Source organism: Pecten maximus, chromosome 6 (genome assembly GCF_902652985.1).
Source record: "Pecten maximus chromosome 6, xPecMax1.1, whole genome shotgun sequence".
Lineage (NCBI taxonomy): Eukaryota > Metazoa > Mollusca > Bivalvia > Pectinida > Pectinidae > Pecten > Pecten maximus.
In genome coordinates, this window is record NC_047020.1 from 1,872,886 (window position 1) to 1,988,645 (window position 115,760).

General features: G+C 37.3%; 1 protein-coding gene and 1 non-coding gene across 6 annotated transcripts; both read right to left on the bottom strand.

The window, feature by feature from the left end:
* Positions 1 to 7,966: 7,966 nt before the first annotated feature.
* Positions 7,967 to 111,787, bottom strand: LOC117328698 (sodium bicarbonate transporter-like protein 11). 5 transcript variants are annotated; one of them, XM_033886187.1, is made up of 21 exons: positions 111,703 to 111,787; positions 110,814 to 111,007; positions 43,011 to 43,477; positions 42,614 to 42,655; positions 37,105 to 37,142; positions 34,884 to 35,088; positions 32,565 to 32,649; positions 32,158 to 32,281; positions 30,170 to 30,367; positions 28,975 to 29,059; positions 28,693 to 28,815; positions 25,794 to 25,907; positions 21,783 to 21,915; positions 21,253 to 21,326; positions 20,618 to 20,831; positions 19,460 to 19,566; positions 18,712 to 18,886; positions 17,357 to 17,530; positions 14,760 to 14,952; positions 14,144 to 14,313; positions 7,967 to 12,258 (listed from the first exon to the last, which is right to left on the bottom strand). In XM_033886187.1, the coding sequence occupies exons 3-21, from the start codon at positions 43,462 to 43,464 to the stop codon at positions 12,198 to 12,200; spliced, it is 2,769 nt and encodes a 922-aa protein (XP_033742078.1). In that variant the 5' UTR covers positions 43,465 to 43,477; positions 110,814 to 111,007; positions 111,703 to 111,787; the 3' UTR covers positions 7,967 to 12,197. The 5 variants fall into 5 exon arrangements, with proteins under 5 accessions (XP_033742078.1, XP_033742079.1, XP_033742077.1 ...); XM_033886188.1 differs by lacking the exons at positions 110,814 to 111,007; positions 111,703 to 111,787 and adding an exon at positions 102,385 to 102,648; XM_033886186.1 differs by lacking the exons at positions 110,814 to 111,007; positions 111,703 to 111,787 and adding an exon at positions 75,837 to 75,950.
* On the bottom strand, positions 74,712 to 74,783 carry Trnas-aga. Its single transcript has one exon. It is a non-coding gene; the product is annotated as a tRNA-Ser (tRNA).
* Positions 111,788 to 115,760: the final 3,973 nt, after the last annotated feature.

Genomic DNA, 115,760 nt, shown 5'->3' on the forward strand with positions numbered 1-115,760 from the left:
TTTCATTTCCGTAAATTGTGTTTTCTTTACCATCTACCCACATAATGTAGCAGGGTCTACTCTGGGTCTTTGTACGAAACACTCCAACACAACTTTTCGATTCAAATGTTTATTACATCCGTAAGAAACCCTCTTCACAGACGAAGAGGGCCCGACTCCCGGGGTGACAACCCGTACGTCGGAACTTGTGTAACAAATAATTGGCAAATGATGTAAGGTACGCTGACAAACGTATTGCACATGTCACACATGTCCGACCGTATCAAAGTCCAGTACAGGATCCGGAGTGACGCTACTCCAAAAAAGCGCGGGTGCGCATTGACCCCTGGTCATTCCAATATTAAAATAGCATGACCCCTGAACTCTACCAAACACAGGTATTATAATCATGTAACGCTATATATACAAGAATAGATGCGTACACTTTACATGTAGATATACCATACGGCACAGCAATCATGCAAGGTTAGAAAATAAAATAAAATATTAAAATACTTCAATGTCATGAAATAATGACACTGTTACATTCTCCCCTCCTTGCATGCAAGATGTCCACATCTTTCGAGTAGCATTTACTATTCCATTACAACAATGTAAGACCCTTCTTCAAAAATATGAAGATGCGAAAAAATTGTCCATGTACGATACAGAATACTTAAAAACACTTTGCAGTCATGTACCAATATGGCCACCATGTCACAGAAAATGAATGACATGAACAAAAAAATTGTATATATCCCTCCCCTGCTCTCAAATAAAGATGACCACATCTTCAGTAAAATACAATCGATAAAAGCATAAATAAAACATAGTCAATAAAAACCTAACAGGTATACTTACAGCCGAAGTGTGCATCCAAATACAAATTCCACTTGCGACTTTAGAATATGAAAGAGTGTATCCCTAGCAATGTCAGACATACTATGAAAAACATAGTGTCTAGCAGTTATGTCTAACAGGAAATTAGCTTTCCTCTCCCATTCAGCGACCTCGGGTTGAAGACATGCATGTTTACAAATAAAATCTCCCGATCCCATCCCACTCGGCGGTTTCCTCTCACGGATAGACCTTCTAGGAGCCGGAGCAGGAGTTGGTACTGGTGGTTCAACAAGGTGAAGGATAGGCGAATTTGGAACGGTGGGCGGAGCTCCTACATCTACAGATGGAACTCCGAGTCTCCTCAACAGAGGAAGAGCCCTCCTCTAAAATTGGTGGCCTCGAGACGTAAGCTGCTACGTCTTCTCCCATATCATCAAGGTCATCGTCACTATCACTCGACGATTGGTGATCAGTGACTGACTCTAAAGTACAGCTGGTTCACACCTCCGGCTCTGGGTTATCCTTGTCCGAGGTACTGGACATGGCCGAGCCACTTCTACCGATTTCCCATCGGCATAGACCCCACGGGAAGCAAATGGTTGCTATGCAGCCTCCGTATCCTGCCCTCTCCGTTCTCCTTCCTAACATTGTACACGGGAATTTCCGGATTATCCTGTCCTACGACATATACCTCACACTCCCAACGATTGGACAATTTGTGTCGCCCCTCGAATGCTAAAATCTTAACTAACACTCGATCTCCGATATCTAAAAATGACACTCGATCTCCGATATCTAAAAATGACACTCGATCTCCGATATCTAAAAATGCATGTCGAGCTTTACAGTCGTATGTCATCTTCTGGCGCTGCTGAGCATTCTTCGCTTTCCTACTGGCCAACTCAAATGACTGGTTCATCCGTTTCCGAGGATCCTTGACATACTCCGGCACCTTTGGCGCTGCAACTACTCTCACCTAGCCCAGAAATCAGATCAATACGCAGCCGCGGCTGGCGTCCAAACAACAGTTGGAACGGCGAAAAACCTGTTGAATCGTGCAGTGTAGAGTTGTATGCAAAGGTCAAAAGTCCGAGGAAACGCTTCCAGTCTCTCTTCTGATCCGAGTCTAACGTTCCCAGCATGTTCATCAATGTCTTGTTGAAACGTTCGCAGGTCCCATTTCCACTAGGATGATATGGCGAAGTCCTGGACTTCTCAATGCCCAACAACTGACACAAATGACGGATACCCCCACCACCACCCCCCAACACAGAAATTAGCACCCTGGTCCGAATGAAAACGATGCGGTATTCCGTAGTATTGGATACATCCAAGTAATGTGTCAGCCGTCGTCTTAGCAGACGTATTACGCGTGGGTATAGCTTGCGCATATTGCGTAAAATGATCCGTAACTACTAGCACATATGAATATCCTCCCTTGAAGGTTAGTCCATGCAGACTAATTCCATGGGCTGTGTTTTCTCTATTGGAACCAATGGTACCCGCTGAGTAATAGGAGTCTTCCGTAGCACACATCGCGGACACTTCTTGATCCCAACCGTCTACGTCCTTGGACATGCATGGCCAGAAAAATCGCTCCCTCACCAAGGACAAAGTGCTGTCACGTCCAGGATGACTTACATGGTCGTGTAAATAAGTCAACACATTGTCCTTCATGCAACTTGGGATGACAAGCTCGTCCACCACAGACTTTTCCTGTTGCAAGCACCGTTAAAGCACTCCATGTTTCAGCTTCAGGCTGTCCCAGACTCTGATGAAAGTAGCCCACTCTGCATTCTTGGGAGACGCCTTCTTGCTTGGTCGTTAGTTGCGACGAATGAGAGGAAGGATCTGACCAATGAATGGATCCTTGGACTGAAGTTGCCTCCAAGTGTGCGGAGCCATAGCATACATATGTATATATCGTGAACATCCTTATCTAATACACCAGTAGCATCAGCCGACATACAAACAAACTTTCCACTAAGGGATCCTCAGCGAGACCAATCCCCTTACAGACAGCCTGCACACTGTCCAGGGAAATCTCCTGTGTGTGTTTAGGTAGCTGATTTGTTAATTTTCGTCTGTTCGTGCTACCGTAAAGATGTGATAGGACATGGGAAAGTTGCATGCTCGACATCTTGATATCGTTTGAAAATATGAAGTCAGACGTGTTCGATACTTGTCGATATGCCGAGTGGTGTCACCGCCTAAGTTCTCATTCTAATAATGTGACATAATCTGGATTTGACAAAGATTTGTATGGCGGGTGTCCTGTGTCGACTATGAAATCGAAGACGCCTTACCCTTCCAAGACATCTGAACGATTATCTTTGTACTTTAACTTTTCCAAAAAGTTTAACAGCGTGTTACAAATACATGATTGCAAGACATACTATAGCTCATTGAAAAGGCCTTCCATTTCAATGTTAGATACGGAATAAGAGACTGGATAAACCCAATAGGAAATATCCCTTATTTACCCTCAATATCAAAAAGTATATAACTGATCAGGTTATTATGTTTATGTATTTCCTTGAGATATTATTGCTGAAGACAATGGGAAAATGTGTGCTTCGTGATATCATTTTCTGCCTCTCTTTGTGTTTGTGTGCAGATGTTTGACGTGCTAGTTGATACACCCGGTGATATGACGTTTGACGTGCTAGTTGATACGCCCGGTGGTATGACGTTTGACGTGCTAGTTGATACGCCCGGTGGTATGACGTTTGACGTGTTAGTTGATACGCCCGGTGATATGACGTTTGACGTGCTAGTTGATACGCCCGATGATTTAAGAAATAATTGTTATTTTTTGTTGTTTACTGGTGTATGAACGGCATTTTTTGACTGATATTTTAAATGACGTCATGTTGAAATATCTGTCAAAAAATGCCGTTCATACACCAGTGAACAACAAAAAATAACAATTATTTCTTATATTTACATTTCAAAACTATTTTTCAACGTAATCTCTGAAAAAAATCATAAGAAACAGTATTCTACGTTCGTTATACGTAGTGACGAAACAGCTGAATGATATCGATGTAACAGCGTAACAGATAGTTCCAATTTGGCGGGAAAGGTAATCAAGTACACAAAATATAGTTCCACACAAATTCATTATTTTAATCATCATGAAAGAAAATATTGAAATGTTGTCTTCAATTTTACAATTATTAACAAGTTTTAAAGTTGATAAAACATTATTTCATGTGTAATCAAACGCAATTTTATATTCACACTTCTGCATTGGCACCGTCAACAATGTACTGTATGTATTCATACGCGGCAGGTTAATTGTTCACCTAGGAATGAACGCTAATTTTGTTAGTACCTTCATATAGACAACACACATTGGAAATGTAAATATATGACGTTTGACTCGCTAGTTGATACGCCCGGTGATATGACGTTTGACATGTTAGTTGATAGCCCGGTGGTATGACGTTTGACATGTTAGTTGATACACCCGGTGGTACGACGTTTGACGTGATAGTTTATACGCCCGGTGGTATGACGTGTTAGTTGATACACCCGCTGATATGACGTTTGACGTGCTACAAATTGTAGTTGATACGCTCAGTTGCATGACGTTTGACGTGTTAGTTGATAGCCCGGTGATATGACGTTTGACGTGTTAGTTGATACACCCGGTGATATGGCGTTTGACATGTTAGTTGATACGCCCGGTGATCTGACGTTTGACATGTTAGTTGATACGCCCGGTGATGACGTTTGACATGTTAGTTGATACACCTGGTGATATGACGTTTGACGTGTTAGTTGATACACCCGGTGGTACAACGTTTGACGTGTTAGTTGATACGCCCGGTGGTATGACGTTTGACGTGTTAGTTGATACGCCCGGTGCTATGACGTACGTGCTAGATGGTAGGCCAGGTGGTTCCCATAACCTTGTTTTTTTCTTTGGAACATGGCATTATATGTACAAGGATTATACCTTAATTTTAGATGCGAGAGATCGTTGACAAAGAATCTGCTCACCATTCTTTCTGATTGATTACCAAAGTATTTGAGCCCGATCATAAATATGTATTTGAGCCCAATCATAAATATGTATTTGAGCCCGATCATAAATATGTATTTGAGCCCGATCATGAATATGTATTTGAGCCTGATCATAAATATGTATTTGAGCATGACAAAGATGACATGAATACGGTCTTATTTTCTTTGTACTTTGCAAGACTATCCATAGAAATATTTCGAACTAGTATAAAGATTGACATTTGATGCCAGCGCCGGTTCTTTCAATGTTACATGCTATCCCCTAGGTTTCATTTTGAGAACATAACTTTACTTCACGGTTGGTGTCATTGTCAGGGCTGAAATCATTCAGAGTATCTGGCCTTTTCATACTTTTTGTTGTGTGTTCGAATGTTATCATTGTTTAATCATGATCTCTTGTCATCTATTTTGTTTTCAATTACGATTTCGTAATAACACACTTCCTTAATTACTGTACTCGATTTACAACAGAATGTGAAAATACAGGACAAACCAGGAAAATCAACACCATATTGTTTATTATCAGTTATAACAATAATATCAATGTATCAACTCTCTGTATATACTGGTAGTATGTAGAACACAAACCCTAACCTATATGTATCACAGAATCTGTCTACACTACCACCACAGGATGACTGGTAAAGTCACCTATTAAGTCATTATGCATGTTTTCTGTCAGGTCTACAAAGATGAAAATTAAAAACATTGATAAAACATTGTAAAACACATGTACAACTTATATTGATAAAACTTGTTAGTAAAATATAAAAGCCTGTCTCGCTTGGTGAAAACAAGACACGATACAAACATACAATTATAGCACTTTCCTCAGGTATTTCACAAATAATACTGGAACTTGGATTTATTGACAAAGAATGAAAAACAGAATAATAAGGTATTTAGGTATTTTCATATCATTAGTAACAGGAGCAAAATATGTTTTGGAGAAGAAATGTCCTCTTTCTTCCCGTGTCTAGTTAACCGTACCGTCGGTGGGCTATCTCGTACTCCCTTCTTCCATCTGAGTATTACTTTCATTATTCTACGTAATCATTCATATTTGGAATTACTACAAAAAAAAACAAGAGATCCCAGAGGGATCTTGGCGCCCACCATTGAATGATCTTCATAGGTTCCATGTCAGATTGATCTTTTCTCTACTTTTCCCTTCATTTTACTAATCTGTGCAAATTGAGACATCCCTCCAGTACTTTTCAAACAAGGGAATCCTAGCTATATAAGAAATTTGAGATTTAACGATAATGGCTGTTTGTTTGCCAGGTTGTTTTCAGGACAGACTGGTCCAAAAATGCAATACAAGGGACCAAGGGGAACCTACTTATGAAATTTGAGAAAGATCCATTCAGTACTTTGAGAAATAGAGATAACAAACTTCAATTGTCAAAATCCAAGATGGCGGTCTGTCGGCCATATTGTTTTCCAATTGATCTCAAAATGCAATAAGCATAACGAGGCACCAAGGGGAACCTCCATATGAAATTTGAGAAAGATCCATTCGGTACATTCTCAGAAATAGCGATAACAAACTTCAATTGTCAAAATCCAAGATGGCTGCCTGTCGGCCATGTTGTTTTCTGATTGGTCTCAAAACACAATATGCATAACTAAGCACCAAGGGAAACCTATATATGAAATTTCAGAAAGATCCATTCAGTACTTTCTCAGAAATAGTGATAACAAACTTCAATTGTCAAAATCCAAGATGGCTGCCTGTCGGCCATGTTGTTTTCAGATTGGTCTCAAAACACAACATGCATAACTAGGCACCAAGGGGAACCTACATATGAAATTTGAGAAAGATCCCTTCAGTACTTTCTCAGAAATAGCGATAACAAACTTCAATTGTCAAAATCCAAGATGGCTGCCTGTCGGCCATGTTGTTATCCGATTGGTCTCAAAACGCAATATGCATCACTAGGCACCAAGGGAAACCTTTATATGAAATTTGAGAAAGATCCCTTCAGTACTTTCTCAGAAATAGCGATAACAAACTTCAATTGTCAAAATCCAAGATGGCTGCCTGTCGGCCATGTTGTTATGCGATTGGTCTCAAAACGCAATATGCATAACTAGGCACCAAGGGAAACCTTTATATGAAATTTGAGAAAGATCCCTTCAGTACTTTCTCAGAAATAGCGATAACAAACTTCAATTGTCAAAATCCAAGATGGCTGCCTGTCGGCCGTGTTGTTATCCGATTGGTCTCAAAACGCAATATGCATAACTAGGCACCAAGGGAAACCTTCATATGAAATTTGAGAAAGATCCCTTCAGTACTTTCTCAGAAATAGCGATAACAAACTTCAATTGTCAAAATCCAAGATGGCTGCCTGTCGGCCATGTTGTTATCCGATTGGTCTCAAAACGCAATATGCATAACTAGGCACCAAGGGAAACCTACATATGAAATTTGAGAAAGATCCCTTCAGTACTTTCTCAGAAATAGCGATAACAAACTTCAATTGTCAAAATCCAAGATGGCTGCCTGTCGGCCATGTTGTTATACGATTGGTCTCAAAACGCAATATGCATAACTAGGCACCAAGGGGAACCTTCATATGAAATTTGAGAAAGATCCCTTCAGTACTTTCTCAGAAATAGCGATAACAAACTTCAATTGTCAAAATCCAAGATGGCTGCCTGTCGGCCATGTTGTTATCCGATTGGTCTCAAAACGCAATATGCATAATTAAGCACCAAGGGAAACCTACATATGAAATTTGAGAAAGATCCCTTCAGTACTTTCTCAGAAATAGTGATAACAAACTTCAATTGTCAAAATCCAAGATGGCTGCCTGTCGGCCATTTTGTTTTCCGATTGGTCTCAAAACGCAATATGCATAACTAGGCACCAAGGGGAACCTACATATGAAATTTGAGAAAGATCCCTTCAGTACTTTCTGAGAAATAGCGATAACAAAAATTGTTTACGGACGGAGGGACGGACGGACGGACGGACGGACGGACGGACCACGGACGCAGGGCGATTTGAACAGCCCACCATCTGATGATGGTGGGCTAAAAAAGTATAACATTGATTCTTATGGCTCCTCTGAAATTCTAAATCTTTGTAAACAAAAATAAATGCACACAGTTATTGCCAAAATCAGGAAAAAGTGTTTTTTTTTTTTTTATCTAGAATCATAATAAGCAAGACAGCTCTTCTGTCTATAACATAACATGTATATCAACAATCGTATATATACAAAATGTACAAGTGTACCTCATTAGATTACATGTTTATTTACATCTATAACAACACACATTCTAATTGTAGGGTAACAGTACAAAAATGTGTTGTATGCCGAGGACATGTATTAATATTTTTATATGTTTAACAATAAAAGTTGTTTCTGTTGTACTTTGTTTAGTTTGGACTGAATATCAAACATAATCTGAATATATATGATATGTCTTCTTAAACTTAATATATTAGTATATACAAACTGTTGGTGATATGTTCCATAGCTACAGGCCCAACTTAAACTATTTTCCACGAAAAATTTAAATAGCGCTGCAGAAATAAGCAATGTGAACATTTAGCACAGATTACCGTATATGCTGAAGCGTTGTACAAAACAATAAAGATTCTGATTAATGATTAGTCTGAACAGGGTGATAAAATGTTACAATAAGTGCAGTTTTAAAGATTTCTAAAGCAGACTTATGTAAAACAAGAGGCCCATTGGGCCTTAACGGTCATATGACTCTAAAGACACTTGTACTATTGTAGCATACATACTCAGTAGCAAGTATAGTGGCACTGTTGGCAATGGCGTCCATCTTTGATTTTGGACCGAAACGAAAAATAACAACACTTGGTCAGGATAATTTCAGACAAATAAGAGCTGAATCCCACTTGTGGAACTTAAGAAGTTTGAAATATGTTTTGTTCTGAAAAACCATGATTGACGAATTATATTACAAAATGGACGCCATGTTTTTACCGGGCCTAACAAATAACAACACTTTGTTGGCTCACTTTTCTTAACATTCTCACCAATTTCCTGCTCAATAGTACAAGTGGATCTGGAGAAAAAGTTTAAAATGCATTTTTCACGATGGCTGTCATGGCGGACAGTTTAAACAAAATAAAAAGTGCCAGTAAGGAATACAAGAATGGTATATAATTAGTGTACGTCACCAACTTTTACTTGGTGATAACAATGACTATTTCTTCTGAGGTTGTTTGTAGGCAGTATGACAAGCATCATGAGGGACAGAAACCAGACCCCATAAAGATATCACTTGGACCAAGCATAAACACGAATCAGACTAGAAACGGGATCAAAGGGCTACACATAGTAGTGAAAGCACATGGAACAGTTATAAACGGACATATATAATAGGTAATAAAACAGACTGCAGAGAGTGGTTTAAAATAGTGATCAACTTTAAAGCTCTTAGTATTATCAAATTAAAAACTTTCATAACCATATTATAAATTATCAGTATCCTTGATTGTGATAAACGTCTTATCCTAATTAAACCACAGTATTATAATCAGATGTTTGACTTGGGGCGCCATAATCAAATGTTCTATGTAGTAAGTTTTCCTGAATATGACAAATCACCAATGACAAACAATTGCAAATCAGAACATGCGTTTCTGGAGAAAACATCAATACACATTTCTAAATATATAAAATCAAATTAAATCTAGTTGATCAAGTTCAAACACCAATAAAATAAAATCTTACACAAAACAACAGCAACAAATACTTATATCTACAGATATCTACAGTATCAAAGTCTCGGATTTCAATAAAAGTTCAATTGTCAAGTAACCATTTCTGGTGAAAAGCAGTATATCTTAATATTGTGAGAGTTTCCATTTCTGGTGAAAAGCAGTATATCTAAATATTGTGAGAGTGTGAGATAAAAGCAGTATATCTAAATATTGTGAGAGTGTGAGATAACACCTGGTAGATTTTGTGTTCAGCCTCACTCCAATCCTTACAGAAATGAAAAGGTTTTAGCAAGTTTGCTACAAACAAACCTGTAAGCCAGAAACTGATAGGTGTTTGTGTAAGGTTTACTGCTAGTAGCAACATTGTAGAAATGTCATTTTTGACATAAACTCTGTACTTTGTACAAATTATTGTCACATTAATTTTGTAGAAACATTACATACTAAACTAATATGGACACTGGTTGTCAAAATATCAACAAAGCATTAAACTCCTACCAGAAAACTGTTGTGCTTACAAAACGTAACTCAATTCCCAACAACTATTTGTGGTAAAGTTGCTGACAAACTGCTTGCCAGACTGTTGCCATGAAGGCTGCCAGTAAACTAATTGACAAACATAGTCTAAGATCGTTGCAAACTTGTGGCAGACATTTAATGCAAATTTGCCACAAAGTTTTAAGCAAACATAAAAAAAAATAATTTTTTTAGCAAACATGACTCAAATGTTTACAGAAGCTTCTCTAATCCATGAAAGGAATGTATCATAATAGAGTATTGCCAAGATACACAAGTACATCTATGACTCGTCGATACATTACAATAGAGTATTGTCAAGATACACAAGTACATATTATTTGACTCGTGGATACATCACAACAGAGTATTGCCCAATAACACATGTACATGTAAGACTTGTTGCTATAGAGTATTCATCAGAAATCGATGTGTCCTCCAACCGTAATAACATAACATAATTGTTTAAGTCTAGTACAGCAAGTTGTTGTGATCTGATCATTAAACAACTACTGCTACATAAAACTGCATCACTTAAACCAAATCTAGACTTTGATTGATATCAGCATTATATCTATTGACACGTTCTCAGATATATATTACGGAGCATTCACTTTTGTAAAACCCAACTTGTCACCAGATGACACCTGCTGTCCTGTAAAAATTCTTGTAGAACTATTTAGAAATAAACTTTTATTCTGTTTAGACAACATCAACAGGAAGTTTGTGTACTTTTTATACATATTCTTATCACAGTCACTGTAATACATGTATATACCACAGTATAATATCTACACTGAGAATCTAGATCAGACTAGTGTGTTCAGCCCTAGAATACAATTGAAGTACAGCGTCAACACCAACTCGACCCTGTCAACTACAAGCCCGATATATATAGCAGATGTATTTATAATCAGCTCGGATACAAATATACATTGAACGATGTCCTAAGTAACCTAAAAAAATAATTTCCTAGAATTTGGTTTAAATATTTATGAGTATTTGTTCTAAACACACATCAGATAATCTTATAATTGACAGATCATTATTTGGCTGAGGATTTTTAAAAAGTGCATAACTTGCACAAAAATAACTGGATGAAAACTAAAAACACATGTTCATGAATAAAACTTAAGTTGTTTGATCAATTCTAGAGTACAGACATTTTAAGTATAACAGCAGGGTTTTAAAAAAACATAGAGACATATTATTCATACAAACAGAGAGACAAGCAAATACAGCTTCAGAGAAGTTAAAACCTCTACGAAACATTGTTACATTAATGTATAGGTACACAATGTGTATTGTATTACTTAGCAGGTGACACATGCAGGAGTAACATTCGTCAATTATCATAACTACCTATAAATTTAATAGTCATCATGCAGGATAAGGGATGTCCAGTAAATGGTATTTGTATAAAACACACACCTCCACACACCTCCACACACCTTGACACCAATATAACAGATGTAAAATACATTGTAGCACCTTATCATACACATGGCTGCTGCAAATTGACTTATTTTACAACAATGTAACAAACATTTTGACTTTAAAATTATCATGATATACAACCAGATAAGTTAGTATGATACCAGTCCTAAACATATTAACCAACATCATTGTAACTACGATACTAGTCTGATCCTAAAACACATCAACCAACATCATGGTATATAAGACGTATAAATGTATATATATATATACAGAAGGGTCATACAGAAAACATTTATATACACAAATATTTGCCAATATGTCATTAAAACTAGAGAACAGGTCTTTAATCTCAGCAGGTTAAACCTTTTCAGTGTTTTGTGAAACTAAAATTATTTTCACCTCTTTACAAAACACACCTAACATATGTCCTGTACGTCACTGTCTACAGAACACAATACCACATACACAACCCATGTCGGTGCTGCTCCGTTGTCACTGTCTACAGAACACAATACCACATACACAACCCGTGTCCGTGCTGCTCCGTTCACTCTACCACATACACAACCCCTGTCCGTGCTGCTCCGTTCACTCTACAAAATGCCACAGTACTCCTCTAGCTGTAATGCCCCATTCCAGCCTCATTTTGTTTGACCTTGATTGCATTGCTGTAGACTTAGTGGCTATCCATAGCCTTCATGTATCTATCTTCAATGATGTGAGGAATTACTTTATGTCTGGAAAAGGAAATCAGAAGAATGCTGTGTATCTAGTAACTTATGTATCACCAAATATTAATATCCATGTTACAAACAGACTTCTATGTAGCTTATCTAAAGTAGTCTACTGTCTATAGGACATAACTATAGTGACACGAATCAGGATGTTTGAAAGCTCCTCTCTCCCTCACTCCAATGTTTATATTTGTGGTTTAAATCTTCCCTTTAATATCTTCTCCCTAACTACCAGCTATGTGCACTACATATGCTTCTCTCGAATCTTTCTTTTGAAATTTAAACAAGAGGCCCAGAGGGCCTGTATCGCTCACCTGGATTTCATGAGATATGAAACAAGAATGATGATTAAACATATTTGTCACTGGTATTGCTAATTCAATATAGTCAATATAGCATAGGCATTTTATATGGGTATGTGAGGTTTTTATGCCAAAAAATGCATTAATCCATGAAATGAAATTGACTTTTGGTGCAACCCCATAGGGATACTACCACACAAATGTGAGTGATATCCATTGCTTAGTTTCAGAAAAGAAGTTGTTTAAACCAATTGACCCCTTTTGACCCCGGGGGGTCAGTTCCTTCCTTTATAAAATTTTGAATCCCTACCCAAAAGTATGCTACCAGTCAAATATGAGCTGTTTCAGAGAAGAAGTTGTTCATATCAATTTAGCCAAATTGACCCCCTTTGGCCCCCTGGGGGGTCAACCCCAAAATTTGTACAATTTTGAATCCCCACCCCATGACCATGCTACCATACAAATGTGAGTGATATCCATTGCTTAGTTTCAGAGAAGAAGTTGTTTACATCAATTTAACCAAATTGACCCCTTTTGGCCCCGCCCCTCAGCATCCAGGGGGTCTGCCCCATCATTTGTACAATTTTGAATCCTTAACCCAAGGGAATCCTACCAGTCACATATTAAAGATATCAATTGCTTAGTTTCAGAGAAAAAGTTGTTTATATCAAATCTGCCAAAATGACCCCTTTTGGCCCCACCTCTTAGCTCTCCCGGGTCAGCCCTGTCATTTGTACAATTTTGAATCCCTAGGGGGTTGCTACCAGGCAAATATGTGCGATATCCATTGCTCGGTTTCAGAGAATTCGTTTATATCAATATAGGCCAATAGAACACATTTGGCCCCAGCCCTTAGGCCCCTGGGGGGTCAGCCCCATCATTTGTACAATTTTCAATCCCCACCCCGGTAGCGATGCTACCAGACAAATATGAGCGATATCCATTGCTGGGTTTCAGAGAAGAAGTCGCTTATATCAAAATAGCCCAATTTACCACATTTGTCCCCGCCCCTCAAGCCCCTGGGGGGTCAGCCCCATCATTTGTACAATTTTGAATTTCCACCCCGTTAGCGATGCTACCAGACAAATATGAGTGATATCCATTGCTCTGTTTCAGAGAAGAAGTCGTTTTTATCATCAAGCCCAATAGACCACATTTGGCCCCGCCCCTCAGGTCCCTGGGGGGCCAGCCCCACCATTTGTACAATTTTGAATCCCCACCCCATAGTGATGCTACCAGGCAAATAGGAGCAATATCCTTTGCTCGGTTTCAGAGGAGAAGTCGTTTATATCAATATAGCTTTATTGACCCCTTTTGGCCCCGCCCCTCAGACCCCTGGGGGGTCAGCCCCACCATTTCTACAATTTTGAGTCCCCACCCCATAGGGATGCTTCTGACCAAATTTGGTCGAATTCTGATCTGTGGTTATGAAGAAGAAGTCAATCGTTGACGGACGGACGGACGACAGACGCTACGGTATGGCATAAGCTCACCTTGGTCCTTTGGACCAGGTGAGCTAAAAATAAAAAGATTTCTTTCATCAAATTACAATGTAGAGAGATTTACTATGAAGAATGAAGACTTACCGAAGAGGAATGAGGAGGAAGATGAGAACAGGGAAAAACATCTTGAGGTAAGGATATGGTGCAAAGCCAAATCCACAGAGGACAATGAGCTGGAGAAGCTGAAGCATGGTGAACAAGTGCATCTTCCTCTGTGGGACACGGCGGATGTAATGGTTCGGGGGGTAAGCCGACTGAAGCAGAAATCATATTTCAAACTGTCAATTCTTCAATTGTCTCGATTATATATTTGTAGTTAACATTTACCCTTTAATTTCCTCTCCCTTGTACAAGCTGAGGCAGATGTACACTACATATGGTTCCCTCAATTGACACTACATATGGTTCCCTCAATTGAGTTAAAGGAAGCCTATGTCTCATTGGCCTTTATTCAAAACATACTCATATAGATATGGTTTTTACAAATTCTAATCCAGCATGTGTTATGACATATATGCTGGTAACTTACTCCTTAGTCATTAACTTCATTCATTACAAGTTTTCCCACTGGGAAGCGTGAGTGACTGGAGTTAGAGGGACTCTTCAGAAATGGTTTCCAATGGATACAAAGGAAATTTCCAATATAGGAGGGATACAATTTAATGTATAAATTACAAATAAAATAAAGACAAGTAATTACTTGTTCTGTAAACAGTAGCATGATCCTCTCAAACATCTGGTTCCCGTCGAGGGAGGTAACTCCCACATAGAGGAAGAGGCCGTACAGAACAGGAGTGGGGATATAGGCAAGTACATCCAGGATAAGCAGTGACAGGCCGATGAGGATATGGGACAAAATGGCCGTCAGCCTGGTCTCTCGCACCTTGACTATTCTACAAAAGGAGATCAGTAAAGTGTTTACATACGACATCATCCTGAAAAAAACTCCCAGAGGTATTCTCATAGTTAATTATTCTCATAGTTAATTATTCTCACAGTTAATTATTCTCACAGTTAATTATTCTCATACTTAATTATTCTCATACTTAATTAGTATGTAAAATTTGATCAAAATCTGTTTTAAAATTAAATCACAAGAGCAATGGAAACAACCAATAAATATTCTAACTCTGATTTTAAACTTGGCCCCTGAATGTCAAACTCTTTCGAGGTATGATCATATCTGCTTTTATCACAAGGAGGAAAACAAAGTGTTTTATGGATTGGATATATAGGCAATAACATATTTTTCAGTAATATATTAATACTGACACAAGTATATAGGTAGATTAACCCTGAATTGTCTACATAGGCCAGTAGACCACACATATAACTGTAATAACCCTGAATTTTCTACATGCCTACCATACTTATACACTGACAGAACACTGACTATAAATATATATAGTTGGCAAGATCAAATCTAGAATAAGAAGGAATCACTAAGGCTGTGAACCAGTAATGTGCTGGTCACCTTCTACTACATGCACATTGTAGAGACAACTAACTTCTGGACCGAACCCCAAAGGTGTAACACCTTGTGTATTACCTGGGCTGACCCATGGGAACCAGGTATGTAACAGAGATTAGATGATTTTATTACGCTGTATATTTTGTAAATAGGCATACACTAAGTAAGTATTAGGGAGGGTTCACATTTTATAAGAGTGATGGGGGAATATTTAATGGGTATGAACATTTTACACAACACCAGCTGGGTGGTTATGTCTATATATTTGAAATAACAGATTGTGATGTAATTTTCCTGTATACATACTGGTAGTCTGAAATACTTGTACGGAATAAAAAAACAAATCTCATTGCAAAAATAAAAAGTAAAATTCAGTAAAGGAAAAAAAAAAATATATATATATATTAGAAAAAGTTAAAAAAAAAACTGCATGGTAACGTTATTTCTAATTTTGTCAATAAGATAACAAAAGCCAAAAGTGTACTTACATCTGGTATATATGTCCCTGGTCGACAAAAGCCAATAAGTGTACTTACATCTGGTATATATGTCCCTGGTCGACAGAAGCCAATAAGTGTACTTACATCTGGTATATATGTCCCTGGTCGACAAAAGCCCAAAGTGTACTTACATCTGGTATATATGTCCCTGGTCGACAAAAGCCAATAAGTGTACTTACATCTGGTATATATGTCCCTGGTCGACAAAAGCCAATAAGTTTACTTACATCTGGTATATATGTCCCTGGTCGACAGAAGCCAATAAGTGTACTTACATCTGGTATATATGTCCCTGGTCGACAAAAGCCAATAAGTGTACTTACATCTGGTATATGTCCCTGGTCGACAAAAGCCCAAAGTGTACTTACATCTGGTATATGTCCCTGGTCGAAACAAGCCAATAAGTGTACTTACATCTGGTATATATGTCCCTGGTCGACAAAAGCCAATAAGTGTACTTACATCTGGTATATATGTCCCTGGTCGACAAAAGCCAATAAGTGTACTTACATCTGGTATATATGTCCCTGGTCGACAAAAGCCAATAAGTTTACTTACATCTGGTATATATGTCCCTGGTCGACAAAAGCCAATAAGTGTACTTACATCTGGTATATATGTCCCTGGTCGACAAAAGCCAATAAGTGTACTTACATCTGGTATATATGTCCCTGGTCGACAAAAGCCAATAAGTGTACTTACATCTGGTATATATGTCCCTGGTCGACAGAAGCCAATAAGTGTACTTACATCTGGTATATATGTCCCTGGTCGACAGAAGCCAATAAGTGTACTTACATCTGGTATATATGTCCCTGGTCGACAGAAGCCAATAAGTGTACTTACATCTGGTATATATGTCCCTGGTCGACAAAAGCCAATAAGTGTACTTACATCTGGTATATATGTCCCTGGTCGACAGAAGCCAATAAGTGTACTTACATCTGGTATATATGTCCCTGGTTGACAGAAGCCAATAAGTGTACTTACATCTGGTATATATGTCCCTGGTCGACAGAAGCCAATAAGTTTACTTACATCTGGTATATATGTCCCTGGTCGACAGAAGCCAATAAGTGTACTTACATCTGGTATATATGTCCCTGGTCGACAAAAGCCAATAAGTGTACTTACATCTGGTATATATGTCCCTGGTCGACAAAAGCCAATAAGTGTACTTACATCTGGTATATATGTCCCTGGTCGACAAAAGCCAATAAGTGTACTTACATCTGGTATATATGTCCCTGGTCGACAAAAGCCGATAAGTGTACTTACATCTGGTATATATGTCCCTGGTCGACAAAAGCCAATAAGTGTACTTACATCTGGTATATATGTCCCTGGTCGACACGTTCCTCTACATCAGCCAGAGCGCGGACATGTAGAGGGGAGTGTGGGAGGGCAGCGTGTACCCAGGGAAACGCCACGAGGCTGTGTAACAGATTGATGAGTCCTACCACGACTAGATCCCAGTGATAGGCTGTACCCTTCTTCATCCTGTAACACAGCAGGCACACAATATATTATATGTACAGGAGTTTCTAGAAGTAGATCGGGAGTTAAGCAAACATCAAACATCTGTAAATTAAGTCTTATATTTCAGTCATCAAGTGGCTGTAAATGGAGTCAAAGTTTCAGAAGACTTCACCTTCCATAACACTTGAAAATGCACAAGATTGAGACCATTTGAAATTTTACCAACTTTTTCATTTTTATATCATTGCCAATAAAATGCTCTTCAGTAATATTTAGCATATACCTTTTTAGGCTATCTACTAAACTCTTCAATAGGGCGCTCAGCAGTTTATACTAACTTGTTCTGTGGGGTGTTCACCAGTGTCTACTGACTTGTTCTGTGGGGTGTTCACCAGTGTCTACTGACTTGTTCTGTGGGGTGTTCACCAGTGTCTACTGACTTGTTCTGTGGGGTGTTCACCAGTGTCTACTGACTTGTTCTGTGGGGTGTTCACCAGTGTCTACTGACTTGTTCTGTGTGGAGTGTTCACCAGTGTCTACTGACTTGTTCTGTGTGGAGTGTTCACCAGTATCTACTGACTTGTTCTGTGTGGAGTGTTCACCAGTGTCTACTGACTTGTTCTGTGGGGTGTTCACCAGTGTCTACTGACTTGTTCTGTGTGGAGTGTTCACCAGTGTCTACTGACTTGTTCTGTGTGGAGTGTTCACCAGTATCTACTGACTTGTTCTGTGTGGAGTGTTCACCAGTGTCTACTGACATGTTCTGTGGGGTGTTCACCAGTGTCTACTGACTTGTTTTGTGGGGTGTTCACCAGTGTCTACAGACTTGTACTGTGGGGGTGTTCACCAGTGTCTACTGACATGTTCTGTGGGGTGTTCACCAGTGTCTACTGACTTGTTTTGTGGGGTGTTCACCAGTGTCTACAGACTTGTACTGTGGGGGTGTTCACCAGTGTCTACTGACATGTTCTGTGGGGTGTTCACCAGTGTCTACTGACTTGTTCTGTGGGGTGTTCACCAGTATCTACTGACTTGTTCTGTGGGGTGTTCACCGGTGTCTACAGACTTGTTCTGTGGGGTGTTCACCAGTGTCTACAGACTTGTTCTGTGGGGTATTCACCAGTGTCTACTGACTTGTTCTGTGGGGTGTTCACCAGTGTCTACTAACTGTTCTGTGGGGGTGTTCACCAGTATTGACTTACTTGTTCTGTGGAGCATTCACCAATGCGGCCGATATATTTTGGTCCATGAAAAAAAGGAGGGACAAACAGAAGCCAAGCCCCATGGCACCCAGCACAGCGCCCCAGGAGAGCGTATGGAAAGGGACAAGACTGAAGATGGAGAATCCGTTGCCCAGTCCATCAAAACTTTTACCAACTGAAACAGATGATTATTTGCTATTCACCAAAAACTTTTAAAAGAATCAAGATTAATTGACCGTAAATTAGGATATTTTGGCTCGTGTAATATTATTTTGTTATATTAAAATGAGGAATATTCTGAACACACCATTTTCTGGCTCAATAATCAGGTATTTAGAGTACTTTTTATCAGCGTGTTTGCTTAGAATGCATGGTTTTGTCATTCTTCAATAAAGGTATGATTATCTTTAATTGAAAGAGTTGAAGATGGAATGCAAGGAGGATAATGATAAAACTTCAATGCCCATGGCAAAATAAAATTTAATATTTCATCACTTGCTCAAAAGGCAGAAATTGGCTGCAACATAGACATTGGAATATGCAAAACATTTGACACAGATTTGATGGAAACTCCAAATTTAGACACACCAATTAATATAAAACCAACTTGTATCAGAGAAAAAATTATATAACACCAAAATTTCCTGACACCATTATATCCCGATTCACGGTACTGTAAATTACCATGAGGCATGGCTAGGAAGATAATGCATCGATACAAACATACAATAAGTTTATAAAATCTTACGGTCGACGTCCTTAAAAGCCAAAGCACCAATAAGACTCATGACGACCACAGATACGGGTAGAGCGTAATCAGCCAGCAATTCTCTCTTGCCTGCGTTTAGGTAAGGCCTGTATAACAGATAATAATTCACACAGCATCAGGAAACAGTAAAAAATTATCGTAAAGTGAAACATTATCGTAAAGTGTATAAATAACAGACTTTAGTTAAGGCGTGCATAACAGATAATAATTCACACAGCATCAGGAAACAGTAAAACATTATCGTAAAGTGAAACATTATTGTAAAGTGTATAAATATCAGACTTTAGGTAAGGCGTGTATAATAGATAATAATTCACACAGCATCAGGAAACAGTAAAACATTATCGTAAAGTGAAACATTATTGTAAAGTGTATAAATATCAGACATTAGGTAAGGCGTGTATAACAGATAAACAGTAAAACATTATCGTAAAGTGTATAAATAACAGACTTTAGGTAAGGCGTGTATAACAGATAAACAGTAAAACATTATCGTAAAGTGTATAAATATCAGACTTTAGTTAAGGCCTGTATAATAGATAATAATTCACACAGCATCAGGAAACAGTAAAACATTATCGTGTATAAATATCAGACTTTAGGTAAGCCTTTATTTTACTTTAAGATACCTGTATTATATAGAGATAGAGAAACAGTTCAATAAGAAAACATCCTGCTCAAGGTACAGTATATACCAGGAAGACAATTACTACTGGCGCGAGTAGAGAGTTGTACAGGGAGAATTACATATCAGGTTTTACATACTATGGTGATACAATAGAGTTTATCCATTAGGCTATATCTATATACATGTATATTATATATATAACATACAGTAATACAATTGACGAAGGAAGACAACTTTATGACGAGTGCCATGACCGGGCCTTGAACTCACGATGTGGCACAGCAGTATAAGCTGCGGGTATTTCTGGCTAGAAGATTGGGTGCCGTAGATCGTGAGTTCGAGGCCAAGTCAGGGCACGAGTCATAAAGTTGTGTTCCTTCGTCAATTGTGTTACTATGTTATATATCAAATATTTAGCACAATGTATCATATACACGACGTGTTGGTGATCTGAAGATAGAGATTTGAATTTCCTGTCGTCTTTGTACTCGATGAATATATGTACATACGTCTTAGTAAAGTTGTAGAGCATCACTCCAACCCAGAGAGTCCCTAGTAAGAGGAGAAGGTACAGCAGGCTGACATCTCGCTCACAACCATTAGAGGACTGTACCACTGTCTCGGATATGTTGGTAGACACATTTGCTGTCACATTACTGACGGCAACCAACCCAGGGCTGGATACACTACCACACCTTGGAATGTTGTAATGATCCTCGAAATCTGAAATACAACACGTCATCTGTATCATCTGTCTGTATCAAAGTGTTCAAACATTACATTTATAGGATTTAATACTACCTACAATGTAGGTATCATATAAGATAACATGTAGATATCCATTTGAAAACACCAACCAATTTCAGGGCAAATATTTGATATGGAATACATGTAAATCAGGATATTACGTATTCTCAAGGAAAGAACAAAATCACAGAAATCTAGCTATAATATTGGCAGTATAAATTGAGAAGAGATTTATAGTTGAATTTACAATTTTGGCAAAAAGTATGTTTTTCGAACTTTAATAGCTTAATTAAACCATGAAAACTAGAATGTACAGTCCTGCTAAGGGTTTACTAGTATAACAGACACGGTATCTGACAACGATCACATGAACCACAACAAACACATGATGACTTACTTTTTGCTGTATTTTTAAAGGCATCCACACAGAAAGCTATAGCAATGAACAGGGCAAAGATTTCCTCCGATGACCTGTGAAACATAAGACAAATTTATAATTAGGCTACCTCTGGCCTGTAAAAAATACATTGATCATAACAGTGATAATACAAATCCACTGTATATAACATGTTTGAGTACAGTACAGTCAAGAAGAGTTTCAGTAAAAACAAGAGTGTAATATTATTAATCAAAATTTCTGAGGGTGGATAAGACCTGCTTGCCAGACTTTATTAAACCTTTCTTCTATTTTTTGTTTTTGTTTTTTTCCTTGTAATTTTTTCTGAATTTAATATATACCTTGAATACGGTGGTCAATGGTAGTAGCCATGTTAATTTGTCCATAATTTAATTCCCTAATCTCCCTATGATTAGCCCATTACCTAGCTAGCTAGCTGTGGGACACTTACCTGAAGGTTGAGGGACACTTTTAATTACCTGGTTGAGGGCCATACATATGTACCTGCAGGTTGAGGGACATACTCTTACCTGGATGACCACTGCATGAGGACACTGAGATCAAATGCAGCATACAGGAAGAGGAAGAAGCTGTTCCAAAGACCAACACAGGCGTACATGGCCCGGAAATCTAGACTGAACTCTTTACAGATACTGTGGATGACTGTAAGTGACAAAAAATGTAAACTATGTAATATATAGTTATTAAAAACATATATAAACACATAGGACTACAATGTACATATGTATGTAGCAATACTGTCTTTGTCTAATCTCGTATCAACACCTTCATCAGTAAAAAGGGGCCATATGCTGTTACCAGAAGACAGTATCATTGGAGTTGGATGTCAAGATATTTATCACTCTGACATTTCAAGCTGAACTTCTTGTATGAAACATTCTGATTTGACAATATAATGCCTGTATACAATTAGGTAAACTTGTGCAAGAGATATGGTCTGAATAATCATTGGAGTGACTGAACAGTGACTGAACGATGACTGAACAATCATTGCAGTGACTGAACAGTGACTGAACAATCAATGAGAGTGACTGAACAATCATTGCAGTGACTGAACAATCATTGCAGTGACTGAACAATCATTGGAGTGACTGAACAATCATTGGAGTGACTGAACAATCATTGGAGTGACTGAACAATCATTGGAGTGACTGAACAATCATTGGAGTGACTGAACAATCATTGCAGTGACTGAACAATCATTGCAGTGACTGAACAATCATTGCAGTGACTGAACAATCATTGGGCATTACTGAACAATCATTGGGAATTACTGAACAATCATTGCAGTGACTGAACAATCATTGCAGTGACTGAACAATCATTGGTATGACTGAACAATCATTGGAGTTACTGAACAATCATTGCAGTGACTGAACAATCATTGGAGTGACTGAACAATCATTGGAGTGACTGAACAATCATTGCAGTGACTGAACAATCATTGCAGTGACTGAACAATCATTGCAGTGACTGAACAATCATTGGGCATTACTGAACAATCATTGGGCATTACTGAACAATCATTGGGAATTACTGAACAATCATTGCAGTGACTGAACAATCATTGCAGTGACTGAACAATCATTGCAGTGACTGAACAATCATTGGAGTTAATGAACAATCATTGGAGTGACTGAACAATCATTGCAGTGACTGAACAATCATTGGAGTGACTGAACAACCATTGGAGTAACTGAACAAGCATTGGAATGACTGAACAATCATTGCAGTGACTGAACAATCATTGGAGTGACTGAACAATCATTGGAGTGACTGAACAATCATTGCAGTGACTGAACAATCATTGCAGTGACTGAACAAGCATTGGAATGACTGAACAATCATTGGAGTGACTGAACAATCATTGGAATGACTGAACAATCATTGGAGTGACTGAACAAGCATTGGAATGACTGAACAATCATTGCAGTGACTGAACAATCATTGGAGTGACTGAACAATCATTGGAGGACTGACTGAACAATCATTGAAGTGACTGAACAATCATTGGAGGACTGACTGAACAATCATTGGAGTAATGAACAATTATTGCAATGACTGAACAATCATTGAAGTAACTGAGCAATTATTGGAGTAACTTAAATTATGTTTGATTTGTGTGACATTCTGTCATCCTTTGACTTTAAGAGATTAGCCCAGCTATCTTGATTCAAGTTGGCCAGGTATGGATTTACTTCCCTCCTTCATTGGAACATGAGTGTTACATGTATCTTAATGTAAACATGTAGTGTGATGTGACATATTATGTAAACATGTTTGTTTTACATTGTTCATACTTTCAGTGGTATATTACTGGTTGTTTGTTATCTTTTTGACTTATTAGTTGACTGGTGGTACAACTGCTTAGAAAAATAAAATATACTAACTCTTTGTGTAGAGAGCCAGGGGAGCTGTGGCCTATAGGACAATAAAATATACTAACTCTTTGTGTAGAGAGCCAGGGGAGCTGTGGCCAATAGGACAATAAAATACACTAACTCTTTGTGTAGAGAGCCAGGGGAGCTGTGGCCAATAGGACAATAAAATATACTAACTCTTTGTGTAGAGAGCCAGGGGAGCTGTGGTCAATAGGACAATACAATATACTAACTCTTTGTGTAGAGAGCCAGGGGAGCTGTGGCTAATAGGACAATAAAATATACTAACTCTTTGTGTAGAGAGCCAGGGGAGCTGTGGCCTATAGGACAATAAAATATACTAACTCTTTGTGTAGAGAGCCAGGGGAGCTGTGGTCAATAGGACAATAAAATATACTAACTCTTTGTGTAGAGAGCCAGGGGAGCTGTGGCGTATAGGACAATAAAATATACTAACTCTTTGTGTAGAGAGCCAGGGGAGCTGTGGTCAATAGGACAATAAAATATACTAACTCTTTGTGTAGAGAGCCAGGGGAGCTGTGGTCAATAGGACAATAAAATATACTAACTCTTTGTGTAGAGAGCCAGGGGAGCTGTGGTCAATAGGACAATAAAATATACTAACTCTTTGTGTAGAGAGCCAGGGGAGCTGTGGCCAATAGGACAATAAAATATACTAACTCTTTGTGTAGAGAGCCAGGGGAGCTGTGGTCAATAGGACAATAAAATATACTAACTCTTTGTGTAGAGAGCCAGGGGAGCTGTAGTCAATAGGACAATAAAATATACTAACTCTTTGTGTAGAGAGCCAGGGGAGCTGTGGCCTATAGGACAATAAAATATACTAACTCTTTGTGTAGAGAGCCAGGGGAGCTGTGGCCAATAGGACAATAAAATATACTAACTCTTTGTGTAGAGAGCCAGGGGAGCTGTGGTCAATAGGACAATAAAATATACTAACTCTTTGTGTAGAGAGCCAGGGGAGCTGTGGCCTATAGGACAATAAAATATACTAACTCTTTGTGTAGAGAGCCAGGGGAGCTGTGGTCAATAGGACAATATAATATACTAACTCTTTGTGTAGAGAGCCAGGGGAGCTGTGGTCAATAGGACAATAAAATATACTAACTCTTTGTGTAGAGAGCCAGGGGAGCTGTGGTCAATAGGACAATAAAATATACTAACTCTTTGTGTAGAGAGCCAGGGGAGGTGTGGCCAATAGGACAATAAAATATACTAACTCTTTGTGTAGAGAGCCAGGGGAGCTGTAGTCAATATGACAATAAAATATACTAACTCTTTGTGTAGAGAGCCATGGGAGCTGTGGCCTATAGGACAATAAAATATACTAACTCTTTGTGTAGAGAGCCAGGGGAGCTGTGGTCAATAGGACAATAAAATATACTAACTCTTTGTGTAGAGAGCCAGGGGAGCTGTGGTCAATATGACAATAAAATATACTAACTCTTTGTGTAGAGAGCCAGGGGAGCTGTGGCCTATAGGACAATAAAATATACTAACTCGTTGTGTAGAGAGCCAGAGGAGGTGTGGCCAATAGGACAATAAAATATATACTAACTCTTTGTGTAGAGAGCAAGGGGAGCTGTAGTCAATATGACAATAAAATATACTAACTCTTTGTGTAGAGAGCCAGGGGAGCTGTGGTCAATAGGACAATAAAATATACTAACTCTTTGTGTAGAGAGCCAGGGGAGCTGTGGCCAATAGGACAATAAAATATACTAACTCTTTGTGTAGAGAGCCAGGGGAGCTGTGGTCAATAGGACAATAAAATATACAAACTCTTTGTGTAGAGAGCCAGGGGAGCTGTGGTCAATAGGACAATAAAATATACAAACTCTTTGTGTAGAGAGCCAGGGGAGCTGTGGTCAATAGGACAATAAAATATACTAACTCTTTGTGTAGAGAGCCAGGGGAGCTGTGGCCAATAGGACAATAAAATATACTAACTCTTTGTGTAGAGAGCCAGGGGAGCTGTGGCCAATAGGACAATAAAATATACTAACTCTTTGTGTAGAGAGCCAGGGGAGCTGTGGCCAATAGGACAATAAAATACACTAACTCTTTGTGTAGAGAGCCAGGGGAGGTGTGGCCTATAGGATAATAAAATATACTAACTCTTTGTGTAGAGAGCCAGGGGAGCTGTGGTCAATAGGACAATCAGGGGTGTCCCTCCAAACAGAGCAAATATCAGTCCTCCAAACGTCTGGGAGTACAGCACCTTCTCTACGGCTACAACAACAAATATTGTTACTTAATACCGTCCTCCAACCTTCTCTACCACTACAACAACAAATATTGTTACTTAATACAGTCCTCCAACCTTCTCTACGGCTACAACAACAAATATTGTTACTTAATACCGTCCTCCAACCTTCTCTACCGCTACAACAACAAATATTGTTACTTAATACCGTCCTCCAACCTTCTCTACGGCTACAACAACAAATATTGTTACTTAATACCATCCTCCAACCTTCTCTACCGCTACAACAACAAATATTGTAACTTAATACAGTCCTCCAACCTTCTCTACGGCTACAACAACAAATATTGTTACTTAATACAGTCCTCCAACCTTCTCTACCGCTACAACAACAAATATTGTTACTTAATACCGTCCTCCAACCTTCTCTACCGCTACAACAACAAATATTGTTACTTAATACAGTCCTCCAACCTTCTCTACGGCTACAACAACAAATATTGTTACTTAATACAGTCCTCCAACCTTCTCTACGGCTACAACAACAAATATTGTTACTTAATACAGTCCTCCAAACGTCTGTGAGTACAGCAACTTCTCTACCGCTACAACAACAAATATTGTTACTTAATACAGTCCTCCAAACGTCTGGGAGTACAGCACCTTCTCTACGGCTACAACAACAAATATTGTTACTTAATACCGTCCTCCAACCTTCTCTACCGCTACAACAACAAATATTGTTACTTAATACAGTCCTCCAACCTTCTCTACGGCTACAACAACAAATATTGTTACTTAATACCGTCCTCCAACCTTCTCTACCGCTACAACAACAAATATTGTTACTTAATACCGTCCTCCAACCTTCTCTACGGCTACAACAACAAATATTGTTACTTAATACCGTCCTCCAACCTTCTCTACCGCTACAACAACAAATATTGTAACTTAATACAGTCCTCCAACCTTCTCTACGGCTACAACAACAAATATTGTTACTTAATACAGTCCTCCAACCTTCTCTACCGCTACAACAACAAATATTGTTACTTAATACCGTCCTCCAACCTTCTCTACTGCTACAACAACAAATATTGTTACTTAATACAGTCCTCCAACCTTCTCTACGGCTACAACAACAAATATTGTTACTTAATACCATCCTCCAACCTTCTCTACGGCTACAACAACAAATATTGTTACTTAATACAGTCCTCCAACCTTCTCTACGGCTACAACAACAAATATTGTTACTTAATACAGTCCTCCAAACGTCTGTGAGTACAGCAACTTCTCTACCGCTACAACAACAAATATTGTTACTTAATACAGTCCTCCAACCTTCTCTACCGCTACAACAACAAATATTGTTACTTAATACAGTCCTCCAACCTTCTCTACCACTACAACAACAAATATTGTTACTTAATACAGTCCTCCAACCTTCTCTACCGCTACAACAACAAATATTGTTACTTAATACAGTCCTCCAAACATCTGGGAGTACAGCAACTTCTCTACCGCTACAACAACAAATATTGTTACTTAATACAGTCCTCCAACCTTCTCTACCGCTACAACTACAAATATTGTTACTTAATACAGTCCTCCAACCTTCTCTACCGCTACAACAACAAATATTGTTACTTAATACAGTCCTCCAACCTTCTCTACCGCTACAACAACAAATATTGTTACTTAATACCGTCCTCCAACCTTCTCTACCGCTACAACAACAAATATTGTTACTTAATACAGTCCTCCAACCTTCCCTACGGCTACAACAACAAATATTGTTACTTAATACCGTCCTCCAACCTTCTCTACCGCTACAACAACAAATATTGTTACTTAATACAGTCCTCCAACCTTCTCTACCGCTACAACAACAAATATTGTAACTTAATACAGTCCTCCAACCTTCTCTACGGCTACAACAACAAATATTGTTACTTAATACCGTCCTCCAACCTTCTCTACCGCTACAATAACAAATATTGTTACTTAATACAGTCCTCCAACCTTCTCTACGGCTACAACAACAAATATTGTTACTTAATACAGTCCTCCAACCTTCTCTACGGCTACAACAACAAATATTGTTACTTAATACCGTCCTCCAACCTTCTCTACCGCTACAACAACAAATATTGTTACTTAATACAGTCCTCCAACCTTCTCTACCGCTACAACAACAAATATTGTAACTTAATACAGTCCTCCAACCTTCTCTACGGCTACAACAACAAATATTGTTACTTAATACCGTCCTCCAACCTTCTCTACCGCTACAATAACAAATATTGTTACTTAATACAGTCCTCCAACCTTCTCTACGGCTACAACAACAAATATTGTTACTTAATACAGTCCTCCAACCTTCTCTACCGCTACAACAACAAATATTGTAACTTAATACAGTCCTCCAACCTTCTCTACGGCTACAACAACAAATATTGTTACTTAATACAGTCCTCCAACCTTCTCTACCGCTACAACTACAAATATTGTAACTTAATTATCAATCCTCCAAATGTCTGAGAGTACAGCAACTTCTCTACCACTACAACAACAAATATTGTTACTTAATATCATAACAAGTTAATACTATTAATGCACACAATAAGATAGTAAAGTGGTCTATCTAATGGTAACACTACTACTTACGGGTAATTCTCTACTGAAACTATGATAATTATATAGGTACCCAAGGCATTACAAAGGGGTTCAAATGAAATGTCCTTTTAATATCTTATTTTCACCTGTCAAGTGAGCAGTGATGAGCATGTAATCAAATCAGCGACATACTTAGCACATTCTCTGTGTTTTCTGAGTTGAGCACCCCGAAGGCGATGGATGGCATAAGACAAGCGAAGTAGAGAAAAAGTGTTGTAGATAAGGTTTTCTGTATTGTCTTTGGTCCAAAGATACCTGCAGCATAACATAAAAAAATAAATCGATTAATACAATTTTAACAAATTCAAATTTTAAGTTTATATATTATTATATACTTATTTTTTCTTTATGGTATAATGAAGAAGAAACACAACTTCATCAACACATATACAATCTAACTGGTATGTGACTTACCGTCTTTGTAGTCTGAGAAGTAGTGTGGAAGTCGTCGGCGCAGATCTTCTCGTATACCCTTGAAAAGACCACATTTACAACCTCCCTGAAATGCAAGAGGTATACATGTTTAAAGTTTTGGAGTTCTTTTGGAGACCAAAATCAAAAAGATCAGTAAATGTTCCCATAATGGCTATAAAATAAAAAGAAACAACCATCTTTTTTAGTTGTCACGATAGGAATTGAAACAGATCTTCATTACCTATGTAATTTGACATTACTATTAAACTAAATGCATAGACAAAACCAGAACAAATTAATTTTATTGCTTAAAAGTATATGTCAATCTGAGGTAAAACAAAACGTAATATTTTGTTTCTCTCCAAAATATACTCTGGGTATATACCTTGTTACTATCAGTGTCGTACACCGGTACTCTGGGTATATACCTTGTTACTATCAGTGTCGTACACCGGTACTCTGGGTATATACCTTGTTACTATCAGTGTCGTACACCGATACTCTGGGTATATACCTTGTTACTATCAGTGTCGTACACCGATACTCTGGGTATATACCTTGTTACTATCTGTGTCGTACTCTGGGTGTATACCTTGTTACTATCAGTGTCCTACCTTGTTACTATCAGTGTCGTACACAGATACTCTGGGTATATACCTTGTTACTATCAGTGTCGTACACCGATACTCTGGGTATATACCTTGTTACTATCAGTGTCGTACACCGATACTCTGGGTATATACCTTGTTACTATCAGTGTCGTACACCGGTACTCTGGGTATATACCTTGTTACTATCAGTGTCGCACACCGGTACTCTGGGTATATACCTTGTTACTATCAGTGTCGTACACCCGTACTCTGGGTATATACCTTGTTACTATCAGTGTCGTACACCGGTACTCTGGGTATATACCTTGTTACTATCAGTGTCGTACACCCGTACTCTGGGTATATACCTTGTTACTATCAGTGTCGTACACCCGTACTTTGGGTATATACCTTGTTACTATCAGTGTCGTACACCCGTACTCTGGGTATATACCTTGTTACTATCAGTGTCGTACACCGGTACTCTGGGTATATACCTTGCTACTATCAGTGTCGTACACCGGTACTCTGGGTATATACCTTGTTACTATCAGTGTCGTATACAGATACTCTGGGTATATACCTTGTTACTATCAGTGTCGTACCTTGTTACTATCCGTGTCGTACACCGGTACTTTGTTGGTCAGGCTCATCTGCCGATCAGCTAGTTCCTTGGTGTGCTGCTCCAGAATGGACTTAAACTCATCTTCAGTGGAGGCCGCGAGTAGATTCAAACGGAAGTCAAGATCAGAGAAAATGGTGGCGAATGTTCGACCAGTCTCCACCTCATTCTTTGTTCCTTTCTGTAATCAGTTATTAGAGTTTTAACAACTGACCACCTTTATAAAGTACTGGGTAATACATATTGTAATGCTCAGGTTAATTTTCATGCAAAAATTGAACAGCCTTTCATAAACATTTTCTCCCTTTGAAGATAATGACTTCATCGATCCTATGTAATTATAGCATCTTTCAGGAGGAGTTAAATGACAGTGATCATGCTTAGAAAAGACTTTGTTGTTTGTCTCTTTTTATCTTTATATAAAAGTATATATTTAAGCATTATACTACCTTCTTTGACAAGTTATTAAGTTCTCATAGGGTTGCAGACAAGTTGAATAATCTGTGTTAACTTCCCTTGGTACTATATAAGTTTAGGAGTTTCCTTTAGTTTACTAAGGGGAAAGTATTGATAAAAGTGGAGCTAGATCGGTGAAATACTAGCAGTTCTTGAGATACAAAATCGGAAGAAAATTATCATAATATTCACAGACAAATGAGACTACAACACTATATGGTATAGAGGTGCTAGCATTTGATAGTGTTTTGTATGTCCCTGGACAGGCAAGGTAGGGATGGACAGAGGGATTATAAACCTTCAGAAAAGCCCCTTTAGGATTGATATCAGTAATACCTACCTCCTTTGTAGGGGACAGTAATACCTACCTCCTTTGTAGGGTAGAGTTATACCTACCTCCTTTGTAGGGTAGAGTTATACCTACCTCCTTTGTAGGTGACAGTAATACCTACCTCCTTTGTAGGGTAGAGTAATACCTACCTCCTTTGTAGGGTAGAGTAATACCTACCTCCTTTGTAGGGGACAGTAATACCTACCTCCTTTGTAGGTGACAGTAATACCTACCTCCTTTGTAGGGTAGAGTAATACCTACCTCCTTTGTAGGGTAGAGTAATACCTACCTCCTTTGTAGGGGACAGTAATACCTACCTCCTTTGTAGGGGAGAGTAATACCTACCTCCTTTATAGGGGAGAGTAATAACTACCTCCTTTATAGGGGAGAGTTATACCTACCTCCTTTGTAGGTGACAGTAATACCTACCTCCTTTGTAGGGTAGAGTAATACCTACCTCCTTTGTAGGGTAGAGTAATACCTACCTCCTTTGTAGGGGACAGTAATACCTACCTCCTTTGTAGGGGACAGTAATACCTACCTCCTTTGTAGGGGACAGTAATACCTACCTCCTGTGTAGGGGAGAGTAATACCTACCTCCTTTATAGGGGAGAGTAATAACTACCTCCTTTATAGGGGAGAGTTATACCTACCTCCTTTGTAGGGGAGAGTAATACCTACCTCCTTTGTAGAGGAGAGTAATACCTACCTCCTTTGTAGGGGACAGTAATACCTACCTCCTTTGTAGGGGACAGTAATACCTACCTCCTTTGTAGAGGAGAGTTATACCTACCTCCTTTGTAGGGGACAGTAATACCTACCTCCTTTGTAGGGGACAGTAATACCTACCTCCTTTGTAGAGGAGAGTTATACCTACCTCCTTTGTAGGGGACAGTAATACCTACCTCCTTTGTAGGGGTGAGTAATACCTACCTCCTTTGTAGAGGAGAGTTATACCTACCTCCTTTGTAGGGGTGAGTAATACCTACCTCCTTTGTAGGGGTGAGTAATACCTACCTCCTTTGTAGAGGAGAGTTATACCTACCTCCTTTGTAGGGGACAGTAATACCTACCTCCTTTGTTGGGGTGAGTAATACCTACCTCCTTTGTAGGGGAGAGTAATACCTACCTCCTTTGTAGGGACAGTAATACCTACCTCCTTTGTAGGGGAGAGTAATACCTACCTCCTTTGTAGGGGTGAGCACCACTATGACAAAGTACACCTCCTGACTACTGGTGCCGAGATTAGCAGCTGTACGGAGTCGTGCGATACCCACATGACGGGTCAGAATGGATGGAACACTCGCCCTTTAATGTAAATAAATTCCTCTGTATGTTATTAGCTCTAACAAATATTTTCCTTTTCAAACTCAATTTAATTTTGAACTTTTTTAAGGTGTGAAATCAATACTGATGATTATTTAATTGTACGTGTTATTATACAGATCAAAAACAGAATTTTACAGAATGTGATATAATCAGGGGACATAACTATCTATTTACCCAACATTGCAATTTGTGTTAGTATAAGAAATGATTTTAATTACATGATTAAAAAATATCAGCATATGAAAAAAACCAAATCACTTACATGGCACAGATCCAATTCTGGTCATAGTCGAACCCTCCGCCCTCTGATATACTGGTACATTGTAATGTCCGACTCAGCATGTGTACTGTATACATATACAAATCAGGGGTTATCTCCCTTACAAGGCAAGCACAACAAGACAAGAGTAAATAAGATACAGAATAATTCATAAGTGTTCTTTATTAAGTACAATACACACCAGGAGTTGTCTCCCCTCTATAGCAAGATCATTGATGTCATGTATACTTGCCATGTAAGTACAATTATACACCCTAAAACTGTTAACATACAATCAATAAAGCAACCAGTTTTTTGGCATAGCCGTATAATATTCTTTTGGCCCCGGATATGACGCGACAGTTGGTGTTACGTACTGGTCAAGATGAAGTATGTGATTGGTCAAATTGTAGCGGTTAATGCAAAATGCAAATATGTAGTTAAAAACGAAACAAAGTTAAGATTGAATGCAAGCTGAATAAGTGGATGTATCTTTTCAAATGACACATTAATAAAGTCATATTCCTGATTTACATGCAGTCTTAATTATTATCACCAAAAATGACTTCAAAGTGATATAATTTTGTTATCGGTGCTGAACCGCATTAGTTCGTTCATTTATTTCACCAGCAGTTTTACATTATAACCACCAGCATTAAAACTATGCCGTTTATCTCTTTTAATGATATTTCTTTTTTTGTTTTGTTTTTGTTGTAAATTTGAACGACTTATCAACTATATAGAAACGAATTTACATTACAATGTACACAATGTACAATGTCATTGCACCAAAAATCCTCTATAAATCAGTTTAACCTTCAGTATAGATACACTTTACTGAGATAACTGTAGATTTTCCTCACTGTAGTTAATTGTTATTAATGTGGGATGTATACAAGGACATTAGTGAACCGTGACATAAGTGAACCGTGACATAAGTGAACCGTGCTGTCAGGAAAAACATTTGACATTAACAAGGTTCCAATGTACAAACTCCTCGTGTCAGCAGTTTTCACAGCCATATAAATATACTTGATGTCAAATTCTCAATATTCATGTATATATCAACAAATCAAAATATAGTTATACATATATTGTGTATCTATACGTAATGCTTGTGTAAAATGTATATTGATTTGAACATCAGTCATGGATTATGTCAGAATCTGTGATAATCACTCATGGATTATTTCAGAATCTGTATTTCTTTGCTCTGAGGGCCAATTAATTACACAGTTCTTGTCCTATAAATAACACAAGGAATTGTCTGTCGTATATAATCATACTAGAGTTAGACACAGGACGAGTATCTGGTCGTGTAATTAAAACATTCTGTACAGTAAGTAAGAACTCCTTTAGGATTAGTAACTGTCCCAGTATAGAGGAAAGGTTTATATTACGGAGAGAAATGCCTTGGAGGACACATCACAGAAGGTGACTTACTCGACACGCTAACGTGACAGACTCGGGTGTTCAAACTTCAGCTTCTATGTACATATTCAAAAAGGGATTTCTTAATCAAAAGACACACAAGGACATGTTTTGATGACAACAGTCTCTTTTAATCAGAATATTGTACCAAACATCTGTCTCCACAGTAAGTGAGAGTTATAAATACATACTACATGTTACGTACATGTTGATAACACTCCACTCATCATCAAAATTGGTACATTTTAAAATCTGTCAATTTAATTTTTAAACATGTTTTCCTTTTCAAATGTGTACACAGCCTGTTGTGGTCTTACCTTGTTTCTCGACTTCCTTTGGGACTATACACATCAACACATTTTATCTAATCTAATTTATATATCATGTTCCAGAGCAAAAAGTTAACTTTAAATTTATCTTATCTCAAGTTCCAGACACATCTATTCTTGGTTTCTGTGTTTATTCCTGTTTTGATTGACCAATATCAACATTATAGTGCTTTTCAGGATCCTTAGCATACCAAATATCCTGTTTATAATGTCAACAATCATGCAAAACACCTCTATTTTACACAAAAATATCACAGTCCAAGTACAGATATTGAAGGTTATATTTATACATGGACAGTAAAACACTTGCCAAACCTGACATCACCTATATACACTACAGAACCACTTGATAGGCTAAAATAACAATCCTCCACCTGTTGGACAGAGCTGTTTTTACACTTTATTTATTTTTTTAAATTGATAAGAACAAGTTCCTGGAGACTTTTGATTCAGTGCATATTATTCCGACCAGCTACACATATAATCCCCCCCCCCCCCCCAAAAATATAACTGCAGGGAATACATGTACATTATTTTTTTTAGACTGTCATGGACAACCTACCGTAGTCATGTGTAAACAGGGCTGACCGAGCCTGGTCAAAGCTGACCTCACCCTCTGTACCATCTAACATCTTATGAAGAATTTCATCAATGATTTCATCCAAACTGATTTTGTTGAGATCCAGGAGAAGCACAGTTTTGTTGAGGAAACGCTGGATGTCCATGGCAGCCCGGATTTCTAGAGAGAAGTCCTTCAGGGGCAGTTTCTACCAAACAACATAAAGCATCATAGTGGGTGTAATCTCATATTGTCATAGGTACTTATACTGTATTGTAACACAGGGGCAGTTTCTACCAAACAACATAAAGCATCATAGTGGGTGTAATCTCATATTGTCATAGTGTATTATTAGTACTTCAGGGGCAGATTCTACCAAACAACATAAAGCATCATAGTGGGTGTAATCTCATATTGTCATAGGTACTTATACTGTATTGTAACACCGGGGTGGGGGGGGTTACAACCTTATAATGTAACACAGGGGCAGTTTCTACCAAACAACATAACGCATCATAGTGGGTGTAATCTCATATTGTCATAGGTACTTATACTGTATCGTAACACCGGGGTGGGGGGGGGGGGGGGGGGGGGGGGTTACAACCTTATATTGTAACACAGGGGCAGTTTCTACCAAACAACATAAAGCATCATAGTGGGTGTAATCTCATATTGTCATAGGTACTTATACTGTAACACAGGGGTGGGGGTTACAACCTTATATTGTAACACAGGGGCAGTTTCTACCAAACAACATAAAGCATCATAGTGGGTGTGATCTCATATTGTCATAGGTACTTATACTGTATTGTAACACAGGGGTGGGGGTTACAACCTTATATTGTAACACAGGGGCAGTTTCTACCAAACAACATAAAGCATATCATAGTGGGTGTAATCTCATATTGTCATAGTGTATGAAATTATATATGAAAATTCCTTAGACAATATGTCTACAGAAAAGTGAAATGCCATAGCCCAAGTCATTTTTCCATAGACCAATTTTTTAAAACATTGTTGAAAGTAGCATAACTGTCACGCAAATGCTTGCATCATCCAGTAATAACACGCTCTTATGGGTAAAATAAACTCTATTGTAAGCTCTGATTTCATATGATCATTTGTCAGAAAATAATGGAATGTTGTTTTCATGAATTGTAATGTATGTCAGGACTCAAACTTTTCATAGCCAATGGGGCCAACACTTTGAAACTTTACATAGACCGACCAGGTTTTCTATAGCCTCGGACCATCGGACCACCTTTACTTTCGAACACTGTTGTCATAGGTATTATTAGTATGTATGACAAAGAAGCTATCTAATATACTGTATCACAGCAGGCACAATTCTCATATCCATATTTTGTACATTATATTATAACACAGGGGTGGGGGTTACAACCTTATACTGTAACACAGGGGTGGGGGTTATAACCTTATAATGTAACACAGGGATGGGGGTTACAACCTTATACTGTAACACAGGGGTGGGGGTTACAACCTTATACTGTAACACAGGGGTGGGGGTCACAACCTTATACTGTAACACAGGGGTGGGGGTCACAACCTTATACTGTAACACAGGGGTGGGGGTTACAACCTTATACTGTAACACAGGGGTGGGGGTCACAACCTTATATTGTAACACAGGGGTGGGGGTTACAACCTTATATTGTAACACAGGGGTGGGGGTTACAACCTTATATTGTAACACAGGGGTGGGGGTTATAACCTTATATTGTAACACAGGGGTGGGGGTTACAACCTTATATTGTAACACAGGGGTGGGGGTTATAACCTTATATTGTAACACAGGGGCGGGGGTTATAACCTTATATTGTTACACAGGGGTGGGAGTTACAACCATTGTTACACAGGGGTGGGGGTTACAACCATTGTTACACAGGGGTGGGGGTTACAACCATTGTTACACAGGGGTGGGGGTTACAACCTTATATTGTAACACAGGGGTGGGGGTTACAACCTTATATTGTAACACAGGGGTGGGGGTTACAACCTTATATTGTAACACAGGGGTGGGGGTTACAACCATTGTTACACAGGGGTGGGGGTTACAACCTTATATTGTAACACAGGGGTGGGGGTTACAACCTGATATTGTAACACTATACTTGCCCTAAAAACATTGGTTTCTATTTTGTTTTGATCATGCTAACACTGTCTTATCTGATAGAAAACTGTCTGTATGTGTTTTGAATCTTACCTCATGTCGTGAGTACATCAAGGTCAGGCCATTCTCATCTGTAACAATCAACACACCATTGAAATATTAAGACAACACTCTCACATCATATATAACCTACTCCTTGTCAACAGCTTCCCTCTTCCATCATATGATGACAATTTTTAAGTTTTAAATCAATTTTGACATTCCTGTAACACATTTTACAAATTTAACAAAAAAAGTACAAATGTAAATGTTATGCTCATGCAGAAGCATGTAAGATCTCACCAATTAGCAACCTACCCTATTACAACAATCATGGTGTTATCATCAGGTCACCAGGTATATATATAACAAACGGTGTTATCATCAGGTCACCAGGTATATATATAACAAACGGTGTTATCATCAGGTCACCAGGTATATATATAACAAACGGTGTTATCATCAGGTCACCAGGTATATATATAACAAACGGTGTTATCATCAGGTCACCAGGTATATATATATAACAAACGGTGTTATCATCAGGTCACCAGGTGTATATATAACAAACGGTGTTATCATCAGGTCACCAGGTATATATATAACAAACGGTGTTATCATCAGGTCACCAGGTATATATATAACAAACGGTGTTATCATCAGGTCACCAGGTATATATATAACAAACGGTGTTATCATCAGGTCACCAGGTATATATATAACAAACGGTGTTATCATCAGGTCACCAGGTATATATATATAACAAACATAATTATGTACAACATTCTGTTAGAAAACCAATATTTACTATGTATAATATCAAAATCTAGGTGACTTTTTGTTTTTGAAAAAAGAAACAAGATTAATATGAAATGATCTTAGGATAACTGTGGGAGTTTTACGCATTAACTCATTATAATGGTCACAGTGACCCTGTCTATAGAGAACAGTACCACTGCGACTCATTATAATGGTCACAGTGACCCTGTCTATAGAGAACAGTACCACTGTGACTCATTATAATGGTCACAGTGACCCTGTCTATAGAGAACAGTACAACTGCGACTCATTATAAAGGTCACAGTGACCTTGTCTACAGAGGGCAGTACCACTGTGACTCATTATAATTGTCATAGTGACCCTGTCTACAGAGGGCAGTACCACTGTGACTCATTATAAAGGTCACAGTGACCCTGTCTATAGAGGGCAGTACCACTGCAACTCATTATAAAGGTCACAGTGACCCTGTCTACAGAGGGCAGTACCACTGCCACTCATTATAAAGGTCACAGTGACCCTGTCTACAGAGGGCAGTACCACTGCGACTCATTATAAAGGTCACAGTGACCCTGTCTATAGAGGGCAGTACCACTGTGACTCATTATAAAGGTCACAGTGACCCTGTCTATAGAGGGCAGTACCACTGCCACTCATTATAAAGGTCACAGTGACCCTGTCTACAGAGGGCAGTACCACTGCCACTCATTATAAAGGTCACAGTGACCCTGTCTATAGAGGGCAGTACCACTGCGACTCATTATAAAGGTCACAGTGACCCTGTCTACAGAGGGCAGTACCACTGCGACTCATTATAAAGGTCACAGTGATCCTGTCTACAGAGGGCAGTACCACTGCGACTCATTATAAAGGTCACAGTGACCCTGTCTACAGAGAACAGTACCACTGCGACTCATTATAAAGGTCACAGTGACTTTGTCTACAGAGAACAGTACCACTGCGACTCATTATAAAGGTCACAGTGACCCTGTCTACAGAGAACAGTACCACTGCGACTCATTATAATTGTCATAGTGACACTGTCTATAGAGAACAGTACAATACATGCATAGTAGACAGATATTTATACAGGTATACATGATATATAACAGCAGAAAAATTACATGCATTCTTTGATTTGACATTCACCCTATAATATACTGATGTTACAAAGTAAAGTGTAAGCTATCTGTACTTTTGCCGACCTCCAGGAAAGCTTGCTCCAGTACCAAAAAGGATGGGAAAGATACAACAGCTGATGATAGTGTTAGACACTCCAGAGTGGATTATTGATTACTGATGTGTTCCAAAGCTTTAATAGGCAATAAACCTCGCACATCTTACCGCAAGTAAGGTCACAAAGAGAGAATAACAGACACACAAGAAATATTACGATGAAGGAACAATGAAATTATTAAAAACTTGAAAAATATCATGCACAGCTCAATTTTTCAATTTATCCAAAATAACTATGTAGACACAAACACGACATTTGAGAACAGCTTTACAAAGTGTAACTGCAGCATGCGTAACCATCAAATGTTGACATTATTTTGGGAGATAATTTTAAACAATAATAACACTTGAAATTTCCTAATTTGTGTCTTAAAAGCTGATCATAACACAGAGGTTACATTTTTTTTCCAGCTGGATTTCCTTTAAGAATTCTAAAAAAAAGTATATATGCAAACTTTACTTTAATGTGATCTTATTTTGAAGATAATTTTATTATATTTAATAGTCAAAGTGAATATTGTTTTGAAATAATTTTTTCAGAGATTTTGGGGGCTGTGACACTGTTTTGTAAGATGCTGGTTAGATGCTCATATCTTAATAGTCTATATACTGATAATCCAGTCTAACTACTGATAATCCAGCCTAACTACTGATAATCCAGTCTAATTACTAATAATCCAGCCTAACTACTGATAATCCAGCCTAACTACTGATAATCCAGTCTAATTACTAATAATCCAGCCTAACTACTGATAATCCAGCCTAACTACTGATAATCCAGTCTAATTACTGATAATCCAGTCTAATTACTGATAATCCAGCCTAAAAACTGATAATCCAGCAAAAATACTGATAATCCAGCCTAATTACTGATAATCCAGTCTAATTACTGATAACCCAGCCTAATTACTGATAACCCAGTCTAATTACTGATATCCCAGTCTAATTACTGATAACCCAGCCTAATTACTGATAACCCAGCCTAATTACTGACAACCCAGCCTTATTACTGATAACCCAGTCTAATTACTGATAACCCAGCCTAATTACTGATAACCCAGTCTAATTACTGATAAACCAGCCTTATTACTGATAACCCAGCCTAATTACTGATAATCCAGTCTAATTACTGATAATCCATTCTAATTACTGATAATCCAGTCTAATTACTGATAACCCAGTCTAATTACTGATAATCCATTCTAATTACTGATAACCCAGCCTTATTACTGATAACACAGCCTTATTACTGATAACCCAGTCTAATTACTGATAACCCATTCTTATTACTGATAACCCAGTCTTATTACTGATAACCCATTCTTATACTGATAACCCAGTCTAATTACTGACAACCCAGCCTTATTACTGATAACCCAGTCTAATTACTGATAACCCATTCTTATTACTGATAACCCAGTCTAATTACTGATAACCCAGCCTAATTACTGATAACCCAGTCTAATTACTGATAACCCAGCCTAATTACTGATAACCCAGCCTTATTACTGATAACCCAGCCTTATTACTGATAACCCAGTCTAATTACTGATATCCCAGTCTAATTACTGATAATCCAGCCTAATTACTGACAACCCAGTCTAATTACTGATAACCCAGTCTAATTACTGATAACCCAGTCTAATTACTGATAACCCAGCCTAATTACTGATAATCCAGCCTAATTACTGACAACCCAGTCTAATTACTGATAACCCAGTCTAATTACTGATAACCCAGTCTAATTACTGATTACCCAGTCTAATTACTGATAATCCAGCCTTATTACTGATAACCCAGTCTTATTACTGATAATCCAGTCTAACTACTGATAATCCAGCCTTATTACTGAAAATCCAGCCTAACTACTGATAACCCAGCCTAATTACTGATAACCCAGCCTAATTACTGATAGCCCAGCCTTATTACTGATAATCCAGCCTTATTACTGATAACCCAGTCTTATTACTGATAAACCAGCCTTATTACTGATAATCCAGTCTAACTACTGATAATCCAGCCTAATTACTGACAACCCAGTCTAATTACTGATAACCCAGCCTTATTACTGATAACCCAGTCTTATTACTGATAATCCAGTCTAACTACCGATAATCCAGCCTAATTACTGAGAACCCAGCCTTATTACTGATAACCCAGTCTAATTACTGATATCCCAGTCTAATTACTGATAACCCAGCCTAATTACTGATAACCCAGCCTAATTACTGATAACCCAGCCTAATTACTGACAACCCAGCCTTATTACTGATAACCTAGCCTAATTACTGATAACCCAGTCTAATTACTGATAACCCAGTCTAATTACTGATAATCTATTCTAATTACTGATAACCCAGCCTTATTACTGATAACCCAGCCTAATTACTGATAACCCAGTCTAATTACTGATAACCCAGTCTAATTACTGATAACCCAGTCTAATAACTGATAACCCAAGTCTAATTACTGATAACCCAGTCTTATTACTGATAACCCAGCCTAATTACTGATAACCCAGTCTAATTACTGATAACCCAGTCTAATTACTGATAACCCAGTCTAATTACTGATAACCCAGTCTAATTACTGATATCCCATTATAATTACTGATAACCCAGTCTAATTACTGATAACCCAGTCTAATTACTGATAACCCAGTCTTATTACTGATAACCCAGCCTAATTACTGATAACCCAGCTTTATTACTGACAATCCATTCTAATTACTGATAACCCAGCCTAATTACTGATAACCCAGTCTAATTACTGACAACTCATTCTAATTACTGATAACCCAGCCTAATTACTGATAACCCAGTCTAATTACTGATAACCTAGCCTAATTACTGATAACCCAGTCTAATTACTGATAACCCAGTCTAATTACTGATAACCCATCCTAATTACTGACAACTCATTCTAATTACTGATAACCCAGTCTAATTACTGATAACCCAGCCTAACTACTGATACCCCAGCCTAAGTACTGACAACCCAGCCTTATTACTGATAACCCAGCCTAATTACTGATAACCCAGTCTAATTACTGATAACCCAGCCTAACTACTGATACCCCAGCCTAAGTACTGACAACCCAGCCTTATTACTGATAACCCAGCCTAATTACTGATAACCCAGTCTAATTACTGACAACTCATTCTAATTACTGATAACCCAGTCTAATTGCTCCATGTTGCTTTCAATACATCTTTAATTGTAAATCATTAAGATGTATTGACAGCAACATGTACACACCACAGATCACTGTATTCTGCTATTGTACTGTGTGCATGTACAGAGTTTAATTCTCTCCTTAATTGAGACTGTTTGTACAGATTTGTATTTCTTTATTAGACCCAATGTCCTAGCCAATGACTGGAGGCACTTTTTGGATTGTAACCCCCTCACCCTCCCCTAATTGGAATAAATTTGACACAAACAATAAAATTGATGATTTTTTTTAAACAACAGTCACATTCAAAGTTAAAATGTCACATTTAGATTTAAAATTGAGCTGTGTAAGAATGAGTGTGCTTCACGATCTTACCGCCATCGGAATCAGAGCCGTAGTCAAAACTCTTGTTTTCTTCTAAAATAAAATTGTTACGATCTAGTGTCATGCTCAAACAAAACAAGTTAATGCTACAACTGAAGGCAAAGCTACACAAAAACCACAGCTATTCGAACACAAACAACTTTAAATTAAATTGTGATTTTATGGATTTTAACACATGCTCATCTGGTCAATGGTGATCAATCACCTGTTTCTAATTTACACAGTATCTGATTTATTGAATCAGAATTGTTATCTTAACATCAGGTAATTGTTTGCTAGGAATTTCTGTTTTCTGGAGCAGCCTGCTAGGCTATAAATCACAATCTAGATGTCAACAAAAGTTAGCATGGATAAAAGGACAGTAGAAATGGTGAGGACTTATACATACCAATAAATGAGTCATCAAACTTTACGCCACTGATCGTGCTGCGACTTTCGTACATGGAATTTTTGCGATAGTTAGGATCCAGTAGATTGTTGGACTTCGGTGAAGCTGAACTGTTAGTGACAGTGAGTGTGTTGAGTGCCCCTTCACTGCGGTGACGTCTTCTTCCCCCACCTGTATCAGGGGGAGACAACCCTCCACCCTCTGCGTCTTGTGTAGATATGGGCGGTACATTTATTGTAGTAACGTGACCATTAACACCGCCATTTTTCCAATCAGCGCGACGTTTTGGGTCATGTCCTGGAGGTGTTTTGTTTTTGTTGCTATATGGAGGAGGCCCTTGTCCTTCAGACTCAATTGAAAACGCCAAGTTCTCCCGACACTCTGTGGTTACCACATTGACGTGCTGAAGTTCGACCCCCTGACTATCGTCAGTATTATGTGGCGGTAAATCCATGCCCTTTGTCTTTCTGGAAAAATAAAACAAGTGTAATGATTAATTTTGGAGCTCACCAGTACAGTCAATCACTCAAGAAAAAGATCTTAATATGAAAATTTCAGAAACTTTTTAAGACATCAAATATCAAATGAATGCGTTTGAAACATAAACAGTAGTTTCCTATGTCGACTTGATTAAAAGTAATCAATCTCAAAAAATTAAAATTTGATGTCCTACAATTTAATGAAAAATAAATGCATGCAAATTCAAATGAAATCCAAATATTTCAAATATAATACAGACCTATAATGCTTGTATGAACCCAATAGAGTAGTACATCTGTATGGGATATACATATGCCTATGGACTTATATAAAGCCTTTGAAAACTTTTAAGTGAGTTTCAACGCAAATAAAATATCTCCACATATTTGGCTGTACATCAGCCGTTAGTCCTCTAATGAATGCACACCAGCTTAGAAGGATGTGGGGTGTATGTTTATGGACTTCAAAGCTTTTGAAATTTCCCCCCAAAAAACATTGCAGTTACAGGTAACGGGATGCCCATGCTGTTGCTGGGCAAAAGGTTAATAATAAAGATAATTATAACAAGTTACATCATTCCAAAATGATTAGAATATGTACATACATACATTGTACATAATCATATGACATAATCAGATCCTTTCTACACTCCACAGATCAAAGTCATCACAAATATAAGTATTTCTCATCAATTTTAAACAAGCTTCTAATATATTCCTAAATTTTGTCTTGTTTTTAAATGAAAAGATTAACACTACTGGGTTGCTCTATTGGGATACTTTCTGATATATCATTAATTTTAATTAAATTATTTAATTTTAAATATGTGTAGCACTCTTCCTTTGGAAGTGACTTAATATAATGGTTAGCTTGATCCCTTCTATACTGTGGTAATTAACTGTTGTATGTACATAGTCACACTATATATCGTTATCAATAAATTAACCTCTAAATCTATTACACATATAACTACATGTACACACAAACTTTCTTAAGACACTGATCTTAGATACAGAAGACAGTCCATCACCTGATCTGTACAAACTCTCAATGAAGATGATATAACAATACAAATGTATATAAAAATATAAATTGCTAAAACATGTCAAGATTTAAAGCCAGGTTGTTGAGTGTTTAATGTAACAAATCAGATTAAACAACGATGGATCATGTCATCGGTTCAACTAGTACACACAAAATGTACGATTTAGACTAAATACTTCAGGGTGTTTTATAAATATTATGTCAGACTTAAAACTATTTTCACTAGACATGTGGACCAGATCTGTTTATAAACCTAATCCCGGAGAATCTATTAGCGAGCATGTGTTAACCAACAGACCGGATATCTAGTGAGATTTTTACACCAATAGTTCCCAAACACAGCAGCACATGTCCGCAATCACAGGTAAACAATGAATTATTTATCATGTGTATCTACCCAGTAACATCGAGGCCTCAATCAGCCTCCAGGACAGGTGCCAAAAACCTTCCTCATGATGTCAGGTAAACACAGTGCTTCACAGAGTTTGGATTCATCAATGTTCAAGCAAATAGGTTTAACAATTAAGGTAGACAAACAGGTTTTCAAAGTGTCGATGCCACAACTAATGGATATATGGGTGACAGGTTGTGACTGGCTCTATATACAAGAGGCCCAAGGGCCTTAACGGTCATCTTGGATTTCTGACTGACCCATAAATAACAACACTTGGCCAGGATCATCTACAGATCATTTTTGGTATGTTAGAGCTGAATCCCCCTGGTGGAATTTGAGAAGAAGTTTCAAATAGTTCAGGAAAACCATGATTGCGTAATCATGTTACAAAATGGCCACCTTAGCTGCCATGTCAAAGTTTTAACGATGCCGAAAAATAACAACACTTTGTTGACTATCTTTCCTTAACATCCTCACCAGTTTCCAGCTCAATTGCACCATTGAAACTGGAGAAAAAGTTTAAAATGTGTTTTTCAAGATGGTTGCCATGGTGGCCATCTTGGATTACTGACTGACCTGAAATACATTTTAATACATGTTCATTGTCTCCTTAATTGATGACATGATTTAACTCTACATCCCATCAGCGGAATTTGAGAATAAGTTTCAAATAGGTGTAGTTCAGAAGAACTTGAGAAGAAGTTTGAAATGTGAAAAGTTTACGCACGGCGGACGGCGCACGACGACGGACGAAACATGATGACTATAGGTCATCCTGACCCTTCGGGTCAGATGACCTAAATAAATCCACATTTGGATTTGTTACAGTCATATCTTAGAAGAATGTCAAAAAACATAACAATCCTCAGTCATTAGGCATCATTTCATGTAGAGTTAAATCATATCATCAATTAAGGAGACAATGAACATGTATTAAAAAATGACACAAAATAAAACAGCTTATGAAATGTAGTCAGATTATCTCCCTGAATGCCTCAAGAATCAATGAATTATCTCCCTTACTGCCCACAGAATCAATATCAGTCTGGTAATCTCACTTACTGTCCACAGAATCAATATCAGTCTGGTAATCTCACTTACTGTCCACAGAATCAATATCAGTCTGGTAATCTCACTTACTGTCCACAGAATCAATGTCAGTCTGGTAATCTCACTTACTGCCCACACAATCAATATCAGTCTGGTTATCTCCCTTACTGCCCACACAATCAATATCAGTCTGGTAATCTCACTTACTGTCCACAGAATCAATGTCAGTCTGGTAATCTCACTTACTGTCCACAGAATCAATATCAGTCTGGTAATCTCACTTACTGTCCACAGAATCAATATCAGTCTGGTAATCTCACTTACTGTCCACAGAATCAATGTCAGTCTGGTAATCTCACTTACTGCCCACACAATCAATATCAGTCTGGTTATCTCCCTTACTGCCCACACAATCAATATCAGTCTGGTAATCTCACTTACTGCGTACAGAATCAATATCAGTCTGGTAATCTCCCTTACTGCCCACACAATCAATATCAGTCTGGTAATTTCACTTACTGTCCACAGAATCAATATCAGTCTGGCAATCTCCCTTACTGCCCACACAATCAATATCAGTCTGGTAATCTCCCTTACTGCCCACACAATCAATATCAGTCTGGCAATCTCCCTTACTGCCCACACAATCAATATCAGTCTGGTAATCTCACTTACTGCCCACAGAATCAATATTAGTCTGGTAATTTCACTTACTGCCCACACAATCAATATCAGTCTGGTAATCTCACTTACTGCCCACACAATCAATGTCAGTCTGGTAATCTCACTTACTGCCCACAAAATCAATATCAGTCTGGTAATCTCCGTTACTGCCCACACAATCAATATCAGTCTGGCAATCTCACTTACTGCCCACAGAATCAATATCAGTCTGGTAATCTCACTTACTGCCCACAGAATCAATATCAGTCTGGTAATCTCCCTTACTGCCCACAGAATCAATATCAGTCTGGTAATCTCCCTTACTGTCCACACAATCAATATCAGTCTGGTAATCTCCCTTACTGCCCACACAATCAATATCAGTCTGGTAATCTCACTTACTGTCCACAGAATCAATGTCAGTCTGGTAATCTCACTTACTGCCCACAGAATCAATATCAGTCTGGTAATCTCACTTACTGTCCACACAATCAATATCAGTCTGGTTATCTCCCTTACTGCCCACACAATCAATATCAGTCTGGTAATCTCACTTACTGCGTACAGAATCAATATCAGTCTGGTAATCTCCCTTACTGCCCACACAATCAATATCAGTCTGGTAATCTCCCTTACTGTCCACAGAATCAATATCAGTCTGGCAATCTCCCTTACTGCCCACACAATCAATATCAGTCTGGTAATCTCCCTTACTGCCCACACAATCAATATCAGTCTGGTAATCTCCCTTACTGCCCACACAATCAATATCAGTCTGGTAATCTCCCTTACTGCCCACACAATCAATATCAGTCTGGTAATCTCACTTACTGCCCACACAATCAATATCAGTCTGGTAATCTCACTTACTGCCCACACAATCAATATCAGTCTGGTAATCTCACTTACTGTCCACAGAATCAATATCACTCTGGTAATCTCACTTACTGCCCACACAATCAATATCAGTCTGGCAATCTCCCTTACTGTCCACACAATCAATATCAGTCTGGTAATCTCACTTACTGCGTACAGAATCAATATCAGTCTGGTAATCTCCCTTACTGCCCACAGAATCAATATCAGTCTGGTAATTTCACTTACTGTCCACAGAATCAATATCAGTCTGGCAATCTCCCTTACTGCCCACACAATCAATGTCAGTCTGGTAATCTCACTTACTGTCCACAGAATCAATATCAGTCTGGTAATCTCCCTTACTGCCCACAGAATCAATATCAGTCTGGTAATCTCACTTACTGCCCACAGAATCAATATCAGTCTGGTAATCTCCCTTACTGTCCACACAATCAATATCAGTCTGGTAATCTCCATTACTGCCCACACAATCAATATCAGTCTGATAATCTCCCTTACTGTCCACAGAATCAATATCAGTCTGGTAATCTCACTTACTGCCCACACAATCAATATCAGTCTGGTAATCTCCCTTACTGCCCACACAATCAATATCAGTCTGGTAATCTCACTTACTGCCCACACAATCAATATCAGTCTGGTAATCTCACTTACTGCCCACACAATCAATATCAGTCTGGTAATCTCCCTTACTGCCCACACAATCAATATCAGTCTGGTAATCTCCCTTACTGCCCACAGAATCAATATCAGTCTGGTAATCTCACTTACTGCCCACACAATCAATATCAGTCTGGTAATCTCACTTACTGCCCACACAATCAATATCAGTCTGGTAATCTCACTTACTGTCAACAGAATCAATATCACTCTGGTAATCTCACTTACTGCCCACACAATCAATATCAGTCTGGCAATCTCCCTTACTGTCCACACAATCAATATCAGTCTGGTAATCTCACTTACTGCGTACAGAATCAATATCAGTCTGGTAATCTCCCTTACTGCCCACAGAATCAATATCAGTCTGGTAATTTCACTTACTGTCCACAGAATCAATATCAGTCTGGCAATCTCCCTTACTGCCCACACAATCAATGTCAGTCTGGTAATCTCACTTACTGTCCACAGAATCAATGTCAGTCTGGTAATCTCCCTTACTGCCCACAGAATCAATATCAGTCTGATAATCTCCCTTACTGTCCACAGAATCAATATCAGTCTGGTAATCTCCCTTACTGCCCACAGAATCAATATCAGTCTGGTAATCTCTCTTACTGCCCACACAATCAATATCAGTCTGGTAATCTCACTTACAGAATCAACTGGCTTGTTAGTTATGTGTTAGTTTATTTTCTTTCATTAGCATGGACAGCTGAGATAGAATGTAGACTTGACCTCAGTATATGTAATCTAAGTGTAGAGGAGATCTGTCAGTAGATACTTTGGATGAGGACTGATGGTTCTACTACGGGCTCCAGATACATCGACCTATTTAATACCTGATTGATACACCAATACACACAAGCAAGTGTTGATACAATAAATACCCAATGTTTATCAAGACCTTCACAGAGCAAGCAATTCATTCTCCACAATTTAGGACTCCTAGCAGCTGCTGGAGCTGATCAATGTACAAAACAGATTTGACGATGAGCAAAAACAACTTGCTTGTCCTGATATCAGTAAACAAATGCTACCACAAAAAACACAAGATATACCAATCATAACTACAATTAACACTTCATTACAGCTGTATAATACTTAAGTGTTTATCAAACTTTGTACTGATAAACAAAGATAGGTTTATAAGGTCGGATCATTTTCCTGCTATTATTCATTTCATCAAATTCATATGACTTTCACAGTAAGTGAAGGTTAAAAATACTGGATTGATAATGATTGATCACTTTCTTTGAAGATTTTATTAATTAACATCTTATAAAACCTTAAATAATCTAATATAGCAATTCTAAATCTTTCTTTAAAGATTTTACTAATTATAACATCTTATGAAACCTTCATAATCTAATATAGCATTAACCTACAGGACGACATTATTTTCTCCATGAGCTAGTGTCTTTTACCTCTGTAATGGTGCTTCCTTAAACCCAAATTAATATGACAATATCTTGATAATTCTAAATTAGAACAAAAAAAAGGGGTTTTTTGGAAGATCAGTTTTGAAATTTCTTCACTTGTCATCACAAAGCATTTAAATCGCATTCTTTTTTAACAAGAGAAAAAGTTATGCTTTAATTTTGAAGACTTTGGAACATCCTTAAGTAGCCTTCATCCATACCATGTTTATGGACTACAGGTGATGCAGATCTGATATACTACAATAGACAATGCCCACATTGGATCAAACTTATACAGACATTCATTATACCAGGACAACATAACAACCATAAAAACTTTGAAGGAAAATTCTGCCAATCAACAGAGAATGATAATCCATGCTGCCTTGTTCAACAACATGTAATATAACACATCCCCAAGTTTGATGATAAAGTTTGATGATGATTTATGCTCTAGTGTGCATCCTACATCACATTGTAAAATCATAAAACAAACTACATCAGATAGACTCTATAGTCATAGCTCATGATGTTTGCATCTCTTCAAATTATTTCTGACTGAAAATTTATGGTGTGCAGGTGCTGTAAGTAATAAAACTGTTCTATATTTATTTCCTAAATCAGACAAAGATAAACATCATAGGTACAGTAGTGACCTGTATGGAAACAACAACAACATCACACCTGGTTTTAATGTATTCTCATATAACACATTCTAAAACATGTGAATTTATAGCACTTCAGTCTCAGCATTGCCACAAAGGTTTCATAAACTTAATTAGTGATATGGTACTCGGACAATAAAGTTGCATTTGCAGTGAAACACAAGATCTGACATTATTTAAGGGAAACAATGATTAAAAACATAGGAATGAGAGAAATAATTGACTTTGTCATGATGGTCCTTCATCAGAGAGTGTTAAGGAGATGGAATAGACAGAACATCTTATCAAAATCAGGCCAGCAAGGCAGATAATAATTAAAACAGAATCATCATTAGGTAAACAAATGAGATGGAAATATAAGACATAAAACAGAACAAATTGTGGCTTTAACATTTACTAAAAAACAAATAAATTATGTACCCACACCAACATATACCTATATGTACCCTCACTAACATATACCTATATATATACCCACACCAACATATACCTATATATACCCTCACCAACATATACCTATATATACCCTCACCAACATATACCTATATATACCCTCACCAACATATACCTATACATACCCACACCACTACATATACCTATATATACCCTCACCAACATATACCTATGAGATACCCGCACCAACCAGACACCATAGATACCCCACCAACATATACCTAGATAGACCGGCACGAACAAGATACGTAGTATACCCTCACCAACATATACCTATATATATACCCACACCAACATATACCTATATATACCCTCACCAACATATACCTATATATCATTTACCCTCACCAACATATACCTCAATATATACCCTTACCAACATATACCTATACCCTCACCAACATATACCTATATATACCCTCACCAACATATACCTATATATACCCACACCAACATATACCTATATATACCCTCACCAACATATACCTATATATATACCCACACCAACATATACCTATATATACTCTCACCAACATATACCTATATATATACCCTCACCAACATATACCTATATTTACCATTGTATGGCACTGCCACTATATAACCCTACCAATTCAGTTGCGAGTTCACCAGCTTATGAACTGCCAACTGAAATTTGAATTTGAAAATTTCAAAAAAAAAATCGCACGACAAATTAAAAAATCACAGATGGTAAATATAAGCATTGAACGGCTTTCAGTTGGCATTCATAGTCAATATGAATGCCAACTGGACAGAGGCAAATTCAACATGAAGCGCGCTAACTGAAAGCCATTCAATGCTTAAATATACACACACCATACCAGTAATCACAGACATCCATTTCTATACTCCATAATCAGGTATTGTTTGAACTGTCCTCCTCAGGTCCAGCTATACACCTCCAACACTAAGGTCTTCTGTCATTGCTGGGTTATATACAAAGTCATGTGAGTGGTCCTCATCAACAATAACAAAATCATGTGTGACTTCTCCAGCTGTTAAGTTCTACACTACGTCTACTGTTTTCCTGTCATGTGAGGCTTCACTGGTCACATTACATAAGGTTTTATATCGCCAATCAGATTGGTATCTCTTAAAATTCATAATCAGATCTAATCTAAATTTGTTGTATTAGGTCTTTCTGGTCATTCTGCTTGATACCAGAGTCGTGGCACGATTATTGAGTGATCTTCCCTGAGATATTCTGTCTGTGATTGACATGTCAAGGCATATAAATCAGGATCATCCGATTGCTGGCAAACAAAACTCGGAGTGGCATAAAAGACAGTGTGAAGGTCACCAATAGCACTAAATCTCAATCAATACAAGTAACAATAATACTGAAGGTTTAAACCACAAGTTTCCTGAGTTCTGTGGACACTGGCACCGGGCTCCACAATTAAGTTTCCCGAGGTCTGTGGACACTGGCACCGGGCTCCACAATTAAGTTTCCCCGAGTTCTGTGGACACTGGCACCGGGCTCCACAATTAAGTTTCCTGGGTTCTGTGGACACTGGCACCGGGCTCCACAATTACGTTTCCCGAGGTCTGTGGACACTGGCACCGGGCTCCACAATTAAGTTTCCCGAGTTCTGTGGACACAGGTACCGGGCTCCACAATTAAGTTTCCCGTGTTCTGTGGACACTGGCACCAGATTCCAATGAATCTTTCCAATTTTGACACCAGCAGCCGCACAGTTTTAGAAGTTTATTATGTCACTGATTGGTTCATAGACAATATCTCAAGTGGAATCTCTGTCTAAAAACATACATCCAGGGACAGCTTCCAAACTTATAACTAGAATCATTAGGGAAGGAAAGCACTGGCTATAAACACCCAATCACTACTGAGGACCTGAACATGGTACAACTTCACGGAAAACAGCAATGTGTTCACCACTCCAAGGGAACTGGCACAGAGCTGGTGTGATTCCATAGGCTTAACATGATGATGATGATGATTTTTATTGTGTTGAAAACATCAGTGTATTAATTGTTAAATTAAGGTTTTCCCTCTACCAATGATGGTGAATTAGTAATGTTTGTTATGTATAATCAACACAATTAACTTAGATATACATACCGAACTATGTATGGTGTAATTGTAAGACCGAGAGGAGCAGATGAAATTAAAGTATAATTCCTGACATTCATTCTAGAGATCTACATAGAAATCTTGGCCACCATTTTATGAGATCTCGGTACATGGTAAGAAGTAAAGTAGAAATATTGGCCACCATTTTATGAGATCTCGGTACAGGTTAGAAGTAAAGTAGAAATATTGGCCACCATTTTATGAGATCTCGGTACAAGGTTAGAAGTAAAGTAGAAATATTGGCCACCATTTTATGAGATCTCAGTACTATGTTAGAAGTTAAGTAGAAATATTGGCCACCATTTTATGAGATCTCGGTACAAGGTTAGAAGTAATGTAGAAATATTGGCCACCATTTTATGAGATCTCGGTACTATGTTAGAAGTTAAGTAGAAATCTTGGCCACCATTTTATGAGATCTCGGTACATGGTAAGAAGTTAGAAGCACAGTGGATCTATTTAGTAAGGATAACTTGATCAGCCTAGTGATGTTTTTACCTGATGATAACAAGTAATAACCATACTAATTGGCCACTAGAATCGTGTAAATCTTACTCCTGAGCTGCCTCCTAACATCACTCACGGTACAGATGATTAGCCGTACAGATGATTCCAGTTAGAGACAAAATTACATCTTCACATTCATTTATTGGTGCATACCATGCTAAGTATGAATCATAATGTAAATCTTTTATAGCAAATTAAACAACAGGCCCATGCCAGGCCTTAAACACTCACCTGAGTTCTGAAATATTTCAGTCATTTTACCCTTTTTGCCCCCACCCATCAGGCAATTGGAGCTAGTCAGGAAAAACATGTGCACACCATCAAACTGCCATCCTATACTGATGATTCTAGCCAAGTTAGAATTAATTCCAATAGAAATTCAACAAATGATATATAGTCAAAAATGTGATTTCCCTATATAAACTATTGCAAATAAAACCCCTCCCCAGGGGCAAATGTCAAACCCTTGTGTCATGAAATTCACAATTTTGGTAAAGCACCTTACGACCCTTCTATCCAAGAAGAGTATTTGATTCTACCTTATTTAGGTCTTAAGAGAAGAGGATTTGTGAAATTTTAGTTAAGTTGACCCCTTTTGGCCCCACCTCTCAGTCCCCTCTCAGGAGAAAACATATAATTCACAATTTTGGATGAATTTTGGCCATGGAAGGTTTCTGTAAAATTTCAATGAAATTGGTTCTGAAAATGTAAATTGTTTATAGATACATATCTTAATCTTCAATTAACTTTTAGGTTTTCCTATATATCCCCCACCATTTGGCATCATCAGTCACCAGTACAGTCCTGACACTCACCCTAACACAGACTGTGGAATGATGGATACACTTTTCGTCATTTCCCAAAAAAATAGGATTGTTAAAAGCCATGCAATCACAATTCCTTAGCAGTTATATAGAATTAGATACAGAAGATGAAACTTTATCAGGACTGGCCAGTTGTCCTTCAAGCCATTATTAATTATCGAAGATCAGATTATTTTTAATTACAAAGAATATCCTTGTCTTTCCTTCACTGGCAAAACCTGTCAATGTCATACTCCGTACACCAAGTGTAATTACATGTACAGCATTCAGGAATTTCCAGTCGAGAAAGCGTCCTTGTGTTTGTATACGGCTGACATTTAATTCTTTATGATAAGATATCATCTGATGCTCACAGGATTACAACTTAAAGTGTGTGTTTATATATTATGTCACATGGGGAAGTAGTTATGGTTAAATTAAAGAGGAAAAGTAAATTTCCACAAAACCTGAAATTTGTGAGATTAGAGGCATTAGAGAGGGTGTGTAATCGTGTATTAGGGAGAGGCAGTAGATGCCATGGGTATGTACATTCTGTCTGGCGTGGAGCCCACAGATCTTCCAGGTAGTTCAGTGTTGTTTCTGTAGAAACCATGTCATAAAAACAGTTATAAACAAAGTCGGGGTGTGTAACAATGATGTGAACCTTGAAGCATTTCACCATCCTCACCTTTTTATGTCCTATCCATACTTTCACCAACCAAAGATCGGTGGATTAAAAAAAAAATTTAATTAACTTTCCTGTTAGTTTTCATATCAATTTCCCTCATCAATGTGAACCAATCAATCTTAGAATGGTGGGAACAACCTAAAGGATGTTACACTATCAATGATGTTAAACTGGGTACAATTTAAAAAGCATGATCAGGTCAAACAGCTATTCCAAATTTTGATGGGCCGATATCATTTGCTGTTTCTTTCTTATTTTAGTAGGAGTTCTAAAGCATATATGCATGTATATATGCTTTATATAAATACCATGTATATAAAGATAAAAATATCCAGATACCTTACATAACTTAAGATACATCTATCAAAATATATATTAACCTGACTCACACTTACACCAGATCACTTACGGTACACTATGCTGAACACTGATTCCAACATGTACTGTTGTCGTTTAACTCCTGTTTGATTTAAACTCCTCGTCTTACATCTTATGGTAAGGATTCAGTCTGACCAATTACTTGGGAGTTGGAATGGATGCCACCATGACGTTTCCTAACTGTTGATATGACACAATACAGTTATAGAGTTGTTCTCCACAGTTCTCTGTCGTGGCACTACACAACAGTTAGATACATCCTCATATTAACATCTCAACAGACTGGGGAGCTCTTCTGGTAGCCTTGATCTTTATACAAATGCCAAACCTTAAGCCTAATCAAAAGTCAATGCAGTAATTCTATACATTGAGAAGACACTTTCCTTACAATTCTAGGCTAAATCAGTTGGGATTGGAGACTATAGATTCCACTAAATAATCAGTCTGGTGTCACTGTGGAGTCCTGCTTAAAGAGGGGAAATTCTACTTCAGGGTTTATGAAGAATTTGGATTTGAAATATATTCACAGCAAAATTGTCAAACTCAGTGCTGTAAAAAATATAAGGTGGTGTCAATAATACAATGTGGTGTCAATAATACAAGGTGGTGTCAGTAATACAAGGTGGTGTCTGTAATACAAGGTGATGTCTGTAATACCAGGTGATGTCTGTAATATAAGGTGGTGTCAGTCATACAAGGTGGTGTCAGTAATACAAGGTGATGTCTGTAATATAAGGTGGTGTCTGTAATACAATGTGGTGTCAGTAATACAAGGTGGTGTCAGTAATACAAGGTGGTGTCAGTAATACAATGTGGTGTCAGTAATACAAGGTTGTGTCTGTAATACAAGGTGGTGTCAGTAATACAATGTGGTGTCTGTAATACAAGGTGGTGTCTGTAATACAAGGTGGTGTCTGTAATACAAAGTGGTGTCAGTATTACAAGGTGGTGTCTGTAATACAAGGTGGTGTCTGTAATACAAGGTGGTGTCTGTAATACAAGGTGGTGTCAGTAATACAATGTGGTGTTAGTCATACAAGGTGGTGTCTGTAATACAATGTGGTGTCTGTAATACAAGGTGGTGTCTGTAATACAATGTGGTGTCTGTAATACAAGGTGGTGTCTGTAATATAAGGTGGTGTCTGTAATACAAGGTGGTGTCAGTAATACAATGTGGTGTCTGTAATACAAGGTGGAGTCAGTAATACAAGGTGGTGTCAGTAATACAAGGTGGTGTCAGTAATACAAGGTGGTGTCTGTAATACAAGGTGGTGTCTGTATTACAAGGTGGTGTCAGTAATACAAGGTGGTGTCAGTAATACAAGGTGGTGTCTGTAATACAAGGTGGTGTCTGTATTACAAGGTGGTGTCTGTAATACAAGGTGGTGTCTGTATTACAAGGTGGTGTCAGTAATACAAGGTGGTGTCTGTATTACAAGGTGGTGTCTGTATTACAAGGTGGTGTCTGTATTACAAGGTGGTGTCTGTAATACAAGGTGGTGTCTGTATTACAAGGTGGTGTCAGTCATACAAGGTGATGTCTGTAATATAAGGTGGTGTCTGTAATACAATGTGGTGTCAGTAATACAAGGTGGTGTCAGTAATACAATGTGGTGTCAGTAATACAATGTGGTGTCAGTAATACAATGTGGTGTCAGTAATACAAGGTGATGTCTGTAATACCAGGTGATGTCTGTAATATAAGGTGGTGTCTGTAATACAATGTGGTGTCAGTAATACAAGGTGGTGTCAGTAATACCAGGTGATGTCTGTAATACAAGGTGGTGTCTGTAATACAATGTGGTGTCAGTAATACAAGGTGGTGTCAATAATACAAGGTGGTGTCTGTAATACAAGGTGGTGTCTGTAATACAAGGTGGTGTCAGTGATACAAGGTGGTGTCAGTATAACAAGGTGGTGTCAGTAATACAAGGTGGTGTCAGTAATACAAGGTGGTGTCTGTAATACAAGGTGGTGTCAGTAATACAAGGTGGTGTCAGTAATACAAGATAGTGTCAGTATTACAAGGTGGTGTCAGTAATACAAGGTGGTGTCTGTAATACAAGGTGGTGTCAGTAATACAAGGTGGTGTCTGTAATACAAGGTGGTGTCAGTAATACAAGGTGGTGTCAGTATTACAAGGTGGTGTCAGTCATACAAGGTGGTGTCAGTCATACAAGGTGGTGTCAGTCATACAAGGTGGTGTCTGTAATACAAGGTGGTGTCTGTAATACAAGGTGGTGTCAGTAATACAAGGTGGTGTCAGTAATACAAGGTGGTGTCAGTAATACAAGGTGGTGTCAGTAATACAAGGTGGTGTCAGTAATACAAGGTGGTGTCAGTAATACAAGGTGGTGTCAGTAATACAAGATAGTGTCAGTATTACAAGGTGGTGTCTGTAATACAAGGTGGTGTCTGTAATACAAGGTGGTGTCAGTAATACAAGGTGGTGTCAGTAATACAAGGTGGTGTCAGTCATACAAGGTGGTGTCAGTCATACAAGGTGGTGTCAGTCATACAAGGTGGTGTCAGTAATACAAGGTGGTGTCTGTAATACAAGGTGGTGTCAGTAATACAATGTGGTGTCTGTAATACAATGTGGTGTCTGTAATATAAGGTGGTGTCTGTAATACAAGGTGGTGTCTGTAATACAAGGTGGTGTCAGTAATACAATGTGGTGTCAGTAATACAAGGTGGTGTCAGTAATACAATGTGGTGTCTGTAATACAAGGTGGTGTCAGTAATACAAGGTGGTGTCAGTAATACAAGGTGGAGTCAGTAATACAAGGTGGTGTCAGTAATACAAGGTGGTGTCTGTAATACAATGTGGTGTCAGTAATACAAGGTGGTGTCAGTAATACAATGTGGTGTCAGTATAACAAGGTGGTGTCTGTAATACAATGTGGTGTCTGTAATACAAGGTGGTGTCAGTAATACAAGGTGGAGTCAGTAATACAAGGTGGTGTCAGTAATACAAGGTGGTGTCTGTAATACAAGGTGGTGTCAGTAATACAAGGTGGTGTCAGTAATACAAGGTGGTGTCAGTAATACAAGGTGGTGTCTGTAATACAATGTGGTGTCTGTAATACAAGGTGGTGTCAGTAATACAATGTGGTGTCTGTAATACAAGGTGGTGTCAGTAATACAATGTGGTGTCAGTAATACAAGGTGGTGTCAGTAATACAATGTGGTGTCTGTAATACAAGGTGGTGTCTGTAATACAAGGTGGTGTCTGTATTACAAGGTGGTGTCAGTAATACAAGGTGGTGTCTGTAATACAAGGTGGTGTCAGTAATACAAGGTGGTGTCAGTAATACAAGGTGGTGTCTGTAATACAAGGTGGTGTCTGTAATACAAGGTGGTGTCAGTAATACAAGGTGGTGTCAGTAATACAAGGTGGTGTCTGTATTACAATGTGGTGTCAATAATACAAGGTGGAGTCAGTTATACAAGGTGGTGTCTGTAATACAAGGTGGTGTCAGTCATACAAGGTGGTGTCAGTAATACAATGTGGTGTCTGTAATACAAGGTGGTGTCTGTAATACAAGGTGGTGTCAGTAATACAAGGTGGTGTCAGTAATACAAGGTGGTGTCTGTAATACAAAGTGGTGTCAGTAATACAAGGTGGTGTCAGTAATACAATGTGGTGTCAGTAATACAAGGTGGTGTCAGTAATACAATGTGGTGTCAGTAATACAAGGTGGTGTCTGTATTACAAGGTGGTGTCTGTAATACAAGATGGTGTCAGTATAACAAGGTGGTGTCAGTAATACAAGGTGGTGTCAGTAATACAAGGTGGTGTCAGTAATACAAGGTGGTGTCAGTAATACAAGGTGGTGTCTGTAATACAAGGTGGTGTCTGTAATACAAGGTGGTGTCAGTAATACAAGGTGGTGTCAGTAATACAATATGGTGTCAGTAATACAAGGTGGTGTCAGTAATACAATGTGGTGTCAGTATTACAAGGTGGTGTCAGTATTACAAGGTGGTGTCAGTAATACAAGGTGGTGTCAGTAATACAAGGTGGTGTCAGTAATACAAGGTGGTGTCAGTAATACAAGGTTGTGTCTGTAATACAAGGTGGTGTCAGTAATACAATGTGGTGTCTGTAATACAAGGTGGTGTCTGTAATACAATGTGGTGTCAGTCATACAAGGTGGTGTCTGTAATACAATGTGGTGTCTGTAATACAAGGTGGTGTCTGTAATACAAGGTGGTGTCAGTAATACAATGTGGTGTTAGTAATACAAGGTGGTGTCTGTAATACAAGGTGGTGTCTGTAATACAAGGTGGTGTCAGTAATACAATGTGGTGTCTGTAATACAATGTGGTGTCTGTAATACAAGGTGGTGTCTGTAATACAAGGTGGTGTCTGTAATACAAGGTGGTGTCTGTAATACAATGTGGTGTCTGTAATACAAGGTGGTGTCTGTAATACAAGGTGGTGTCAGTAATACAAGGTGGTGTCAGTAATACAAGGTGGTGTCAGTAATACAATGTGGTGTCAGTAATACAAGGTGGTGTCAGTAATACAAGGTGGTGTCAGTATTACAATGTGGTGTCAATAATACAAGGTGGTGTCAGTAATACAAGGTGGTGTCAGTAATACAAGGTGGTGTCAGTAATACAAGGTGGTGTCAGTAATACAAGGTGGTGTCTGTAATACAAGGTGGTGTCAGTAATACAAGGTGGTGTCTGTAATACAAGGTGGTGTCAGTAATACAAGGTGGTGTCAGTAATACAAGGTGGTGTCAGTATTACAATGTGGTGTCAGTAATACAAGGTGGAGTCAGTAATACAAGGTGGTGTTAGTAATACAAGGTGGTGTCTGTAATACAAGGTGGTGTCAGTAATACAAGGTGGTGTCAGTAATACAAGGTGGTGTCTGTAATACAAGGTGGTGTCAGTATTACAAGGTGGTGTCAGTAATACAAGGTGGTGTCAGTAATACAATGTGGTGTCAGTATTACAATGTGGTGTCAGTAATACAAGGTGGAGTCAGTAATACAAGGTGGTGTCTGTAATACAAGGTGGTGTCTGTAATACAAGGTGGTGTCTGTAATACAAGGTGGTGTCAGTAATACAAGGTGGTGTCTGTAATACAAGGTGGTGTCTGTATTACAAGGTGGTGTCAGTAATACAAGGTGGTGTCAGTAATACAATATGGTGTCAGAAATACAATGTGGTGTCTGTAATACAAGGTGGTGTCTGTATTACAAGGTGGTGTCAGTAATACAATATGGTGTCAGTAATACAAGGTGGTGTCTGTAATACAAGGTGGTGTCAGTAATACAAGGTGGAGTCAGTAATACAAGGTGGTGTCAGTAATACAAGGTGGTGTCTGTAATACAAGGTGGTGTCAGTAATACAAGGTGGTGTCAGTAATACAAGGTGGTGTCAGTAATACAAGGTGGTGTCTGTAATACAAGGTGGTGTCAGTAATACAAGGTGGTGTCTGTAATACAATGTGGTGTCTGTAATACAAGGTGGTGTCTGTAATACAAGGTGGTGTCAGTATTACAAGGTGGTGTCTGTAATACAATGTGGTGTCTGTAATACAATGTGGTGTCAGTATTACAAGGTGGTGTCAGTATTACAAGGTGGTGTCAGTATTACAATGTGGTGTCAGTAATACAAGGTGGTGTCAGTAATACAAGGTGGTGTCTGTAATACAAGGTGGAGTCAGTAATACAATGTGGTGTCAGTAATACAAGGTGGTGTCTGTAATACAAGGTGGTGTCAGTAATACAATGTGGTGTCAGTAATACAAGGTGGTGTCAGTTATACAAGGTGGTGTCTGTAATACAAGGTGGAGTCAGTAATACAATGTGGTGTCTGTAATACAAGGTGGTGTCAGTAATACAAGGTGGTGTCAGTAATACAATGTGGTGTTAGTAATACAAGGTGGTGTCTGTAATACAAGGTGGTGTCAGTAATACAAGGTGGTGTCTGTAATACAAGGTGGTGTCAGTAATACAAGGTGGTGTCAGTAATACAATGTGGTGTCTGTAATACAAGGTGGTGTCTGTAATACAAGGTGGTGTCAGTAATACAATGTGGTGTTAGTAATACAAGGTGGTGTCTGTAATACAAGGTGGTGTCAGTAATACAAGGTGGTGTCTGTAATACAAGGTGGTGTCAGTAATACAAGGTGGTGTCAGTAATACAAGGTGATGTCTGTAATACCAGGTGATGTCTGTAATACAAGATGGTGTCAGTATAACAAGGTGGTGTCTGTAATACAAGGTGGTGTCAGTAATACAAGGTGGTGTCAGTAATACAAGGTGGTGTCTGTAATACAAGGTGGTGTCTGTAATACAAGGTGGTGTCTGTAATACAAGGTGGTGTCTGTAATACAAGGTGGTGTCTGTAATACAAGGTGGTGTCAGTAATACAAGGTGGTGTCAGTAATACAAGGTGGTGTCTGTAATACAAGGTGGTGTCTGTAATACAAGGTGGTGTCAGTAATACAAGGTGGTGTCAGTAATACAATGTGGTGTCAGTAATACAATGTGGTGTCTGTAATACAATGTGGTGTCAGTAATACAATGTGGTGTCTGTAATACAAGGTGGTGTCTGTATTACAAGGTGGTGTCTGTAATACAAGGTGGTGTCAGTATTACAAGGTGGTGTCAGTAATACAAGGTGGTGTCTGTAATACAAGGTGGTGTCAGTAATACAAGGTGGTGTCTGTAATACAAGGTGGTGTCTGTAATACAAGGTGGTGTCAGTATTACAATGTGGTGTCAGTAATACAAGGTGGTGTCAGTAATACAAGGTGGTGTCAGTAATACAATGTGGTGTCAGTAATACAAGGTGGTGTCAGTAATACAAGGTGGTGTCAGTATTACAATGTGGTGTCAGTAATACAAGGTGGTGTCTGTAATACAAGGTGGTGTCAGTAATACAAGGTGGTGTCAGTAATACAAGGTGGTGTCTGTAATACAATGTGGTGTCTGTAATACAAGGTGGAGTCAGTAATACAAGGTGGTGTCAGTAATACCAGGTGGAGTCAGTATAACAAGGTGGTGTCAGTAATACAATGTGGTGTCTGTAATACAAGGTGGTGTCTGTAATACAAGGTGGTGTCCGTCATACAAGAAATATATTTCCTTTCGTGGACTTCCAGTATCAATTACATGAAACAGTACAACCTAATGATGTTTGACCTTATTGTTAATTATGCACGCAAGGTCATGGACTAAGATCAGGGATCATTTGTTTCACTTAAGTGCATCAGCAGACAGATATAGGTCAGAAGAATAACTCTTAGTCTTTATTTCCTGTATTAATTGATGAAACTGAAACAAACATCAATCCAAAACTAAACACTGTCACTTCATTAGTCAGGTCACATTTCTCCTAAAATCGTGTGGTCTTTCTGTCTGTATATCATCATGAGTACACTGTATATATTACGTATACATTATGCTAATTAGATATTTAGGTCAAATTAAACTTGACAGAATATAATAATCATAATTACTTTCACTCTCAGGTCATATGCCAAGGGATTCAAAGGTTGGAGACAACTATCAATGACAGAGGACAGAGAAAAAACCATAAAGAATGCAACACTGTGGCTGCTTCCTAAAATCTAAGGCATGTGAAACATGTGTAGATCAACTGACATTGCCATTACAATGTAAATTGTTAGAGTACAGTGTCACTGTTACAGTACAGTGTCCACACAGTGTCAATGTTACAGTACAGTGTCCACACAGTGTCAGTGTTACAGTACAGTATCCACACAGTGTCACTGTTACAGTACAGTGTCCACACAGTGTCAGTGTTACAGTACAGTGTCCACACAGTGTCACTGTTACAGTACAGTGTCCACACAGTGTCACCGTTACGGTACAGTGTCCACACAGTGTCAATGTTACAGTACAGTGTCCACACAGTGTCACTGTTACAGTACAGTGTCCACACAGTGTCATTGTTACAGTACAGTGTCCACACAGTGTCACTGTTACAGTACAGTGTCCACACAGTGTCAATGTTACAGTACAGTGTCCACACAGTGTCAATGTTACAGTACAGTGTCCACACAGTGTCATTGTTACAGTACAGTGTCCACACAGTGTCACTGTTACAGTACAGTGTCCACACAGTGTCAATGTTACAGTACAGTGTCCACACAGTGTCAATGTTACTGTTACAGTGTCCACACAGTGTCAATGTTACAGTACAGTGTCCACACAGTGTCAATGTTACAGTACAGTGTCCACATAGTGTCACTGTTACAGTACAGTGTCCACACAGTGTCACTGTTACAGTACAGTGTCTACACAGTGTCACTGTTACAGTACAGTGTCCACACAGTGTCAATGTTACAGTACAGTGTCCACACAGTGTCAATGTTACAGTACAGTGTCCACACAGTGTCACTGTTACAGTACAGTGTCCACACAGTGTAAATGTTACAGTACAGTGTCCACACAGTGTCACTGTTACAGTACAGTGTCCACACAGTGTCAGTGTTACAGTACAGTGTCCAAACAGTGTCATTGTTACAGTACAGTGTCCACACAGTGTCACTGTTACAGTACAGTGTCCACACAGTGTCAATGTTACAGTACAGTGTCCACACAGTGTCCACACAGTGTCAATGTTACAGTACAGTGTCCACACAGTGTCAATGTTACAGTACAGTATCCACACAGTGTCACTGTTACAGTACAGTGTCCACACAGTGTCAGTGTTACAGTACAGTGTCCACACAGTGTCACTGTTACAGTACAGTGTCCACACAGTGTCAATGTTACAGTACAGTGTCCACACAGTGTCACTGTTACAGTACAGTGTCCACACAGTGTCACTGTTACAGTACAGTGTCCACACAGTGTCATTGTTACAGTACAGTGTCCACACAGTGTCACTGTTACAGTACAGTGTCCACACAGTGTCAATGTTACAGTACAGTGTCCACACAGTGTCCACACAGTGTCAATGTTACAGTACAGTGTCCACACAGTGTCAATGTTACAGTACAGTGTCCACACAGTGTCAATGTTACAGTACAGTGTCCACACAGTGTCAATGTTACAGTACAGTGTCCACACAGTGTCACCGTTACGGTACAGTGTCCACACAGTGTCACTATTACAGTACAGTGTCCACACAGTGTCACTGTTACAGTACAGTGTCCACACAGTGTCACTGTTACAGTACAGTGTCCACACAGTGTCAATGTTACAGTACAGTGTCCACACAGTGTCACTATTACAGTACAGTGTCCACACAGTGTCACTGTTACAGTACAGTGTCCACACAGTGTCAATGTTACAGTACAGTGTCCACACAGTGTCAATGTTACAGTACAGTGTCCACACAGTGTCACTGTTACAGTACAGTGTCCACACAGTGTCACTGTTACAGTACAGTGTCTACACAGTGTCACTGTTACAGTACAGTGTCCACACAGTGTCAATGTTACAGTACAGTGTCTACACAGTGTCAATGTTACAGTAAAGTATCCACACAGTGTCACTGTTACAGTACAGTGTCTACACAGTGTCAATGTTACAGTACAGTGTCCACACAGTGTCAATGTTACAGTACAGTGTCCACACAGTGTCAATGTTACAGTACAGTGTCCACACAGTGTCAATGTTACAGTACAGTGTCCACACAGTGTCAATGTTACAGTACAGTGTCCACACAGTGTCAATGTTACAGTACAGTGTCCACACAGTGTCACCGTTACGGTACAGTGTCCACACAGTGTCACTATTACAGTACAGTGTCCACACAGTGTCACTGTTACAGTACAGTGTCCACACAGTGTCAATGTTACAGTACAGTGTCCACACAGTGTCACTGTTACAGTACAGTGTCCACACAGTGTCAATGTTACAGTACAGTGTCCACACAGTGTCACTATTACAGTACAGTGTCCACACAGTGTCACTGTTACAGTACAGTGTCCACACAGTGTCAATGTTACAGTACAGTGTCCACACAGTGTCAATGTTACAGTACAGTGTCCACATAGTGTCACTGTTACAGTACAGTGTCCACACAGTGTCACTGTTACAGTACAGTGTCTACACAGTGTCACTGTTACAGTACAGTGTCCACACAGTGTCACTGTTACAGTACAGTGTCTACACAGTGTCAATGTTACAGTAAAGTATCCACACAGTGTCAGTGTTACAGTACAGTGTCTACACAGTGTCAATGTTACAGTACAGTGTCCACACAGTGTCACTGTTACAGTACAGTGTCCACACAGTGTCAATGTTACAGTACAGTGTCCACACAGTGTCACTGTTACAGTACAGTGTCCACACAGTGTCAGTGTTACAGTACAGTGTCCACAGTGTCACTGTTACAGTACAGTGTCCACACAGTGTCACTGTTACAGTACAGTGTCCACACAGTGTCAGTGTTACAGTACAGTGTCCACAGTGTCACTGTTACAGTACAGTGTCCACAGTGTCACTGTTACAGTACAGTGTCCACACAGTGTCACTGTTACAGTACGGTGTCCACACAGTGTCAATGTTACAGTACGGTGTCCACACAGTGTCACTGTTACTGTTACAGTGTCCACACAGTGTCACTGTTACAGTACAGTGTCCACACAGTGTCAATGTTACAGTACAGTGTCCACACAGTGTCAATGTTACAGTACAGTGTCCACACAGTGTCAATGTTACAGTACAGTGTCCACACAGTGTCAATGTTACAGTACAGTGTCCACACAGTGTCAATGTTACAGTACAGTGTCCACACAGTGTCAGTGTTACAGTACAGTGTCCACACAGTGTCAATGTTACAGTACAGTGTCCACACAGTGTCAATGTTACAGTACAGTGTCCACACAGTGTCAATGTTACAGTACAGTGTCCACACAGTGTCACTGTTACAGTACAGTGTCCACAGTGTCCACACAGTGTCAATGTTACAGTACAGTGTCCACACAGTGTCCACACAGTGTCAATGTTACAGTACAGTGTCCACACAGTGTCCACACAGTGTCAATGTTACAGTACAGTGTCCACACAGTGTCACTGTTACAGTACAGTGTCCACACAGTGTCAATGTTACAGTACAGTGTCCACACAGTGTCATTGTTACAGTACAGTGTCCACACAGTGTCACTGTTACAGTACAGTGTCCACACAGTGTCAATGTTACAGTACAGTGTCCACACAGTGTCAATGTTACAGTACAGTGTCCACACAGTGTCAATGTTACAGTACAGTGTCCACACAGTGTCAATGTTACAGTACAGTGTCCACACAGTGTCACTGTTACAGTACAGTGTCCACACAGTGTCACTGTTACAGTACAGTGTCCACACAGTGTCACTGTTACAGTGCAGTGTCCACACAGTGTCAATGTTACAGTACAGTGTCCACACAGTGTCATTGTTACTGTTACAGTCTGTGTACCAACATGCATCATAGACAGTATGATACTATCGTCAATTTTAAAACAATTATATTTGTAACAAATTGGTACTATATATAACACCTCCACAGAGATAAACAGGAATGTAGCCAATCAAATTGATGGCTTCAGTTTTATTTTTGTATTATTCTCTTTTTTTTGTGCTGTGTAGACAGTGTAGGCAGTCAAACATGAAAATTTCCCAGACATACAAAATAACAATCTGTTTATGACATTGATAACAACAGCAGCACTTTATGCTGGATGTGTTAAAAACTGGTGTGTTATTGATGGTGTTCTACCAACAGTTTCTGTTACCAAGGTAACAATACCACCATTTAAACCACCCTCTACTGCCAGAGTTTCTGTTACCAGGGTAACAATACCACCATTTAAACCACCCTCTACTGCCAGAGTTTCTGTTACCAAGGTAACAATACCACCATTTAAACCACCCTCTACTGCCAGAGTTTCTGTTACCAAGGTAACAATACCACCATTTAAACTATCCACTACTGCCAGAGTTTCTGTTACCAAGGTAACAATACCACCATTTAAACCACCCACTACTGCCAGAGTTTCTGTTACCAAGGTAACAATACCACCATTTAAACCACCCACTACTGCCAGAGTTTCTGTTACCAAGGTAACAATACCACCATTTAAACTATCCACTACTGCCAGAGTTTCTGTTACCAGGGTAACAATACCACCATTTAAACCACCCACTACTGCCAGAGTTTCTGTTACCAAGGTAACAATACCACCATTTAAACCACCCACTACTGCCAGAGTTTCTGTTACCAAGGTAACAATACCATGGCTTGAACCACCTTAAACAGCATTGTTTCTGTTACCAAGGTAACAATTAATGCCAACATTTAAACCACTACGGACCTATATGTGTTAATTAAGTCAAAGTGACGCAAAGTCTTCATACTAACATCTGTAGCTCACAGAACAAAGGAAGAGTTCAGATCACTGGAGCTCAGGTTTAAGGATGGAGAAAACAATAATACAAAAATCTGTAAAAGTTTTAAAAACATACTGGACTTTGGTGAAATAGAACTTGTGTAAAATGGTAGTTCAATGTATCTACATGTAACTGACTGCATTCCATTCCTCTAAAACTCCCCACCCCAGTGACCCCACCCCAACCCCAAACAAAACATACCCCTACAATGATATAGTTATCACCCCACCCCAAACAAAACATACACCTACAATGATATAGTTATCACCCCACCCCAAACAAAACATACACCTACAATGATATAGTTATCACCCCCACCCCAAACAAAACATACCCCTACAATGATATAGTTATCACCCCCACCCCAAACAAAACATACCCCTACAATGATATAGTTATCACCCCCACCCCAAACAAAACATACCCCTACAATGATATAGTTATCACCCCCACCCCAAACAAAACATACACCTACAATGATATAGTTATCACCCCACCCCAAACAAAACATACACCTACAATGATATAGTTATCACCCCCCCCCAAACAAAACATACACCTACAATGATATAGTTATCACCCCCCACCCCAAACAAAATATACACCTACAATGATATAGTTATCACCCCCCACCCCAACAAAATATACACCTACAATGATATAGTTATCACCCCCACCCCAACAAACATACACCTACAATGATATAGTTATCACCCCCACCCCAAACAAAACTACCCCTACAATGATATAGTTATCACCCCAACAAAACATACCCCTACAATGATATAGTTTATCACCCCCAACCCCAAACAAAACATACCCCTACAATGATATAGTTATCACCCCAAACAAAACATACACCTACAATGATATAGTTATCACCCCAAACAAAACATACCCCTACAATGATATAGTTATCACCCCCACCCAACAAAACATACCCCTACAATGATATAGTTATCACCCCCACCCCAAACAAAACATACCCCTACAATGATATAGTTATCACCCCACCCCAAACAGAACATACACCTACAATGATATAGTTATCACCCCCACCCCAAACAAAACATACACCTACAATGATATAGTTATCACCCCCACCCCAAACAAAACATACCCCTACAATGATATAGTTATCACCTCAAACAAAACATACCCCTACAATGATATAGTTATCACCCCCACCCCAAACAAAACATACACCTACAATGATATAGTTATCACCCCCACCCCAAACAAAACATACCCCTACAATGATATAGTTATCACCCCACCCCAAACAAAACATACACCTACAATGATATAGTTATCACCCCCACCCCCAAACAAAACATACCCCTACAATGATATAGTTATCACCCCCACCCCAAACAAAACATATACCTACAATGATATAGTTATCACCCCCACCCCAAACAAAACATACACCTACAATGATATAGTTATCACCCCCACCCCAAACAAAACATACACCTACAATGATATAGTTATCACCCCCACCCCAAACAAAACATACACCTACAATGATATAGTTATCACCCCCACCCCAAACAAAACATACACCTACAATGATATAGTTATCACCCCCACCCCAAACAAAACATACACCTACAATGATATAGTTATCACCCCCACCCCAAACAAAACATATACCTACAATGATATAGTTATCACCCCCACCCCAAACAAAACATACACCTACAATGATATAGTTATCACCCCCACCCCAAACAAAACATACACCTACAATGATATAGTTATCACCCCCACCCCAAACAAAACATACACCTACAATGATATAGTTATCACCCCCACCCCAAACAAAACATACACCTACAATGATATAGTTATCACCCCCACCCCAAACAAAACATACACCTACAATGATATAGTTATCACCCCCACCCCAAACAAAACATACACCTACAATGATATAGTTATCACCCCCACCCCAAACAAAACATACACCTACAATGATATAGTTATCACCCTCACCCCAAACAAAACATACACCTACAATGATATAGTTATCACCCCCACCCCAAACAAAACATACACCTACAATGATATAGTTATCACCCTCACCCCAAACAAAACATACACCTACAATGATATAGTTATCACCCCCCACCCCAAACAAAACATACACCTACAATGATATAGTTATCACCCCCACCCCAAACAAAACATACACCTACAATGATATAGTTATCACCCCACCCCAAACAAAACATACACCTACAATGATATAGTTATCACCCCACCCCAAACAAACATACACCTACAATGATATAGTTATCACCTCAAACAAAACATACCCCTTCAATGATATAGTTATCACCCCCACCCCAAACAAAACATACCCCTACAATGATATAGTTATCACCCCCACCCCAAACAAAACATACACCTACAATGATATAGTTATCACCCCACCCCAAACAAAACATACCCTACAATGATATAGTTATCACCTCACCCCAAACAAAACATACACCTACAATGATATAGTTATCACCCCCACCCCAAACAAAACATACACCTACAATGATATAGATATCACCCCACCCCAAACAAAACATACAATGATATAGTTATCACCCCCACCCCAAACAAAACATACACCTACAATGATATAGTTATCACCCCAAACAAAACATACACCTACAATGATATAGTTATCACCCCAAACAAAACATACACCTACAATGATATAGTTATCATCCCCACCCCAAACAAAACAAACACCTACAATGATATAGTTATCACCCCACCCCAAACAAAACATACCCCTACAATGATATAGTTATCACCCCCACCCCAAACAAAACATACACCTACAATGATATAGTTATCACCCCAAACAAAACATACCCCTACAATGATATAGTTATCACCCCCACCCCAAACAAAACATACACCTACAATGATATAGTTATCACCCCCACCCCAAACAAAACATACACCTACAATGATATAGTTATCACCCCAAACAAAACATACACCTACAATGATATAGTTATCACCCCAAACAAAACATACACCTACAATGATATAGTTATCATCCCCACCCCAAACAAAACAAACACCTACAATGATATAGTTATCACCCCACCCCAAACAAAACATTCCCCTACAATGATATAGTTATCACCCCCACCCCAAACAAAACATACACCTACAATGATATAGTTATCACCCCAAACAAAACATACCCCTACAATGATATAGTTATCACCCCACCCCAAACAAAACATACACCTACAATGATATAGTTATCACCCCACCCCAAACAAAACATACACCTACAATGATATAGTTATCACCCCCACCCCAAACAAAACATATACCTACAAAGATATAGTTATCACCCCACCCCAAACAAAACATACCCCTACAATGATATAGTTATCACCCTCACCCCAAACAAAACATACACCTACAATGATATAGTTATCACCCCACCCCAAACAAAACATACACCTACAATGATATAGTTATCACCCCAAACAAAACATACACCTACAATGATATAGTTATCACCCCAAACAAAACATACGTCACCTACAATGATATAGTTATCACCCCAAACAAAACATACACCTACAATGATATAGTTATCACCCCAAACAAAACATACACCTACAATGATATAGTTACCATCCCCACCCCAAACAAAACATAAACCTACAATGATATAGTTATCACCCCCACCCCAAACAAAACATACACCTACAATGATATAGTTATCATCCCCACCCCAAACAAAACATACACCTACAATGATATAGTTATCACCCCCACCCCAAACAAAACATACACCTACATTGATATAGTTATCACCCCAAACAAAACATACCCCTACAATGATATAGTTATCACCCCAAACAAAACATACACCTACAATGATATAGTTATCACCTCACCCCAAACAAAACATACACCTACAATGATATAGTTATCACCCCCACCCCAAACAAAACATACCCCTACAATGATATAGTTATCACCCCCACCCCAAACAAAACATACACCTACAATGATATAGTTATCACCCCACCCCAAACAAAACATACACCTACAATGATATAGTTATCACCCCCACCCCAAACAAAACATACACCTACAATGATATAGTTATCACCCCCACCCCAAACAAAACATACACCTACAGTGATATAGTTATCACCCCAAACAAAACATACACCTACAATGATATAGTTATCACCCCCACCCCAAACAAAACAAACACCTACAATGATATAGTTATCACCCCCACCCCAAACAAAACATACACCTACAGTGATATAGTTATCACCCCAAACAAAACATACCCCTACAATGATATAGTTATCACCCCCACCCCAAACAAAACATACCCCTACAATGATATAGTTATCACCCCCACCCCAAACAAAACATACACCTACAATGATATAGTTATCACCTCACCCCAAACAAAACATACCCCTACAATGATATAGTTATCACCCCAACCCCAAACAAAACATACCCCTACAGTGATATAGTTATCACCCCACCCCAAACAAAACATACCCCTACAATGATATAGTTATCACCCCAAACAAAACATACACCTACAATGATATAGTTATCACCCCCACCCCAAACAAAACATACCCCTACAATGATATAGTTATCACCCCCACCCCAAACAAAACATACACCTACAATGATATAGTTATCACCCCCACCCCAAACAAAACATACCCCTACAATGATATAGTTATCACCCCCACCCCAAACAAAACATACACCTACAATGATATAGTTATCACCCCAAACAAAACATACCCCTACAATGATATAGTTATCACCCCCACCCCAAACAAAACATACCCCTACAATGATATAGTTATCACCCCCACCCCAAACAAAACATACCCCTACAATGATATAGTTATCACCCCCACCCCAAACAAAACATACACCTACAATGATATAGTTATCACCCCCACCCCAAACAAAACATACACCTACAATGATATAGTTATCACCCCCACCCCAAACAAAACATACCCCTACAATGATATAGTTATCACCTCACCCCAAACAAAACATACCCCTACAATGATATAGTTATCACCCCCACCCCAAACAAAACATACACCTACAATGATATAGTTATCACCCCACCCCAAACAAAACATACACCTACAATGATATAGTTATCACCCCCACCCCAAACAAAACATACACCTACAATGATATAGTTATCACCCCACCCCAAACAAAACATACACCTACAATGATATAGTTATCACCCCCACCCCAAACAAAACATACACCTACAATGATATAGTTATCACCCCCACCCCAAACAAAACATACCCCTACAATGATATAGTTATCACCCCCACCCCAAACAAAACATACACCTACAATGATATAGTTATCACCCCAAACAAAACATACCCCTACAATGATATAGTTATCACCCCCACCCCAAACAAAACATACCCCTACAATGATATAGTTATCACCCCAAACAAAACATACACCTACAATGATATAGTTATCACCCCCACCCCAAACAAAACATACCCCTACAATGATATAGTTATCACCCCCACCCCAAACAAGACATATACCTACAAAGATATAGTTATCACCCCCACCCCAAACAAAACATACCCCTACAATGATATAGTTATCACCCCCACCCCAAACAAAACATACACCTACAATGATATAGTTATCACCCCAAACAAAACATACCCCTACAATGATATAGTTATCACCCCCCACCCCAAACAAAACATACCCCTACAATGATATAGTTATCACCCCAAACAAAACATACACCTACAATGATATAGTTATCACCCCCACCCCAAACAAAACATATACCTACAATGATATAGTTATCACCCCACCCCAAACAAAACATACACCTACAATGATATAGTTATCACCCCCACCCCAAACAAAACATACACCTACAATATGATATAGTTATGTAATCAAGTCACCACCTTATGATCCCCTAGCCTCACCCTGCTGACACTCTATCAGATAAGATGGTATAGATGGTACTAGATTTGTATAATGTCTATCTATCAGATAAAACTGTTCACACATGACAGTTTGATTCCCTATCTATTTAGCCATTCACACCCTGCAGTAACAATAGTGTGCCTCCAGGACAACAGGGTCTGACCAATCTTCATTCCTATCAAACTAACTTTGTCAGTAAGAGGAGGGCAGATGGTCATAGTTTGGGGTCTGAGGGTTTGAGAGTTAAGTGTACTTTGTATAGTGTACACTGGGGTGTGTCTGTATGTATGGTGACTGTAAAAAAACAGGGGTGTGTCTATAGTGAAGCTGGGATGTGTCTGTATGGTGACCCGTGACCCTAGGATGGTGACCCTAGGGTGTGTCATGTTGCCAAAGGATGTGGCCAATGGCAGTTGGTTATGTCTGGTGGCTGGGAATGTGTCTATTGTCAATATAGGGTGTGGGCCTAGTGTGTGTCTGGTGGCCCTTATATAGTGTGTGTTTGGTGGCCCTAGTGTGTGTCTGGTGGCCCTAGTGTGTGTTTGGTGGCCCTAGTGTGTGTTTCGTGGCCCTAGTGTGTGTCTGGTGGCCCTTATATAGTGTGTGTTTCGTGGCCCTAGTGTGTGTCTGGTGGCCCTCGTGTGTGTCTGGTGGCCCTAGTGTGTGTTTCGTGGCCCTAGTGTGTGTCTGGTGGCCCTAGTGTGTGTCTGGTGGCCCTAGTGTGTGTCTGGTGGCCCTAGTGTGTGTTTGGTGGCCCTAGTGTGTGTTTGGTGGCCCTAGTGTGTGTCTGGTGGCCCTAGTGTGTGTCTGGTGGCCCTAGTGTGTGTCTGGTGGGCCTAGTGTGTGTTTGGTGGCCCTAGTGTGTGTCTTGCCAGCTCGGGGATCTACATGTAGGTAGCAGAACTGAGAGTATCTCTTGTCAGTAACTGGACCTAGGATAAAATTCTTTTGTTTGTCAGTTATAGCCTTTATTTATTCATTACAGAAATCAATTGGCACACATTTATTGTGTAGAATTGTGTAGTATGTGTTCTCTGTGATAGAAGGTGTAAACTGGGGCAACATTTCATCAGGCATTAATAAGTGTAACAGAGGAGAAACTGTAGCAGCCAGACCGGGGTTCGAACCCGGGACCCTCCAAACTCTAGACGGACACTCTACCACTGAGCTACCTGGTCGACGATGATCGACCCAGTCCAGTTCCACTACATAAGAAAGCTTCCACTATATAGGGGGTTCGTTTGATCAAAACTGATGCAAAAAATACATGGAAATTTGTAGCAAATTTTAGTTATTTAAATTTAAGCTGCTCTAATTCATCGTATATAATACAAAGTAACAGGTTTATAAGATATATACTAGTTTTCACATTTTTATACCCTGTAGTTAGTATAATATTATATATAATCATATTCTTATCAAATACTGATACAAAACAATTAAACTGCTGAAGTAATTAACAGGCCGACAAGCATATCCCGGATGGAGGAGTACATTACACCAACAAACACTTATAAATCCTACATGTACCCTTCCTGATGAGCTGTTCCTGATTCACATGTACATGATACTGCATCAAACTTAATTCTGACAACAAATATGATTCAAGTTTACATAAGTCAATATGAGCTATACCTATCAATCCTACGTTCCGAGGTGTTTACTACCTCCAATGTATACAGGTACACATACAGGCCTACTAATTTGAAGTCTTTTGTTACACGACTGCGTGGTGTGTATTTTTCACAAAAGAACTTTACCCAATGGTAGCTTTAACCTGTTTACAAGTTTTAATTCTCTGATTTCAAAACAACATTACACACCTTTAAATTTAAAAAGTCATGTGACTGGAAAAAAATGCTGTTTTAAGTGCGCTTTTGGTAAAGAGCCCATGCACTCATAGTACAATTAGAGATATAAGTCAAGTACAGGTACAAATGTAAACCAATGAGACCATGGCAAGATGGTCATTAAAACCATATAGTAAAAGAAGAAAAAAACCTAAATTTTCAAGGTTTGTTACCTTCATTTTTACCTTTAATTCTATATATATAATGTGTGCCTGCATGTAGACAAGACATTGGAGACGGGAGAAACAATTGATTTTTGAAAGCTATTGAATCAATTTCCTAAATCAAATAATCTATCATACAATTAGACACCCACTCAGATGTATAGGTGAGTGAATGTGACAATTAAGTTGTGTTTCACATCATTACTGTAACACTTACCTCAAACTGCCTGTGTTACCCATTGTTCCACTGACATCTACCTTGTAATCGAAGGTACAAGAAATACAGGTACATATGTATATATTTATATCAAATGTTCATTGTAGCGTGCAATTTTGATATTTTTCTCCTGTTAAGAATGACTGCCTCAAGACAAGTTTGGTCAATGAGACTAACAGACTGTAGTAATGGTTGGACAGGTTCCAGTAACTTTCAACCAATCATAATGTTGATAAGTGGAGCTGGTATCCTAATATGGAAACTGTATGTTCTTATCTGTAATAGGTGTAAGTGTAATAGCATGATGATAAAAGCTTGATGGATAGTGACACCAGACAGCAAGAATGTAGACAGAGACACTGAGAAAAACAACTATTTACATATAGACCTGTTTAATTATATACATAGCATCACTTGAAGATTATTAGCAAGATTGATGTATCAATGCTATGGCCCCTAATGCCAATCTTATATAAAATATCAAATTGAAGAAATCAAAGTATCAAGATTATCAATATTTGTTTGATACATTTCACACACCTGTTGGCAGGCTAGCATTGTGTGCATCTTTCCATACTTATATGTATTTTTCATCTGTTCTATTTGTTTCAAAAAAAGTGACCTTGACATTGGTATTTGATATAGTTTGGTTTATTTTGTTTTTAACAGACAGGGTTATTTAAGGACATGCCTGGTTTTGGAGGTGGAGGAAAGCAGGAGTACCCTGTACAAGAATCACCGGCCTTATACGGTCAGTACCAGGCAACTGTCCCAAGTGGGTTTCGAACTCACAACCCTGAGATGGAGGGCTAGTGATAAAGTGTCGAGACACCTTAATCACTCGGCCACTGCGGCCCCTCAGACTATGTGACCAGAAAGTTAGGACAGACAGTGTGACTGCATGTGACCAGACAGATGGACAGACAGTGTGACTATGTGACCAGACAGTTTGGACAGACAGTGTGACTATGTGACCAGACAGTTTGGACAGACAGTGTGACTATGGGACCAGATGGTTTGGACAGACAGTGTGACTATGGGACCAAATGGTTTGGACAGACAGATGGACAGACAGTGTGACTATGGGACCAGATGGTTTGGACAGACAGTGTGACTGCATGTGACCAGACAGTTTGGACAGACAGTGTGACTATGGGACCAGACAGTTTGGACAGACAGTGTGACTGCATGTGACCAGACAGATGGACAGACAGTGTGACTATGTGACCAGACAGTTTGGACAGACAGTGTGACTATGGGACCAGATGGTTTGGACAGACAGTGTGACTGCATGTGACCAGACAGATGGACAGACAGTGTGACTATGTGACCAGACAGTTTGGACAGACAGTGTGACTATGGGACCAGATGGTTTGGACAGACAGTTTGACTATGGGACCAAATGGTTTGGACAGACAGATGGACAGACAGTGTGACTATGGGACCAGATGGTTTGGACAGACAGTGTGACTATGGGACCAGACAGATGGACAGACAGTGTGACTATGGGACCAAATGGTTTGGACAGACAGATGGACAGACAGTGTGACTATGGGACCAGATGGTTTGGACAGACAGTGTGACTATGGGACCAGACAGATGGACAGACAGTGTGACTATGTGACCAGACAGTTTGGACAGACAGTGTGACTATGGGACCAGATGGTTTGGACAGACAGTGTGACTATGGGACCAGACAGTTTGGACAGACAGTGTGACTATGGGACCAGACAGTTTGGACAGACAGTGTGACTATGGGACCAGATGGTTTGGACAGACAGATGGACAGACAGTGTGACTATAATAGGGGACTTGAATACAGGGATCCTTCTAATTACACACTGGCCTCGATTTAATTATTTTGTTGCCACTGGAGATGGAATAAAATTTGCTTGTTGTGGATGTAGAATCATGTATAGAGAAAGTGACATGAATGTACATGTAATACAAATATGGTAATCATAAATTAGGTTACAAAACGATATGTTACAGAATGAGGATAATCAGTCAGTAAACAAAGCCTACTGGTAATGTCTTCTACAATCTCCAGGACACTAACTATAAAGTTACAGGATATAACAATACATCAAATTTACCTCTAATTTATTTTTCACAGTCCTTATTCTGTTTATCTTTACACACAAATCTTTATAAACATCCAGCAAAAATTCAATGTTTATAAGTTCTGTAATTTCTAAACATAACTAAGTTAAAACTTGAAATAAAAAAGGCAACAATAAACAACACTATCAACAGGACAGGAGTAGGCTGGAGTTCTTACCTGTGTTTACTGATGTGAACCTGAGCAGGAATTGGAGACTTTAAGGACACCAAGTCAACTACAGCAAATAACCAGCCCAACCCAATATACTCCAACACTTAATATGACAATTAAGCATACACACACGTTTGGCCGTCTGACAAAACCATCCAATTAAACATATATTTAGAGATCCTTGACCATAATGACTGGCTAAAGGACTAATTAGGAGGCCAATGACCATGCCCCAATTATGTGGAACAATTCTGATTTCACACTGGTCATCACACACAGCACTGTCAGACACTTACTGGCAGCCCTAGTAAAACTTCAGTGTATTATTAGAATGCTGGGAGCTGAGCCCAATGTTACAGAACAGTTAGGATACAAGCACATTTGTAAAAAAGCTTTTCTGACTGTCAAATAACTATCAATGCTTTAGACAAATACACATTATTTGTCAGCAACATTTCATTATCTATCTTGTAAAATGACATCTTGTTACATGTGTAAAAGGAACAGGTCCATGTGGCTTTTACATTAGTGTTAAATATGGTCTCTGTCACTCAGCTGTCATGGAGCATGTTTCTTTGGCTCAGGAGGTATAGAGCCGTGGCTAATATCACACCGAAGACCGATTCGATTCCTTTTTTTGCACTCAATGTGTTTTTCCCCGTTCTTTCACACATGTTAAATTATGTACTCTTTAAAATGACCTCTTGTTTCATGCTATTAAGCATGATAGAGTGAACAAATAAATTTGAAATCTGTAAACAAAATTGTGTAAATCAAAATTTGATCAAGGCAACATTTCAAGCTCTAGACTCCAATTTCATCTGTAGATATAAAACGTATGTTAATTAGTATGATACACCTGTAGATATAAAGTGTAGGTTAATTACAAGATGTAGTATGATAAAGACTAAATGAGATTTTAATGTTAATGTGAATTAAGTATCAAACAGAAATGCTACATCACCAACAATCCATCAGGATGTTTATAACTCCTCTTCTAAAGGTTTGTTATCCATTGAAGTGGTCATGCTGAATAGATACTTGACAGCAAAATGTAAATGCAATTTGCTCAGTCACATTTAAACATGTAAATGTGTCGCGGTCAAACAGTCAAGTCTATATCATACAATCATCAGACCAGTGTGATGGTCAATCGGTCAAGTCTATATCACCCAATCATCAGACCAGTGTGATGGTCAATCGGTCAAGTCTATATCATCCAATCATCAGACCAGTGTGATGGTCAATCGGTCAAGTCTATATCATCCAATCATCAGACCAGAGTGATGGTCAATCAGTCAAGTCTATATCACCCAATCATCAGACCAATGTGATGGTCAAACAGTCAAGTCTATATCGTCGAATCATCAGACCAGTGTGATGGTCAATCGGTCAAGTCTATATCACTCAATCATCAGACCAGTGAGATGGTCAAGTCTATATCACGCAATCATCAGACCAGTGTGATGGTCAATCGGTCAAGTCTATATCATCGAATCATCAGACCAGTGTGATGGTCAATCGGTCAAGTCTATATCACCCAATCATCAGACTAATGTGATGGTCAAACAGTTAAGTCTATATATATCATCATCCGACCAATCTGATGGTCAAACAGTCAAGTCTATATCACCCAATCATCAGACTAATGTGATGGTCAAACAGTTGAGTCTATATCATCATCAGACCAATCTGATGGTCAAACAGTCAAGTCTGTATCATCGAATCATCAGACCAGTGTGATGGTCAATCGGTCAAGTCTATATCACCCAATCATCAGACCAGTGTGATGGTTAATCTGTCAAGTCTATATCATCCAATCATCAGAACAGTGTGATGGTCAAACAGTCAAGTCAAAACCAGTGTTTTACATGTATATGTCAAATAGTCAAGTCTATATCATCCAATCATCAGACCATTGTGATGGTCAAGTCTATATCATCCAATCATCAGACCATTGTGATGGTCAAGTCTATATCATCCAATCATCAGACCAGTGTGATGGTCAATCGGTCAAGTCTTTATCATCATCAGACCAGTGTGATGGTCAAACAGTCAAGTCTATATCATCGAGTCATCAGACCAGTGTGACGGTCAACTGGTCAAGTCTACTGTATATCACCCAATCATCAGACCAGTGAGATGGTCAAGTCTATATCATCCAATCATCAGACCAGTGTTACGGTCAAGTCTTTATCATCCAATCATCAGACCAGTGTTACGGTCAAGTCTATATCATCCAATCATCAGACCAGTGTTACGGTCAAGTCTGTACCATCCAATCATCAGACCAGTGTTACGGTCAAACAGTCAAGTCAAAACCAGTGTTTTATATGTCAAATAGTCAAGTCTGTACCATCCAATCATCAGACCAGTGTTACAGTCAATCGGTCAAGTCTGTATCATCCAATCATTTAACCATGCAGTGTGATGGTGAAGCAGCCATGTCTATCATACACTCATCAATCCTGGAGGGCAATGATTCTATAAAAAAGAGGTTGGTGAATCTAGTACACTGCACATGGCTTACTGAAGTACACTGTACCATTATATAAGTATCATGATCCTGGCTTGTTTATGTAACTCTTGGCAAAGTTACACTCCATCACGATACAAAAAGCATTGACAGAGCAGCAAATGGTCAGAAAGACAGATTGATGAATATGCTCCCCGTTAAAAATTTAGAGCAAAAAAAAAAGAGACCTGGGGCAATGTTACAATAAAATAGATATTGCAATTCTAACAGACAAAAGATAATGACTTTATGATTATACAAGGAGATACAGCTGACACACACATATTTAGAAGAGAAAACTTTGATGATAAATATCAGAGAAGGCACTGCAGCCTCAGGTTCTGGACTATAGATAAAAGTATGTAAATATAAACCAGGTATTTTATCAACAGGATTATTAGAGACATCAACAGGGGCAGACATTATTATCAACTTGACCTATTGATGTGTCTTATTTAATAAAACCTACATGTTGTTGCATACCTCTAAACATCCTAAACTAGGATATTTAATGATAATAGTAATTTTACAACCAGTAACTTATTTCTATTGCATGTTTGCCATTAACATCTTCCCAGTTTGAGCATTGACACCACATTTTTCAATCTAAATTTAGACACTTAGATTACAGAGAGAGCTACTGAAAATATGTTGTGTTATTATTAGCTTGTAAAGAGTAAATGTATAAATCTTCCTTTCTGTGGCTTGAAATTTTGAACCATGGAGATTCGAAGATGTTAATTGCCAAGCATGATATTGTAATGTCATTAGAGGCCTCTAAGTTGTAACATGCCCATTTTTTTGTTGATTTCATTCTATCTTCAGTAAAAAAGCATTCTGAGAGTACTGCTTCAAAGCAATACATGTCCGCTACCAGCCCTGTTAAAAAGAGTAACAGTGACCTTGACCTTGACCCCAAACCCCTGAAACCTGAACTTGATCTGTAGCTACTCATACCAACTTTCAGACAGGCAAACTGATGGGGAGAAACCTCATAGTCCCCCCAGTTTCACTTGTAGGGGACAGCTAGTAAGACTTGGAGAAATACATGCATGCACTGCTAATCCTGTAAAATAAAGATTTATTCTCTTTTTCAGACATCAAGATTGGTTGTTACTGATAACAAGAGGCCCTTGGGTCTTAACACCACACATGGAGTATATTCTCAAGATAGTGATATTAAATGTTAACATGTTTGACCCCTGTGACCTTAAAGAGTAGGTCAAGGTCTTTCATTTGTACAAACTTAAACTATTGGTAGCACTTAATCATCCAAGCAGGCTACTGGTCCATATCATGCACATACTACAGGTGACCCTCAAGCTGTGACCTTGAAAGTGAGACAAATCAAGTTGTTCTCTCCCAGCATGCCACTGTTGTTCTAAAATCATGACCCTGGGTCTCCTGATTGTTCTGATGAAACCATTATATAGATTTTAACATATCTGACCCCTGTGTCCTTGAAAGTAGATTCAACACACTTAATTTCAGCCCTTCATCCCAACATAATGCTGCTGGTCCAACATTATGTCCCATGGCCTCCTTATTGAGAAGAAATTGTGGTAAAACAAAAGTGGTAGCACTCTATTTCCCAGCATGCCACTGGTCAAGTACCATGACCTTGGGGCTCTTGGCTATTGAGAAGAAGTTGTTTAAAGATTTTAACATATTTGAGTTCTTTGACCTTGAAAATATATCAATGTCATTCATCAAACTTGGTAGCCCTCCATGCCCGTATGCTGCTGGTCCTATATCATTACTCTTGGCCTCTTAAAATGTTCTAGATATGTCCTATAAAGTATATAATGTTTATGGAACCACATTGGCACAATGGATGACACTAGATTGGTTCTCAACTTTGGTCAGGTCACCCCACAAACAAATCATTACGAAGGTCAGTACTGGGAGATGTTGTCACCAACTACATTGTTATGTTACTGGAACAGTGTTCTGTAATATCTGTTAAATCAAACATTCTACACTTGTCATCTACAGACAATCCTCATCATACATTATTAATAAATCTACAAACTTTCAGGGAAATAGCAGTAAAACCTTTACCTTTAGATTTGAATTCCTGACATTTCTGTGTCCACATTCCTCCATCAATTGCATATTTAAGTGTCTTCCATATCTCTCAGAAAATACTACAATCTTTTCTTAGCAATCGTAGACCACATTCCCGAGCAAACTTTATATTTCTCTGATATATCGTCAGTGCTGCCTTACATTTTTTATATAAGTTTGCTGTGTATACATTAGTTCCCAGCACCTGAGCTAGTGTACAAAGTAAATAGTAACACAATGTTACACTACAAAATTGACTAAGTTTTTAAATTTCATTCGTTAATTTTCATATGGTCACAGTACCATGGCAACCATAACAGTACATATATCAGGAGCTAGAAGTCATGAAGATCAATTCAAAACTTTGAATTTTGATGGATAAATTGATAACAGACAAAATGAAGTTTTGGTAAATTGTGCATTCGTACTTTGAAAATCTGGCCATCATTGTTGATATATAACACTTGGCAATGTGTATGGTATTGTAGTACTTCCTTCTTGAACAGAGAGGAGCCATTATTATGATCTTTGTCTAATCTTCGTCATAGATCAGTAAATTATTGAGGAGACTATTAAGTTTGTATGCGCTATTCAGGGGTATAATTTTCACATTAAAACTTGTCAGAAGTGCAGCTTAATGATATAATGTGAGATGTAACCAAAACGAGCACAGTAAAACATCAACAAGCCTCACCCTTTAACTTGAAGTATTTTTACCGGACTTTTACCAGTGTAAGTATGATTACCAAAAAAACTGAGATCAGTTGAAAAGATTCTAAATTTAATCCTGCTTCATTTTCCTCATAAAACCTGATAACAGATAGGACTGTGAGTGTTCAAACCCCAAAAATGTAAGAGATGGGAGCATAGGTCAATAAATTTATGTATGTACTCCAACAAGCAAATTCCAAACTCCTTAATCTTTTTTTCCCTTTTGTCCTAAAATAGATTATTTACTCAATCCTTGCATCAATCAATGCTTTTCCCACCAGGAATTCCATGGAGAAACCAAAAATAACTAAGGAGGGATCCAAATCTGATATGTAATCTGTAGAGGAGGGAGGTGGCCCTATATATATCTATAGATAAGGTCTTCTGTAATATCATGGCTGTTAGATCATCTACACAACAAACACTCACCCTGGAACACATAAACAATATCAGACTTATCAAGAATTCAAATTAACTATGAATTATGTACTGCATGTACGTGATGATCAGGTTACATGATTAAACAAAAGTATGGTAAACAATTTTATCTCTGTACCGGCCAACAACGTGTGCAGTCTCGTTATTTCAATCATCTCTCATCAACATGTACAGTTTAATTATTTTGATAAGCTCTCATTCAATCCTGAACTTGTACATTAACCATTATTTCAATCACTTGATCAAAAACCTGTACAGTCACCAATAATTTTGATCATTTGAGCCAGAACCTGTACAGTGATTATATTGATCATTTGAGCCAGAACCTGTACAGTGATTATTTTGATCATTTGAGCCAGAACCTGTATAGTATGTACGTCTCATTATATTGATCATTTGAGCCAGAACCTGTACAGTCTCACTATTTCGATAATTTGATCGAGAACTGTTAGTTATATTATTTCTATCATCACTCAATCAATTCACAACACACACTGTCACTTTTACCTGAAACTGCACATGAATGATTCAGTTGCCTGAAATAGTATGGAAGTGATTTCTATGTCAGAGAATAGGATACAAATGACAAACTCACATGCAATGTAATTGTATTATACAGCAGACACATTCCATGTGCATCAGTCTCGCATTGAATGTCGTCACTGCCAAAGTAAATGCAACAAATTGCAAAATTAAGATTGTCTATATCCCTAATTATATTTCATATGAGTCACTGGTTTCTGAAAAATGTGTAATTATATAAATGTAGTTTGATATTTCTATGTGATTTAAATCAACAGTTTAAAAGAACATACAAAATAAGGTTCCCTTTATAAACGACTCCCTTAAATGGCTCCCAAATCCTATAATGTGGTTTGTCTGATGTATAGTAAACAACATGACCAAGCAATCCTGTGTTTAAGAGAAAACAATTATGTAATAGACAGCATTTGAAGACACTCTGGGAAGAATTCAATCGATGGAATGTCAAAATAAAAAGAGAAGCCCTAATTGACACTATGCTATGCTGTGTACAGGTTTGGGTGTAAGCTGTACTGCCCATGGAGTCCTAGACCAGGAATGGACATCTGGAGTAAAGATTAAACTATCTATGCGTGAAATTAGTTTTCTAATATTTTATTTTGAGGGCAATGACCAACTTTATAATATTGATGTACATGTGAGTGTATTAAATCTAAGAACATTTTAGTCCATGTTGCTTTTAGCCCCAACATACAACTTTGGACATACAATGTATTTCACTGTAGGTTTTGTGGTGGTTTTTATTGGAGTCGGACCATCCTCAGACTAAGTAGACATTAGATATATCCAGGACCGGTGAGAGGATCGGACCATCCTCAGACTAATTATACATTAGATATATCGAGGACCGGTGAGAGGATCAGACCATCCTCAGACTAAGTATACATTAGATATATCCAGGACCGGTGAGAGGATCAGACCATCCTCAGACTAAGTATACATTAGATATATCCAGGACCGGTGAGAGGATCGGACCATCCTCAGACTAAGTAGACATTAGATATATCCAGGACCGGTGAGAGGATCGGACCATCCTCAGACTAAGTATACATTAGATATAACCAGGACCGGTGAGAGGATCGGACCATCCTCAGACTAAGTAGACATTAGATATAACCAGGACCGGTGAGAGGATCAGACCATCCTCAGACTAAGTATACATTAGATATATCGAGGACCGGTGACAGGATCAGACCATCCTCAGACTAAGTATACATTAGATATATTGAGGACTGGTGAGAGGATCGGATCATCCTCAGACTAAGTATACATTAGATATATCGAGGACCGGTGAGAGGATCGGACCATCCTCAGACTAAGTATACATTAGATATATCGAGGACTGGTGAGAGGATCAGACCATCCTCAGACTAAGTATACATTAGATATATCCAGGACCGGTGAGAGGATCGGACCATCCTCAGACTAAGTAGACATTAGATATATCAGGACTGGTGAGAGGATCAGACCATCCTCAGACTAAGTATACATTAGATATATCCAGGACCGGTGAGAGGATCAGACCATCCTCAGACTAAGTATACATTAGATATATCGAGGACCGGTGAGAGGATCAGACCATCCTCAGACTAAGTAGACATTAGATATAACCAGGACTTGTGAGAGGATCAGACCATCCTCAGACTAAGTATACATTAGATATATCGAGGACCGGTGAGAGAATCGGACCATCCTCAGACTAAGTATACATTAGATATATCCAGGACCGGTGAGAGGATCAGACCATCCTCAGACTAAGTATACATTAGATATAACCAGGACCGGTGAGAGGATCGGACCATCCTCAGACTAAGTATACATTAGATATATCCAGGACCGGTGAGAGGATCAGACCATCCTCAGACTAAGTATACATTAGATATATCCAGGACCGGTGAGAGGATCAGACCATCCTCAGACTAAGTATACATTAGATATATCGAGGACCGGTGAGAGAATCGGACCATCCTCAGACTAAGTATACATTAGATATATCCAGGACCGGTGAGAGGATCAGACCATCCTCAGACTAAGTATACATTAGATATAACCAGGACCGGTGAGAGGATCGGACCATCCTCAGACTAAGTATACATTAGATATCTCGAGGACTGGTGAGAGGATCAGACCATCCTCAGACTAAGTAGACATTAGATATCTCGAGGACTGGTGAGAGGATCGGACCATCCTCAGACTAAGTATACATTAGATATATCGAGGACTGGTGAGAAGATCAGACCATCCTCAGACTAAGTAGACATTAGATATAACCAGGACCGGTGAGAGGATCGGACCATCCTCAGACTAATTATACATTAGATATATCGAGGACCGGTGAGAGAATCGGACCATCCTCAGACTAAGTAGACATTAGATATAACCAGGACCGGTGAGAGGATCGGATCATCCTCAGACTAAGTATACATTAGATATAACCAGGACCGGTGAGAGGATCAGACCATCCTCAGACTAAGTATACATTAGATATATCCAGGACCGGTGAGAGGATCGGACCATCCTCAGACTAAGTATACATTAGATATATCGAGGACCGGTGACAGGATCAGACCATCCTCAGACTAAGTAGACATTAGATATATCGAGGACCGGTGAGAGGATCAGACCATCCTCAGACTAAGTATACATAAGATATATCCAGGACCGGTGAGAGGATCGGACCATCCTCAGACTAAGTAGACATTAGATATATCGAGGACCGGTGAGAGGATCGGACCATCCTCAGACCAAGTATACATTAGATATAACCAGGACCGGTGAGAGGATCGGACCATCCTCAGACCAAGTATACATTAGATATAACCAGGACCGGTGAGAGGATCGGACCATCCTCAGACCAAGTATACATTAGATATATCGAGGACCGGTGAGAGGATCAGACCATCCTCAGACTAAGTATACATTAGATATATCGAGGACCGGTGAGAGAATGACACAATGGTTGTTAATTATAAGGTGGTTCACACATGCACATGAATGTCATGTAACTGTCAAGCTAGCAGCCAATACCACCATCCCAGGGTGTACCTTACATACCAAGAAACAGCAGGAATGTAATTCACCAATGTACCTACAGACTCAGCATACATCAACTAGTGCAGGTATACAGTGGTGTTATTTAAGTGCATCAATACATCACATGTGTATTATAATTAACACTGACACCAGACTATATAATCAATGTAATTTGTATCACACACACAGACACCAGACTATATAATCAATGTAATGTGTATTATAATTAACACTGACACCAGACTATATAATCAATGTAATGTGTATCATAATTAACACTGACACCAGACTATATAAACAATGTAATGTGTATTATAATTAACACTGACACCAGACTATATAATCAATGTAATGTGTATCATAATTAACACTGACACCAGACTATATAATCAATGTAATGTGTATCATAATTAACAGACACCAGACTATATAATCAATGTAATGTGTATTATAATTAACACTGACACCAGACTATATAATCAATGTAATGTGTATCATAATTAACACTGACACCAGACTATATAATCAATGTAATGTGTATCATAATTAACAGACACCAGACTATATAATCAATGTAATGTGTATTATAATTAACACTGACACCAGACTATATAATCAATGTAATGTGTATCATAATTAACACTGACACCAGACTATATAATCAATGTAATGTGTATTATAATTAACACTGACACCAGACTATATAATCAATGTAATGTGTATTATAATTAACACCGACACCAGACTATATAATCAATGTAATGTGTATCATAATTAACACTGACACTAGACTATATAATCAATGTAATGTGTATCATAATTAACACACAGACACCAGACTATATAATCAATGTAATGTGTATCATAATTAACACAGACACCAGACTATATAATCAATGTAATGTGTATCATAATTAACACACAGACACCAGACTATATAATCAATGTAATGTGTATCATAATTAACACTGACACCAGACTATATAATCAATGTAATGTGTATCATAATTAACACTGACACCAGACTATATAATCAATGTAATGTGTATCATAATTAACACTGACACCAGACTATATAATCAATGTAATGTGTATCATAATTAACACCGACACCAGACTATATAATCAATGTAATGTGTATCATAATTAACACTGACACCAGACTATATAATCAATGTAATGTGTATCATAATTAACACTGACACCAGACTATATAATCAATGTAATGTGTATTATAATTAACACAGACACCAGACTATATAATCAATGTAATGTGTATCATAATTAACGCTGACACCAGACTATATAATCAATGTAATGTGTATCATAATTAACACTGACACCAGACTATATAATCAATGTAATGTGTATCATAATTAACACTGACACCAGACCATATAATCAATGTAATGTGTATCATAATTAACACTGACACCAGACTATATAATCAATGTAATGTGTATCATAATTAACACACAGACACCAGACTATATAATCAATGTAATGTGTATCATAATTAACACTGACACCAGACTATATAATCAATGTAATGTGTATCATAATTAACAGACACCAGACTATATAATCAATGTAATGTGTATTATAATTAACACACTGACACCAGACTATATAATCAATGTAATGTGTATCATAATTAACACTGACACCAGACTATATAATCAATGTAATGTGTATCATAATTAACAGACACCAGACTATATAATCAATGTAATGTGTATTATAATTAACACACAGACACCAGACTATATAAACAATGTAATGTGTATCATAATTAACACTGACACCAGACTATATAATCAATGTAATGTGTATCATAATTAACACACAGACACCAGACTATATAATCAATGTGTATCATAATTAACACACAGACACCAGACTATATAATCAATGTAATGTGTATTATAATTAATACTGACACCAGACTATATAATCAATGTAATGTGTATCATAATTAACACTGACACCAGACTATATAATCAATGTAATGTGTATTATAATTAACACAGACACCAGACTATCAAATCAATGTAATGTGTATCATAATTAACACTGACACCAGACTATATAATCAATGTAATGTGTATCATAATTAACACCGACACCAGACTATATAATCAATGTAATGTGTATCATAATTAACACTGACACCAGACTATATAATCAATGTAATGTGTATTATAATTAACACAGACAACAGACTATATAATCAATGTAATGTGTATCATAATTAACACTGACACCAGACTATATAATCAATGTAATGTGTATTATAATTAACACTGACACCAGACTATATAATCAATGTAATGTGTATCATAATTAACACACAGACACTAGACTATATAATCAATGTAATGTGTATCATAATTAACACTGACACCAGACTATATAATCAATGTGTATCATAATTAACACACAGACACCAGACTATATAATCAATGTAATGTGTATCATAATTAACACCGACACCAGACTATATAATCAATGTAATGTGTATCATAATTAACACACAGACACCAGACTATATAATCAATGTAATGTGTATTATAATTAACACTGACACCAGACTATATAATCAATGTAATGTGTATCATAATTAACACTGACACCAGACTATATAATCAATGTAATGTGTATTATAATTAACACTGACACCAGACTATATAATCAATGTAATGTGTATTATAATTAACACTGACACCAGACTATATAATCAATGTAATGTGTATCATAATTAACACACAGACACTAGACTATATAATCAATGTAATGTGTATCATAATTAACACACAGACACCAGACTATATAATCAATGTAATGTGTATCATAATTAACACTGACACCAGACTATATAATCAATGTAATGTGTATCATAATTAACACTGACACCAGACTATATAATCAATGTAATGTGCATCATAATTAACACTGACACCAGACTATATAATCAATGTAATGTGTATCATAATTAACACTGACACTAGACTATATAATCAATGTAATGTGTATCATAATTAACACTGACACTAGACTATATAATCAATGTAATGTGTATCATAATTAACACACAGACACCAGACTATATAATCAATGTAATGTGTATTATAATTAACACCGACACCAGACTATATAATCAATGTAATGTGCATCATAATTAACACTGACACCAGACTATATAATCAATGTAATGTGTATCATAATTAACACTGACACTAGACTATATAATCAATGTAATGTGTATCATAATTAACACTGACACTAGACTATATAATCAATGTAATGTGTATCATAATTAACACACAGACACCAGACTATATAATCAATGTAATGTGTATTATAATTAACACCGACACCAGACTATATAATCAATGTAATGTGTATCATAATTAACACTGACACTAGACTATATAATCAATGTAATGTGTATCATAATTAACACACCGACACCAGACTATATAATCAATGTAATGTGTATCATAATTAACAGACACCAGACTATATAATCAATGTAATGTGTATCATAATTAACAGACACCAGACTATATAATCAATGTAATGTGTATCATAATTAACACTGACACCAGACTATATAATCAATGTAATGTGTATCATAATTAACACACAGACACCAGACTATATAATCAATGTAATGTGTATCATAATTAACACACAGACACTAGACTATATAATCAATGTAATGTGTATCATAATTAACACACAGACACCAGACTATATAATCAATGTAATGTGTATCTTAATTAACAGACACCAGACTATATAATCAATGTAATGTGTATCATAATTAACAGACACCAGACTATATAATCAATGTAATTTGTATCATAATTAACACTGACACCAGACTATATAATCAATGTAATGTGTATCATAATTAACACACAGACACTAGACTATATAATCAATGTAATGTGTATCATAATTAACACACAGACACCAGACTATATAATCAATGTAATGTGTATCTTAATTAACACTGACACCAGACTATATAATCAATGTAATGTGTATCATAATTAACACACAGACACCAGACTATATAATCAATGTAATGTGTATTATAATTAACACAGACACCAGACTATATAATCAATGTAATGTGTATTATAATTAACACTGACACCAGACTATATAATTAATGTAATGTGTATCATAATTAACACTGACACCAGACTATATAATCAATGTAATGTGTATCATAATTAACACTGACACCAGACTATATAATCAATGTAATGTGTATTATAATTAACACTGACACCAGACTATATAATCAATGTAATGTGTATTATAATTAACACACAGACACCAGACTATATAATCAATGTAATGTGTATCATAATTAACACAGACACCAGACTATATAATCAATGTAATGTGTATCATAATTAACACACAGACACCAGACTATATAATCAATGTAATGTGTATCATAATTAACACTGACACCAGACTATATAATCAATGTAATGTGTATTATAATTAACACTGACACCAGACTATATAATCAATGTAATGTGTATTATAATTAACACTGACACTAGACTATATAATCAATGTAATGTGTATCATAATTAACACACAGACACCAGACTATATAATCAATGTAATGTGTATCATAATTAACATGGACACCAGACTATATAATCAATGTAATGTGTATCATAATTAACACAGACACCAGACTATATAATCAATGTAATGTGTATTATAATTAACACTGACACCAGACTATATAATCAATGTAATGTGTATTATAATTAACACTGACACCAGACTATATAATCAATGTAATGTGTATCATAATTAACACACAGACACCAGACTATATAATCAATGTAATGTGTATCATAATTAACACTGACACCAGACTATATAATCAATGTAATGTGTATTATAATTAACACTGACACCAGACTATATAATCAATGTAATGTGTATCATAATTAACACACAGACACCAGACTATATAATCAATGTAATGTGTATCATAATTAACACTGACACCAGACTATATAATCAATGTAATGTGTATCATAATTAACACACAGACACTAGACTATATAATCAATGTAATGTGCATCATAATTAACACTGACACCAGACTATATAATCAATGTAATGTGTATTATAATTAACACTGACACCAGACTATATAATCAATGTAATGTGTATCATAATTAACACACAGACACTAGACTATATAATCAATGTAATGTGCATCATAATTAACACTGACACCAGACTATATAATCAATGTAATGTGTATTATAATTAACACTGACACCAGACTATATAATCAATGTAATGTGTATTATAATTAACACTGACATCAGACTATATAATCAATGTAATGTGTATTATAATTAACACTGACACCAGACTATATAATCAATGTAATGTGTATCATAATTAACACTGACACCAGACTATATAATCAATGTAATGTGTATCATAATTAAACACTGACACCAGACTATATAATCAATGTAATGTGTATCATAATTAACACTGACACCAGACTATATAATCAATGTAATGTGTATCATAATTAACACCGACACAAGACTATATAATCAATGTAATGTGTATTATAATTAACACTGACACCAGACTATATAATCAATGTAATGTGTATCATAATTAACACACAGACACCAGACTATATAATCAATGTAATGTGTATTATAATTAACACAGACAACAGACTATATAATCAATGTAATGTGTATTATAATTAACACTGACACCAGACTATATAATCAATGTAATGTGTATCATAATTAACACACAGACACTAGACTATATAATCAATGTAATGTGCATCATAATTAACACTGACACCAGACTATATAATCAATGTAATGTGTATTATAATTAACACTGACACCAGACTATATAATCAATGTAATGTGTATCATAATTAACACCGACACCAGACTATATAATCAATGTAATGTGCATCATAATTAACACTGACACCAGACTATATAATCAATGTAATGTGCATCATAATTAACACAGACACCAGACTATATAATCAATGTAATGTGTATAATAATTAACACAGACACCAGACTATATAATCAATGTAATGTGTATAATAATTAACACAGACACCAGACTATATAATCAATGTAATGTGTATCATAATTAACACAGACACCAGACTATATAATCAATGTAATGTGTATCATAATTAACACAGACACCAGACTATATAATCAATGTAATGTGTATTATAATTAACACCGACACTAGACTATATAATCAATGTAATGTGTATCATAATTAACACTGACACCAGACTATATAATCAATGTAATGTGTATCATAATTAACACAGACACCAGACTATATAATCAATGTAATGTGTATCATAATTAACACTGACACCAGACTATATAATCAATGTAATGTGTATCATAATTAACACACAGACACCAGACTATATAATCAATGTAATGTGTATCATAATTAACACAGACACCAGACTATATAATCAATGTAATGTGTATTATAATTAACACACAGACACCAGACTATATAATCAATGTGTATCATAATTAACACACAGACACCAGACTATATAATCAATGTAATGTGTATCATAATTAACACAGACACCAGACTATATAATCAATGTAATGTGTATCATAATTAACACAGACACCAGACTATATAATCAATGTAATGTGTATCATAATTAACACAGACACCAGACTATATAATCAATGTAATGTGTATCATAATTAACACAGACACCAGACTATATAATCAATGTAATGTGTATCATAATTAACACTGACACTAGACTATATAATCATTGTAATGTGTATCATAATTAACATCGACACTAGACTATATAATCAATGTAATGTGTATCATAATTAACACCGACACTAGACTATATAATCAATGTGTATCATAATTAACACTGACACCAGACTATATAATCAAGGTAATGTGTATCATAATTAACACTGACACCAGACTATATAATCAAGGTAATGTGTATCATAATTAACACACTGACACCAGACTATATAATCATTGTAATGTGTATCATAATTAACACACAGACACCAGACTATATAATCAATGTAATGTGTATCATAATTAACACTGACACCAGACTATATAATCAATGTAATGTGCATCATAATTAACACAGACACCAGACTATATAATCAAGGTAATGTGTATCATAATTAACACACTGACACCAGACTATATAATCATTGTAATGTGTATCATAATTAACACACAGACACCAGACTATATAATCAATGTAATGTGTATTATAATTAACACCGACACCAGACTATATAATCAATGTAATGTGTATTATAATTAACACACAGACACCAGACTATATAATCAATGTAATGTGTATCATAATTAACACACCAACACCAGACTATATAATCAATGTAATTTGTATCATAATTAACACTGACACCAGACTATATAATCAATGTAATGTGTATCATAATTAACACACAGACACTAGACTATATAATCAATGTAATGTGTATCATAATTAACACACAGACACCAGACTATATAATCAATGTAATGTGTATCTTAATTAACACTGACACCAGACTATATAATCAATGTAATGTGTATCATAATTAACACACAGACACCAGACTATATAATCAATGTAATGTGTATTATAATTAACACAGACACCAGACTATATAATCAATGTAATGTGTATTATAATTAACACTGACACCAGACTATATAATTAATGTAATGTGTATCATAATTAACACTGACACCAGACTATATAATCAATGTAATGTGTATCATAATTAACACTGACACCAGACTATATAATCAATGTAATGTGTATTATAATTAACACTGACACCAGACTATATAATCAATGTAATGTGTATTATAATTAACACACAGACACCAGACTATATAATCAATGTAATGTGTATCATAATTAACACAGACACCAGACTATATAATCAATGTAATGTGTATCATAATTAACACACAGACACCAGACTATATAATCAATGTAATGTGTATCATAATTAACACTGACACCAGACTATATAATCAATGTAATGTGTATTATAATTAACACTGACACCAGACTATATAATCAATGTAATGTGTATTATAATTAACACTGACACTAGACTATATAATCAATGTAATGTGTATCATAATTAACACACAGACACCAGACTATATAATCAATGTAATGTGTATCATAATTAACATGGACACCAGACTATATAATCAATGTAATGTGTATCATAATTAACACAGACACCAGACTATATAATCAATGTAATGTGTATTATAATTAACACTGACACCAGACTATATAATCAATGTAATGTGTATTATAATTAACACTGACACCAGACTATATAATCAATGTAATGTGTATCATAATTAACACACAGACACCAGACTATATAATCAATGTAATGTGTATCATAATTAACACTGACACCAGACTATATAATCAATGTAATGTGTATTATAATTAACACTGACACCAGACTATATAATCAATGTAATGTGTATCATAATTAACACACAGACACCAGACTATATAATCAATGTAATGTGTATCATAATTAACACTGACACCAGACTATATAATCAATGTAATGTGTATCATAATTAACACACAGACACTAGACTATATAATCAATGTAATGTGCATCATAATTAACACTGACACCAGACTATATAATCAATGTAATGTGTATTATAATTAACACTGACACCAGACTATATAATCAATGTAATGTGTATCATAATTAACACACAGACACTAGACTATATAATCAATGTAATGTGCATCATAATTAACACTGACACCAGACTATATAATCAATGTAATGTGTATTATAATTAACACTGACACCAGACTATATAATCAATGTAATGTGTATTATAATTAACACTGACACCAGACTATATAATCAATGTAATGTGTATTATAATTAACACTGACACCAGACTATATAATCAATGTAATGTGTATCATAATTAACACTGACACCAGACTATATAATCAATGTAATGTGTATCATAATTAAACACTGACACCAGACTATATAATCAATGTAATGTGTATCATAATTAACACTGACACCAGACTATATAATCAATGTAATGTGTATCATAATTAACACCGACACAAGACTATATAATCAATGTAATGTGTATTATAATTAACACTGACACCAGACTATATAATCAATGTAATGTGTATCATAATTAACACACAGACACCAGACTATATAATCAATGTAATGTGTATTATAATTAACACAGACAACAGACTATATAATCAATGTAATGTGTATTATAATTAACACTGACACCAGACTATATAATCAATGTAATGTGTATCATAATTAACACACAGACACTAGACTATATAATCAATGTAATGTGCATCATAATTAACACTGACACCAGACTATATAATCAATGTAATGTGTATTATAATTAACACTGACACCAGACTATATAATCAATGTAATGTGTATCATAATTAACACCGACACCAGACTATATAATCAATGTAATGTGCATCATAATTAACACTGACACCAGACTATATAATCAATGTAATGTGCATCATAATTAACACAGACACCAGACTATATAATCAATGTAATGTGTATAATAATTAACACAGACACCAGACTATATAATCAATGTAATGTGTATAATAATTAACACAGACACCAGACTATATAATCAATGTAATGTGTATCATAATTAACACAGACACCAGACTATATAATCAATGTAATGTGTATCATAATTAACACAGACACCAGACTATATAATCAATGTAATGTGTATTATAATTAACACCGACACTAGACTATATAATCAATGTAATGTGTATCATAATTAACACTGACACCAGACTATATAATCAATGTAATGTGTATCATAATTAACACAGACACCAGACTATATAATCAATGTAATGTGTATCATAATTAACACTGACACCAGACTATATAATCAATGTAATGTGTATCATAATTAACACACAGACACCAGACTATATAATCAATGTAATGTGTATCATAATTAACACAGACACCAGACTATATAATCAATGTAATGTGTATTATAATTAACACACAGACACCAGACTATATAATCAATGTGTATCATAATTAACACACAGACACCAGACTATATAATCAATGTAATGTGTATCATAATTAACACAGACACCAGACTATATAATCAATGTAATGTGTATCATAATTAACACAGACACCAGACTATATAATCAATGTAATGTGTATCATAATTAACACAGACACCAGACTATATAATCAATGTAATGTGTATCATAATTAACACAGACACCAGACTATATAATCAATGTAATGTGTATCATAATTAACACTGACACTAGACTATATAATCATTGTAATGTGTATCATAATTAACATCGACACTAGACTATATAATCAATGTAATGTGTATCATAATTAACACCGACACTAGACTATATAATCAATGTGTATCATAATTAACACTGACACCAGACTATATAATCAAGGTAATGTGTATCATAATTAACACTGACACCAGACTATATAATCAAGGTAATGTGTATCATAATTAACACACTGACACCAGACTATATAATCATTGTAATGTGTATCATAATTAACACACAGACACCAGACTATATAATCAATGTAATGTGTATCATAATTAACACTGACACCAGACTATATAATCAATGTAATGTGCATCATAATTAACACAGACACCAGACTATATAATCAAGGTAATGTGTATCATAATTAACACACTGACACCAGACTATATAATCATTGTAATGTGTATCATAATTAACACACAGACACCAGACTATATAATCAATGTAATGTGTATTATAATTAACACCGACACCAGACTATATAATCAATGTAATGTGTATTATAATTAACACACAGACACCAGACTATATAATCAATGTAATGTGTATCATAATTAACACACCAACACCAGACTATATAATCAATGTAATGTGTATTATAATTAACACTGACACCAGACTATATAATCAATGTAATGTGTATTATAATTAACACACTGACACCAGACTATATAATCAATGTAATGTGTATCATAATTAACACTGACACCAGACTATATAATCAATGTAATGTGTATCATAATTAACACAGACACCAGACTATATAATCAATGTAATGTGTATCATAATTAACACTGACACCAGACTATATAATCAATGTAATGTGTATCATAATTAACACAGACACCAGACTATATAATCAATGTAATGTGTATCATAATTAACACAGACACCAGACTATATAATCAATGTAATGTGTATCATAATTAACACAGACACCAGACTATATAATCAATGTAATGTGTATCATAATTAACACAGACACTAGACTATATAATCAATGTAATGTGTATCATACTTAACACTGACACCAGACTATATAATCAATGTAATGTGTATCATAATTAACACAGACACCGGACTATATAATCAATGTAATGTGTATCATAATTAACACACAGACACCAGACTATATAATCAATGTAATGTGTATTATAATTAACACTGACACCAGACTATATAATCAATGTAATGTGTATCATAATTAACACTGACACCAGACTATATAATCAATGTAATGTGTATCATAATTAACACACAGACACCAGACTATATAATCAATGTAATGTGTATCATAATTAACACTGACACCAGACTATATAATCAATGTAATGTGTATCATAATTAACACTGACACCAGACTATATAATCAATGTAATGTGTATCATAATTAACACAGACACCAGACTATATAATCAATGTAATGTGTATCATAATTAACACTGACACCAGACTATATAATCAATGTAATGTGTATCATAATTAACACTGACACCAGACTATATAATCAATGTAATGTGTATCATAATTAACACAGACACCAGACTATATAATCAATGTAATGTGTATTATAATTAACACAGACACCAGACTATATAATCAATGTAATGTGTATCATAATTAACACTGACACCAGACTATATAATCAATGTAATGTGTATCATAATTAACACACAGACACCAGACTATATAATCAATGTAATGTGTATCATAATTAACACACAGACACCAGACTATATAATCAATGTAATGTGTATTATAATTAACACAGACACCAGACTATATAATCAATGTAATGTGTATCATAATTAACACAGACACCAGACTATATAATCAATGTAATGTGTATCATAATTAACACTGACACCAGACTATATAATCAATGTAATGTGTATCATAATTAACACTGACACCAGACTATATAATCAATGTAATGTGTATTATAATTAATACTGACACCAGACTATATAATCAATGTAATGTGTATCATAATTAACACACAGACACCAGACTATATAATCAATGTAATGTGTATCATAATTAACACAGACACCAGACTATATAATCAATGTAATGTGTATCATAATTAACACTGACACCAGACTATATAATCAATGTAATGTGTATCATAATTAACACACAGACACCAGACTATATAATCAATGTAATGTGTATCATAATTAACACTGACACCAGACTATATAATCAATGTAATGTGTATCATAATTAACACAGACACCAGACTATATAATCAATGTAATGTGTATCATAATTAACACTGACACCAGACTATATAATCAATGTAATGTATAATTAACACTGACACTAGACTATATAATCAATGTAATGTGTATCATAATTAACACAGACACCAGACTATATAATCAATGTAATGTGTATCATAATTAACACAGACACCAGACTATATAATCAATGTAATGTGTATCATAATTAACACACAGACACCAGACTATATAATCAATGTAATGTGTATCATAATTAACACTGACACCAGACTATATAATCAATGTAATGTGTATCATAATTAACACACAGACACCAGACTATATAATCAATGTAATGTGTATCATAACACACCGACACTTAAGACTATATAATCAATGTAATGTGTATTATATTTAAACACTGACACTATATATATGGACTATATAGATAAACGGTTATTGGTAAATGTATGTGTATGCATTGTATACCAGACTATAGTTTTTCTATCTCTACACTTCAATACTGAATTTCTTGTCACATCAATACAAATGTAGTGAACTTCTATCCCTACACTTCAATACTGAATTTCTTGTCACACCACCAGTACAAATTATCTCTAGTATAATACACAATAGTACAGAACAGTTCAAATCACTTTACTGGCGACATGTGTACATTTTAAGTGTTGTTTTATAAGGAAATAGAAACACTATTACTGAATATATACCACAAAATATATACACACTTGTCAACTAGCCAGTATCCTCACCAGATACTCAAATACTAAAACAAAATGATATTCTGATGATATATAGCCTGAATGTTTTAACCAGATTTCCAGTATCATGACCAAATGTGGATATAACTTGGATATTCCAATCAAGAAACATAAGAAACCTTTATTCTGTTAGATGTCATATAAATGAATATTTTGACTAACAAAAGATCCATCAAGAATATTCTTGTAAATATATAGTGATAACAAACTTCAACTGCCAATGGTTGCCAAGCTGTTGGCCACCTTTTTTTTCTAACCATTCTTAAAATATAACCTGCAAACAAAGGGACCAAGGGAAACCTACATATTTGAGTAAGATTCATCATCAACTTTCTCATAAATAGCAATAACAAACATCAAATGTCAATATTCAAAATGGCTGCCTGTAGTGCCATCTCATTTTCTGCTTTGTCTCAAATTACAACATTACTAAGAACCAACTTGGGACCTTCATATGGAATTTGACAAAGATCCATCAAGAATTTTCTGAGAAAAAAATACAACAGACGAAGTGAAAATGGTGAGGGAAAGATTGGAAATAGGTATTACAGTCTCTCTTCATCTTTGTACAATGTAACAAATTTTACACACAGGATCTACAAAATATAAGATATATATAATTACGATAGATCAATTTTGAATGGTCTGTGTGGTCAGGGATTCGTGCCAATAAAGTCCTTGTGGAATAAGAATTCGGTCATATATCTGATACGAGATATTTAAGTTAGGGTGACAGGACATTCCTATAACAAATTGCAAGCCATCAATGTTGAATGAACATTACTACCGTATGCAATACAATGAAGAATGTTCTGGAAACCCCCTATTTACGAATTGACGAGATCAGTCACCCATAAACAGGCCAGATATCTTTACACACCAGTACACACACCACACATGGCGATAAAGCAGTTTCAGCATTTTAACTCGAGGCAAAGACAATTGTCGTTAATCCTAAGATACATATTGATGTGTGGTACTGACAATGGTGGACCATGTTATACACCCAACATTTGATACATTTAAATTATGTTATTTAGATGAAATGGTGTGTATCAATTCTACATATTTGTTGACAATGAAAACAACATACATATACTGTATATATATATTCTAAACAAAACGTTAACAATGATTAGACCTTTGACAGTAGACAGACGGGGCTCATACAGCAATTGGTATTGATTTCAAAATAATATGTTTCACATCAGTGATTTTTCACCATGCAAGGTTATAATTTCCAGAAATCATTGATTTTGAATGTTGTAAAGAGAAGTGGCCTTTGTAAAGTGATTCTGGCATACCTCCCCAGGCCGTAATAACATATGACCTTCACTTGTGTGAAACACAATACCATAGTGCCAGAACACCACACAGTGCCAAAAACATCATTCTAACCAAGACATTAAAGATCAACTCCAAGCTGTCTTGTAATGTTGGGTCGGTACTTACCCACAGCCTCCGTATAAAGTGATATAATCCTACAGAAGTCACGGTGCCAATATACAGGTCCTTGTGTTACCAAACAAGTCTATAGTCTATATTCCTGGTTAATCAATGTCCACGTGCTTATCCCAGGTAGTCGGCTTTAACCATTTGTTGATACAGTATGAGACTATACACGTGGGCCATGTAACATGTGTGTAGCGGGTAGTTAGTAGTTACAATGACGTGCAGGGAGTGCAATAGACCTTGAAGCCTAGGGAAACCCCTCTTTACACACACTCACACATATACACTCGGGTCACAAAGAGTGTGGCTAGGCATGAAATCTGATTGACCTGCTGGGGTGTTAATTTGTATTACATGTATGGTAGACTGGACAGTTAACTGTGGGAGGTGAGGGACCATGGTAGTGATGTATAGAATGGTATACTATCTAGACTACAGATGGTTGGAGGTAGAAGTGTATATATAGGCACATGAACAGAAGGTCTGAATTACAGTCACAGAAAATTATATCTGAAACCAAACCACTGTATCTTAGGCTCAAAAATTATAGCTAGAGCAGATTGAAAAGCTGAATCCTACAACTGATATCAACTGAGGGTCACAGCCGTCATACATTGTAGTGAATCCTACAACTGATATCTACTGAAGGTCACAGCTGTCATCCATTGTAGTGAATCCTACAACTGATATCTACTGAAGGTCACAGCCGTCATCCATTGTAGTGAATCCTACAACTGATATCTACTGAGGGTCACAGCTGTCATCCATTGTAGTAAATCCTACAACTGATATCTACTGAGGGTCACAGCCTGCTGAAGTGAATCCTACAACTGATATCTACTGAAGGTCACATGTAAATGTAGCTGTCATCCATTACAATGACAGCTGATTAGAATTGATGAAAAGTGTGTGAAAGAAAATGATTATTTGTTGAAATAAAAAATTGTATGAATCCCCCTTAATATTTTACCTTTGACCTTGAGATCAAATCAAGTCACATACAGTGACCTAACTTCATTGCACTGCATACTTCCAAGAGGAATGATTCATTTATGGTTCAGTTTCATCTAGATATCTTTATTTAAGAATTCAAAAGTTTTTGCCTGAACAAAATTGTCCTTAATATTTTGCATTGATTTGATGTTTGACATTGATGTCCATGTCATGGTAAAATAATCTTAGTGCACTGCATGCATTTGTTTAAGTTTAAGGTTCAAATTTAAGATATGACCTTGACAAGAATTTGATAGAAGTCGATTAGGACAGGAAGGGCCAGTACTAACACAAATATGTTGTCTCCCTTTATTGTATAAGGTATGAACGGTGTAGCTCCCTGGGACTGCAAGAACTAGAACTGTATCAGCCAACGGCTAACTTATGACCCAGCTACCCCTTATTTGCAACCTTAACGACAAAATGACATATATAGTTCTGGAAAATAGCACCACTGTATTTGCTATCCCTAAAAAAACATTTCGCAATTTTCAGTTTTATAAGACAATATTTTAATTTCAATTTTGACCAATCAGAAGCTGCCATTATATTTTTCCATATATAACGGTTGTTGAAACACCTGATGCCTTAAATTATAGGCATTTTAATAAGTAACCTGACTTGACCAAGTTTGAATAAATTGACCTAAATATATACCGATGAGAGAGTTAATAAACAACACCTTCATATATTGATTTGGTTATCATGACAACCTAAATGTAAAATGAAAACAAGGAAAACTTGTTAATAGTGACAAGTTACCAATTTATTAAAGAGCTACATGCACATCTACACGTTCCCTGAATTCTAGTAAAGTTTTGTAAAATTTAGTCCACAACTTTAGGAGGACTTGTCCGGACAACAAAAACCTGTTAATAGTGCCAAATTACAATGGCAAAACAAACTTTGGAATAAAACAGAAACATCTATCTATACATGGTTCCTAATATTCCTGTGAAGTTTTGTGAAAATCAATTCACAAGTTTAGGAGGAGTTGTCCGGACAAGATGTGTTTACAGACAGATAGACAGACAGATAGACAGACAGATGGACAGACACAGACAAGCTGATTCTAGTATATACCCCTATCATCATTGTGGAGGTATAATTAAGCGATTAGCTTCGTTGTGGAGGTATAATTAAGTGATTAGCTGTGAAAAGTTGACTGTTTTCAACTGAATTTGCTATCAACATTTTTTTTTTAAATTTCAAATCAATATTTTGTCAAGTCATTTGAACAATGCGGTCCCTTTCAGCCTTTTGTTTATATCAGGGTAAGTTTGATATTAAATATATATTGCTATGCCTAAAACCCCTGGTAGCTGTATGTTTTATTTCCATGCCTCCTAGATGACATGACTGAACATGACATGTAATACCTTAATGGGGCCATGTGCTGAGTTCACAACTGTTAAGAAAACACAAATGGATCAATAACTTTATGGGTTAAATTTACTTAATAATCAATGTACAATTTAGTTTCAATCCTTTTACAAGGGGATCACACTCCGTACCACAAATATTCTGTTGATATACCTTTATTTACTCAAACAAGCACCAACCTTCGGTCATGAAAGGAGCACACAGGCAACCTTCATTTAAATGCAACAATAAGTCTTCTTCACCAAATATATCGGGTATTTTTTAGTGAGTGCCTAATTTTTGCTAATTTAGTGACCACACTCTGTCGCGAATTATAAAACATCGCTAAAATTGGTATTGTTTTACAACATGTGTTATCTCCCTTGCACTACTTCCGATCACCTGTATATGTATACGTAGGTGTGTAAATACTTACAGGTGTGCTCAATTATGATCATCTCAAAGCACAACCTGATGTGATAATGAACGGATTCAGAGATGCAGGCATCTGCAAAGTTCTTGATTTGTAACAAGTGCCGATAGTGCAGTAGCTAGGCCCTGTATACATATATGTGTACATTGAGGCGTGTGCGGCCACGGTCCGCAAAGTATATTGTACGATGTGTATACTGCGTGTATATACATTCGGAATTGTCAATTAATATCATTGCTTACTATTATTTTTTTGTGTTGCATTTGAAACATACTAGCTGTGTAAACGCTAAAAATGAAATACGCTAAAAATAAAACATGATAACTTGTATAGAAAACGCAAAATAAAAAAAAAATTGCATTTCTGTGGTTCTCCTGTACCAACATTGTTTTTATCTATTCACTGGTTATTGAGAGACAGTTGGAACAAACTAAGTCAAAATGACCAATACAGTGGACTCACTAATAGTTTATTTACTGGGTTTAATATCACTCCATGAACAACCAGGGTCATTTTAAGGCGGGGTCTTGTAGTAGTTGGTGTCTACCTCACTGAACAACATGTGGGTGGCCCATCAAATGCCATCCAGACCAATTAGGGTAAAAGGTCACAATCAAAACTGCAAAGACCGACCTGTTTCTCAGCTTCCAGAAATACCCATTAACAGAGCATGCCCCTGAAGTATAAAGAAGATGCCATTGATAGACCCTTGAAAATTACAGACAATGAGATTTGAAAAGCTTATCATACCGGATGATGATAAATGATAAAGAGACAAATGGATTGTTTTCAATGTTGGATGCCACACCATACAATGTATATGGCACTATCATGACATTTCAAACAAGAGGCCCCTGGGCCTTAACGTCACCTGAGTTTTGAAATTCTTAAGTTGATTTTATTGACCATTTTTTGCCCCACCCATCAACCATTCCATTCTTTCGTTTCTTCGTGCTCTCAGTTAAAACTGATTCAGGACCCCTCCGCTTCCATCAGGAGTTTGCCATCTTTGTTATGGTGTTTACAATTTTCCACCTCACGAAGGCATTTGTTTACACTCATCAAAAAATAACAATATGAAATAGTGAGTAGGACGTTCCTATTTATTTTATTTTTTTCATTATTTTTAAACAAATTGTTATGGACATTTTTAAAATTTATAATTAACATAAAGTGCTCAACTTTTTACATAATTTCAATTCTTATACCCTTTTTTATATGTTATTTAAATGAAAATCTAACCATTTCGTCCCTTTAAAAGACAAGTCTTTTTATTTTCATAAAAACAAAAATCTTTTGAGGCGTGATCAAGATTTCTTGTCATCAAATCATGTCTCTTTAATCTACTGATCTATCATTTTACTTTTCCTCACTAGAGTATCTGATTCTTCATTGTTCAAAGTGTCCATTTATAATGCCCTCTGGTCAGATGAACTATAAATACTGATTAAATCTTTAGTGTGATCCTTACCAAGCACCCCACCCCTGGACAGTCCCCCGGGGATACGACATCTGTTATCCTAATCTACCATATAGAAATCCTGTGCCCTGGGCTTCACCGTTACCAAACTAACACACAAGATAATCATATTCTGGCAATTTTTGGTCCATTATTAAATGATCTTTCATTAATATTCTATAAATAGTGTTGTATTCTATAGTTTATTAACTAAAATAAAGCAGGATCTTGATCAGTGATGATGAATTCATAGTGATTGTGTTATCGAAATACTTCTGATCTGGAGTGAACTAAACCTTAAACATCCTTAAACTTATCTTTGGCAAATGGATAACAGTATAGGTATGTTGTTGGGGCCCCAAGGAAGAATTCCAATGTCTTACAAAACCTGTAAAAGAATGCCTAGGTCTCAAGCGATAATGTAAACATCTTTAAAAATACTCGTGTACAGGATAATTCACAAAAAATACCCCATGGCCAATATGGAAGTATGAAATGGCACACTGGTCAGTAACTTAATCCATGTCTGCGTTCACAAGGTCTAAGTGATGCTGGAAAATGTCATGGGCCATAAAACTCTGAAAAATTGGTAAAGTGCTAAAATTCCTAACTACATACATGTCTACCATAATGCCTTCATTTCTACCAACTTTCTCTTTCATAACAATCCATCATAAGATGAAGAAAATGTAGAAGTTGTATTAAAAAATTGTATATGTCACAGGCTGTATGCACATAATCATGATGTCAACATCATCAGGACGACAACATCATGATGACAACATCATCAGGACGACAACATTATCATGATGACAACATCATCAAGACGACAACATCATGATGACACCATCATCAGGACGACAACATCATCAAGACGACAACATCATGATGACAACATCATCAAGACGACAACATCATCAGGACGACAACATCATGACGACAACATCATCAGGACGACAACATCATCAAGACGACAACATCATCAAGACGAAAACATCATCATGACGACAACATTATCAAGATGACAACATCATTATGGTGACAACATCATCATGATAACAAAAATACTCAATCACCTATTTGGCCAAGTTAAAAACATTTTCCTTTTTTATAGCATGATATGACCTGAGGTCACCAACACCCTCAAAGAAACTTCAAGAAACAATTTTCTAGTCCTGCTCTCCTGTGATTTCGTTTCAATATTCAATGAGAATATTTATCTCGACTGTAAGGTTACCAATTGAGAAAAGGAAAGCAAACTAGCGTAATTGGCTCAGAGAATTTTGTCAATGCCAAAAACATTGCAAGATTAAGCTAGCAAAACAGGAGAAAAAATTAGCTACAATTACCTCAGCCTATCTGCAGGTAGGTATTTATAGCTAGGTTTGGTTTGGTTTGTTTTTGTTTAACGTCCTATTAACAGCCAGAGTCATTTAAGCTAGGGCTTTTTCTCACTGGTTTAAGATGGAGTCTTTTTGTCTCATTTTGGGAAGAAAATTGGTGAATTGGGAAAGATTTTTTCAGGAGTAAACTGCAAATTTTGGAAATTTGGCTTAAATATGAAATAACTTCAATTAGGAAAGGGGCCTGAAAAGCCCTCAGAAAAAGCCCTGCTTAAGCAAGCTCATCCAGTCTTAACCAACATTAAGCTTATAGCCAATGCATTTCAGCTAGCAATATGAGCTTTTCTTTTACTTTAAGTCAGCTCAATCCAATGTCACCTTGTCTTTGACTAAGTCAGCTCAATCCAATGTCAATCTTTTTTGCTAACTTTAACCGCATTTGTTCAACTTTAGCCAAATTTAACTCATCTATTAATCAACTGGCTTATAGGCAACCCCACCCCACAAGTCAATTTAACCAGCTTATTCCCAATCTCATTATGTTCAGCCATCTTTACATTACTTGGCTTTATATGCCTGGCCCTTCTAACTCCATTCCTAAGTCAAATTCAACCAGCTCAACCCCTCATACAGTCCAGCAATCAGATATTTCAGCGTTATCGTTAAGTCTGTACAGCAATGGTAGGAACTAACGAAGACATCCCTAACACACAGTTATGTTTTTTTGGCTATATATGGTAAAGGAAACCAATTAATTCTGTAAGCTATGTGACACATATCTTCAGTCATGACCTAATTACCTACAGAGAAGAGGATTCAGGACAGTGTCAACAGTGTCTTACAGCAGTGGAAACCTTGGGGTCAACTTAAGGACACTCATTTACAACTTGGATTAGTTTGGTTGATGAGAAATTAAAGGAAATGTATTTATAGAGAAGAGCAACATAAGTAATTTATTGATATCTGAAGTTTGAAATGAAAATAATGAAAGAAAAAAAATCTACAACAAGGATTGGAGACAGTAAAATGCTGATGCAATAAAATGTCAACCAATATATCAATCTATTTGTTCATGTTTTATAAATGACTCAATGTGGCTTTTTATACTCACACACTCCTCAAAACACAAGTGTTGTGTGTGTGTGTGGAAGGAGGGGCAGCAGATCAAGGGATGTGTGGGGGCAGCAGATAAAGTGATGTGTCGGAGCACCAGATCAAGTGATGTGTGGGACAGCAGATCAAGTGGTGTGTGGGGTACCAGATCAAGTGATGTGTGGGGGCAACAGATCAAGTGATGTGTGGGGGCACCAGATCAAGTGATGTGTGGGGGCAGTAGATCAAGTGATGTGTGGGGGCAGTAGATCAAGTGATGTGTGGGGTACCAGATCAAGTGGTGTGTGGGGTACCAGATCAAATGATGTGTGGGGGCAGTAGATCAAGTGATGTGTGGGGGCAGTAGATCAAGTGATGTGTGGGGGCAGTAGATCAAGTGATGTGTGGGGGCAGTAGATCAAGTGATGTGTGGGGGCAGTAGATCAAGTGATGTGTGGGGGCAGTAGATCAAGTGATGTGTGGGGGCAGTAGATCAAGTGATGTGTGGGGGCAGTAGATCAAGTGATGTGTGGGGTACCAGATCAAGTGATGTGTGGGGGCAGAAGATCAAGTGATGTGTGGGGTACCAGATCAAGTGATGTGTGGGGGCAGAAGATCAAGTGATGTGTGGGGGCAGTTGATCAAGTGATGTGTGGGGGCAGTAGATCAAGTGATGTGTGGGGTACCAGATCAAGTGATGTGTGGGGGCAGTAGATCAAGTGATGTGTGGGGTACCAGATCAAGTGATGTGTGGGGTACCAGATCAAGTGATGTGTGGGGGCAGTAGATTAAGTGATGTGTGGGGCAGTAGATCAAGTGATGTGTGGGGGCAGTAGATTAAGTGATGTGTGGGGGCAGCTGATCAAGTGATGTGTGGGGGCAGCTGATCAAGTGATTTGTGGGGTACCAGATCAAGTGGTCTGTGGGGGCAACAGATCAAGTAATGTGTGGGGGCAGCATATCAAGTGATGTGGGAGGCATCAGATCAAGTGATGTGGGGATATCAGATCAAGTGATGTGTGGGGGGCAGTAGATCAAGTGATGTGTGGGGGCATCAAATCAAGTGATGTGTGGGGGCAGTAGATCAAGTGATGTGTGGGGGCATCAGATCAAGTGATGTGTGGGGGGCAGTAGATCAAGTGATGTGGGAGGCATCAAATCAAGTGATGTGTGGGGGCAGCAGATCAAGTGATGTGTGGGGGCAGTAGATCAAGTGATGTGTGGGGCAGTAGATCAAGTGATGTGTGGGGGCAGTAGTTCAAGTAATGTGGGGGGGGGGGGGGGGGGGGGGGGGCAGCAGATCAAGTTAAGTATAGGGGCAGCAGAGCAAGTATGTGTTGGGGTAGCAGATCAAGTGATGTGTTTGGAAAGCAGATCAATTGTTGTTTTTGTGTTGGGTCAGCAGTGGGGGTGTTGTCGGGGTGCATGGGGCAGACTATCAAGTGTGTGTGTGAGTAGAGAGGGGGGGGCAGCAGATCATGTCTTGTATGTGAGGGTAGCATATAAAATCTTATGTGGGGGTAATATATCAAGTGTTGTTTGTGTGTGTGTACTTGTGTGGTGGGCAGCAAATCAATTTTTGTTAGGGCAGACAGAGTTTACATTTGTATGGCTGGTGAATTCAAAATGGACAATACATTAGAATATGTATAGTTTGTGTTTTTCTGTTATCTTCAAATCAGAGCTCTTTATTCTATATACGAGTGTAATTTGAGCTAATGCCATCAGGAAATAAAATACACTGTACCTTAGATTTTCTTCACCAATGTGATATTGTTGATTCTTCCATGTGTGTCTGTCAATAAAAAACACATATCACTGATCATCCGGCAATCTTTGTTACAGCTAAACAGTCAGGTGACTTCAAATGTTGTGGAACATCTATAGCCGAGACCAATGTGGCCAAAGTATGCAATGCTTTCGATTGTGTTCACTGTTATTCTGAAAACACAAATAGTCACACTGTTATAATATAGGTCATATTTTGTAGTCAACATCATTGGTAAGCTGCTATAAGATGCATTTAGATAATTGTTAAAAAACAAGATTACATTTTTAAACAGGTTAATCATAAACTAAATCAATATAAACCAAACCCAAACAAAATTATTTAGCATTAATACAGTACATAATTATTTAACTTATAAAGTTTAAAAAAAAAAATGGTTTCAAGTTGACATTTTTTAAGCTCTATAGTAATTGGTCTATTTGGAGTATTTCCATTTCCCATTCGTCCATTATTGGTAGGCGAAACTTTTTTCCCAGTATCAGCAAAGAAACCAGAAGAAGACGCATAATCTGTCCGTCCCCGAACATCAAGGGCCTTTTGTTTATGCGGACAAAAATGTTCGTTAGTTTTTAAATGTAATATTTCAAACATATATTTTGACGGACCAGCAAATGTTAATACAGGCCTTGAAAGTGTTTGTCAAGGCTCGTCTGAAAACAATATAAAACAGGTCCGTCTTTATTTCATAAACGAACTGGCCGTCCGTTTGGACCGCTGATACAAGCCACTGTAGCATACACCATGCATATCCTGAATTGATCTCATGCATATCTCGTAAACTTGCAGTTTACTTCTGTTACTGTAGACATATACTAAACTCAACATAAAAGTGAACTGAAAACGTTACCTCCCTGCCGCCAGGATTTATGGATAAGTCCGTGCTCTTTTTTTCATGGAGATTATATTAGCTAGAAACGTCACACGCGCGTTTGAATACTACCACTAAATAATACTGTGCCAACAGAGATCAATATTATCATCCGAACCTAACATAACGCTATGTTTAAAAAAGTTTCAAGTTCAAAATGCAACCATGGCACCTTTTGATAATTAACTAGCGCTGACTCGATTAATGACTGATATTACCATCACTATCATCGTAATGACAATACTCTAAAACTACATACACAAATAACACGACTGACAGAAATATACCTTGTTTTTTCCCCATCTTTTTACCAGGCCAACATATTCATGTTATTTTTGATGCCGAAGGCGAGTTGGGCACTATCAGGAGATTGTACGTCCCTGTTTATATTTAAAGTGTATAGTCGCCCGTGATACGCAATAAACATTATCTAGACTACATTAAAATATAGATTCATCGCGGCCGGATTTACAGGTAATAATTACCGATCATACTATCTATAAACGTCCCTGTGGGCGACTGTACGTATGACCAATCGATTTTCCATGCTGGCACGTGAATAGAAAATTAAAAGGATAGTAGAAGTATTTATTGTAGTATAAAAACTTGTTCTCGAAATTATTTTGTTAAAGAAGAACTGTTGAATGTACATGTAAGAAGGTAAAAATCAATCTTACTGCGACGTCAATAAAGACATATCAGTTAAAACTATTTGTACAACACTATAACATCTACAATGTATATATAGTTACTGGATAATAAAATATTCAGTATGTCTACAGGCTGTTCAGCACTGTTAACATATACGACATGTTTACACGGAGAAAACTATTGAGTAAAACAATCCAACATGTACCCCGGTATATCATACACTAGGACTACTATACAAAGGACAATTGGTTCTGTCACGACTCTGTCCTTGTCAAGCAGGCTGGTTTCACTTTTGTTATTTTTTACCTATATTGGTTTTATTTACCTAGGTTTTTTGTGATGTGTCGTGGCAGACATTACTTCATGCCAATTATAATAACAGTAGGGCTGGTTTCGAAAATGTAAAACACCGATTAAAATGAAAAATTACTACAGAAATGTACAATACAGTATAACACATACATTTGATTATCAATCTGATAACCGGGAATATCAGATCATTATAAATGTAACAAATAGATGTAATGCTAACCGGTGCCTTCATGAATACACGGGTGAATATCTGTAACTTGACCTCGGGGTCAAAAAATTACACGCAAATATTTTGATTTAGTTCCCTGCTGAAACTGCGTTCTGCACTTAGAGAGCAATTTTCACGTCAACAAACTGCTCGTCTGTAGTAGAGCGTAGCTTGGTATGTCTACCTGCTACAGCCTATTCAGCTACCAGACATGTTTATGAACCAAACAAATAAAAATACATGTAATTGGTCTAAATTTATATTGATGTTTGTAGACAGTTTGTTCGTAGATTAGATTGGCCTTCACATATATAATTTAGTGAGTGGCGTCACAGTTTGTCAAAACACGACAATATTATCGAGAGAAGTTATTTAAAGAAGACAATATTATCAGAAGTTATCTAAAGAAGACAATAATATCAGAAGTTATCTTAACTAGACAATATTATCGGGAGAAGTTATCTTAACAAGACAAAACTATCGGGAGAAGTTATCTTAACAAGACAATATTATCAGAAGTTATCTAAACAAGACCAAATTATCTTGATAAGTTATCTAAACAAGACAAAATTATCTGGAGAAGTTATCTTAACAAGACCAAATTATCAGAAGTTATCTAAACAAGACAAAATTATCTGGATAAGTTATCTAAACAAGAAGACAATATTATCAGAAGTTATCTAAACGAGACAAAATTATCGGGAGAAGTTATCTTAACAAGACAATATTATCAGAAGTTATCTTAACAAGAAGACAATATTATCAGAAGTTATCTTAACAAGACCAAATTATCTGGATAAGTTATCTAAACAAGACAAAATTATCGGGAGAAGTTATCTAAACAAGAAGACAATATTATCAGAAGTTATCTAAAGAAGACAATATTATCGGGAGAAGTTGTCTAAGACAATATTATCAGAAGTTATCTAGGCAGCAGTTGTGGGTGTGTGAGATGGTGAGCGGGTGTGTGTGTGTGGGGGGGGGGGGGGGGGGGGGGGGGGGGGGAGTAGATCATTGTGTGTGCCTGGGGTAGGACAATGTATGAAGTGTGGTGTGGGGGGGATTATTGTGTGTGCCTGGTGTAGGACAATGTATGAAGTGTGGTGTGGGGAGGGGAACAACAAATCAAGCGTTGTCGTTTGTTAGGTTTTTGTACATCAATACTATTCTGAACCGGTGCCGCACTTTAAGAATACAAATTCGGTGACTTGACCTTGGACGCGAAAATTTGATTTAACTCCTTGATAAAATTGCGTTCTGTACGAAGAAAACAAAATAAGTTTTTAAAAATAGCCTGGGTTTTCACGTCAACAACTGCTCGCTGTATTAGAGCTAGCCTCTAGTATGTCTGATTATATAGGGTCTTACTGCTACAGTCTACCCGACAGGTTGGTAAACCTAAACAAATATAAATACATATAACTACTTCAAGTTTTATTGATATTTGTTGGCAGTTTGTTCCTAGATTGGCGTCCAAATATCTTGCTATAATTTATTGATTCACGTCATATTTTGTAAAAACTAGACACAATTACCTGGTGAAGCTATCAAATCAGATAGATATGTACATGTACTGGTGACATTTAATATAGTATTGGATTTCTATTTCAAGTTCGAAATGTGTGCTACAGGTGACCTTGAGTTTGACATTAGCGTGCCTAGTCATAGTCACATCACAAGTACTAGTTACTCTGTAGTGTGTTACAGGTGACCTTGAGTTTGACCTTAGCATGCCTAGTCCCAGTCACATCACAAGTACTAGTTACTCTGTAGTGTGTTACAGGTGACCTTGAGTTTGACCTTAGCGTGCCTAGTCACAGACACATCACAAGTACTAGTTACTCTGTAGTGTGTTACAGATGACCTTGAGTTTGACCTTAGCGTGCCTAGTCACAGTCACATCACTAGTACTAGTTACTCTGTAGTGTGTTACAGATGACCTTGAGTTGGACCACTTTGGGAATTTGTGTTTCAGGCCCTAGAAGAAATAAAGTGAAAATCACATTTGAACCTTTTTTTTTTCTCTAAATAACAAAATATTTGCCAACACAAGGGACCGAGATGTCAGTTCTGTTTAGAAAATTGTTCCATGTGCTTTTCATCTTCAGCCTTTCATATAATTAAAATGCAAGTTGCATAAATTTGGAAATCTTTCAATATGAACTTTGAAACATGTACAGTTCCAGATCAGCCCAACAGACCAACTTGCAAGCTGAATTGATTTCATTGAATGGAAGCAATACATGTACCTCTTATCTCAGAGGAAAATTAAATACATATGCCACAATTCAATGCATTTATTCAAAGCTAGTATTGATATTAATGATACTTATATTTTTGTTATGTCTTAATAAAATGCAATAAAAGTCAATATGTTCAACATTTAAATGCTTTTAAGAAATATTCATGATGCAACAGTTCCATTTCCCCTCTTTTTTATCCCCCGCTTTCACCGGAACTGAGGATGTTGATTTGGGTTTGTCCGTCCGTCTGTCACACTTCGTTTCCGTGCAATAACAGCAACAAATATTATTGGATTTTCTTGAAACTTGGTAACGACAGTAAATGCCTAAATGACTCAGCCAAGTTCGATCACCACTTTTCGCGGACGATATTTGTCTGAGTTATTGCCACTCGATCAACGAAAAATGTAATTTTTGGAAGTTTCCGTACAATAACAGCAACAATTATTATCGGATATTCTTGAAACTTGGTAACAGCATTAAAAATGTTGGCTCGGCCAAGTTCGATCGCGAAATTTCACGGACGTTATTTGGCTGAGTTATGGCCCCTTATTAACGAAAAATGTCATTTTAAAACGTTCCCGTGCAATAACGGCAACAAATATTATCAAGATTTTCTTGAA

Excerpts from the sequence above, each read along its gene's own strand:
- LOC117328698 (XM_033886186.1), bottom strand. The coding sequence starts at position 75,859 with ATGGGTAACACAGGCAGTTTGAG. Across the intron at positions 37,143-42,613 it reads CGGCTCTGATTCCGATGGCG|ATGAGAATGGCCTGACCTTG; the intron begins GTAAGATCGTGA and ends TGATTGTTACAG. Across the intron at positions 21,327-21,782 it reads CTCATGCAGTGGTCATCCAG|GTCATCGGAGGAAATCTTTG; the intron begins GTAAGAGTATGT and ends TATGTTTCACAG.